This window comes from Artibeus jamaicensis, unplaced genomic scaffold (assembly GCF_021234435.1).
Source record: "Artibeus jamaicensis isolate MK-2021 breed Jamaican fruit bat unplaced genomic scaffold, CSHL_Jam_final contig_233, whole genome shotgun sequence".
In the NCBI taxonomy this organism is placed as follows: domain Eukaryota; kingdom Metazoa; phylum Chordata; class Mammalia; order Chiroptera; family Phyllostomidae; genus Artibeus; species Artibeus jamaicensis.
Genome location: NW_026521486.1, coordinates 23477643 through 23607034, shown reverse-complemented (window position 1 = coordinate 23607034; position 129392 = coordinate 23477643). Strand labels below are relative to the sequence as shown.

Below are 129392 nucleotides of genomic sequence, written 5' to 3'. Positions count from 1 at the left end.
TATAAAGTAATTAAGTTAGTGACACTATAAAAAATTATATTTCTGAAGCTTCTCTGAAAAAAACAGCACATAAAGACAAAAGTAAATTTTAAAAAAGAAATTAAACACAAAGGAACTATTATAAATACCTAAAGGAAGCATTTCAGGAGAAGTGAAGAGATGAGGGGCAGGAGTGTTCTATGTTAAGTTAATAACAAAGACTTTTCTAGTGATAATAAGACATCAGCCCACAAATTTATGAAGTTTAACACTAATCAGGATAAAAGAAAGGAAAGTACACCTTTGATAAAAGCCAAATAACACCAAGAACAATAATAAATTTCCAAAATCAGCACTAGGGAAACGGTAATGACTTCAGCATTTGATTTTTGGGTCTGTTTGATGTATCAGAGCCATGTTAAAATTTCCTCAAATAATTCAGTTTTGTTTATTGCTCCCTCTACCTATATACCACTTATCCTTACTATATTTTAAAGTAATTTTGGCATATTACTGTTGAACTGAAACTTTTATTATTATAAAGAAATTCACCTTAAATATTACATTTTACATTAAAATGTATTTCATCAGATATTAAGACATATGATTGCTTTAATTTCATATATTTGCATTACCCTACATATTTTAATATTTTATTTCAGTCATTGCATAACCTTATCTATTAGATGTTACTTTGGTAAGTACCATACAATGTTTAATTTTTTTTTAAAAACCCAGGTGATAATTTTTAACTTCTTTACTGGCGCATTTAGAGGGTTAGCACTTACTGTTGATGTATTTTATTTTTTAACAGTATCATAATTTGTGCTTTCTGTTTGTCATACCTATTCTTGGGTTCCCCGCCGACCCTTTTGTGCTTATTTTGGATTTATTTTTCTTAATTTATGTTTTGTCTCTAAAATTTTTGAAATTTTACTTCCCACCCTTTAATAGTTACACTATATTTAATGCCTATGGACTAAAATTGCCATTGTCTGAAACTGACCAATATCTTTACCCTCTTCCGAAACAATAGGATACCCAAGAACACGCTATGGTTTCTCAGTGAAATTACATACTTTTACTTTGAAGTTTATTCCTATTCTATCAGAGTTTATTTCTATCGATCAAAGGTGGGGGCAGGGGTCCTGTGGTCACTGTGGTGTGTATATCTCAGAGCACACATTAAAAGGAAGATAGAAATTTCTGTATATACACTTTATAAATTATGGCTACTAAAAATAGTTATACAGAATAGAAAACTACATGTAAAATGAAAATTTACCATTAGTCACTTAAATAATATGACACTGAAGTCTTAAAATATCAGATTCAGTGCATACCATAGCTTCAGTGCATACTGTATTACAACTACATGCATAACCACACTTTTTCTACAAATATAATATGAAATTATATTATTCAGTAACTTGTACCTTTTACCCACTTAATGCATTATGGAAAATTATCCATATCACTTGCAGAACTCCCTCCTCTATATTTAATGACTATATATATGACTTAAATATATATATATTTAGTGACTATATACATATTTTATTTTAAGAACCCATTATAATTTATTTCATCATCTAATTTGTTGATAGGTAAATTGTTTCTTTTACTTTTCCAAAGAAAACATTCATTGATCACTTGAGCAATTAATAAAAGTTACAAATAATTATGTTAACAGTAGTTATATTGAGGGCACAGGGTGTATGATTTTTTCATCTCCTATAGGATACGTTCTAATATTTTTTGCATTATTCAAAATGGCCATGGATATTTAAAACCACAAAAATACTTCTAATCATTATTGTCTGCTACAACTTTATTTAAATATATCATTTATTTACATAAAATGTTTCAGTCTTCATGCTTTATTCATTGTATTTGAAAAATACAAGACAGGAGAAATTACGATTAATATAACTTTAAAGTATAACTTAAAAAATAAACAAGTGTTCATTATATGTAGATGACTAACAAATTTAATCTCTAGGCGATAAGTTACATTGCTTTTTATTTTCTTAAGGGGAAAAGGTAGTTTACACATTATACTCAGAGCAAGCATCCTGTCTGCTGTGGCAACACTGAGGTCTGCCCTTCTGATCCTGGCTCACTCTGGCCCTCTCTGCACACCCTCTGATCCCTGCAGTCTGACCCAGAGCATGGAGCCACCGAAGACGTCGGAACTGTCGTGCCCCAGCCCTGATCTTCATCCTTCACCAGAGGAATCTCTCAAAATAAACACAGGTACGATCAGATACTGTTATTATTATTAATAAGTAATACCTACACATTTGATGAGAAAATATTACAAAGTTGATGGCCAGATACTCTTAGGAGTTGAAAAGCTTTTGTCTTTGCACATGAATTTAACATTTGCTTTCATTAAGTGAATGGGATTTAAATTTCAGAGCATTTTTTTGGTGCATAAATATTTACAAATGGGCTTCAGTTTCACATTTTTTGGAAACATGTTATTGCTTTGTTGCTATGACTTCTGCTTCCCTTTCACTGAAGAAATATATGCAATATGTTGCCAAGAGAATTTATCTACCTAATAAGAATTAGGTTCTTTTCTTCTCATGCTCCTTGAATTGAGATTAAATTCAGTTATCGAGGAAACAAAGATAAGCATTTAAAATAATTTTTATATTTCCACTCTTGCTTCTGCAATCATTGTTGCTTCTGATGCTATCGGCCACTATGTTTTTTACAATTTCTATTCCACACTGCAGTGTTACAAAAATAACATTACATAATTATTGTTTTAAGCACTATGCTATTGACTTTATAGACAATAACTTAACCTTCACAATTCATCTATGAATGAATACAGTTGTTATCCCTATTTTATAGATGGAGAAACTAAGAATGGTTTTTAAAAAGCCGCTACATTTTACAAAGTAATGACATGATTGACTCAATATTAAAATTCTATAAGCATAAAATGGAATAATTTTTATTCCTAATGTGATTTTAATTATATACATATATGTGTGTATATATTAATTATGGCTATTGAATATATTTTATTATATATTTTCTAGAGTTTTGTGAGGAAAGTGTGACATACTCAGATCTCAGAATTCATAATACTTCCAATATTCAGAAAGAAAATGTGACTAGGAATTTGAAGATAAAAGGTAAAAATACATTTAAAACTTCAAATTTCTTTTTTTCTAAAGTTTTATTTATTTTTAGAAAGAGGTGAAGGGAGGGAGAAAGAGAGGGAGAGAAACACCCACCAGTTGCCTCTGGACTGGTTGCCTCTCGCACTCACCCTGACCAGGGAAGGGGCCACAACCGGGACATGCTCCCTGACCCGGACTCAAACCAGAAACACACCAGTCAGGGGTAGATCCCTTTTTGTTTGTTTGTTTGAACATTTAATAAATTAACCATAATAAAAAATATTCCTAGACTAACCTCTGAGTCAAAAGTCATCCTTTGTAGCCATAGTATTTAATTGTCATACTAATTCGGAATTTAATTGTCTTACTGATCTGAAGTGCTGTGTGAAGGACAAATGAGGGTGAACAATGAACCACTGAGCCCCACGGTGGCTTAGACTGATGGGCCATAATAGCCACAGAACCAAAAATGGTCCACATGTAACTTCCCAGCTTGGTATTTTAGACTTAACAAAAGGTGTGTCTATTTAATGCCTCCGTATCTCTAAAACAGCATGAAACTTTGAGGTATTTCATGGTGAATGGATTTATATCAAAACTGTCACAGAATATTTGTTTGGGCCAATTACTACTATAAGTGTTTTACTTTTACATAATTCTGCAACAAGATGGATGAAATCACTTTATTAAAAATTTGGAGAGGGTGATATATTAAATTCATGATAGAATTTTTTGAAGTGCTCTTTTGTAGTATTTGAAATATTTCTTTATTGGTACCATTTGTTAGTTCACAAACAAGCTATCCAAAGATTAAAAAAAAACAGTACATCTTCCGTGGCTGTAGCCAAATCTGCAAAATAATTGTTAGAGTTCCCCTCACAAGCTGGGATATTTTTCCACAATGTGTTGCTCCCATAAGCTCAGATTTCAGTCTAGTTCAAGTGGATTAAATATTTCTGCCCACAGTTTTTCTAATCCCAGCTTCTGTGCCTTATTTCCACTGCTCACATTGGTACCCTGCTTCTCTCTCCGGACAGAGTCTTCCTGGGCCCTCGCTGCAGTGGTATTTGCCTGCCTTTATTTAATTGTTCTGGTCGTAGCTGCAATTATGATAGCTAAAGGTAAGTACGTTTCAGAGCTACTTAATTTGTTTCAAATTACTAGAATATAATTTTTAAGCACCTTTCAAATTTATCCTAAAGATTTTTTGTGGTATTTTTTCCTCATTTGGTATCTTAATTACATAAGAATCATCTAATCTATTCAATTTTTGAATTTTCAATAATAGCATTGGCCCATGTGATCTTGGTGAAGAAATCGGTGGATAGCTAAGTGTTTTGATAAAAAATGAGAAATAATACCAGCATTGTTTATTTTATCATATTGTTATTGACATTATATTCACGAATCTGAGATGTAATAAAACATGAAAATATTTATAGAATTTATCAGTGGAACAATGAAAAATTAACTGTTAGGGGATCAAGTCAAATAATTTTAGAAGGAGAGTTTAACGGAGGAAAGAAAAGGTGGAGAGATGGTGGACATGCATTCATCAAAAAGCGAAACCCAGCGATCAGAATGTTTGACCTGGATTGAACTCAATATGTCTTAATATTATTTAAAAATAGATAGCCTTTAAAAGAATCAGTCTATAAAATACTTAATAATGTTAGCAAATCAGAAATGGAAAAAATTTCTTCAAATATACAAAGTAAGATAAGTTTCATAAAGCAGAAAAAACAAATACTCAAAACACAGAGTATAAATTCATGCAAAAGGCATAATTAGATCTAAAGCAATTATAATCTTAAAATGAATTATTTCAGAATATAGAATTTTAATAATAATAATTTTAATATAAAATGTCTGATAAATTAAAAACTTTTTTAAACATATAATTTCCTGCAAAGATACATATGATGATAAAGAGAGGCTCAAAACAATGTAGAGAAATTGAATAAAATAATTATATTCTATAGAAAAATTAATCAGTAATGTGTACCCAAATAGATACATGACTGATCATTTTTTAAGGATGAACTTTAAAATGGCTTCATAACAAAAATTGACCCCTAGATAAACTGTTAGTAGTGAGCAAAAGATGGAAGATTCTCATCAAAATCAGTAAGATGAGAATAGCATTTTAACAAATTATCTCCATATAAAGGAAAACATTTAAAGACAATATGCCTAACAAACATTAAGCAAAAGTACTTCATAAAAGAGGTAACATAATGCACTTCTGTACTAAAAGAATGCTACATGATGACCAAACTGGTTAAAATCACAAAGGAGTTTGGACATTTATCAAGAGATTTGTCAATATATTATAGAAGGGAAAAATAAATAACAAGTAAAAGAAAACATTTAACTTCCAGCCAAGATGGAGGCATAGTTAGATATGCTTCACTTCTTCACACAAACAAAAGAAAGATAACAATCAATTTAAAAACAAAAAACAACCAGAAGGGCCAGAAAGTCAAACTGCATGCAAGTCTGACAACCAAGGAGTTAAAGAAGAAATATTCATCCAAAGTGGTCAAAGGAATGGAGACAGCAGTTGGAGCAGAGAGAACGTGTGGCCAGGCAATGGCTGGTGGGCCAGACAGGTGAAATGTTGGTTGGCAGACTGAGTGGTCCCACATTCTCATGTGGATAAACTGGAAGGAACAACTGGGCAGCAAGACAGATTACGTAATCCAGGGTTCCAGCACTGGGAATAAAGCCTCAAAACCTCTGGCTGTTAAAATCTGGGGGAGTTGTCTGGTGGGAGAAACTGCCAGTCTCATAGCAGAGTTTACTCTAGGGGCCCACAAGATCCTAGAACATACACAAGCCCACCCACCAAGGAATCAGTACCAGGGTAGTGCCAGGAAGGGTGCAACTCACTTGTGGGAAGTGGGGGAAGTGACTGAAAGTGGGACAAGAGCTGAACAAGGAGCACTGTTCCCTCTCTGATCCCTCCTCCACATACAGCACCATAGCACAGCAAAGAGGGTTGACCCACCCTGGCAAATACCTAAGGCTCTGCCCCTTATAATGAAACAGGTATGCCAAGACAAAAATATGTCCCAAATGAAAGAACAGAACAAAATTCCAAAAGTAGAACTAAGTGATGAAGAGATGGCCAACCTTTCAGATGCAGAGTTCAAAACACTGGTGATCAAGTTGCTCGCAAAAATGACTGAGTATGGATGCAAACTAGAGGAAGAAGTGAAGGCTATGGAAAATGAAATTAAAATATACAGGGAACCAACAGTGAAGGGAAATAAACTAGGACTCAAATCAATGATTCAGAACAGAAGGAAGAAGTAAACATCCAACCAGAACAGAATGAAGAAATAAGAATTCCAAAAAAATGAGGAGAGGCTTAGGAACCTCCAGGACAACTTTAAACATGCCAACATCTGAATCATAGCGGTTCCAGAAAGAGTAGGAAGAACAAGAAATTGGAAACTTAATTTGAACAAATAATGAAGGAAAACTTCCTTCATCTGGTGAAGGAAATAGAAATGCAAGACCAGGAAGCTCAGAGAGTCCCAAAGAAGTTGGACCCAAAGAGGAATACACCAAGACACATCATAATTGCATTACCCAAGATTAAAGATAAGGAGAGAATCTTAAAAGCAGCAAGAGAAAAAGAGACAGTTACCTACAAAAGAGTGCCCATAAGACTGTTAGCTGACTTCTCTAAACAAACCTTACAGGAAAGAAGGGACCAGAAAGAAGTATGCAAAGGCATGAAAAGCAAGGATCTACATCCAAGATTACTCTATCCAGCGAAGCTATTATTTAGAATGAAAGGGCAGATAAAGTACTTTCCAGATAAGGTCAAGTTAAAGGAGTTCATCATCACCAAGACCTTATTATATGAAATGTTAAAAGGACTTATCCAAGAAAAAGTAGATCAAAACAGTGAACAGTAAAATGACAACCAACTCACAAATAACAATGACCAAACCTAAAAAACAAAAACAAATTAAGCAAACAACTAAAATCACAGAAATGGAGATCACTTGGAAGGTTATCAGTGGGAGGGAGGATGGGGGAGAATGGGGGAAATGTTACAGGGAATAAGAAGCACAATTGGTAGGTAAAAATAGACAGGGGAAGGGTAAGAATATTACAGAAAATGGAGAAACCCAAGAACTTCTGTGTATGACCCATGGACATGAACTGGGGTGGAGGGATGCAGAATGCTGGAGGGAATGAGGAAACCAAGCAGAGGGGGAAAACAGGGAGAAAAAAATAGACAACGGTAGTATCATACTCAATACATAATCAATATGGCAAAGTATATTCCAAAATATACTTCAAATTTGTTAAGAAAACATTGAACTTGATTAAGAGTATTCATGACAGCTTTCAGCAAATATCATTTCTTACAGTGAATAATTAGAATCATTTTCAATATAATGAGGAAGACAAGGATGATTAATATTACTCAATATTTCTTTGTATGACCTAGTCAAAGAGAAGCAATAGTGGAAGAAAATCTATTTAATTATAGCATAAATATCAAAAATTAAATGCTGAAATTGTCCACAGATAGTGTGCTTTCTTATCCAGATATTTCAAGATAATATACTAAAAAAATAATCAAAATAAAAAGAACTTTAATAAGAAAGCTAGAAAGAAAGTTAACAGAGTTTTATTATAAACCAGAGAGTTATATATTAACATCTAATATCTAGGTCCATGTTTTAATCCTGTTATTGACATTTCTTCTTAGTTTAAAAAGTACTTAGCACACGACATTTGTTCCCAAACAGACTATTTTCTCAACCCTGCTTCTTAACAACATCAAGAACAAAATCAGATACTTTAATACTGTTTTCTTCCTTGGCACTTGATGTCCTGTGAAATGAATCTAGGAGTGACCTGTGGTACCTGTCCCTGATTATCTCAACTCAGTGAATTATTACACTTCTCTATCTCCGCATTACAACCCATCTAATGCAAGACAATAAACTTTGTCTTGATAAGCAGGAGAGAAAGAGAAGCAGTTTTAGACCAACAGAAGTATTTCCCTGTGTCAGATAAGCTAATCTTATGTGGAAGATCTCCCTGGATATTAAGGCCATATAATAAGTGAACTAGGGATGAAAAGAAAAAGTGACAGAAAAGGAGGGGAATTCTGTAAACAAACAAGAATATTTGGGGGTAATAATTTTAGTCGAGCATGGTTTGCTTATCCAATGATGCCTTAGGATTTAGCTTGATTATTTGGCTCCTCATTTTCAGGACAGAACACTGTGGGCAGCTCTTTCATAGGGTTGCAAGGGATCAGGGCCAACTCAATGGCATGTGATACATACATTCTCCATGAGATAGAAAAGTTGTAAGTCCATATTCAGCGAACATCAAATCAGGGACCAGCAGTGTCCATTATAGGAGAATATGTTTAAAATATGAAATAATCCAGTTTATGGAACAAATAAACTGCAAGTTTTTTTGAAGACTGCAAGTTTGAGGGGATGGAAAGTTAGTGATAGATTTATTTTGGTTTCATTGAATTACCATAAGAAAAATTCTCAACTTTACTACTGTAATTGGTCTGGTGAGGGAATGATGCAGGAATATTTTTTTCATGTACTCCCATGAGTCCAGCAATGCACTTAGAGTCATCTAGTCTGGAGAACACAGGGCACAGTGAGAGCTCTGCACTTGACCAAATTGAAATCCTTTGTCCAGTAACAAATTACATGACTTTGTAACCGGACTGGGATCAGATCTTGATTAAAGCAAATGTGCTGACAGATTCTTCTCCACAATCTGTGGAGTCTCCAAAATCCCCTGGAAGTAACCACAGATCATTCAGGTTAAAATAAATTCAAGCTAGAAACATTCCATTCACTCTTTAATTGTGCCATCTGGAGTCCCAGGTCCTTCAAAATAAAGTGATGCATCCGTGTGAACCAACATGGATTAACGGTTTCATATTTGAAGATAGTTATACTCAGAGCCATTAAGAAAAGTGTTATAATTTTGTAATCTTTTAATTTTAGTGAGTTTGAATTTCAGCCTGTAAACAATTGATAGTCTCTGCTGGTGACCAAAGGGTGGCATTATTCAAGCCGTGCATTGGAGGTATTCACTCTAGAGGCATTTTGAGGAAAATGTTAACAAGTAAGAACTAGAAACAGTCAACCTGTAGAATATTATAATAGCTCAATATAAAAATAATAAAGTCTGAAAAGGGGAACTTTTGTGGCATTGCGAAGAAGGGAACAGATGTATGAAGCATTGCAGTGATAGAACTAATACTTTGTGATTGATTAAACCTGTGCTATGTTAAAACTGTTTGCTTCAAAGATAACTTAGGTCATGATGTCCGGACTTTTCCATGTCTATAATTGCTTAGAATGGCATCAATCAAACATGAAAACTTGAAATTATTAAAGCAACAGTTATTAATTCATAAACATCCATCCATCATCAGTAAAAGTTTAATATCAGTTACATTCAAATGAAAATTTATCATGTATTCCTCAGTTAATAATAAAAGTAATGAATAAACTGTATGTAAGAAATTTTAGATTTCAATTTTATTTGTAGTGTCAAATTTCTAAAAGAGAGAACAATCATAAAATGTATTTTCATTTGCAAATTTTATGACTTTCAGTTAAGTATCTAGAAAGACTGCTAAAGGCAGAGGAAAGCAATCTGCAAAATGAGACTGCACATTAAAAAATGCTACAGTAGAACAGAGGTATGTATTGAATTACAATGGGAATCTTGTGTCACATTGAAGCTATTGAAATCTAGATGTATATATACAACTAATAGATATGAGATCAAAGTTGCATAACTACGGTGTATTTAGCAGAAAATTTTTCATGTATCAGAACTTCGCTTAAAGTTATGGAAGATAATGAAAAATAATTTAAAAACTATAATACACTGAGTAACCATGGGTGATAGGTTATCTTCATGCATGTACTTTTCAAAACATATTTTATTAGAGTTCACATACGATATTACATGAGTTTCCAGTGTACAACAGAACGATCCCACATTTATATACCTTGTGATGTGATCACCATAATGTTAGTAACCATCTGTCACCATACCAAGTTATTGCAATATTATTGACTATATCTCCAGTGCTAGACATTACATCCCCATGGCTTATCTATTTTATAGGCAGAAATGTACACCTCTTATTCCCCTTCCCTTTTTTCACCCATCCTCCCACCTTCCTCTGCCTGGCAACCGTTCAGCTCTTGTCTGCATTCTGAGTCTGTTTAGGGTTTTTTTTGTTTGTTTGTTTGTTTAGGTTTTTTTAGATTCCACATATAAGCTAAATCATATGATATTTTTTGTTTTTCAAGGTAACTTCTCCTTCTTTAAAGAAAACTGATATATTATCTCTGCTGAAACTATAATCTTGGCAGCAAGAAAATGCTTCTGAAGCACTGAGTTCCAGTCTTATCGAGCAGGACAAATAGCAAGGAAGAACTGGAAGTGCATGGCATGCTATTCATTCTTCTATTTTCTCTACAGGAGATAATTACAGATAGAGACTTTTTAACATCTTGTGTTCATTCGATCACGTAAAACTCAACTTATTATCATTGGAGATCTCTTAATGAAACAGAAAATATCAAGATAGGGACTTCAAAGGATTGTGTCATTTTTTAATTTTAAATATATTTACATACAGATGTAAATATATGATCCGTAAAAACTTCAGACCTGGGTAAATAAATAGGGGAGGAAATCGTGCAGGACATACAAACTAGAGGGAATCTAGTCACGATCGGCACCTGAGATGTGGTTACTGTTTATTGCTTGCTTCTGATATTTCTGGCACCAGCACTTCAGTGATTACATGTATTAAAGCAGGTACTGTCCCAATATCCTACAAGACAGTGCTACCATTATTGCTATAGTAATAATGAAGAAGCCAAGGCCCAGAGAGGATGAGAAATGTTTCAAAGGTTGAATAGCTAGTAAGAATTAGCACCAAGATTTAAGCCAAGACAGACTTTCTCTAGAGACCATGAACTTAACCACAACGCTATGCTGACCCCAGAACAACATGTCACATCGAACCAAGTTGTATGAATATTGCTTCTTTGGAAACAGTCAGGGCTGCTTATACCAGCAGGTCGACATTTTTCTCTCCTGGATGTATCTTTCAGAGAAGAAACAAATGATTAAAAAACTTTTCAGAATCCAATTTCACTGTAGCTACTGAAGCGATGCTATTAGACTCTAGCAAGTGTAAAGAACACAGGTCTTCTTTTTTGTTTAGTTCTCCTTTACTATGGGGTTGTTGCCGCTCGACTGTTTTCCTTTTTCGCTGCATCCACATTCTGTTATTCCCTTCAATAAAGGCTTCAAAGTGTATGAGTGGTGGCAGATTCGTGGCGTGTATGCAGACACTTCCCTTATGGGGCTTTTGGAAGGCACTCCTCACAAACACAGCATCCCTCCCCACGGAGGCTGGACTCCAGTTGGAATAATTCTCAACAAAGCCCATCTGAATGTCTTTCCCCAGCTGAACTGCTGTCTTCGTATTATGTTTCAAATTGAACCTGTACATACAGATCACCAGTGAATGCTTTCAGAAAGAATAAGTAAAAGTATATTTAAAAATAAAGTTAAAAACAGGATAGAGTCACATTATTTAAAGAAATAGAACTAGAAATGGGTGCTAACTACCTGTTAAATATTCTTTTAAAATAAAATGCGTGGGGGTAACAGTGGATAATAACTTACTTTTCTAGGGACCCCATAGTCTATAAAAAGGTAGTTGGCTACCTTCCCTTCATATATGTTCAGAAAAGATCTTATACGCTAAATGTATATTCTCTGAAATAAAGGGAATATTGGCATCTCAGAAACAAAGCAGTGAGCTATGAAATAACAGAGTTTTTATTTCTCTTCAGAGTCTGTTGACAACAAGGCTCCTGAATCTTACAGCACGTGGGCTACTTGGAACAGTTTCCTCTCTACCCACAGGGGTACCTCCCACCTGTTACTGGCAAATTTGCATGTGTGTGCTGACATTTTATGTAACCTCATTTTCAAAAATTTCAGGGAGATACACACCAAACCCCGCCCCCTGGCTGGTGTAGTTCAGTGGATTGAGCAGGGGCCTGCAAATCAAAGGGTTGCCCAATTGATTCCTGGTCAGGGCACATGCCTGGATTGCAGGCCAGGCCCTACTGATGTTTCTCTCCCTCTCTGTCTCCCTCCCTTCCCCCCTCTAAAAATAAATAAATCAAACATTCTTTTAAAAAAACCTAACCCCTGCAAATTGCTACTTTTTTATTTAGAGTGACCATCTGCAAAATAAAATATTTAGAGAAGAAAAGTATACAGTAAACTAGACACTGCGGAGTGGAAAGAGTCTGGTAGAGTATATAAACCTTCTGTTACTAGTAGGTTGTTTCTGCAATAGTAAAATAGGGACAACTGTAAAGCACACATTCTTACTCATCGTATGTACCTTTGGACCAAGTCCCGTGGAATAAACAAAGAAAGGTGCTGCTGTGTCAGACTGTGGACAAGCCGTGGAAGCACACGAGACTGGGAGAAACAGCCTCCAGCTCGTCGCCATCAGAATTTTAACGCTGAAGCCTTTGATAAGCGAAACCGAAATAACTGCTAATTGTTTATGCTTTGTTTCGATGAAGATCCTATCTAAGAGACAATGGAAAGAAGTTAAACTTCACTTCTGAGATTTTAAAGCCAAGTTCTTTGCAGCACATTCACGCAGGTGGGTCTAAGTAGTTGTCTCAGAGTCACCGTGTTTTACGATAAGTTGGAGTTCTGAATAGTGCTCAAGTGTAAAACCCGTTGTGAAAATGTACGGAGCAAGTTGATTTCTCGGGTGGTCTTGAACAGCCTCCTCACATTGCCCAACCTTCTCCTAGTGTTCCAAGCACTTTTTCATTGGCTCACCCCAGCTCTTCTTAAAAACTCTCCCACCTGGCTTTTCCGGAGTTGAATCCAATATCTCTCCCTTGTGGCAGTCTTTGAATAGTCTTCCTGGCCTGTTTAATTCTGTTCAGTTCACATTTGAGGGATCTGGGTTAAAACTCTCCACTAATTCTTTACACCATTCTTGCAACTTTTTCTGTAAGGCTAAAATTACTTTTTATTTCGTTTTATGAAACTAGAATCTCCTCCCCTATTGAGGTTACTCACTAGTTTAAAAACTAGTAAAGAAAAGAATCAAGTATTTCTCCAGCAAACAGTTTTCTGTATAAACTGTAGCATAGATTAACCTAATCGTCGATGGGGTAAAGTTAGCAAATATTATTTTGATCAGTAAATGAAAAGAGAATGTTTAAATTAAAATATCACCATTTTGCCATGTGTAATGAGTTAATTGATATAGTTAATGATCAATTGCTGCTTAAATTATAAAAGTCAGGCACTAGATGTTAAATATATCTGCATCCCAGTACACAATCCTTCCTATAAAATCGTAGCGCTTTATTCCCCAAAATAAACACAATCTGTTATCAAGTATCTCTCTCACTATCAATCAATATACAAGAAATAGGAAAAAACAGGAGAACAATATATCCAACAACAATACGAAAGTGCCATCAGCAACACGGGACCTTAGAAAAACTCTAAGGACAAACGACTGAGTTTACTCAGCAATGTAAAATAAACAGCAGTCACAACAACAAGGTCAGGGCGCATCAACCAGTCACGTTAGTGAGCTCTTATTTAATCTGCTATAAAAATGTAAATCATCAGAGAAATGTGAACACTGATAAAATAGTCGATGATACCAAGAAAAGATTGTTGACATAGAGACTGGGTTATAAAAATGCATTTGCCATGAGAGATTTACACTGAAGGTCCATAGAAGAAATCGTACGATATCTAGGATTTCAAACTCATCTGGATGAGAGAATTGGTGTTTGTTAAAGCTGGGTGATGGGCACGGAGCCATTCAATAAACTATTGTCTCTATACCATGTGCTGTTAAAATTTTTTCCATAACATAAAGTTAAAGAATATAAAAATACTTTTCTCTCCATACGTTCCTGGGTATGGAGAACATGGTTGAAGAGTTGTTCTCATTAGCTAAGTATGATAAGAAACAGATCATGACATGAAACTAAACAGTAAATGTAGGAGAATAAAGACATTTAGAAAGTAGAAATGATCATCCCGGAACATGTCGATGCCCCAATGGGGGTAATTTTCTCCTAAAGCGGATTTACTATGGTGAAGACAAAGAATTTAGCATTAAACAGAACATTGTCGGGAGCCGGCCAGCAACTGTCCCTTGACAAGGTCAGGACAGTTGAGATGCATCTGCAAGACAGAGGCAACTGTGGCTGGATTTCCTGTGTATCTCTCCTTACATGTTTGTTTGGGTGATTGAAAGGTGGTGGGATTGTTTGACACCTGTATTTCAGGTTCATTGATTAGCATAATTCCAATGAAGTTGTACAGAATAATTTCTTGACCAGAGAACAAAGTCCCTGTATGTCTAAAAGTTGTTGGAGTAATGGCCCCTCCTTTACCTTGAATAGGAATATATATCAATTAGACAGCCAAAGAAATAAGAGAAGCTGGTTAGCTATTAAGCACGTAAAAACAGTTAGTAGGGGATCAGAGTTTATAGTACACAGAGAAACATTTTAGAAAAGGATAGATAGCTAAGTTAGACATCACAAAGGCCTTATCATAAATTTCCTATTACCTCTACTCAATCTAGCATATCCTTTTGCCCCATGATAAATTCCGAGAAACTTTAATAAACATTAAGACATTCAAGCTCTGTACATACAGCTACTTCTAATTGTCTGATTTATGGCTCTTCTGGTCAAAACAATCTTTTTTTAATATAACTGAATCTATGGGAACTTTCGTACTTTTCCTGGTTACCTTTGTATTGATTTTTTCTGCTTAACTGATCATGCCAGGCACCTGCAAATGTTAATCAGTACCAAAAATGAAAATATAAAAACCTGCTTGTACTTGCAATAAATGGAACTGAACTTCACTGTCCTTTGAGGCGTGTTGTCGTCTGTTACCCATCCCTGACGCCTTACTCACCTTTCAGGAACCCCTGAACCCTGCTGCGGCTGGTCTGCGGCAGAACATTGTGCAAGAAACAAGTAAAGGTAGCAACGAGATCCAATTGAAAGTGAAATATATAAAATAAAAAGTGACATTTATGGTGTATTTCCAAGTGACAAGCACTGTTCCTGTGTTAAGTATTTAATCCCCACAACCACCCTATGAAGTTATCCCTGTTTCTCAGGCATGCCACCTAAATAATGGGGAACATATATATTTTGCCCAAAGTTTTAACACCTAGTAGCTGGATGAGCTGGGACCTGAACGTTGGCAGCCTGGCTTCGGGACCTGCACAAACTCAGCGGTGCCGGTCAGTGGCCATCACAGCAGAGGCTGGGCCCAGCTGGCGTGCCCATCAGTATGTAAGCGTTCTTCTCTGACCCTGGCAATTACTGGGTCAGAGGCTACCTGATTGCACATACATGCCTGATGTTAAGTACATGCACAGAACCCTCAGTGGTCACTGCCTAGGATGGACAGATGATGAGTAAGAAGCCTGACTATGTGGTTTCACGATTTTAGTAGGAGCATATTAATTCATTTGAAATAGGCAACATTAAAAGTTTTATTACTGAAGTTGCATACTGTAGGGGAAGGGGAAAGAGATGGTAGCTTAACCATCAACATCAGAACCAGTGATCACACCAGACGAGAAGTGAACTGAATTGGTAACAGCCTCAGAAAGCAGATCATAACTTCCCAGCCTTTTGCCTGGACAAAGACATTTTTCTGTCATCTTCATAGTTCCTGGCTTCTTCGAACTCTTTTTTCTCTAGAGATAAGTTACATAGGTGCCTATTTTTGGTACCCAGCTTGCCTGTTATATAATAGATGTTTTCACTAAATATATTTGTACACTTCCTTGCACTTGTGCGTGTCCTGGTCCCGTGTTACTCTAGTCCTATGATACGGAATCAATATCTGTATCGTGTTAAATTAAGAATCCAGCAAAAACAGTTAAGTGCTTAGCTACAGCAAAAATAAGAATCAGATAACGGGAACAATTTGGGTGATGGCTCATCCCCATAATCAGGTCTCCCAGAATTTCTGAGCTGCTTGAACTATATAGTGATAATGAGGTGAGTGCCCAAGACTGACTTTCAAAGTTTTGAAGGCCAGAGTAGGTGGATGTACTGAAAATATTTCAGGCCCGGGGACCGCAAACACAATCTTTAACTGCCATTGTTATCCTCCGTCAGATCAGACTCACTCAACCCAATTGTAAGGAAAGGTCACTATGATCAAATGTTAAGGTCAAACCCTTCCTGTAATTTAGACCCTGAGTGAGGGCTGGGTTATTTATCATTCATGAACTTTCAACTCGCCATTCTTTAAACTAATGCTGTATGCTGGATTGTTTTGGTTTTATGCTAAACTCTTTCTGGTTCTGTGATATGTGGTCCACATATATAAATCATTAGTTCAGCGAATGTTCTTGTTTTTCCACACATACTTTTTTCTTAAAATGTTTAGCTATAAAATTTCTTTCTCATTGAGATTCATATGAAATTATCTACTTTGGATAAATTCAAGAGTGCGAACATCTATTATTTGCTTCTCAGTTTATATGTAGAAATTTTTTTTCTCCAACAGATTTATTTGGGGGGGAATGAAATGGATTTTGAGAAGCAAAAACATGGAACAGAAAGGTATGGAATAGAAAATAAACACAAATGTAAGCTGGTTTGCTAATTGTCTTATAACCACAGCAATGAGTACAGAGAATGCCCTGTACAGATCAACATGATAAAGGTTGAAGATCAAGGTGTTCCTTTAGACGAGACTGAAGATTCAGTCGCTGGTCTTTGGGATTGAGGCTGCAGTCCTTATTTGAATGGGTCACTGGGGCTGAGATACAGTCCACCTCCAACCAGATTGGAACAGAAGAATGGCCACTTGGCCCAGGCAGAAGCAGGTGAGGTGTTTGGTTTCCTGTGTCACCTAACTACCGAAGTTCCTCCCCACGGTGCAGGGCCAGCTGGGTTGTACTTCTCGTCAAAGTCCTTCTTAATGTGGGCTGCAATACCCTTCTCTGTGTTATGTCTCTCCAACGCCTGAGTAACACAGTCCACGGACTCCTGTCACATCTCCTCAGACACACCGGCATTTTCTAGGAGCGCCGTTTGGTAGCTCATGGTTACAGTGGAGCAGGCACCAGCCAGCTGCAGCAGCCTCCTGGGGCAGGGCTGGTGCAGCTCACACGCACTGGGGGAAGCCTCGCTACGGAAGCCCTGAAGCCGTGGCGCGTCTGTCTGTACAGAAACTTTTAAAGGGGGACGTTTCTTTGAAACAGATGCTGTTATTTATTGAGCAAATATTTGTTGTGTGCCCAACTGCATAGTGCCTGACACATAGCAGGCACAAATTAAGTATTAATGGGACCCAATCATCGAGTGAATGAAAAATAGGCATGGTCTTTGGCTTCATGGAGACTACATTCTTCCTAATGAAAGAAGCTACAAAATCTAAGTACAAAAAGCAAATAAAAAAATACAAGTTATAATTAGTGTTATAAATGAAACAAAAAATCGTTGGACACTCAGAGCAACAGTGGAGGGAACATGCAGTATCTAACTGGGTGAAAAAAACCTGTAATATTTAAGCTGAGACAAAGTCTAGGAATGAGTTGGACATAAGGCCTAAGAGAGGAGCAGCTCAGCAGAACACACCAGTAACGCACAGCCCCCAAACGGGAGGTTGCTCAGCTCAGTTCCGGAAGCAGAGAGAGGACCAGTGCGGGTCAAAATGAATTAGTGAGAGAGCAACTGATGTGCTACGCAGGAGGCTGGAGAGATAAGGAGAGGACCATTGTATAAATGTAATCTTTTTAGCGGACCTGACCATTATAATCAATGTTACTGAAGTGTATATTTTGTAGCCGCAGAGATTATTTTAATTTTTTATTATTTACTTTTATCTTTTTGAAAGCAATACCAAAAGGCAGTTCTAGTCTTTATCATACTAATTTAAAAGCTTGACCTCCTAAACAAACAAGGTGTAGACAGAGTTTGACGAAAAACAGTGTTCATTTCCTTTTCCCTTTCCTGCTTCGGCCTCCTTTATCCACCTGCACAAAGGAGGTTCTTCATTCACAGTCTATGGACCGAGGCAGGGAGAACAGTCAGGGCTCAGAGACGTTTAAAGGACTGTATCAGTGATATCTACTTTTTGAACTGCAGCGATAGTCTATCAACAAAACTTCACCTTTTGTAGAAGGAGGCACTCTCAGAGATGTACAAACTGATATCAAACAGAAAGTATTTTGCGTTTTCCTTTTTATAAATTTTTATTTGCCCCCCCAGTCCCCTTTTTTTGCCTCTTAGGTAACTCAAACAAAACAAATAAAGAAACATATCTATGTTTTATTATTTTCCTTTAAATATGCTTTTATTTTTATTCTTGAATATGCATCACTTTTTTTTGAACAGAAGGATTTCCATTGCCTGAGAGAGTGTGTTAGTATTTTTATCTAGATTCTGAACCACTAAGAGTCAGAAAAACAATTAAAGCCTGTAATGCATCTGCTTCCTTTAGAAGATTTTTCAAAAGTTGACAGTCAGTGAAGATGATCTTTCATATTTATGGCTACTCGTCTAGTAGCAAGAGTTTGTGGTCTTTGTTTACAAAAAAGTAACACACTCCTTTATTAATCGCAAAAGAGAAAATGATAGTTGCAGCCACTTACGAAGCAACCTTGAGTTATTAAATGGGTCTGGACTGCCACCTTGTGGCCATCACTGTAATGAACACAAATTACTTCCGTGCTCCAGCTGTGATGGAGTGGGAGGGAAGAGTAGGGTTTAGGGGCAGCCTTGTAAGTTAGCTCATCAAAGCCTTTCGGTCAGATCAAAACAGAATCAAAGTTATTGTGGGCAGAAGACAGGTGGTTATTTTCTTAAATATGTTCAAGAAGCTGGTTTAGCAGAAATCTAATTCACTGACTGGGATTGGTTCAGATTCCACAGCCCCCCAAGTATTGATGAAGAAGGAACTGGATCTGGCAAGAATTATTCTAGGTCTGTTACTTAGTAGGAAGAATGAAGTGAATTCAGGAGAGAAGTTCCCGTTTACAGAACTGGTACCACTGAGCACCCAGTAGCGATGCTTCTCAACCCCGGCTACAGAAAACATTTGAGGGGATTGTGAAATGTAAAGATGCTCAGACCCTCCCCCATGCCCTTCCCAGAGTGATGCTGTAGTTTTTAAAAGCTGGCCACTGATACTACTGTGCAGCCAGTATTAGGAACACCACATAGCTTAACCGCAATCCATAGGATAGATGGTAACTTTAAGTGGGTACAGTTTATGAAGACTTAGGTTGTCTTGTTCAAGAATAAACAAACAAAATCCACAATATGGCAGTCACATGAAGATTATAACACACCGATTGTAGGGTGAATGGAGGCAGTCTGGCTTCCTCACCCAGGTGTCTGGGTAACAGAGGGAAGCAGTGTTCTCATAGCTGTGATTGAGAGTGGGACCGATAAACTGTTCCCATGAGATGAAGTGGGCTCCCATGTGCAGAATTATGTTGTTATATAATTTCCTGGCTTGAAGCTGGCTTTGTTTGCCTCTAGTACTGAAGGCAGTAGGGGCTCCCTGCTGGGTTGCACACTGGGGAGCAAAGGCCAGACATACAGGGGGACGCACAGCTGCAGTCAGCAGCCTGCCTGACTCACCCACGTGAGAATAAAGCCACCAGACATCCCAAAGGCTCCGTGAATAATCTTCCATCTGCACAAAAACCATGAACCTGTCAGCGCTTGAATGGCTGCAGCACACCAATATTATCAAGTTTAAAAAGAATGATTAGGTGATTACAAAATTCAAAAGATCATTTTAATTTTTTTCTTTGCATAGGTCCCAATAAATTTGCTCTCCAAAATATATCCCAAATGACATTCTCCTGGTCTTTATTTCTTTTTAGGCCTGCATACTCTGTATTGTAGACTTATGGTTATACTTATTGTGAATTTCTCTCATTTTCATCAAGTAAAACACTTTACCAGTGGCTCTCAAGATTCAATCTGCATACATAAACCATGCTGAAAATGAAGTTTTCCATATGTATCCCCAGAAGTTCACTTTAGTAAGTGTAGAGTAGTAAGTAGAAATCTCCCTTATTTTACAAGCAACCCAGACAAGTCTGATGTAGTTGGTCTCAAACATCTCAAAGAAACAATGCTTATTTGTTTCCAAATGCTTGTTTACTGAGGGTGCAGGGATGTGTTTTAGATAAGGAATGTTCCAGCACCTTTCTGTTACAGTGCTTTTTATAGCGTGGTCCTTGGATCATAGTGTGGTTCTAACATCAGCATCACCAGAGAACTTTTCAAAAACACAGTTTCTAGCCCGACTAGACCTATGAAATCAGACATTCTAGGAACGGGACCCTGAAAGCATTTAACCAGCTCTCCAGGTGATTCTGACGCACTCTGAATTTGAGAACTGCTGGTCTCCTCAAACCCACCTCTTCCTGGATGGCTTTTTGATGTAGCTTCTCCATGTTCTCAGAATTTTTAACTCACCTCCTAACTTTACAAAGGAACCGGGCAGGTTCAGTCGTTTGTGTTGAAGGATGGGTTTGGACACCCAGTAGTGACAGAGAATAGTCTTTAGTTCTCAGATGAGCCTTGCAGGTAAGAATCCTGCAGCTACTTTAAGGAGCTTTAAAAAGAGAGGGGGTGGGGTGTGTGGGGAGGAAGGCGGGGAAAAGCCAGCTCTGCCCTCCTGCCCTCTCAGCAGAATGTCCTGCCTGTGAAAACGCGTGGCACCTCTGTCAGGACTGCACTGAGGGGGCCAGGTCCCCAGGAGAAATGCCTGCTGATGTGTGCACCAGATACAGCCGAGTGTGGTCTTCGCCGGCGTTTTAGGAGGGACTGCCACGCAGCCTCTGCCTGTGCCACTGTGAATGCTGCTTTTTCTTCCACCATCAGGGTGTCCCCTGACACGCTTCTTTGCCAAACAAATCACTGCATTTCCAATTTTATGTTTCAGGTAGGAGCCAACAGAGTAAGACCTGAAGATCAAATCATGGTTAGTATTTTGATTGTTCATGTTTGAGAGACAGGTTATGAAGAAGCAGAATTGCAGTAGGTACTTCTATCTTCTACAGAAAGAAGAGGGGTGGGTGAAAGTAGGTTTACCGATGTGAGTGACATTCTTGAGTTAATAAAACTATTATAATAATCATAACCTGTATGTCTTTCCTGGATGAACAACTGTAAATCTATTTTTGCTCACCTCTGTATTTACATGTGCCTCTGTATAAGCTTATTCGTTGTGTTTCTTCGGAGAAGCTTGACTGATAAGAGAGGGACAAATATCCTAGATAAATCTTTAGAAAAGTCTTGAGTTGTTCAAAGTCTTGGTGAGTTGGAGGACCTAAGAGACCCAGGAAGCTACAGGATAGAGAGCAAAGGGCAGAGGGAACCCTCTGATGCTGCAGAAGAAGCCAGTAAACAACAACGGGGAAGTCACTTATCAAGTTACACTCTGTTCTAGTTGATCTTGAAGGTTCAGTCTGGTCTTCAAGGACGCCTCACCTGCTGGCAAGTTTGAGATTTGTGTTTAATATGCCAGGTGTGAAAAATGCCTGGTCTGCATTGGTCTTTATTGCTGTGTTGTCCTGCACACTTGTCTTAGATTCAATGAGAATGTGCTGAGACCCGGGCACTGGAACAGAAAAATGCATGACACATAATTCAGGACTTTCGGAAATCAAAGCAACGAAGGGGAGAAATTTGTAAATAAAAACTTGCAGTATTTTAGGATTAATACACACTCTAATGTTTATGTACAAAATGATGTAGTTCCGAGAGGCAGGCATTATTTCCAGGGTGTCAATAAGGAAACTGGCATTCACAGCGGTTAAGTAACCGGTATATGGTTACAGAGCTGCGGGCAGAACAGGAAAATCCAGTGTTTGTTTTGGATGGTCACGCGCCTAGTCACTAGGACCGGAGCAGAAAACACTGGTTTCTGAAACACCACGAGCCATCTTGACCCCATCTCTCCAGACTCAGCTCCGAAGATAATACATACTTGTAAAACTCTTTCAAACGCTTAAAATTCCTCCAGCCCGTCTTCATTTGTAATTACTTGTGCTGGTCTCGATGGTGGCTTTCTGAAAGGGTATAGATGCCCCTGCCTTCTGAAAAGGACTTAGGAGGCCGGCGTCTGTCTGCACACCACGCCCCTGTGCCGTCTTGACGGGGGAATAAAAACTCCCCTCCAGCCTGTCTTCTCTGTGGACCCTCTCACACGCGTCACCGAGCGCCCCAAGAGTGGCCCGCACGGGGACATTCTCTGTTTCTCCCTCTCCCCTGGCCCCCCGAGACTTGGGAACAGGGGCCCACGGGGCAGCAGGAGCTCGACCCGGGCTGACCCTCAAACCCGGTCTCCGCGAGGGCTGGAGGGAGGACTCTGACCGGGCGGCCTCCTCCTCCCCACCCTGGCAGCCAGAGAAGGGGCTGGAAACGACTGGAAGCAAGAACAGGACGAACCGCCCGCAGGGAGAAAACGTCGGAACGAACGGCAGCCTCCGTTGCAACGCCCTGACAGCCCAGGGGCTGCCAACAGCAAAACCCCCACTTTTTTAATCCGGTAAAACCTCGCAGCCCCCCCCCCCCCCGGCTCGTCTCGGCAGGTGCCTCTCTCCACACCATGCCCAGCTCCTTTCTTGGACAGTAAATAAAAACTTTACTCTCTACCAAAAAAGAGAGAGAGAACTTATACAAATATGCTCACAAATTATAAATAAACTACCATTTAAGGTTCCAAAATAGGTTGAAAATGTATAACTGGCAGCATTGTGCAAATCACCGACCCTCTATCACAAACTCTTTAGAAGCAAAACAAAGGATCAAGACGGAGATTCAAACCACCAGCTTTAATTAATGCCCACCTGTCTTAGGTCCGTTCTGACGTTTTTCGGTTGAGATAGAAAAAGAGAGCAGGGCAATCAGCCTTATATTCATTTTTTAAAATTCAGTCTCTTCTTATCCCTGGTAGTAAAATTGCCCGTGGGAATTTAAGAACGTTAATGTTTTATTACTATGTAATTAGTACATTAAACACCCTCATTAAGTTACAAATTGCATTACAAATACCACATTCTAAATTTATCTTACGGTAATATTTCCCATATAACTTTACTAAAAAAATCATGTCCTTAATGAGATGAAGGGATCCTTAATCGCCTGGTTAAGCAATTAATGCCAGAAATGTCTAGATTAAGCTAATGAGCTCAGGCGGATATGTTTTAAGAGTTAATACTGTCTACTAAAAAATACTAACTAGGCATTTCATCACCAAAAGGATTTATTCAGGAAAAAGGAAGGTTTCAACCCAATGCATGCAGACATTCCAGGCCGGGGCATACTTGGTCCTGTATGCCAAGATGGAGGGGTGTTTATACAACGGAAAGGAAGTCAAGGGAAGGGGAGGTTGGAACAATAAAGCTTTATTGTGACAACAGAGTTCTTCCTGCAGGGTCCTTGAAGGTAGGGTCCTCACAAGTGGGGATCCCATAACTATGTCAAGGAGAACTTCCATAAGCTCTAGCTCCTCCCTGGGCCCTCCCAGCTGATTATGTTTTCTTAAAGTTCCAGTTCCTCTTGACCAATACACAAATCTCATTTTGTAGTGTATGTATCCATATGCTTATTTCTTTATTCCTTCATTCAATGATCATTTGTTCCTAGTCACTTATCGGCCACCAGGGACACGGAGACACTAAAAATATGGTCCCAGGCCTTGAGGCACTGAAAATACAATTTAGCAAGCAGGATATCTTTAAAATGAAATAAACAATACAAAAAGTAGTACAGTAAAATGTATGGATGTTTTAACAGAAGTAGAGATACAGGATATAGTACTTCCACTGAGAACTATGTTGCCAAGTTTTCCCAGCGTGTTAAAGGAGTTAGTACAAGTTATTAGGAGCTGGTTGGTAGAAGAGTGCCCTTCATGCTCTGGGTCCACCTGAATAAAGTTTTGAGCCAGGCAGATGCCACCTAAGTTAAAGTGGTATGGGAAACTTTGAAAAACCTCTGTTTAACCTTTATTTGCCCAGGCCCCAGGCACCCTGGGGAGAATGATGGGGCTGTCTAGGATAAGTAAACAACAGTGCATTAGCTAGGACTGAGATTAACACCCCTGCTGTTAAAACTGACCCTCAGGTTTGGCCTTTGTCCTCTGCTTCTGCCCCTTAGCTAGAACTAACTTCCGCATTCCGCTTCTGTATCCCGCCTTGCCACGTAGACTAGAAGACCCTAATCTATAAAAACCCCAGGAATCCTTTGTTCATTGCTCAGAATTTGGAAATGATTCCTCTGGGCCCGTGCACGTTAAGCAATAAACCTCGTACTCCAAAATCCCTCGGTGTTTGGTCGCTTCATTTCCCACAACAAAAGAATAAAAATTTCCAATTTTTTTTGCAAATAGGTGTGGCCAGGTGACTAAGTTGTGGCCAGTAAAATACGGGGGGAACTGCCCTGTTCCAAAAGGAACCTTTTGTAAGAGAGCTGGACTTAAAAGTGGAAGGAAAAAAGAGAGACAGCTGACAGAGACGGCGCTGTCCCCCTGTGGCTCTCTTCCTCTGGGGATTACAGGAACAGAAGATGCCCTTGACTTAAGGTCAAGGACCACACCCCATTGCTGTGGGGCAGACGGTAGGAGTGGCCTGAGCCTCCCAGAGCCGTCATTGTACCAAACCTGAACATTTTCACATTAGAGTGAAATAAGTATCTTTTTGAAGTCTCTGTTGCTTTATAGTTCCTTGTTCTCATACCCACGGTGATCCTCACAAGGAGCCGCTCCTGGAGGGAGGTCAGTGGGCAGGGAGGATGACGGGAAGGGCACTGCAAACAAAGCCGTGTACAGAGAGGGACTGAGGTGCAGAACCACCTGGTATGTCTGTAAATAGCAAGCACCAGCAACTCAGTTATAGGACGAGGGACTATTACAAGGAGAAACGGAACTATTTTACAGCTTCAGGCTTTGATAAAAATTTCGCCTGGAATTCCTAAAGGCCCTAATTGGCGATGACCAAGGGGAAGACCCGAGCATGAAGTGTGCAGCTGGACCTGGGTTTGAATGTAACTACAAAGAGCTCAACCTTAGCCATTTCATCTTGAAAAAATTAGCCTTTCTTCTCCCTAGTTGGCAGCCAAATTGAATCAAAATATTCAATTATTTTCCAGAATTCAGCAAAACAATGTTGAGAATGAAGCAGAGTCAAAGGCAGTTCCATTTTGAATTTGTTGATGAAACTCCATACTGTTCCCACAGTGGCTGCACCAGTGGAAACCCACCAACAGTGCAATGGGTTCCCCTTTCCTCACATCCTCGCCAGCACTTGTTTCTTGATTTATTGATGATAGCCATTCTGGAAGATGTGAGGTGATATCTCATTTTGGTTTTAATTTACATATATCTCCAAAGACACCAAAAAAATATTTCAAAGGATATATGCACCCTTACGTTCATTGCAGCATTATTTACAATAGCCAAGATCTGGAAACAGCCCAAGTGTCCATCAGTAGATGAGTGGATAGAAAAGCTGTGGCATATTTACACAATGGAATACTATGCAGCCATAAAAAAGAAATTTTACCTTTTGCAATAGCATGACTGGGCCTCGAAAAGTATTATATTAAGTGAAATAGGCCTGTCCTTCTCTGTCAGAGAAAATACAAATACTGTATGTTCTCACTTACATGTGGAATCTGAGAACAAAATAAACTGACAAAGTAGAAACAGAGGCATGGATACGTGGAAGAGACTGGCAGCTCTCAGAGGGGAGGGGGACTAGATGAAAGAAGGTGAAAGGATCCGCCAAAGAACATATACATATGCAACACATGGACACAGGCAACAGCGTGGTGATAGCCAGAAGGAAGGGGGCAGGGTAGGTGGAGGTGGGCGAAGTGGGGAACATGGGAATCAGAGACTTTGCTTGGGGCAGTGGGCACAGAATGTGGTGTACAGATGAGGTTTTGTCGAGTTGTACACTTGGAACTTGTATGGGTTTACAAACAAGTATCACCCCAATACCTTCCATGTATTAAAAAGAATCTAGCACAGTGATTTATACAAATACACACAATTGGCCAAGAAACGTTTGTTCTCTTTCCTGCCCGTTCACTCTCCTTTATTTCACCTCCTTGCTCACTTGTATATGAGAAGTGTGGGTCCTTCAGGGATGTCATTTGGGGATTAGAAAGCTGACTAAAAAAAACGGCAGAGAAAAGATGTCCCCCTTGCCACCCCAGAACCATTCAGCAGCCGCACTGGGCAGCCCTCAGGAGGGCAAAGCGCTTCCGGTCGCAGAGCAGTTTGGGCTGCAGACACCTGAGCCAAGGGCATCCTCTTTGCAAGGCATCTTTATACCTCATTCCGCTCTGGGTGGTGTAAAGGGAGGGGAACTGTACTTGTTAATGTGTGTGGAGTATCATGATTATTTGAGCATTTCATAATTAACAGAAAAACTAAAATAGGTTCTTAAAAAGTGCATTTTCATGCCAGCCTGATAGTACCAAACACTGTTCTAGCTTCTTGGTCCCCCCTCCAAGTCTTACCTGCTGAGATACAAAAAACCAGCAGTGCGATCTTTGAAGATAAATGGCAGCTACAAGAAAATCGTCTTCAAAGACAGTTGAAGGGGAGGGAAAGTGCCCACTCAGCTGTGTTTCTCATCAAGTCTGCCAGCTATCTTTAGAGATACCCGGCTCAACATATTCCATTTGCTCTGACTCATGTCATTTCCTGCATTTGCCAATTAATGTCCTGTGGTGTTACCAGTGAACCAAAAATGAAAATCTAGATTATTCCTGCCAACTAGCCTGATTGCCATTTGTTTTAAATAAAATGTCTTCCTGATATGCAATGTTTGTGGTTTGCAAAGGCTTTATTTCATAGTCACATCAACCTATGATGTAATTACTATACCTGGCAGGAAGGGAATTTAGGATTACATTTATACAAAAAAATAAACTGGCCCATGTCTCAGAGCTAATTAAGTGCAGAGCTGGGATTTGAACCCTATTTCCTGTCTCTAAATCTTTCTAGTAAGTTCCACAGGCTTCCCAAACTTCTTTCAATGGTCCTTTTATAGCTTGTGCTTACATAGGAAATGTAGTTTGTTTGTTGTTGTTGTTTTTGTCAGCTGCTCCCCTGGTTATAAGTTTCACAGGGAAACTTACAGTTTAGAATAAAACATTCAGACCTGAGAAGAGGCATGGGAATGCTCTAGAGGGGGAAAAATGTGGCTTTTAACGGAATTACCAAACCCTTGAACTGAAATTTTCAGCCCTATCCGTAGCTGCTACTCACTGTATTTCGAGCATCATCTATTGAATATACGTCAGGCACTGTTCTAACTAGTGTCAACCAGTGAACAAAGTTTCTGCCTTTGTGGAGCTTGCAAACCCAGTGAGAAACAGACAATAAACTTAGCACGTTAGGTGATCAGTGCTAAGCACAAAGGACAAAGCAGAGCCAGGTCAGAATGAGCAGCGGAGCGGAATCGGGCAGGATGTTGGAATCCTAAACAGGGTCCGCAGGGCAGGCTTGAGATGACAGCTGAGCCAAGGCTGGGAGGTAGGAAGCTAGCCAAGGTCAGCACCCTTTTTAATACTGGCTTGTTACTTTTATTCTTTGGATACCAAGCAGGAAGCAATCATTGTGCTCTTGTTGAAAGATGTGCACAACGCTGAGCCTACTATTAGTGCAAAAATAGATGTGTTTCAACCATCCATGAGCTCGGGGTCACTTCATGCAACTTTCAAGCGCTGAACAGCTCTAATTCAGTCATAGGACCTTGAATAAATACACTGCTGTGTTGAAAATACAACTGTCGAGAGATGATCCGGTGCTGAATACACACCAGAATGCCTTCCGTCATTTGTTAGTCACTGTTGAAATACATGCACACCTGCAGACAGCATGTCCAAATGTCCTTTGACTACTTCCTGTTACTTCAAACTTTGAAAATAATCTGATTGTATAGATTTACAAAGTATCAACATGGCCATCCATAATGGTAGAATAAGAGCAAAATATTTTTAAATGGTCCTACAATTCAAAAAAGCAGTTAGGCTGACATTACCACCATCCTAGTTTTTGACACAGGACTCTAATGTGTGCTTTTCTTTGGGGGGTTTGTTTTTAAGTATCTATCCAAATAGCTGAGCAGAGCAAGCTCTGCAGCCATGAGTCATCCGCGGGATAATATGCCACAGGCAGAGTTGACCAAATTGCAGACCAGGCGCTGGGACAGCCAGGTAAACAAAGCAGTGGGTGGGGAGGTGGGCGGGGAGGTGGGTGGCAGGCAAGAATTCTCAGGCTGCCGGGAAGTGACAGCGTGGACGCAGTGCCACTCCAGGGCAAAACGGGCCAGTTCCTGAAAATGACTGGTGGTTTGTTGCAAAACAAAACAAAACAAGGACGAAATGAAGGTGAATGTTTGGAGCTTGTTCAAATCTCTCGGAGTAAAATTATGTGTGAAAGAAAACACAGCTAGAAATAGTTGATTACATGTCTTTATATAGAGAGTAAAAACTGGCTGAGACCGATTTGTTGACTAGTTTATTTTCCAGAAACGACGCATCTGTTTATTGTAGCAGCTGACCTGGTGCTGTATCCATGGACAAGTGTATGGCCGCAGCCCACACGCACCATCTCAAAATTATACCATTCCTAGTACACACTCGGTGATTAATGACACAAATACAACATGAACTTACTAAATGCAACATTTCCACAGCAACTGGCACAACTGACAATAATTAACCAAAAGGGCACTGCAACAGCCAGAGGCCTGTAAACACTCTGGGGGGCACCATTCCCACCGGGAAGCCCCATGGCACCCCTGGACCTGTGCCGGGCGGTGCACCTGTCTGCCGAATCACCACTCTTCATTAGTTCAACACCATCTGTTTGTTCTTTTGCAATCTTAATCTCTGATTTCACAATAATCTATAAACTTTTAAAAATGCACCATACTTTATAGGAAGAAAACAATTCTGCATTGGGGGAAAAATGGCAAACTGACATTCAAGAGTGGTGTTCTTTTTCTGGTTTTCACCCACACTGGGTTAACAGCCCTACTGGGGCAGGGGGTACCTGGAAAACACAGGCAGTGTCTGTCTCTCTCTGTGGTGAGAATGAGCTTCCACTTTATACTAAGTGTAAAGAGATTGACCACATATTTTCATCCACTGGGAGACTTGTAACAGTGAAATAAGGAAGCATAAATCAATGAATCAGTATAATAGGCATAAATTGAGACTCTCCTCGGCAAACCTAGATGCATGTTCACCCCACAAACAGATGTGAGTTCTTTCTCCCAAAATATATGGTAAAAGCTGAGACTCACTCATCTAACAGTAATGCTGTTATACTGATTCCGCAGGGAAAATGGGACTGTTGGACACATCATTCAAGCTGGAACCCAAGATGTATCAGGGTGTCCAGCCACCTTACGCAGGTCCATGGGACCCAGATCAGTGAAGACATTTCCTGAACCACTTTCACCCCCAGGCTTGACTCACAATGGACAGAGGGCTCCAAGAAGCTTTAAAATTTACCTAGCATGAAACAGAGTGGCGCTGAGATACTGATGTTCGGGGAAAGTATCACGCCCCCATCAGACCGCTGAAATATCCAGGCTCCCTTTGCCTCTGAACTTAGCCAAGTTATTTGAACTCCGATATTTGTAACATCAGAGACCTTGTCTAACATGGCATGCAATGTCCCATTCAAGGACAATTTTTTCCAACAGAAAAACCTAGAGATGCGTCAGACAGAAGTGAAGGCCTTCTCGGGAGCCAGAGGCCGCGCAGCCCAGGTCCCTCTCTGGTTTGGCAGTGACCCACAATCCCTTGCGCTACAGGGCTGCTATGCACGTGTCCGGAGGACTGGGATCTGACCTGTTCATTTTGAACACTCATTTCATCTCGTTCCTAGGCAGTGACTAAGTCTATTAGCTGCAAAATGTATTTTAACTTTCCATTTGGCTTATCAGAAGAAGCAACACCTCATTTTTGTCAGTAATGACAGATGTACATTCTCAGGGCTTTGATGTCAACATCAAAATTCCTTAGTTGTAATGCACTAATTTTAGAGACAGGAAGAAAGGGAGAAAAGAGAGAAACATTGATTTGTTTCATGCATTTATACATTTATTGGTTCATTTGTGTATGTACCCTGACCAGTGATTGGAACCCACAACCTTGGTGTATCAGAAGGACATGGTAAACCAGAGCTACCTGGCCAGGGCCCTTAGAGCTTAATTCCCTTCCCCTGGTGCTTGCTGGGCTTCTTCCTTCCCTCTCCTGGCCTTTCTCAGTCAGTGCTCTGGGCACCGCCCGGCGATGGGTGGAATCCTGCCTGGATCTTCGCTAACCACCTACTTCCTTTCCGGAGACTCTAACAGACTCCCTAATACTCCAGAGGTAGACACCACACTCGGGGATATAGATGCAAGAGACTAAAGGGTCAGAGGAGGGTTTTAAAGTTCTCCAAGAATGCAGTTTCTACTAATCTGTTTTTCATTATCTCATAACTTACACCCCAACGTCCTACCCACATAATGATTCCTGACTGACTAAGACTGAAATGGTCAGAAGATGCCCGTCTCGTGTGACCCTGGGAGCCTTACGTAGGTGTCTCTCCTGCTTTAAACTCAAACTGACCAAGATTCAACAGGGTATGTCCGTGACTGACTGAAGGACTCCAGTGGTCAGAAGACACCAAGCTCGTGTGACCCTACAAGGCTTACGTAGGTGCCTCCCCTGCTGACCGAGGTGTGGAGGGAGCGTGTTTGGCTGGGACTTAGAGCACAACCAACCATACACCTTCGGTGTGCAGCAGACTCATGAGATTGAAACCACAGGCACCTGCGCTGAGATTCGGAGTGGGCGACAGCTGGGACCAGGGCCAGACATCTGCACATGTCAGAAGCACACCCCAATTCCACCCCTAAAATTCCGATGTAGGCGGTCTACCCCCTGCCCCTCTGAAAACCACACAGAGCAGTGACCTTTGGGGGGGAATCACACACACATCACCAATGCACCAGACACACTGCCCCATGTCCACATTCCCCTGTGGACCTAACGTCTGGTCAGTAGACACGTATACGTCTGACCACATACGGGCAAACATTCTAACAGTCACTCGAAACTTTCTGCTCAGAGGCTCCATCTGTCATCCATTCTAACACACACTAAATCAAGGCAACAGTCCTGAACTCGTGGTGGGTTTTTAAGGTATGCAATTACTTTATTTCCTTGGCCTGACAGTAAAAACTTCATTACACAAGAGCCTGCAGCTGACAGAATCAACACAGATTCCCCCCCCACTGGAAGGACCCGTTTCATTAGCAGAGATGAACTGAAATGTTACGTCCGAGTGCAATTCCTGCTCCCCACCCCCACCCATAACCCCTACAGTGAACATAATCAGAATCAACAGAATCCCACACTTTACTAAAAGTCATCCCCTCAAACTTTTCTAACTAGCAGCTGCAGTAAACGAAAACCCAGAGGGGAGCAGCTGGCCATCACATAGCATCTCTGAGCGTATGAGACGGCACAGCAGGGAGGGAGGACGTCCTTTGAGTCTGTAACTGGAAATGGCTGAGGCTCATTAAACTCCACGGCAGGTATGGAATAAGGGGTACCAGAGAGACAGCAGGTGAGGCAGAGATGTTCAATACTTCATCAGTTCCAGTTAAATGCTATCAAAACTATCTTCACAATCACATATCCTTCACGCCTGGCCCCTAATTTCCTAAAGTAAGAGTTCTATCTAAATTTCTGTCGGATGTCTATCACCACCTTGGGGCGGTACTGTGATGTGTGTGTGTGAGATTATGACTGGGATGGGGGCGTGTAGAGAGGAGGAGGAGGAGTGGCGAAGAGGTGTGACGACAGGAGAGACGGGACACAATGTTTTCATTACAATGTGTCTCTTTTGGTCCCCAGGAATGGCCCACTACCAGTAGTCCTAAAACATCCCCATCCTCTTCCTCTATCTAACTTGTGCAAATGTCAAAAAGAGAATCTCTGCCCAAAGAGAAGGGAAGAGCAGGAAGCTGACGCTGGTCCACAATCATCTCTGGCCCCAACTTGCTCACTTCCTCTCTTCTATTAAAAAAAAAAAAAAACTACATAAAAATTCACAGCAATGCTGTGAGATTACATCATCTCCATTCCTCAAGCAAAGCTCGCCCAACAGCTCTGTGCTGACGTGCTTTCTCCCTGGGCTGAGGAAGCAGCAAAAAATATCAATTGAGCAGGTGAAAATATGGTGACGGTGTGTGCGGTGCAGTGTTTCCAGATGTCTTCACCTTCTGTCTCCTCCACAGTGGGAGCCCCCCTTTGTCTTCCCCAAGTCCCACGCACGCCCCCTCCCCCGACCCCCGGGGCCAGGTGCTCCCATCTGCTGGACTTCCACCACTCACTTCCCATAGACACTCTCGTCACTGTAGGCCACATACAGAAAGTAATCTTCCTCGTGGTTGTCCTAAGGGAAGAGATCAAAGGACAGGTTAGAAACAGAATCACATTCTTTATCTCCAGGACTGTGATCCTCACATAACCTTGTAAAGCAACTATGGAAGGTGTATCATAGATCCCATTAAAAGGAAGAACAATTAATGTTCAGAGTTGGTGGAATTCAACCCTGAGTCCACAAAAAACCTTCATGGAGACTATCATACACACAGACATCAGGGATATAAACAAGACTGGGGTGTAGCCCTTACCTTTAAAAGCTCACTCGAGCAAGGGGGACACAGATACAACGAAACGCACATATTGAAATATATACTAATAGGGTATACGTGCTATGGAATAAAAGTTAGATTAGCAGCATTAGGAGTTTATTGCACTCACTACTGGAGCACAGAAGGCAGCAGCATCCTGTGTGAAATCCTTGAAGGAGTAACACAGTTACACTCCGGTGACACGGCATGCTCAACTCCTTTACTGTACTTTTCTCATAACAGATTCTGACAATTTACCAATTAAGCCAAACAAAATCACATAACACATTCTTCCCGGCTGAGTTTATCTTTTACGACAATTTAAAGATTTTGCCTTAATTACAAATTTCGGTTTGTTTGGAATTTTCACAATCAGAAGCCATTTCCTGCTTTCAATAAAGATAACCTCATGTTAACCTTGGTTAAAACCAAGGCAAGATTGAAAAAATAATTCAAAGGGACTGAATCTAGCGGCTGCTCCATTCCCGAAGGACAAGCGGAACCTAACCTCCCAGAGCTCCACACTGCCGCGGGTAAGTGGGTCCTGACACACGACACCTCCTGCTCCACTTCCTGGGCCTGTTATCAAAGGGCACTGGAACAAGAGCTGAAGAACACCCGACCTGTCGGCACTGTTGTGACCAGGACCATTACCTCATACAGCTGGCCCATGGTAGCACTGGTGGGAGGGATGGTGTTGTTGACAAAGAAGAATAAGGCGTCCTCAGGTCTCAGGTGGATCCTCTTCCGGATTAAGAAGTAGAACTGGCCAACTGGATGAAGGCAGGTTTTAGAAACGCCAAGAGGGCAGAACACAAGGGATTAGGAAAAGGGTAAGACCCAGAAAAAAATGCTCCTATACCTCATCCCTTTAAAGTACCACCTTTACATACTATCTGGACAGAACCCAGTACTGTCCTACAGCTGCAGAAATAAAGTGAAACCCAGACAAGTCTTGTGTTTCCCAGCATGCCACTGAGGAGCTCATTCCTCAGAAAACAGGCACTTCCCATGCTTTACTCAATTTCAGACCTAACGTTAGCATAGCCATTCAAGGCAGAGGACCGCTCTGAGGGAATACCATGCGCACCCAGACTGAACCCATCCCTGTCTAATCTGATCCAAAACATGCTTCCATCTTAAGACAAACTAGCCACTGGAAGAGGTCTTCTGGCCTCCAGTAATCAATCTTAGTGCTATCACTCAATGTTGGGACAATGAGTAGAGTTCATGGTTTTCCCTTTTACTGAGAAGACTGAAAAGTTCTAGAAGGTTGACATTTCAATCCAGGAACTCTGGAGCAAATACATCTAGAAAACTTTCTGGTTGCTCATGGAGGCAGTGATTCCACTAAGGATCAAAGTGAAAAATGAGTATCTCCTCAGCAATTTCAAACAGTATCTATAAAATGCTAACAAAATACAAACAAACAAAAAACCCCAAAACAAAGAAAACATAGCTGGAGGAAAAAAAGTTATTCACTTGAGAATCTAATGTGATCCCCTGCAAGAAACTAGTCTGGATTTTCTCTTGGAATAAACTGACATCACAGTGACAAAGCCGATTTTAAGTGGTTTAACTAACGGACATCTGATCTTCTCTTTCAACGTTTTGCACTTCCCTGTGTCTAAGTCAAACGAGGCACTGTGATGGGAACACGTAAGGGAACTGGTGGTGGGGAAGAATTATGCCACCGTTTTTGAACCACCCAATTCTCAACTCCCTCTCTTCAACCCCACTTCCTCAGTCTCACAACTTCATGCTTGCAAGGAGGACTGCGGACGCTCTGCCGTGGGAGGAAGGGTCGAGGGAAAGAAGAGCATTACCAGTGAGGTCAGAGGGCACTAGGTACTTCCTCTTGTCCAGATCAGGCACCCTGGCCTTAGGAGCCTTCTCCACGATCACCTGGGAGGGGGCAGAGAGTAGGGAGTGAAAACTACAGAATCTAACCTAGTCTTTTCCCTTCCGCACCCTACAATCACCCAATTTGAAGTAAGTGTGACTAGTGCCAATACACTGTTCCATTTCTTATGCTCCCTTATCCCTTACAAGTGTATGGGGGAAATGGGCTTTCTTAGGAAGGTTGTAGTTTTATTACTACGATAACCAGAGGATGGAGAGGGCATATGATGAAAAGGAAAAAGAACCTTGATTTTAAGTATTTATAAGTTACCTGTGAAGTATACTATAGGGTGCATGCTTTCTGATATTTGATTAGAGCATTAAGACTGTCTGGGCATTCACAGATGGTCCAGAGCACCTGTCAGTTTCCTTTCTTGCAAATGTCATTTATTAAAGCTATAGACAACATGGTTTAAACTTGGTATTTTGTCAAATTTTTTTAGAATGACCACAAAAAATGTTAAGGTGCTTTAAATAAAAAAGTAGTAAAATAGTTCTTATAGTGTGATATTCTGCAATATAACATCAGTACAATAACCTATTTATCAAGAGTATGTTAGAATTTCAAGGGATTTTCAACATCTATAAATATTTCTATAATACTTAAAGGTTTAGAAAGATCATATATTTGTGTAATGAAGCAATGTAAAAATTAAAGATTTTTTATGCATGTAAATGTATAAAATAGAAGACATTTATCATTTAAAATATTTAAATATAGTTTAAGTTATATCACAAAAATATATTTAGTACTTACAGATTTATAAACTATATGTATTATATTACATATTTAAAATTTAAATATTTAAAAATCTACCATAAACCCATGAGCCTTAAATTTTTCATTTATAAAATATCATCATCCTAGAGAGGGAATGGGACGTATGGAAAGTTAAAGTAGCAGCTATAAATACTGGACAAGTTTCCCTAGTAACTGTGTGATCTTCAACAGGTCACTCAACCGCTCTGAGCTTCAGCATTCCAGTGAGTAAATGATAACTTTCCACCGCCTCCTTTAGAAAGTTATGGTACTGATACAGTGAATTTGAATAATCCATAGAATTTTATGTGACATGCTCTGTAAATTATATAAAAGTATCTAAACATAAGAACCGGCTTACAGGGAGGGGTCTGAAGCTTTTAAATGTAAGTGGACCAACTAAAAGAGATAAAGGTTTACTTTATGTATACAGAGAAAAAGAATACTACACTATATAGACCAGAAGAAAAAAATACTACACTATTTAGTCCAGAAGAGCAAGATAACACAATTAAAAATAAAAACTGGAGTAGTGACATGTGAATCGGAAATTAAAAAGAAAAAGTAGAAAGAGCATCAGGATAGACTGGTGGAGGTCCAACAATGAGGGTCAGGAGGCAACATGGTAATAAATTCAAAACTAAACAGGACATGTAGTACTGTGTCCGGCAGGAACATTGAAACCTGGAATTTCCAGCTCTGGTCAGTACGTGAAGGAATCACAAGAAGGAAACATAAAAAAGGCAATAAAAACAACAGCAAAGGAGAAATCCAGGGAGGGGCAAGACTGGGTGGGAATGATTTGAAGGAGGAAGGGGAGGGGTCAACCACTGTTTACCAAAAGTATCTGATTCAAAGAATCCCAACTCACAGTGGGCCCTGGGCCAGAGGCTTTGCCTGTGTGGTTCTGTTTTTCTCATCTGTGAAATGAAATGTGGCTAATACTCCTTGGGGCTATTCCCGAATTTTAAAACATAGATAACCTGTGCCTAAGAGTTTCCTGCAATGTTGCAGGTTTTCAATACACTGTAGTTTGAAGAAGATATGAATATGAAACCCTCCTCTCTCAAAGCATGAGCACACCTATCCAGGTGTGGCAGCTCTGGGGATACTGCTGGGACCAACCTTGAGCTGCGTGAGCAGTCAGAGTGCGGGACTGCTTTCACGCCGCCAAGGTCGGTAGGTCCAGCTGGAAGGGGTGCTGGCAATCATTTACTCCAACCTTTTCTGTAAACAGAACACATCAGTGAGATTAAGTGTCCTGCCCCAAACTGGAATCAAATCTCAGAATTCAGAGAGCAGAGCTCCTCTTTCTGGTCACAACTAGAAAGAAAGTCACAGGCCGAGTACCTAAGGAGCGGTTGGGAGGTTTAACACCAGTTAACACTTAACTGGAGGGGCAAATTCTGAGTGATGGTTAAGAGTTTACACATTATACAGTTTCGTAAAACATTTAACCCTGAACCTAGCAGGAAGAGAATAGGGAGAATTGCCTGAAATATTCTGGGTGAATGCAAAGGGAAATGTGATGGGCTTGATTTTAAGTAAACAGGAATTTTAACTAGATTAAGGTAGAGGTACACGTCAGAGTTTGCAACTTATACTAGAGCTGCTACAACAGAGTCTCATACTACTCTGTGAACTCTCCATAGAAGCAACAGTTTATTTCTCTATTTCCAGTACCTCACAGTGTGAGCTACACAGTATACACTTAATTCTAAAAGAATTGTACCAGAAACGGAGAAATACAGCATGAAGGACCCAACAGCAGGACTGCAATCCAAGGTCTCCAAAGACCAACCATGTGAAACCTTTGGGAAGTAACATCATTTCTCTGTGCTTCAGTTTTCATCTGTGGAGTGGGGACTATAATGGTGCGAAGTTGACTACAGACTGAGCGACTACACAGCACTCAGAACATGCTCAGGTACATGGTAACGCACCAATAAAAGGTCACTGTCACGCTTATATGTTATTATCAGGAAATAGAATACCACCAGAATTGAGAGAAACTTTTAAAGCAGTCGTCCAATGTTGAGAAACGAGCAGAGTAACTAACGAAGGATCCTTTTTGTGCACAATTTCCAGAGAATAAATGGTCCTCAAGTCTCCTCTTAGAGGAAAAGGGCTGCTCGGGGTTTCTGCTGCTGGCCTAAGGCCCAGATTGCTCTGGTAGCCATGAGACCAGGACAATTAGATAAGGATTGGGGAGGAGGCCCAAGAGTACCTCCTGGTAAAGAAAGCACACCATAATAATATCGCAATCCCTTTATCTGTAAGCAAGCGTTTATTTTAATGTCCCTGCCTGAAGATGCTCTTTCAGTTCCCAAATCCAAAGCTTGATTGCTTCCTCTAACACAAAAGTCTCCTGCCTTCCGATCCTGCCCTGCAGCCTACGTGAGAGGAAAACCAGGCAAGTGGCGGGGGAGGGGTGCCGGGAAAAACGCCCGGATGCAGAAAGGTACCCTCTCAGGTCCTCCTCAATGACTGTACGAGTTTTATTACATTAACCAGGGTCCAAAAATCCCGAGAGAAACACGACTCAGGCCTTCCTGATTGTGTCCAAATACAATCTGATCAGAATTAAGTAGCGGAGCTGGCTGCCCCACACTCGCCCTGGGAGCCTAGAATGAAGCAATCTGGCTGTTGCGCAGAGAACGTGACCTTGTTTTCTGGACCAGGCCTGCCTCGTGGCAACTCCCCACCCTCCCCTCCAATCTTCACAGAACTTAACATATAAATAAGTAAGTAAGTAAATAAATAAATAAATAAAAACTGGATTCCGAATCTTAGCCTCCCAAACCCAATGTTTTGGTCCAATGAGGACCAAAGTCAACTTGATAACGGGAGAATCAGCTAAAGCGTAAATCTATGGGGGCAAACCACAGATTATTCCCAAAATAATTTTCCTGGGTCTTAAAGGGAGCAAATGTACACAAGAGCCATATTTTAAGCACCTCCCAGCCTACACAGCTTCTGAATACTGCTGAGTCATTCAAACGCAGGCTTCGCTCTAAGGATGCCGTCAGCTCCAAAGATGGGTACGGGCCCGGAGCATGTGCGTTTTAAAAGGTCCGCAGTCAGAACCCCATTGCACCGGTCCTCCTCGCAGTGAAAGACGTCCTGGGGTAAGCAATTTGAGGGACCAGCGTTCTTCTGTGCCTTAAGGCAGCCATCACGACTCCCCCGCCTTCCCATATTCCCCTTTGCCCTCCCCCTTCCCGCTCCCCTGAAACTCACAGGGACCCTGTCCGGATATTTCTTCCGAATCTTTTCTCCTTCTTTTTTCCGATACTCAAAGGGATGGTCCTCCTTATACTGGAACTTCATGATGGACCGCAGGGTTCCTAAGATCCCCGGACGGGGCCTGCCTTCCTCGCGGATGACTGCGTCTCTCCCTCCACCGAATTTCGCCGGGTATCAGAATCGCTACGGAGACAGACGCTCCCGAGGCCACGCAGCCTGGCAGAGCTTTCGGAAGGGATCTCGGGTCCTACAGTCTGCAGGTTGGGGGTGTCCAGGTCAAGAATTTCCGGTGGCTTTTCCCGAGAGCTGGGAACACAAAAACAACAAGGCGGTGCGGCGTTGTGGTGACGTCACTACGCCCCACCCTTCGCCCCGCCCCCAGCGTTCCGGACCCTGGGGGACCCCGGGGGCAGCAGCATTGTGTGCTCTCTTCCAATCTAACCTTTCTGCCCAATAGAGTTTATTGCAAACGGAAACAGTTTTTACTTCTTATTTTATGAAAATGGAACGTTAAAGATGGTTTTAAAACAAAACATATGTTCTAAAGATGCCTTCTTCCCTCTCCCTTGCTTTTTCTTGGTTTGGCCCAAAAACAAACTTACGTGGAGAAAATCGAGGTTTTTCCAGCTGCTTGGGAATCTGGAATCTGGGGACAGAGGGATGGAAGGTCCAGGGGTTTCTTAGGCCAGTGCAGAAATGACCGGTGCTTGCATTTTGCCCTTTGCTCCTTCAATTGCAACCGCCTGGCACTTTGGAAACTAGGCTGGATTCATTTGACCCTGACACCTCCTTCACCTCGTTGGCGTCACCGTTTTGTTTGGGTCCGTGCTGCAATTTGCTCCTAGAACAGGAACAGAAACAAAACGTGACTCAGGAATTGGAAGAGACTGTTAGGTGAAGGGCATCAGATGTAATCAAGATCCAGAGAATGGGTGTCTGCATGACCACTAAGGGCTTTGAGCATGCTCAAATCTAGAAATGATGCACTTTCTCCTATTACTCAGAAGCCAGGCCTGTCTTATGGAAAAGAAAATATCAAGAGGTTTAAGTGATTAATTCAGTAGTTTTCCTCACACATTCTTTTTTCTTATGCAAAAATGAACCTGAAGAATAGCACTACTAGTTGTGTCCCCAGTGTGAATAGAAAGCACCCCTGGAAAGGGAAGTGGACGTTGCTGCCCTCTGTCAGTCCCCTTACCTCACCAACGACCAAAGGATCTAAGGCCTGTCCAACCGCTGTTAATGGCAGTGATTCCAGGGACCTACTGGGGAAGAGTAGCAGAAATTGTGAAAGACTAAAGGGGCGTGAATAAGGGCTGCTTTGCCCAGAATAAGTTTAGGGAGTTCTGAAAACTGTGAGACAAAGAGCAGCCCCTAGCACCTACCCTGTACCAAGTTACCAGGGTCTCTGATTTTAAAAATAAAGCCACAGAATAAAAGAAAGTAAGTTGCATGACTGAAACAAGAAAAATGAATTTCATAGCCATACCTCTTGATGGCACCTTTCAATTCTTTTTATATGTGGAAATCCAACAGTTACTTTATCACATTATATGTTTATATTTTTTAGTCCTTATTTGCAATTTAAAAAATTTGGCTTATTTTAGCTTTGACCCAAATATAGCAAAATCTTTCAAAGGGTTAGTTTACAATCAGTTGAGAAAAGTAATCACAAGAGAGATTGGTATTTTAAGAATGTTGTTTTCTGATCAAATCTACTGGAAATAAATCATAGCTGGTCAAAATGCTGGTTTTAACTTTTATTTTTTTAAAAAACACCTAAGCGCAGTGGCAATTTATACATGAAAAAGCATTTGGAGATTAAATTTCAGTTAATCTTTCTGCCTCAGGTCTCTTCAAAATACCCAATCTGTCAACTTCTAAAGTTTGCTATCATTATTTTCAATATAACATTTAAAATATTATACAGAAGACTTTATAAATTACCACATTCAGTCAGATAAAATATTTCAAAATTCCTTTTATAACCAAATTAAAAAAAAACAACAGTAAAAAGGTCGCATTTCAGGAACTCTCATTCATCGCTGATAGAAATGGAAAATGTTAGAGCCAGTCTGGAAGGCACTTTTGCGGTTTCTTAGAAAACTAAACAGACTCTTACAGGCAATCATCCTCTTTCATATTTACCCAAAGAGCCTGGACACTCCTGTCCACATAAAAACCTGCACACAGATGTTTCGAGCACATTCATGTATGTGCCCGAACTGAAAAGCAATCAAGACGCCCTTCCATAGGTGAATGGATCTTGGCCCCAACCCACAGATGGGAGGAATATTAGAGAACTTGTGAGCATGTTTTAAAACTACCGCTATTGCTCAAGCTCACTCTTCTCTTTTTTAAAAAATATTCATTTATTTTTTTAGAGAGAGGGGAAGGGAGACAGGGAGAAAAACATCGGTCCATGTGCGAGAGATACATCAATTGCTTGCCTCTTGCATGCCCCCAGCTGGGGACCTGGTCCACAACCCAGGCATGTGCCCTGACCAGGAATCAAACTGGTGACCTTTTTGTTTTGGGGCCAGTGTTCAATACACTGAAGCACACCAGCCAGAGCAAACCACTCTTAATTAGTCTTTGATTGTTGTGTTCATTGTTTCTAGGAGAGAGAGAGAGAGCGCGTGCTAGCCCCCTGAAGCCAGACTACATATAATGCAGTCATATTTCACGTGTCATTTCTTTTCTTTTGTGTGTCAATACCACTCAGTAGTGATAGATTCTCTGTAGTCTTTGGGAAAAAGTCAGTAGAAATATTAGAATAAAGGTGAGGGCATTTCCTAGGAAGCAAAATAGTCAGACAAACGGATGGAAAGGGGGCAAACGATGTAAATTAGAATGAACATTTAAATTCTAGGAGTCTTACAGACAGAGAATTCAGAAAATGGGGAGGGGAGGTCAGATTTTATTTGTAACAGCTAGTTATGCCTTAAAAATCCTAAGGAAAAAATTTTTCTTCTTAGAATTTTGTGACAAGCCAAAGTATCATTTAAAGTATGAGAATAGCACAAGACATTCCTTAGACATGGAAACTGTCCAAAAGTTCATTTCTTTTGCATCTGTTTTCAGAAAACACCTGAAAAATAAGAAAGTAAACTAAGAAAATAAAAGAAATGGGACGTAGAAAACAGGATTTAATACCTGATAAGGGTAATCTCCAATATAGTTTAAGTGTTTGATAGTTCTTAATGTTTTAATTTATAAACTTTATGAATGGAACCCTCATCCATTGTTGGTGGGGATGCAGGCTGGTGCAGCCATTAGGGCAAAGTATGGAGTTTACTCAAGAAATTAAAAATGAAACTGCCTTTTGACCCAGTAACCCCACTTTGGGGAATATATCCTAAGAATCCCAAAACACAAATCAGAAAGGATATATGCACCCCTATGTTCATTGCAGTGTTAATTGCAATAGCCAAGGTTTGTAAACAGCCCAAGTGCCCATCAGTAAAAGAAGGGATAAAAAAGCTGTGGTACATTTACCCAGTGGAATACTACGTGGGCATAAAAAAGAAGGAAATCTTATCTTTTGCAGCAGCATGGATGGAGCTGAAGATTATTATGCTAAGTGAAATAAGCCTGTCAGAGGAAGACAAATACCATATGTTCTCACTTATATGTGGAATCTGAGGAACAAAATAAACTGACAAACAAAATAGAAACAGAGGCATGGGTACAAGGAGCAAACTGAGAGCTGTCAGGGGAGGGGGTGGGGGAATGGATGAAAGAAGTGAAGGGATTAACCGAATAACATATGTACATAACACATAGACACAGACAACAGTGTGGCGATAGCCAGAGGGAAAGGCAGGTGTGGGCTAGACGGAGGAGGGCAAAGCGAATAGGGAGCATGGGGATGGAAAGAGACTGCTTGGGACGATGGCACATGATGCAGAGTGCAGGTGATGCTTTACTGAGTTGTACATTTGAAACCCGTATGGTTTTGCAAACCAATGTTAGTTCAGTAAATTCAATTAAAAAAAACAAAAAGCTTAGACTCAAGAGAAATTCCTCCCCTTGCCCTCTGCTTTGACTACATGGAGGAATTTGAACTAGACCTTATCCATAAAAGAATATCAGACGGAACTTTTTTGACCTATCGGTACATCAGGGCAAACTACTATTGACTGAGTATCTGCTCTTCTTACCATCCTGCAATGACCTTTGGAAGCCTGCGAGACAGCTAATCTCAACCCTGGCTCAGGAGGTCTCACGTAGCTCAAGCCTCCTTTCTTTCTCTGAACCTCTCATGTATGCAAGGTCTCCAACTCTCGCATGTATGTGGGGTTCCCATGCACAACAAGTTAAATTTAACTTTTCTCTTGGCAGTCTGGTTCCCATTGATTTGATTATTTGGGCCAGCCAGAAGAACCGGAGGAGGAAAAGAATTTTTTCCATTTTCCACAGTAGCAAAGGTAGGAATCATGGTAATTAAAAATGGCTAAATATTCATCTTTTATAATGGCAAGTTAATAGATGATGCTGCAAACTGAAAATAAAAATCAAGAACAGCCGCGTATGCAGAGTATTTGGAGAAATGTAAATTTTACAAAATCATCTAAAAAGTAGTTTTTGTAAAAGTGTGTGGTGGGAAGGTGCTCCGTATTCATTTGATTTAGAAAGAATAAAAATTAAATTTCAAAGTAAGAGCAAAATGTTTTTCTCTTTGGTGTTTGAAGTCCAAGGAAGTTGAATATAAAACCAGCTCAGACAGTCAGCTCCCTGCAAAGTACATTGCTTCCCTACAATTCAGCCTCCAATGCTGATAAAAGAGAGCACAGTTTGGAGAATTTAATGGTGCACTGTAGGCATTCGATTGCTAATGTTACTTAACACTTATTTGATTTTCAGTGAACTTTTTTCCCCTTTGAATTGGATTTCTATTTATCTACTTTGGTATTTACTGAGTTTGAATGTATAAATCATTTGGGAGAGGGAAAAGGGTAGTACTCAGCATTACCACCTATACTAATTAGTGTTAACATCATAAGGAGAAGCTAATTCTTAGTGCAACAGGGGAGTATAGGAGAAATCCTGTACAGACAACTTTGATATACAAATGAGGACTCAGAAAAGGTTTATCTTTGGCTGGTGGCGTTCAGAGGATTTAGCACTGGTCTATTAACTGAAAGGTTGCTGGTTGGATTCCCAGTCAGGGCACATGCCTGGGTTGTGGGCCAGGTCCCCAGTAGGGGGTGTTCGAGAAGTGACCTATCCGTATTTTTCTCCCTTCTTTCCCTTCTCTCTGAAAATAAATTAAAAAGAAAGGTCTAGATACGTGGAACATTGGTATCATTTGTCAAACAAGGACTGCAATAACTGAAGGGCAACATTAACAATTAAAGGATGAATATTGTGGAGCTGAAATAAAGAGGAGAAGTGTTAAATTTAGCCTGCCTTTTTTCATAACTTTGCCTGTAACAGCTTTTAGGAAAGAAGTTAAAGTACTGTCTGTGGGCCATCATGGCCTCCCCCTCCTCTGCTTCTCACTTCTCTTATTCATCCTCTCCTGGCAGCCAAGCATCTTACAAGTCACATGATCTTTCCCTCTTCAAAAACTTAACAGTGGCTCTCATATTGTAGAGGGTAATGATCAAACTGCTTAAGCTCCTGTGTAATGCTTTCTAAAAATGTCAACCTGTCTTTCCCTATTCATTCTTGTTATACCCCCCTCAGAATTTTTAACACTCTCCATGATTCATAATCTCATTATTTCTATTTTTGCTCAAAGACAGAATATGCTCTTATACTGTTTATTTGGTGTTTAAAATTCTATCATCCATCAGGTTTCAACTCAGATGATACCACTTTCACAATACCCTTACCAAACTCTGAAAATTAAGAGGAATTCTGAGGTAGGAAACAGTGTAATTCTAGCTTCACCGAGGTGAAGGTGCCAACAGAACACTGGCCAACTTTACTCAGAGACAGCATGCAAGCATATTTTCCACAGATGAACTCTCCATGTGTCTTGGACTGTCCATAAGTCACTGGAATTGTTTTCCCAGTCAGTCAGCCTGCTCAAGGGCAGACTTCCCATCACGGCCTTCCTATTACCTTCCAGCCCATCTGTTTACCCAGGGAAAAGAAAACACAGCTGGCTACTCTCAGACTCTGCAATTTTTCTTGCTTGTCTCTTGAATTGGTTACATAAATCCCATTTTTGCTTTTTCTCCATATGCCTATATATAAGTAAACTTAAATGTGTTCATTGGACCCTCTAATAAAGATGTATAGGGTATACTGCTAAGGCCAACTCAAGCCTCCAAACCACAGATTAAAAAATGTGTCAGAGCTCAATCTTCTTCCAGATTCACCTTCACCCACAGGAGAAAGGAGAGCCTGTAATTTCCTGGGGAAACCAATATGCAATGATCATTCATCCATCTCTAGCGATGTAGATATTGATGCTTCCAGATTCTGTCATCACACTAGATACAACACAGATTGTTCTTAGAAGTTTCAGTTTGGGCATGTACAAAGTGATTGAAAAGGTGAGGTTTCTGGTCAGTTTGTTTGTTTCCCCAGTGTAATACCCCTATGTTCATAGCCAAGTGCTAGAGACAGCCAAAGTTCCCATCAGTAGATGAGTGGAACAAAAAATTATGGTACATTTACACACAGGAAAAAGAAAGAAGGAACTCCTGTCTTCTGCAACAGCATGGATGGAACTGGAGAATATTATGCTAAGTGAAATAAGTCAGTAGGTGAAAGACAAATACCATATAATTTCACCTGTAAGAGAAATCTAATAAACTAATGAACAAAATAGAACCACAGGCATGGAAACGTGGAACCGACTGGCAGTGACCAGAGGGGAGAGGAGAGGGGATAATGGCCGAAAGCAGGGGAAGAAACTAGTTAAAGAGCACGTGTGAATGACCCACGGACATGGACAATGGTGTGGGAGTTGGCTGTGGGAGTGGGAGTTGGGGTTGGGATGAGCGGAAGAGGGCAAAGGAAGAAAAATTGGGACAACAGTAATAGAATAACAATTTTAAAATCTTTTTTAAAAACTTTATTATGGTAGCTGAATCTTTAGCATTTTAGAATTAAAGTTAGAAATAAAGGATTCTAACAACATTAACCTATCCATTCCAAAGACATTAGCAGTTATATATATGTATTAAAAGCACTACTTTTAAAAGATGCAACTAGCATGTCTGATTTATATTTTCATTATTCCTTTCCTTTTCAGGTGCTAAATGATGAAGTCACAGAGCTCCAAGGACTTGCTTAGTGCTGCTGTGAATATTAGGGTGCGTAGGTTCTTTTGGATTGGTATTTTGGGATTCTTAGTGTATAATCCCAGCAGTGGAACTTCTGGGTCAAAAGGCAGGTCCATTTTTAGTTTTCTGAGGAAATTCCATACTGTTTTCCACAGTGGCTGCGCCACTCTGCATTCCCACCAACAGTGCACTAGGGTTCCCTTTTCTCTACATCCAAATCTTGTTGTTTGTTGATTTGTTTATGATGGACATTTTGACCCATGTGAAGTTGTGTCTCATTGTGGTTTTAATTTGCATCTCTCTGATGGCTAGTGATGCTGAGCATCTTTTCATATGTGTCTGGGCCCTCTGTATGTCTTCCTTGGAGAAGTGTCTGTTCAAGATTTTTACCCATTTTTAATTGAGTTGTTCATCTTCCTGAGTGGAGTCATGTGAGTTGTTCATATATTTTGGAGATCAAACCCTTGTCTGAGGTACCACTGGAAAATATGTTTTCCCATATGGTTGGTTCTCTTTTCATTTTAATACTGTAATCTTAAGCTGTGCAGAAGCTTTTTATTTTGATAGGATCACACTTGTTTATTCTTTCCTTTATGTCCCTTGCTCTAGGAAACATATCAGTGAAAATACTGCTACATGGAATATCCAAGATTTTCCTGCTTATGTTCTCCTGTAGGACTTAGCCATGAGTTGAAAGCAACCTAGGTGCCCATCAGTAAATGAATGGATCAAAAAACTATGGTACATTTACACAACAGAATACTATGCAGCAGAAGGAAAGAAGCAGCTCCTACCATTTACAACAGCATGGATGGAATTGGAGTCTGCTAAGCAAAACAAGCCAGGCAGTGAAAGACAAATACATATAATCTCACCTATAAGTGAAACCTAATCAACAAAACAAATAGGCAAGCAAAATATAACCAGAGACATTGAAATTAAGAGCAAATTAACAATAACCAAAGGGGAGGTGGGAGAAGATATTAGGGGGAAAAGGGGGAAGGCATTTTAGGAACATGTATGAAAACACACATGGGAAAAACAAAGGCAGGGCAGGTACAAGGGTGGGAAGTGGGGATGGCTGGGGTGGGGAGGACTGTTGGGGAGAAAATGAAGACAACTGTACTTGAACAACAATAAAGAAATGTGGGGGGAAAAAGAATAGCTGAAGTGTTTCCAAAAAATTAACTTGCTTAATACTAATTGTGAAGAGAAAAACCACATTTGTGGGGCAATTAACATCCAACATCCTAGGGTACTACTCAGTGGAGAAAATGGTACCCACTGGAAACAAGCATAATTAATTTGATCACTGCTGTGAAAATACGCATTATTCATTCCCTGCTTATGTTTTTTCCACTTCTGACCCTTTCTATCACAAGCAGGACATTTTTGTTGTCAAAGATAGTGTAGTGTATTAAGGACACAAGGAAAAGAAACCAGAATCAGTCTTTTGTAGTTAGTTATTTCCCATTTGCATTTCACTCATTTTTTAGAATATATTCTCCTTCAGTAGAATGACTATTATATAGGTTCAATATATAAAGTAATAAAAGGATATTTAATTCAAATACATCTTTTAAATCACATATAGGTTCACACTTTGAACTGTGTGCCTACAATTAAGAGAAATAATTTTAATGTATTTTCAAAGAAGCACAGAAAAATAAATCTCATCAAGTAAGTTAAGACATATATAGACATCTACAATATATTTTTAAAATTTGAATTCTTTTGTTTCCCTTGCCTAGGGAAGCATACCAGAAAAAATATTGCTGTGAGCAATATGCCAGAGAGCTTACCACTGCCTATGTTGTCTTCTAGGGTTTTTATGGTTTTAGGTTTAACAGTTAAGTCTTTGATCCATTTTGAATTTATTCTTGTGTGTCATGTAAGAAGGTATTCTAGTTTCATTTTTATACACACATCTGTCCAATTTCCCCAACCATTTATTGAATAAACTGTCATTAGCCCAGTGTATGTGTTTGCTTCCTCTGTCTAATATTAACTGACCATAATGCTGTGGGCTTCCTTCAGGGCGCTCTATTTTGTCCCATGGACAGCTGCAGCTGTTGTGATGTTGGTTCCATGTTGTTTGTATTTCTATGGCCTTATAGTATAGTTCGATATTACATGCCATGACTTCTCCACCTTTGTTCTTCCTCAAAGTCACTGTTGCTATTCAGAGCTTTTTGTGGTTCCTTATACATTTTTGAAATACTAGTTCTAGTTCTGTGAAATACATCGTAGGTGTCTTAACAGGCATTGCATTGTACCTACAGATTGCTTTGGGTACTATGGATATTTTCATGGTGTTAATTCTTATTCATGAACATGGTAGGTACTTCCATGTATTTGTATGTCCTTCCATTTCTTTCTTCAGAGCTTCATAATTTTCTGAGTATGGTTTTTTATATCCTTACTGACATTTAGTCCTAGGTATTTTATTTATTTTGATGCAACTGCAAACGCTATTGATTTCTTAGCTTCCCCTTCTGCTGGTTCATTTCTGGTGTATGTAAATGCAACTGATTTTGGTGTGTCTGTTCTTTATCCTGCTACCTTCCTGAATTCAGTGATCAGTTATAGAGTTTTTTATACAATCTTTAGGATTCTCTATATACAGCAGCCTGTGATTTTCACATACACTTGTCTGCTTGTTGAAGTCACATGTGTGTGGCCAACCAGGTGGGATCCTGGGCGTGGACATTCACACCATGCGTCTCAGGAGAGAGGACCCCTGAGGTCCTTATCTGTTGGCACCCACTTTAACAGCTGCTCAGCCTCCCTCATGTATGTGGACCTGGGTTGGTGGGTCCTATGCCTCTCCATGGATATTAGTGTTTTTACCAGTTCCCAGCTGTTTCTTCAGTATTCTGATGGGTAGTCGGGAAAGCACCTCTGTGGAATATTGTGCAGGAACTTCTGTGGGGTAGCCCCCTAGGGTGAGCCCTGCCCGGTGGAGGTGAGCACCTGTGAGACGCGCACAGGTCCTGCACACCGTCCTCCCAGAGGAGGCGCCTTTCCCTTTTTCTCTGCAGGGGTCTGCAGGGGCCTCTGCTTCCTCCCTCTGTGCCCAGGGCTGGTTGCTGTCAGAACAGGACCCTGCCAGTCAGATGGGCACAGTGCTCTTTCCCAAGTGTTGACAGTGTGTGGATCCCCACTGGGGAGGTCAGGAGCCTCTGGCATGTACTGTTGTGAGCACTGCCACTTGTTGGAAGTGCACACACTTGTCCTTTTTTCTGTTTGGAAAACATAGACTTTCAAGAGTTTGCCGCATGACAGGGATGTTAGAACTTTCTCTGGCCTTGGGGTGTGACGAATGTTTTCCAGCCTGTGGTTTGTGTTTCCAGAATTCTGCATTTTTCTGGTTTTGTTTGGGGCATAGGAAGAGCCAGCCATTGCCTGACTGGCTTCTGGCCTCGCAGACAAAATTAGCAAAGAGGTCTCTACCTGGACGCCATGCACACATTACCAAAAGATCTTTATTTTTGTTTTTACATTTGCTCTCTAATCTCTCTGGGATTTCCTTTTCAAATAACAAACATGCTATTTCAGATATAAACAAACACACAAATGTGGGCAGACACAAAAAGGCACCTAATAGAAGATTCCATTTATAAGAAATGTCCAGAAACGGTAAAGGTGCAGAGGCAGGAGGCAGATCGGGGCTTGCCAGGGGCAGGAGGAGCAGGGAGTGAGTACTTCTGATGCAGGGTTTCCTTCTGGGGAGACGGAACACCCTGCAACTAGACAGCGGTGACACTGGCACAGCATCGTGAAGGCACATCATTCTCAGGAATGGCACAATTTATAATACAAACAGTACATTTCATTCATCACATAAAATGAATGACACCCTGGAAAAAGGAACGATAGAAAGAGAAAAAAGAAGAGATGAAGCCCCTTGCACTGGTGGAGACAGGGCCGGGGTGTCCTGCAACCAGCTGCTGTGCCTCCAGCGGCCTGGGAGGCGGGCAGACAAGAAGAAGACAGCCTGTGGCGCAAAGGTCTCTAGCCAAGTGAGCTGGGTAGGGGCAGTATTAGGATGTTCCTGCTCGGTGCAGTAAGGTCACTGGTCATTAGGAAGTGAAGTCACTGCTCTTGTCTGAGGAGATGCTCTGTGTAAGGGACCTGGGTAGTGACCTCACAACAGTGCTCCCCAGAATTTGTGACCCTGGTAACCGGGCAGCCACGTTTTAAAGCTTCCCCTACCCTGTTCATTTGGTTAGGGATGTTTCAACAGCAAGGATGTTCTGCTGCTAAATGGGGACGTCCTGAGGCCACGGCTTCACAAGAGGAGGCAGGGAGGAGAAAAATGGATGCTGCCAGACACATGTGGCCCCTTTCACAGTGCAATAGGAAGGTAACTGAGGGAGGACCAGGGTGGTTTTGTTTGGACCAGGCCACCACTCAGATCACACCTGAGGAGCCCTAAGACACCTACTTGTGTGAGTGTGTGTTTAAGGGGGTTCACGTGGGTAGGCCTGCCCCAAGCAGGAGATGATGAGAACACTGGTGGGCCTCGCATGCCCACACACCAGGTCAAGCCTAGTGGGGTGGATGTGGAGTTTGAATGGGGTCCTCTGTACGAGGTTTATACCGAGCCCTGGAGGTGAATCTAACTTTCCTGGTGGAGGTGTGTGCAAACACAGGGCTGGGCCTGAGCTGAAGCTGAAAGTGCAGTGGGAAGAATCAGCAGCGACTAAGGCAGGGTAGGACTACAGGCCTCCCAGCTGGCTACCAGTCACTGTCATTACAGATTTCAACCACAGACCTACAGAACCAGGCAATGGAAAAGGAGGCAGGGCCCAGCTCCTCCATCGAGAACAAAGAACTCCAAACCAAGGACACCCAAGGTAACCCTGAAATCCCTGTCACTACCCAGGACTCGGGGGAACCAGGGCCTTTTCATAGACAAAAAAGAACATGTTGCCTGAGACTTCCCAGGCTCCACAGAAGGAAGGTTACAGTCACAATGGAACAATTAGCCTACAGGGAAAAAAGGGGGGGCCTGATGACCTTGAATCCAAAGAGACCGAGTCAAAGAGTGTAAAAGTCGGGGAGGTACGGGTGCACAGGAGTATAGCCAGTGAGTCATGGTAAGGAGAACAGGTCAGAGAAAAAATGAACACTAACATACAGGACCAAAAACCAAAGAATGCCTAGAACAACTAACTACTAGACCTTCTTCCACTTAAAGGACAGCTGAGGTGGAGCTTCTAAATGGCATCTCTGCAAGGATCTGAATCTGTCCATATTTCTGTGGCCACTGTGATATAGGCATTCAAGTGACAACTTCTCCTCTAGCAACTGCAGCCCCTGGACACATTGAAAGGCTGAAGAGTGAAGAACCCAGCCCTCTCACCACTGGTGAGGGGCAGGGGGCACCACCCACCCTGGGCTCACTCAAGGCTGTAGTCATGGGCTACGGACAACCAAGTGGGGATCCAGGACCTTTGACCAACCACAATGAGCCCTAGAGTTGAAGTCTTAGGAGCATCAGGCAAAAAATAAGAACTCTTTGGCCAAAATGGAGCAGGTTGCTTTCCCCTCTTGATGTCATAACAGAAGAGAAAGAGAGATAGGAGTCCAGTTCAAAAGGTTAGAGTTGGGGAGAGTTCTTTGTGGAATGGTGGAGTGGGTGGCCAGCTTAACAAACAGGAAGTATAGGTGCCGGACACACAGCCAGAGTGTGAGCTGATGGGCTGGGGCACAGACAGACCTCAGCCTAAGAAATCTGCTAGAATATGTGCAGGGTGTAATATCACTAGCAGCCTCTACAAAGGCTCTGATCATGTTTTCACTTTGTGAGACCATAGGGATGTGGGTATGCAAGTGATAACTTCTCCTCTCGAAATATACCCCCGGGGCAAGATTGAAAGGCCAAAGAGTGAAGAACCCAGTCTCCTCAGTGCTGGTGAAGGTCAGGGTGTACCATCCATCCAGAGCTCACTCAAGGCTGCTGTCATGGGCTGGGGACACTCATCTCAGGAACCAGGATCCTTGATCGACCATGATATGCCCCAGACGTCAAAATCATGGAGGTGCTGTGCAAAAATGAGGACGTTTCTGCCAAGATGGAGGAGGCTGCTTCTGTTCTTGATTCCCTAAGAGAAAAGCAAAAGACACAGAAGTCTGGATCAAAAGGTGAGAGTTGGGGCAAAGTCCTTCTATGATGGTGAAGGTGTGGGTGGCCACCGTGTTGGGAAGAGTAGGTACCAGATACACAGCAAGAGCTAGAACCAGTGGACGGGGCAAAGGCAGACCTTAGCCAAGGATTCTGTTGTATACCTGCAGCCTGTTGTGCTGGGGAGGAATATCATTAACCACCAACACTAGGAAGTCTTGGGGAGTGTTCCCTTTTTTCTGGGCCATTGGGATATAGTCATGAAAATGATAACCTGTCCTCTTGCAGCTGCAGCCCCTGAACACCTTCAAAGGTCGAGGAGTAAAGAATCCAGCACCATTACCGCTGGCAAGTGGCTGAATGAACCAACTCCCCAGGGCTCACTGAAGACTGCTGTCATGAGTTGCGGACACTCATCAGAGGAATTGGGACCCTTGACCAACCACGATATTCTGCACAGGTCTAAGTCTCAAGGGTGTCATGTAAAAAAGACCTTTTTGGCCAAGGAGGTGCAAGCTGCTTCCCCTCTTTATGCCATATCAAAAGACCAAAAGACACAGGATTCTGGTTCAAAAGGTGAGAGTTGGGGTAGGTCACACCTTGTGTGATAGTGAAAAAGTGGGTGGGCAACTTACTGGGAAGAGCACCTGCCAGACACGCAGCGAGAGCTCAAGACGATGGGCATAGGCAATGACAGAACTCAGCCTAAGAAATCTGTTGGCGTGTGTTGGGGGTGGTGTCCTCAGGGTGTAATATCACTAGCAGCCTCTATGAAGTCTTGACTGAGTTTTCACTTTGTGGGGCCATGGGGATGTGGGTATGCAAGTGATAACTTCTTCTATTGAAATACAGCCCCTGGTAACATTGAAAGGCCAAAGAGTTGAAGAACCCAGTCTCCTCAGCGCTGGTGAGGGGCAGGGTGTACCATCCATCCAGAGCTCACTCAAGGCTGCTGTCATGGGCTGGGGACACTCATCTCAGGAACCAGGACCCTTGATTGACCATGATATGCCCCACACATCAGAGTCTCAGGGGTGTCATGCAAAAAAGAAGATCGTTTTGGCCAAGGTAGAGCAGGCTGCCTCCCCTCTTCATGCCATATCAGAAGACCAAGAGACACTGGATTCCCCACTGAAAGGTTAGACTTGAGGTGATGTCCTTTTGTGATGGTGAAGGAGTGGTGGACAGCTTATCAGGAAGGGTATGTACCAGACATACAGTGAGAGTTCGAGCTGGTGGGCAGGCAAAGACAGAACTCAGCCTAAGAAATAGGCTGGAATGTCTGCGGGAAGATATACTGTGGGGAAACATCATGACCAGTCACTCCAGAAGTCTTGGAGTGTGTTCTCTGTTTGTTGGACCATTGGGATGTAGGCATGCAATTGATCACTTCTCCTCTGGCAAATGCAGCCCTGAACACATTGAAAGGCTGAAGAGAGAAGAATCCAGCCCTCTCACAGCTGGTGAGGGGAAGGGTGAACCATTCACCCAGGGCTCAGTCAAGGCTGCTGTCATGAGCTGTAGACATCCACCTCAGGAAACAGTTCCTTCAACAACCACTATAGGCACCAGAAGTAGAAATCTCAAGGGCATCATGCAAGAAAGAAAACCTTTTCTGCTAAGATGGAACAGTCTGTTTCCTCTCCTGATGCCTTAAAAGAAGAGCAACAGACACAGGGGTCCGGGTATAAAGATTAGAGTTCGGGCAAGGTCCTTGTGCAATGATGAAGGAATGGGTGACCAGCTTATCAGGAAGAGGCCGTGACAGACACACAGTGAGAGCTCGAGCCAGTAAACAGGAGGGAAGACAGACCTTAGTCAAGAAATGCTGTATACCTGAGGTGTGGTGTCCTGCGGATTCATATCATTAGCAGCCACTAAGAGGCCTTCAGGTGTGTTCTCTTTTGGCAGGCCATTGGGATGTAGGCATACGAGTGATAACTTGTCCTCTCGCAACTGCAACCCCTCAGCAGATTGAAAGGCAGGAGACTGAAGAACCCAGTACCTCATCACTAGTGAGCGGCAGGAGGAACCATCCACCCAGGGCTCACTCAAGGTTGCTCTCACGTGCTGTGGACATCCAACTCAGGAACCAGGACTCTCAACCGACCACGACATGTCACACACATCGTAGTCTAGGGGACTTGGTGCAAAAAAGAAGACCTTTTCAGCCAAAGTGGAGAAGGCTACTTCCCTTTCTTATGCCATATCAGAGGACTGGGACACAGGATTCCGGGTCGAAAGTGACAGTTGGGTCCAGTTCATCGTGTAACGGTAAAGGAGTGGGTGGGCAGCTTGTCAGGAAGGGTCTGTGCCACACACACAGTGAGTGCTCGAGCCAGTGTGGTGGGGCAAAGACAGATCAGCCTAAGAAATTTGCTGGGATGTGTGCCGAGTGGTGTCCTCAGGGTGTAATATCACCAGCAACTTCTGCGAAGGCACCAAATGTGTTTTCTGTTTGTGGGGCCATAGAGTTGTAGGTCTGCAACTGATAACTTCTCCTCTCGAAATACAGTCCCTGGCAACATTGAGAGGCCAAAGAGTGAAGAACCCAGCCTGCTCACTACCGGTGAAGGGCAAGGTACACCATCCGCCCAGGGCTCATTCAAGGCTGCTGTCATAGGCTATGGAAATCTATCTAAGGAACCAGGACCCTCAACTGACCACAATGTGCCCCAGACATTAAAGTCTCAGGGGCTTCATCAAAAAAAGATATTTTTGGCCAAGGTAGTAAAGTCTGCTTTCCTTTCTTATGCCATAACACAAGAGCAGGAGACGCTGGATTCCAGGTTGAAAGGTAAGAATTGGGGCAAGGTCCTTTTGTGATGGGGAAGGAGCAGAAGCCAGCTTATTGGGACCAGTAGGTCCAGACACCTAGCAAGAATTTGAGCCAGTGGTAGGAGCAAAGGCAGAAATAGGCTGGAAAGTCTGCAGGAGAATACACTGTTGGGAAATATCATGATCAGTCACTCTAGGGGGCTCAGGTGTGTTCTCTGTTTGTTGGATCATTGGGATGTAGGTATGCAATTGATAACTTCTCCTCCCCCAACTGCAGCCCCTGCACTGATTGAAAGGCCAAAGAGTGAAGAACCCAGCCCTCTCACAGCTGGTGAAGGGCAGGGTGCACCATCTCCCCAGGGCTCACTCAAGGCTGCTGTCATGGGCTGCAGACACCCATTTCAAGAACCAGGACTTTTGACCATCTACAATATGCCACAGATGTTAGATTCTTGGGAAGCACTGTTGAAAAAAAGAAGACCTTTTTGGTCAAGGTGGTGAAGGCTGCTTTCCCTCCTTATGCCTTATCAGAAGTCCAAGAGACATGAGATTCCAGGTTGAAAGATGGAAGTTGGGGTGAGGTCCTTTTGTAATAATGAAGGTGTGTGTGCTCAGCTTATCAGAAAGAGTATGTTGCAGACACACAGTGAGAGCTCAAGCCAGTGTGGTGGGGCAAAGACATACCTCAGCCTAGAAAATCTGCTGGAATGTGTGCAGGGTGGTGTCCTCAGGGTGTAATATCACTAGCAACCTCTATGAAGACTCTAATTATGTTTTATGTTTGCAGGTCCGTGGGGATGTAGTTATGCAAATGATAACTTCTACTATTGAAATACAGCCCCTGGAAACATTGAAAGGCCAAAGAGTTTAAGAACCCAGCCCTCTCACTGCTGGTGAGGGGCAGGGTGCACCATTCACCCAGGACTCACTCAAGGCGGCTGTAGACACGCATCTCAGGAACCAGGACCCTTGATTGACCATGATATGCCCCACACATCAGAGTCTCAGGGGTGTCATGCAAAAAAGAAGATCGTTTTGGCCAAGGTAGAGCAGGCTGCCTCCCCTCTTTATGCCATATCAGAAGACCAAGAGACACTGGATTCCCCACTGAAAGGTTAGACTTGAGGTGACGTCCTTTTGTGATGGTGAAGGAGTGGTGGCCAGCTTATCAGGAAGGGTATGTACCAGACATACAGTGAGAGTTCGAGCTGGTGGGCAGGCAAAGACAGAACTCAGCCTAAGAAATAGGCTGGAATGTCTGCAGGAAGATATACTGTGGGGAAACGTCATGACCAGTCACTCCAGAAGTCTTGGAGTGTGTTCTCTGTTTGTTGGACCATTGGGATGTAGGCATGCAATTGATCACTTCTCCTCTGGCAAATGCAGCCCTGAACACATTGAAAGGCTGAAGAGAGAAGAATCCAGCCCTCTCACAGCTGGTGAGGGGAAGGGTGAACCATTCACCCAGGGCTCAGTCAAGGCTGCTGTCATGAGCTGTAGACATCCACCTCAGGAATCAGGACTATTGACTGACCATTATATGCTCCAGATGTTGAAGACTCAGGGGTATCTTGGGAAAAAAGGAGACCTTTTCGACCAAAGTGGAGCAGGCTGCTTCCTCTCCTTATGCCATTTTAGAAGACTAGGAAACACTGGATCCCAGATTGATCTGTCAGCGTTGTGTCAGGTCCTTGTGTGATGGTGAAGGAGTGAATGTGCAGCTGTTCAGGAAGAGTTGGTGCTAGACACACAGAGAGCTCAAGTTGGTCTGCAGGGGAAAGTCAGAACTCAGCCTAAGAAATTGGCTGGAACGTCTGCGGGAGGATACATTGTGGGGGAATATCATGAGCAGCCACTTTAGAAGGCTCAGTGGTGTGTTCTCTGTTTGTGGGGTTATTGGTATGTAGGCATGCAAATGAAAACTTCTCCTCTTGAAACTACAGCCCTTGGACGCGTTGTAATTCCCAAGTAAAAAAATTTTAGCCCCTTTAGTGCTGGTGAGGGTTGGGGCACACCACCCACCCAGGGCTCTGTCAAGGCTGCTGGCATGGACTTCACACACCCATCTGTGTAACCAGGTGCCTCATTAGAGCACAGTACACTGCATACTTCGAAGGTTCTGAGACATCATGGAATCCACAAGTTTCTTAAGGGCTATAGGGAGCAGGCTGCTGCCCCTCACAGAGCCTGTCCTGCTAGGATCCCCTGAAATATCTTCACTTGATCCAGCCCTTGTTCTCACCGAGGAGGGGGACATTTACCTGGAAATACTTAGGGTCAGCTGTAGAGTTTTCATTCAATCAGCTATCCCACTTCCTCCAGGAACTCTTTTACCTCACCTTCTGACCTTATTCCTATATTTTCATGTTCCTGTGTCCCTGGGCTGGCTTCAACGGAAATACTAAATAAAAGATTTTGTTCTTATTATATACTATACCACTCGTGAGGATGATGTAGACTAACATGCTGTGCAAGCATCACTCTATTGATGAGATGATGTTCCATCTCCCAAAAGAAGACCCTGCACCAAGTGTCCTGCGCCCCACTCCTCCTGTCCCTGGCAACTCCCGATCAGCTCTGGTTCTTCCTTTACCTCCTCTGGAGGATTCCTGTACACAAAATGTTATAATAGGTATCTTTTTTTTCTGCTCACATATGTTTGTAAAGGAGTATGTCAGATGGATTATAGATCAAATGTAAAAAAATAGACTACCCATCAGAACACTGATGAATCAGCTGGAAACTGGTAAAAACACTAATTTCCATGGAGAAGGCATAGGACCCACCAACCCAGGTCCACATACATGAGGGCGGCTGAGCAGCTGCTAAAGTGGGTGCCAACAAATATGGACCTCAGGGGTCCTCTCTCCTGAGACACGTGGAGCAACCATCTGCATCTAGGATCCCACCTGTCATACCACACACATGTGATTTCAACAACCAGACAGGCATATGTGAAAATCACAAGACTCTCTATATAAGGAATTCTATAGATTCTACCAAAAAACACTACTAGAACTGATCACTGAATTCACTAAGCTAGCAGGATAAAGAACAGACATACCCAAATCAGTTGCATTTATGTACACCAGAAATGAACCAGCAGAAGGGGAAGCTAAGAAATCAATACCATTTGCAGTTGCATCAAAGTAAATAAAATACCTAAGAATAAATCTCACCAAGGATGTAAAAGGCCTGTACTCAGAGAATTATGAAGCTCTGGAGAAAGAAATTGAAGGACATACAAATACATGGAAGTACCTACCATGTTCATGAATAAGAAGAATTAACACCTTTAAAATATCCATAGAACCCAAAGCAACCTGTAGGCACAATGCAATTCCTATTAAGACACCTACGATATATTTCACAGAACTAGAACAAATATTTCAAAAATTTATTGGAAACCACAAAATGCTCTGAATAACAACAGGACTTTGAGGAAGAATGAAGCTGGAAGAATCACAGTATAAAATATCAAACTATACTATAAAGACATAGTAATGCAAGCAACAAGGAATAGGCATCAAAACAGCTGCAGATATCCATGGGACAAAATAAAGGGCGCTGAAGGAAAGCCACACTTTTATAAACCCACAATTAATATTTGACAAAGAAAGTAAGTGCATACAATAGCTTAATGAAACTTTATTCAATGAATGGTTTTGGAAAAATTGGAAAGATACTTGTATAAAAATGAAACTAGAATACCTTCATATACCACACACAAGAATAAATTCAAAATGGATCAAAGACTTAAATGTTAGACCTAAAACCTTAAAAACCCCAGGAGACAACTTAGGCAGTTACATCTCAGACTTTGATCGTAGCAGTATTCTTTCTGGTGTGCTTCCCTAGGCAAGTGAAACAAAAGAAAGAATTCAAATTTTAAAAATTGATTGCAAAGATCTATATATGTCAAATTACTTGATAAGATTTATTTATTTTCCTGTCTCTGAAAATACATTAAAAGTATTGCTTTGAATTTTAGGCACATGATTCAAATAAAGTGTGAACACATGTTTGATTTAAAAGATGTATTTAAATTAAATGTCCTCTTATTACCTTACGTATTGAATTCTGTACAATAAGCATTCTATTTAAGGAGAACAAATCCTAAAGAATGAGTGATAAATAAGTGAGAATAAATAACTACAAAAGACTGATTCTAGTTTCTTTTTCTTGTGTCCTTATTACACTACACTATCTTTGACAACAAAAATGTCCTGCTTGTGATAGAAAGGGTCAGAAGTAGAAAAAACATAAGCAGGGAATCAATAATGCATATTTTCACACCAGTGGTCAAATTATACTGTTTCCTAGTGGATACAATTTTTCCTCATTGAGTGGGACACTATGAAGTTGGATGTTAATTGCTCCCCCAAAAGTGGTTTTGCTCTTCACAATTAGCATGAAGCAAGTGCTTAGAGTTCTGTGACTTCATCATATACTATCTGAAAGGAAAGGAATCCTGACAATGTAAGTTAGACAGGCAGAAGCAGCAGCAACTAGGACCAAGTTGGCCTTAAGGCCTCCAAACTGACTATAGGTCACTGTCATTGCTGAGTTCAACCCAGGCCATGGAGGAGCAACAGGTGGTCAATGAAGACCCAGAGTCTGTCTCCACCAGGGAGGGAGAGGAGCTCCTTACCACCAAGCCCCAGAACACTGGGTCTTGAGATCACTATCAACACCCAGGAATCTGGGGAACCAGGGCCCTTTCATGGACAGAAAAGAACATCTTGCCTGAAGCTTCCCAGGCAACACAGAAAGCTGATTTCCAACCCCAGCATGGATCAACTTGCTCACATTAAACAAACAGGGCCAGATGATGTGGCAGCCAAAGAGAAGGAGTCCAGAGGTGAGAAGGTAAGGGAGGTAGGCATGGGAATGGAAATAAAGGTATAAAAAGGCTTGTGGGGAGGGGATATGCCAGACACACAGGGAGCACCCACAGTGCCTGGGCAGGTGCAAAATTGACCTCAGACCACCATGCTGGACTGTCCGTGGGGAGGGCATGCTGGGGTGGGTCCTGGGCTGTGGCTTCCCTGGAAGGCTCGGGCTTTGTCTTTCAGTGGGAGGCATGTGAAAATGCAAGCACATAGGTGATCTTTACTGCTCTCACAACTTGATAACAAAACCAGGAGCACTCAGCTGGTCTACAAGCAACTTTGCTCCATATCTTACACAGACTTCAGATTGCACCTTAATTTGAAATCCTTCAATGGCTTCTTAATGCATGTGAAATATAGTGTAGACTCCTTGTCCCCAGGCCCCTTCTCTCTTTCAGACTCCACTTCTGCAGCTTTCTCCTGAGTTCACTAAATTAGCTACTCTAGTCTCTCTCTCTTTTTTTCATTTCCTCAAATTTACCAAACTCTACTGTATCTTTGAACCTGCTCTTCCATCACTCTGCCTTTCCCAAGAGTTCTTTACAGTGTTCATGTTTGCAATCATTTTATTCTTGCTTTTTCTTAAGCTCCATGAAGACCAGGAATCAGACACCTGTATTTCTTATGCACATTTATACCCCCAGCTGCCTCTGCACTATTAGCACGATTTCCCAAATGATACCTGTTGAACACATAAACCATTGGATCAAGGTAATACAAAGCACAGTTAGAAGTGTATTGGGAAGCAAGCAGGAAATCTATTTCACTGAGACCAGAAGGAAGAAGAAAGGAGAGGTACAGATTCACAAAGGGTGTAGCCTAGAGCTAGGAAGATACCTGATTTTCTCTCTAAAGTAGGAGGACAAGTTCCCTTTCTAGAATTAGTGAGTAGGTTATGGGGCATGAAGCTTGAAGAGAGACGTTGAAATCTGAATTACTACCGAAAAGAATGGGAAAATGATTAAAGAAAAATCTAGAAGAAATGGTAAATGGTTCAGACATGTTGGAAACCATGACCTTGTAAATGACCTCAGTCAACACAGTTGAGAGATTTTTCTGCAGCTCTGCACAGCAGTGTAGATTTTGGGGAGAAATCAGCTTCATTGCACCAACATCTAAAGTTTGAATAATAGGCATGAGGAAAGTTTAAAGGGGTTACAATATTTTGAGAACAATGGTGAAAGTGATTGAGCTGATTAACTGTTGTCTTAGATTGAGCAGATAAAGAAATGAAGCCAAGAAGTGCTACTAGCTTGGGGAAAAAATGGAATGGTGACACAGGGGAACCCCACATCTCTGAAGAGAAGGGCAAAGAGGCAGGGAGGGGTGACACAGAAAGATCTCTTTAGAGCAGACAAGATTTCTTCCCAGATCTTTTTATTTTTGTTTATTTATAAAAATATGGACCACTTCAGCAGCTTGTGAGTCATCCTTGCACAGGGGCCATGCTAATCTCCGTTCCAGTTTTAGCCTATGTGCTGCTGAAGTGAGTACCTAAGATCTTTTTATACTTGACAACATTTTAACTTCTTTATGACTACAGTCTTGCAGGATGATTAAGCCAAGAATGTTTTATGGAATGTGTGGTAATGAAGTGATTCATGTGGCAATGGCAAAACAAGGCCACCTCAGGTGCTATTAACGAGTCATGCATTTCAACAATTTCCAGAGGCAATCCGTAAATGACTCAGGATAAATGCAGATCGCCAGCAAGTTATATTTAGAAAAATTTCCCTCTGGATGGGGTGAGTGAGCATTCCTCCCCAAAATATATTTAATGAGGCACTGCATTAATCAGCTCGCCCCGGGCTCTATAATGCCTCTCTGAGCATTGGAGCTAATTCCTTTCAAAAAGTTTTCCAATAAATCTGTTTATTACCTCTACACAGAGCATATTAAGAGGAATCACATAGCTGTAATTGTTTACCTCAATTAACAAATATTATTGATGAAACAAAGCTACTTCAGGTATGACTTAGCAATAACATAGCAAAAGGACAAACTGGAACATAATTTTCAGTAAAATTGTAGCAAGAAGAGTAAAAATTACATATCTGTATCAAGAATAACAAAAATACACACACATACTACTTTACAAATCTTGTCACCTATACTTAGCTTGATCCTTGCAATAAACCTGTGAGGTGTTACTATCGCCTGCCTATCTTACGGATGAGAAAACTGTGCTTTAAAAATTTCATTGAGTTATCGAAAGTCCCTGTGAGCAGTTTTTCACCAAATATAGTAGTACATTTTGGATGTAGTATGTTAGGTGGAAAGGTTAACATTACTCAAAAGGGTGGTGCCTTGGGAAGGATCTTATCCAGGCTTAGTTCAGTCGGAGCTGGAGAAGAGTGCAGATTGGCTCCAATAGGGGCATGCATTTCTATTATGGCTACACTAGGTGGCAGTAAATGCCACCACTACAGACTGGTGGCATTGAGACACTTGGCTACAGACCCTTGGCTTTAAGTGGTCAAAGTGGGAAGTCGGAGAGAAGCAAAGCAATGTCATTCTTTCACAGTTGGGAAAGGGTATGTGTGTGTGCAAGCACAAGCGTATGCGTGCATGCATGTGTTCACAACAGGGGAACTGAAAGAGGAATAGAACTGTTACTGCACTCTGCACAGCATCCAAGACCACCGGTAGGCACGGCGTGAGAAAAAGACCTCCATACTTGGCATTTCAGTACGTACGGCGTTCTCCTAGCCCATACCTGTAAGCCAGTTAAGTATTGTGTGATGCCCAAGATTACCATTGTCACTGAGTATAAAAGTGGGTGTTCTCTTAAGAGAAAGCATGAATTTGGTGCACTAACACAACTATCTTTCTCAAGTGTATTCTATGAACTGGCAGAGAAGAGCAACTCGCAGTGTCTTTTGGGTAAAAGAATTCAATAGTTGAAGGAATTCAAGCAACTTTGTTGCTTTTCTGGTTTGGTAGTAATCAGCATTGCTAGAGGTTAGCTGCAAAGTTTGGTATTGGGTAAAGAATGAAAATTCATGATTAGAGCATTCCACACCAGGAAATATATGTTGTGGCTGGAAATGAAGACTTGCAATCCAGCTTTCCCACGGAATGGTGTTTAGATGTCATCCTAAATCTTCTGAAAGTTAGCAAAAAAAAAAGAAAGTTCCATTTGTCTATCTTGACCCACTATAGGGATACCCCGCCCTATTTATAAAGCCAAAGTTCCCATCAATTTGAAGAGTGTTCTACTTGAGGACATTCCTTCTCCATGGGAGGCAGCTGCCTTTCTTCTGGCACTGGGGGTAGGTCAGGTGTTTTCTGCCCACACCTTGCAACGGTGAAGCGACTCATGTGCAGAGCTTCCTCATACCCAGGGAGGGTGTCCCCGGAGGAGGCCAGCTGGCCCAGGGAGCTGTGGGAGTGGGCCACTGCCAGGATCCTCCGAGCTGCAGAGCCAAACACTGACTGCAGGGCTGGTGAGGGAAGAAGGAATAGAGCTAAAGTAAACTTGACATCCTCAGAACTTGGATTTACAACACAATTTCCCTTTACTCTTAACGAGTGTCCAAATTCACTGCCAGCCTTTGCCACAAATGTTGTGAAAAATCCTGTGCAGCTTGCTAAGAAACCGATTTCATGTTCTGCTGGAAGATTCTGTCTCCTCTGGCATTTTCGAATAACTGAACTTGTGCTTCTGTCTCTCGCCCTTGTTAGATTTACAACCTTTTAGACCAAGCCACTGATGCTGCACACTCCTCTGAAGTATTTATTTCTGCCTTATTTATCTTTTCTCAAAATGACTGTGAGAACTGGGAGGCAGGAAAAGTTATTGTCTTTGCAAAATAAATATCACAAGTGTTTTGCCACTTGCTGTCCTGCCTGGTATTTACTCTTCAGTTTTAATAAAGGATATAATATGAAGAAGAGACCTGGAGAAAATAAAATGTCTTATGATCATCGAAGGGCTATTGGGGCTCATACTCAGTGAATCAAGATTTGGAGAATAAACAGCTGAGAGTACACAGGACAAATTTCTCTAAATATATAAAACTACAGATAGAAAGTATAGGTTTTTTACCAAATTCAAGATAGTTTTTGAAAAGGGATATGATCAGAGCTTAAAATAAGTATGGGCTGGGTAATTCTTCTTACAAAACACTTCCGACATTGTCTCCAGCATTTCATTTCCCCTTCCCTCTGTCGTCCATCAGTCAGGACCAACACTTGTGAACACAGCATTCACGAGAGCATTGTCAGGTTTCAGGGTTCATTGTCAATCACTCTGAGCTCTAGAATCTTCGGTACCCAATCAGTGTTTTTATACCACTGTCCCATCCTAATCATCTGTGTGAACCTGCGTTCACTTTCCACTTATGATGTGAGTGTACTCACAAGTGATCGTGCTCTGGAGAGTGCTGTCATGATCAAAAGCGATGACTGTCACTTCGTAGGGTGGCCGGCCCTCATCTTCCCCACTTCGCTGGCGACTCAGGCAGCAGCGGACGCACACAGAAGTCAGGCCACACAGGAGAAGCAGCGCACCAATGACCACCAGCAACCTGCAAGGAGCCCCGCGGGCAGTGAGGGCCCTGGGACCTGCTTTGCTCCCAACTTCTGCACAATCGGCCTTCCATGTCTGCATTTTGATTCTTGTGTGAATATTTTATAGAGTAATTATCAGGTTTTTAATTCCAAGGCTTTCACTTCACATATATATACTTCCTTATTTTGTCAGCAAGACTAAGTCAATTTGCTGAACAATTAGCAAGAGATTTCATGTGGTTTTGGAGGACTGCTTTTTACTTTACTGAAGTAATCTCCGTAGGCTACCGCTAAAATTGATCCGAGAATGTACACAATAATCTGTTGATTTTGGCCGGGGAGGTGGTATTGAAATAGGAAATCCTGGCATATTGTCACATAGGGTAGAGATGAGAAAAAGTCTTTATTCCATGTGATGCCATTTAAGTAAGCTGGGTGTTGCACACATATTTTTTTCTGCTGTCAAATATTTTAAAACTAAAAAAACTAAAAGCACATATAGCTCTGAGAAAAATAAACTCCATTATTAAAGTCTTCGTGGGTATGATAGCTAAAACTTACCATATATACCAGAGATGTACCCAATCTGTGGTCAGGCAACTATGAAGAAAGAACAAAGTTTTTTGCAATAAAAATATAGTTAAGGCCTGTTATGATACCTTCTTGTAACAAAAGCATTACAGGTTATATTGACTTTAATGTAACCAGCTGAATCTACTGTGTAATGGGTTGCTTTAAACAGTTTTACGCTATAGATGGTATTGGTAAATCATTTTGTAAGTCACTTTTAGACTGAAGTAGTGATCATAAAATAGTATCAACAGAAAATGTAACTATGACCATTGTAAAAAGTATGACAGTTACCAAGAAAGAACTTCCAATGCAAGTAAGTGTACAAAGAGTGAGTTTGAAAGTGGATGTGAAAGTTAATGTTTGTATATGTGTGAGGTCAGCATGTTTAAACATAAAGATAATTTCAGTTACAACTTTGAAATCAATACAACAACTTTAGTAATTTATGTTGTGCAAGTTATTGGAACAAAAGGGCCACCAAAACACCATAAAAACTCCTACCATAAAAAAGGTCTTAAATTTTTACATTAAGAATCCAACTTGATATGTGTAATGGCTGAGGCCAAACAAAACAGGGGGGAAATGTAAAAACCACCTTCACCGTGATGAAAACGAATGAAATATTCTGAATTAACTAGCACAATCATAAATTTTCTTCATAAACAAATATGGATTGTATGAGAGGAGTATAGCATAAGCTCAAGAATGGGAAGGGGAGGGAAGGAAAATGTTTACTTTTAAAGATGAGTAAATTTAACAATGCTTTCCGGTAGACTGATCTATTGACATCTATGGACATGCATTCTCTACCCTCTCTCCCGCTGCACAGCTGTGGAAGCGGGCTCTTCACTGAACAATGTCTCCCCTGGGTTGTCTCACATCCCCCATTTGTTCGAAGCCCTTTCTAAGTGCTACAACATGACAATTCTGGTTCCGCTAAAAACAGCTTCCTACGGTGATGTCTAAAACCTCAGAGATGCTATGAAAGGAACCAAGGCCATCCCCATTTCCCTTGGGCGTAACGTACTTGGCTATTGGGAAACGCTCTCCATGGCTCACTATGTGTTTTCCTTCAGTCTGAGTAAGCCTTTTATCCAAACTGCCTTTGATTTCTTTTTACCGGTTTACCTCCAAGTGGATGATTTTTTTTTCCTTTTTATCTATGTCCTCCAGGTCTACATAAGACTTAATGGTGACCGGTTTACATTAAGGACTATTTCAAAGTAATAACTAAAGTCTGTAATAAATATTAACATGCCCTAAAAATAGAAAATGCTCTTTAGATTTGAAGTGGTGATGCATCTTTGGAAATCACCCAAATGTAGCTGTCTGCCTGTGACTGAGATATGGAATCCAGTCTGTCTTGATGAGTCACTGAGACACAGGAGTAAGAAAGTCTACTGCACAGCTCTGTGGCTGCATAAACTGAGATTTAAGTCTGCTGCTGTGATGTGATGGGTAACTCTGGAAGAAAAGGCTATCGGCAGTATCATTTTGAGTACTCAGGATGACTCATATGCATGCCTTTTGGGGGGGTAATCAGTCTGTGAGATAAACTAACTGATGCCCATTTAAGTAGAAATAAGGGAAGTCGCAGATATCTGATGACATCTTGACCCTGTTCTGTGTACTGATGTTTATGTCTGTCTCTCCTTCCTCCCAGTTTGGACTCTCAGATACTTACTGTTCAGGACTGACACAGTTCTCTTCACATCTTGCCCAAGGAAGAAGCTGTAGGAAGGGAAACGGTCTCAGACAGGGAAATGGTCTCAGACAGGGAAATGGTCTGAACATCTCTGCCCAGCAGCCTATCAGTCCCTCATGACTATGCTGTTGGATCAGTTGGTGAGGGCAGGATACATACAAGGACAAGGTCATAAGGTCAGCCGTATTTAGGACTATTTGTTTTCATCTCTTCCATGCCAATGAACTGCTACATTTGAGTGGGGAGAACCTAGAAGAGCACATTTCTAATCTGTTTCCTTTCTTTCTTTTTCTTCTTTTTTTGAGGGGGTGTTGTGGGGGGCTAAGCATCACTGCCTTTGTGAACGAGAGGCAACATTTACGTCAATTTGTTTGTCGCAGAAATTTCCTGATCTGCCCCTTCAGCCTAGAGTGTTGTTATTGCCTTCCTAACTCTTTCCCAGGGCAAATCAAATTCTAAGCCACTTCTCCTTTTCATCCCTCAGTATATCGATAACTCACTGTACAAGAGGAGAAGGAGGGGGAAGATGTATTTATTGAACAGCTACTCTCTTCCAATAACGTGAAAGACTCAATATTTCAGGGAATCACAACAAAGACCACAAAAGTCCTCTAACAGCGACAGATTTATGCTTCTTGGGATTTTGTGGGTAGGTGGACACACACATACTCATGACATCAGAAAGGATTTTGCAAAAAGACTAACAGCTGTCCTCCACTGGTAATATTTGAAAACCTCGGGGGGTTTGTTTCCATGTAAAATAGTTGGCCACTAGCATGACAAATTGTGTTTCTTCAGCCCAGCCTTGGTACTTTGTTTAATTTTCTTGACTAAAAGCTGAAAATGCCTAAATTTCTCAGAAGATAAAATGCCTATTTCAAGCCTGTTGCAAAAAGACAAGAAAAAAGAAAAGAGGGGAAGGGAAGGTCAAGGGAGAAAAAAGGAAGCGACAAGTGAAAAAAAAAGAAGAAATGGATTTTCAGAAATTAGTTTAACTGGTGTATAGGAAGTGAAACTGACAGCCCCCTCCCCTCCTGGGAGCTGCACAGGAACCTGCTGGTAGGCAGTTTCTTCATTTGCTCTCCTTCTTAATAGATTTCATAGCTCTGTAAACTTTCTGTTGATAATCGTCCAGAATCCCTCAGGCCAGTGGCCCCTTTCCCAGTTAAAGAGTTAGTTACTCAGGAGCTTCTGAATTTTAGTGGGGAGAAATAAAAAATCCCAAGTATTTTTGAAGCATGTTCCCTCTTAACTTATTTCTGATCTGGAGGTCCCTATAAACTTCAAGAATAGTGTTAGGGCTGATATGGGAAACTCTGTTTAGAAGAATTACATAGCTAGTTGTGATAATTTACTTGGAAGTTTGAGAGATGGGTGATAAGATGCTAAAAGAGAAATATGTACATTCAGAAGCAGCACTTCCAAGTTGCTGGTACCATCTTACTTGTGTCTATGGATGCCCTGATATCCGTCCTCTGTTTCACTGATGTCATTCATCGAACCCACACTATGTCACCCTACAACACTAAGGAAACATTCCAGATAGTCATTTCCCACTACCCCCTTGGTTTTATGTATGTCTTTCCCCCTCAATTCTTTCCCCCAAGATTTTTCTAAGAGTTGGCTTACCTGAGAAAAAAAACAAAACATTTTTCCTGTATTTTCACAACTTACCTGGATGAAATACACCAGGGCAGAGACCAAGACGGCGTGGACTTTCACTCCCATCGGGCTGGACTCCTGCTTCTTAAGGATTGCTCACCAGGCGTCTCCTACTTCTTTCCCATGCTCTGTGCCTTGTCTGACTTCTTGACCTACAGAACTTAGGAGAGAAACTTTTCTTTGCAATAAGTCTCTCTCTCTCTCTCTCTTCTTATTCCCCTGGGCTTTTATTTTCTGTAGTCTTTCCCTTCCCTTTCATCCTGTCTTCTTTCTCTATTTCTATTTCTGGTTTTAGGGTCTCCACATTTGCCTCCTTGGTCTTACTTTCCTTTTACTATTCCTTTACTATTCCTTTCCTTTTACTATTAATTCTTTCTACATGTCACTAAGTTTCTACCACTGCCTGCAAAAGGAAGACATTTGAGGTGGACAGATCAGCCCTCTGAATTAAGTATTTTTCTAGGCAGTGATGAAAAACTTGACTTGGAGGAGGATCCAAGGCAGATGGTTCTTCTCCATCAGAAAAGAAGTGACACTGTTGGCTCTTCACCACAGCACACCAGGGTGAGTGTTGATGGTTGACACTCACCCTCCTAAACTCCATTCACTCATCCTTCACGTGATTAGCCCTCCTCTCTTACTCTTTGAAACCCTCCCCTTTGCTGTGTTGATAATCAACTCTCCTGGTTCTGGGTCATTTATTTCCAATCATTGGAGTAAGATCGTGACTTTGCCAAATGAACTGGAAATCCATCCCATCTTTGGAGAAAGCAGATTTAGAGATTAAACTTTCTGGGTCCTGTCCATGGAATGCCCCTCCACCAGGACTTAAATTCCCACGGAAACACATAAGTCAGACAAACACATTTAGAAAAACAAACATACAGTTTCAAAATACTTCTCTCTCTCTCACAAATAAAATTTAAGTTAAGAGTAAAATTAAGCACATATGGAAAAGGCATAGAATCATAGAATGTTTGTAAAGAAACATATCTACAGGAACAAATAAATCTCATTTAAATGATTTGTAACTAAGTTGGTAATCTTTTACTTAATACTAAGTATTGAGAAGTTTTAACACAAAGTATTTCATAAGAAACTTAGACATTAGTTTATAAAGATACATTTATTTTCACACAAATGGAATAAAACTGCCTTTCAGATGCTTTTTAAAGGGAAACTGTTGAGTGAGACTGATTCTAAGAGCCCTCACACAGCATGATGAAGTGTGAGGATGGAGAATATAAACTTAATTTTTTTCTTAACTAAGGAAATCAAACAGTGAGAGAAAAGCCTAATGTGACATTAATGATTTGAAACCAGTTAGTTCCAAAACTACTGAGCAGCACCATTTTTTTATTAAAAAAAAAAAAGGTAAGAAAGTTGGTGCTAGGGGAACAATATTTTCCGAATTTCAGCAGAAAGCTTGGCAAAGGTCGGAGGTATTTCATAGGAAAAGGAGAGCAGAATTCTAATCTAGGCCCTTCACTGAGTTATTAGGTCATTTTTCCAGTCTTCAGTTTTCTCATTCATAAAACAGGAGTGGAATGTTCACTTGACCTGCCCTAGATCTTGTTTCATGGAGAAAATACAATCCGAGACACGAAGGCATTTTGATTATAATATTTCTTGCCACGTGCATGGGTAGCATCATTCACGCTTCCTTTCTCTGTCTTTTGTCAGAAAGATGGTAGTGCATCATGGCTGAGAATCCAGCTTGGTTTTCTGGGATTAAATACATGTTTTCTCACTTACTAGCTGTGCTACATTGGGCAAGTTATTACATCTCTCTGTCAGTTAAGTTTCATTATATATAAAATGGGGTGATAATAATAATGATTATCGATCTTCATAGATTTATGGAGATTAAACAAGTTAATGTGTGTAAAATGTATATGATCATCCTGATAAGCATTTTATAAGTATTACTTATGATGACCTTGATTCCCACCAAGTTTTACCAATGACCTTCACCTTCATGAATAACTGATGTCCTCCATGCTTATCGTTGTTACCATGACCATGTTTTACCTTTTCTGACATTTCAGTTCCTGGATAGTTTCCCTTGCTGTCCTCACCAACTGCTCTCCCAGTCATGCCTGCCTTCACCTGCACAAACAGGTTTGCCAATTAACATGACTTTCCTTCCCTCCCAGAGCACTTTCCTGACATGTGATTACCATCAACTTTTTGCCCTACAGCTTCTTTAGAGGTTTGAACAAAATAAGATTTTGTTAATGACCTCCTAGCTACTTTTCTTAGAATTACTAGTGCCACTTTTTTTTTTACCTCACTGGATTATTTCCTGGAGAAATAAGCTTTTTGTTTATCCTAATGGAAGTGACAGTTTTAACTCTGAGCTCAACTGTAACTCTTCCCGTACGAGAGGGAAGACTGAAGAAGGCACACCGTGGAAGGGCAGGTGGCTGCGGGAAAGGGGACTGATCTTGTTACGGCCCTACACAGTCTTGTATCCATTAAGCTTGTGAATCATTAGCTTATACACAGGTCATTAAGGACTTGGAGTGGAACCGATGGAGGGCACATGCACACAGGCCTTTTCATCTGTGCTTCGGGGAATTGTTATACAATAGCTATAACAAGTGGGGCTAAAGAATTACTCAGTCCTGGCTCCTTTGAATATTCTCCTTTTGACCTTGCGTAGGTCAGGTGACCAGATTCCCTTTCTCTCTGTGCCTCAGTCAAATAGAGGCCAGGACTACTATTACTCTGAAGCATCCAGCGTAATATAAAGAGCTGAGCAGTGAGCAACAAGCCTGGCTTCAAAAATGAATATTACGGCAGAAGAATGATAATATTAGTTCCAGTGGAGGGGTTCCATTTTGCAACCCCTCCACTGCAAAGTCTCTCTAGCAGATGAGCCAGTTCTTTAGCCTGAGAATTAAGTGGCAACTTCAGAGTCTTGAAAGTCAGCAACAAGATTAGGTGTTAGGAAGTCTAACAAAATAGGAGGATGAAGTTTGTCATAGGAGTATTAGTTTTATGTGCCTTGTAATACATTACCACAAATTATATGAACAGTAATTGCATAACAACATGTATTGTCTCACACTGTCTGTGAGTCAGAAGCGTGGGCACAGCTTAGGTGAGTTCTCTCCTTAGGGTCTCATGAGGCTGCCATCAAGGTGTTTGCTGGACTGTGTTCTCACAGGAAGGTGCAACTGGAGAGGAATACACTTCCAAGCTCTTTCTAGCAAATTCATTTCTTTGTGGTAGTGGTATTCATGTAAGTTTGCTTCTTTAAATCCAGGCAAAGAAAGAGAAGAGGGAGAGAAACCCTGCCATGTGTAATCATGTATATGACCACATACATTCCACCTTTGTCACACTCCCAGACACAAATTGCACCCACATTCAAAGTGAGGAGATCACACAAAGGTGTGACGACCAGGTGGCAGGGATAATGAGAGCCACTTAAAGTCTGTCCAGTTTGCCCAGCTATCTGCCACACAAAGATTATGGAATTATCCCCCTGGATCTTTAAAAACAGGGGGAATCCAGTATCTCCATCAATGAATGAATGGATAAACCAAGTGTGGTCTCTATATGCAATGGAATATTATTTAGTCTTCAAAAAGAAGAAAATTCTGACACATGCTATAATTTGGATGAAACTTGAAGACATCATGTTCAGTGAAATAAGCCAGATAGAACAGGATAAACGACACATACTTTCACTTACGTAAGGTACATAGAGTAGCAAATTCATGGAAACAGAGAACAGAATGGTGCTGCCCAGGAGCTGGGAGAAAGAAGGAGAGAGGCGCTTTGTTAGTCAAGGTCCTCCAGAGAGACAGAACCAGTAGGATGTGTATACTGAGAGAGAGATTAATTATAATAAATTGACTTGTGCAATCATAGAGATCGGCAAATCTGACACCCTGGAAAACCAATGACACAGTTCCAACCCAAAGGCTGTCTGCTGAAGAAATTTACTTATTTGGAGAAAAGTCGGCCGTTTTGTTCTATTTAGGCTTTGAAATGATGGCATGAGGCCCAGTCACACTAAGGATGGAGGTGTGCTTTACTCCCATCATTAAAATATCAATCTTACCCCAAAATATACTCAAAGAAACACTCAGAACAATGTTTGACGGACTGAGCACCCTGTGGCCCAGAGAAGTCCACACACAAAAACAGCCATTACAGGAGTTGCCGTTTCATGAGTACAGGGCTTCCACTGGAGAAGATGGAAAAGTTCTGGGGATGAAGTGTGGTGATGGTTGCCCAACAGTGTGAATGCACTCAATGCCACTGAACTGTATACCTCAAAATGGCAAACATCTCGTTAGGTAAGTTGCCCCAAATGAATAGAGCAACCCACTTCTTTCTATCAGGCTGGAATAGGGAAAGGCATAAAAGGCTGTCCTGAGAAGCCAGATCACCCAGAGGATGGTGACTGTCAAACTCTCCATGTTGTGGCCCCTCCATATAAGCTTCTGGTTTGAAGGAAGTCAGAAGAACGTGGAGGGTGACCCTGGGTGGGTGTTCTCTACCTCACACTGGACCATTAAAGTCTTCTACAGACCACATTGTCTCTGCCTCGGGGATCTAATAAGTCTCTCACGGAGTTATTTCAAGAGATGTTCATACTGAATGTATACTATCTCAGCCATCACCTATGTTTTTGTTTTCAATGAACTGATATAATGGGAAAAACTATGAGCCGGCTCTTGTCTGGCATCTTATAAAAAAGAGTTATTCAGCAAACCACCTAAACTTTCTGAGCTTCTGTTCCACTTCCTCAAAATAAAGGAACTAAAACAGCTTTCTGTTAAATTTCTTTGTATTTAAAAAAATCCAGCTTGTTCCTGGCTGGTGTAGCTCAGTGGATTGAGCACAGGCCTGCAAACCAGAGGATCACGGTTTGATTCCCAGTCAGGGCACGTGCCTAGGTTGCAGGCCAGTTCCCTGCAGGCCAGTTACCAGCAGGGGCCAGTTCTCAGTAGGGAACGCACAAGAAGCAACCATGCATTGATGTTTCTCTCCCTCTCTCCTTCCCCTCTAAAGATAAATAAATAAAATCTTTAAAAAAAATCCAGCTTGTGCTATGTGTTTACAGTTAAGAATCTCATATATTAACTGTCTATTCTTTACAGAATATTACACAATTTTTATGGCATGCCAGAGTGATAGAAAAGAATGAATTTTCTTAATATAAAGGGGTCTGTCTTTACTATTAAAGGACTTGTGATTTAGCTGGTGAGGTGAAATAACATTCATGGAATTGAAAATCAATATAAGCACTGACAGATATATTAAATAAGGGGAGAAAAGAAACTGATGATGATAATTCTACTTGTAGATGCTAAGTAGAGAAGATTTTTTTGAAGAAAAAAATGTATTTGAAATAAGTACAGGATTTATAGAGCTCATTACCGGGTCCTGAATTACTTAGTGTGACTTCCATGAGTGTTGATCCTTCCAAAAATGGACAATTGTGCTCTCTCCAGTCTCATTGTTAAAGTGTGGAGGTAAATATCAGGAGTCTGAGAGATCTACTCACTTATATGTGGAATCTGATGAACACAACAAACTAAGAAATGAGAAAAATCACAGAAGTGTAGATACATAGAACAGATTGACAGCTGAGGGAAAGGAGAGGGTCAGGGGAGAGGAAAGAAAGGTGGTGAAAAGATTAACCAAAGAACCTTTATGCACAACTCGCTGAGATGGACAACAGTGTGGGGGCTGGCTGGGGGTGGGGCGAGGGTGAGGCTGGGTGATGGAGGGGAAGGTGAGAAATGTGGGAACAACTATAACAGTTTAAATAGTATTTTAAAAAAGGAAACATGAACACCGTTAGAAAAACATACTAAGGACATAACCACAAAATCACACACAAAAAAACCATCAGTGGTTAAGAGACATAACATCACATCTTTCTGGTAGAAATAGACATAAAAATCTTCTCAAATTCTCAAATATTAAAAGTACTAACAACGAAATAAACATTTCATATGTACTTCTAAAAAATTAAAAATTAAAAAAATATATTTACTTACAACCTAAAAAAAAAAAACCCAAAACAAGTGAGAGATCTCGCTCAATCTTAGGCCTCCCCTCAAGAATACAGTTCTTGCTGGTGCTCTGTGTATCTTTGGGTGCATTAACTATAGTCACATATATCCTTTAGAGACACTTCTTACCATGATAATCCATAAACTATTATATACTAGTCAGATGGGTGAGTAAACCAGGACAGGTGAAATAGAGAAACTGAGGCATAGTTAAATGGCCAAGCGGTTTACAGCCACCTAGTAAATCACAAAATCCTGTGTTCCTTAGCCAAGGACACTTAGGAGTAAGTGGTTTCCACCTCATCTCACCCAGAGGGGAAATAGCTTAAATCACCCTACTCAAAAAGATAACAGAAGTCTAGCTAGTACGAGGACAGATGGAGTCTGGGACTAAGTCTCTTCCTGGCACATCAGCATAAAGCTGATGAATATGAGGTTGAGATCCTCTCCTAAGACCTCCTGGAGAATGCCTTCCCTTGACCTTTGGAAAACAGATAAAAACCTTAAAACAAATGACCCGGCAGGAGCTCCTCCCCTCTGGAGCACACCACACCGTTCCCTTCATCTTCCTCCCAGGCACATCACTCACGCCTTTCTCTTTCCTAAGCTCCAAGAACCCTCCTTTTGCGTCTAACTTGTTTGTTCAGCGGACACAGCCCAGCTGGCTCACATCCACTACCTCTCTAATTTTCTAAATAAACTTTCACTTATAATTTGAGTTCCTTAGCTCTGATTCTTTCTTTGCCAAACTCAGGAACTGAGGTTCCCATCGCCGATAACATCTGGTGCTGTTTTGCCACTAATACTAAGATACGATGTGCTCCCCAGAAATCCGTGTCAGTCCACTTCATCAACAAGTGTACTTGCATGTCTCACTTTACTCCCCTAGAATATTGATGGGGTATGAAATAGCTGAGTCACTGTGGGGACTGACAACGTGTCCTCGTCATTGTGGTATCACTTCAGTGTTTATTAATTCATTATTAAAAACAATCTCTTGAGATTCTAATTATGTAAAAGTTGCCATGGTGTATGCGGAGATGGATCCAATCCTGCCTCCTGGCGCTCCCAGTCAAGAAGGGTGGGATAGGTGGGGCTTGAGTGATAGAGGTAAGTAATACTGATACGTACAAGCTAATTTGACTAGAATATATTTGTTACATTCTGAGATTTTGTATGTGTGGGTATATAGAATTCTGTCATAGAGTAACACTTTAAATGGCAGATAAGCTGTTTTCAGTTTGGTCTTGGATACCCTGTAGAGAAAAAGGGAATACAGTATAGATATCACCTACTACAGTGAAAAACAAGCAAATATGGACACTGGAATTAAACTGGCCCAAGTACACACTTCTTTACAAATTCAGTGTATCCCACCCATTTGAATTTCAGTTTCCTTATCCGAAGAGTGAGTACAAATTCCTCTCCTCTAATGCTCATGGAAAGTACAGTTTTTCCTTTCATAAATCACTTAGTGAAATATCCTGAAATACTCTCAGAATCACCACTTTCCCTGACTGCAATAGGAATAACCCAAGAATTTGCGTCAGCAAACGTGAAGCAAAGCTGCTCCTTCCTCCTACCAGTGATTGAGTCACTCTGTTAGATAGCAGTCACTATTTAAACACTCCAGCAAAAGCTCTCACATTTTCACTTTGTGGAGGTCCTTGACTGCTTCACTTTCTCATTCTTGGAATGAATTTGGATATGACTTTTGATGACCTCAAGAGCAAGATTATGAAGGACCAACCTGATCAGAAGGCAAATGGAGAGAAAGCTAAAGGTACTGTATGTGTACAGGGACAGAATCCCAGGATTAACTTAAACATGTAAATTAACTGAATATAAGATTAGAGAACTAAAATGCTTGAGAGTAAAGAATGAATAACTTTTAAAAGAAAGTTAATAAAGTTATTTATTAAATAACTTTTTAATAAATTAAAAGAAAAGCAAATTAAATACAGTGGAGTTGATGATCATAAAGATGATGATGGAGAATGAACTAATTCAGTTTGCATGATGTGGTAGTAAACAATAATGATAACTTTTATTGAACATGTACTGTGTTCTATGCTATTCACTTTACTTGCACTAGTTCTCTGAATCTTTACTCCTTGAGATTAAGGCTGTGGGGGGACTCTGCCCAAAGAGCCCACCCCCAACCCCTGTCATGTGCCACAGATGAGAATAAGTCTACTAAGACAAGATCTGCTTGGGGAAGAAAGTGGTTGATCTCTCAAAAAAGAAGGGCCAGGAGCCTGTTATGGGTTTTTATTGGGTTCAATTTGCACAGGAATCCAGGGTGTATAGGTAGAGCTCTTCAATTATTGTCTGGCAGTAAGGATCAAACAATAGATAACATACAAAGAACTCTGAGGGCTTATTCTGAGTCAGAGTCAGATAGCTAAAGGGCCATAAAACTTTACGAAACAAACTCCTTTTGTGTTTGGACCCTTATCAGAAAACTAAGGACATTCTTAGCAAAGAAGGTTTCACTGGATTTTAAGCCTTCTTTCTTAGGCCCTATTGCCCTGGGGAACCTGCCCTTTCCAGCAAAGGGCTGCACCGCCCCCTGACATTGTTTCAGGCTTAAGTCAGGCCCGGGAAGTGACGCAGCCAAGAGATTAGGAGACTTCTTGCAGACAGAATGAGGACTCAGGCTTTGTCAAAGCCAAGGGGTGAGGGTCCATCGCCTCCTTTTTCTATAGCCCCCCAAGTCCTTCCCTGAGGGCCCCTTCATGACCATGCCCATCTTAGGTCATCCATCCCTTGAGGAATCTCACCTGTCATTGCCTAACCAGTCAATCACCCGGGGCCAAGCAGAGTGAAGTAAAAAGAGGCAGAGGCAGCACCCCTACCAGGAAAATAAGTTTTGTCTCCTTAGTAGCTTATGGCCCCAAGGTCTCTTTACTAAGCCTTAGCCACAGGGGGTTACAGTTTCTGAAACCAGGTAGAGCGGTTCCCAACATAAGGCTATAATTATCCTTTTACTGAGGACTAGCTGGGGAGCAGGTTTCACTAAATTACCCACTTTTATGCAGCTAGTAAAGGGTAGAGCTAAAATTGTATCACGATCTCCCATTTTTCTAGAATCCAATCCATCAGATGTTTCAAAAAATGTTTAATTTACCCAGTTTATACAAGACAGTTTTTATAATAGTCCTGGAGGCATTGCAAAAAATTAATATATTTTATGAATCACACAAAGCAGATAAAATAATATTCAGTGTAGTTGAGCATCATTTTGTTTTACGACACACCATTTTTGAAAAATTATAATTTGATATGCATAGTAGTTAAACTGCTTAAGTAAAAATTAATTTATAATCCCAAATCCATTGATAATCTAGATAGAATGCCCTTCATTTTATATCCATTTTGAGAGAAAGGAATAAAATATTAAAAAGGGAAGTTATACAAACAAAGTCATACAAATTTAGACAAGACATTCCAGAGTATGTTTCCATCATCAAAATGAAAATTTCTCTCAGTAGCAAAAATAAGTGTGAGCATGTAATAATTTAACATTTTAGCTGATGAACTTAACCTGATATGAAAACAGTATTGGCATTTATAGGTAAATCTTTGAATTAACAATAGACGTTTTCTCACTCATTCATTCATTCATTCATTATTCATGTAGTAAACACTGGTGCCTGGCTATTATTAGTACAATTATGATGTAAATTCTTTTCTTAGAACCTGTGTAGATCATCACATGCCATACATTTGATTGCTTTCTGATTAGATAACTGATAGGAGGGGCAAGGAGTTGGGTAAGTGCTCTCTACCGGTCAAGGAGACAGGACAAAGGGGGACCATAGAAGATGGGAAACTGTGCCTTCCCTGCACTGTTGTGGATCCTGTGACTTCTAAAGACTCAGGAGTTTCATTATTTAAGAATGTTGGACATACTTGATCACCTACAGAATGTACCTTTAAGATACTGACCAAGGGCAATGTTCTTTGAAAGACTGACATTTGCCCCTGAAAGTAGGATTAGGTAATTATTTGCACAAGACATAACTATTTTCCACTTCTTCTCTACTAACTTGCCACATACACTCTAGGAGCTTACTAAGTCTGAATCAGTAAATGAGGCATATTCCTTTCTGTCAAAATTCTGTTTTGTTTGTATCATGTGTAGAGCCCAGCAGAAGCACTTCTGACACGTGACAGCTATGAATAGATTTGACCATTGATAGAGTTAGACCACTACACATCCACACTGGATATTTTGGGATATGATGTACCATGTCATGTAGCTACTTACAATTGAATTAAATACTTATGTCAGGACCTGAATGTCTGTGTGATCATAGAAAGATACTAAGTCTTTCAGTTTCCTCATTTGTATGTACAAGAAAACATTATCAATGCCTTATTTGTTCTATTTCACAAGATGAGGAGTCCAAGTATATGAGATGTTTTCCTGCTTCACCAAAATATCTGTTCTTCTGTTAGGTGGTAGGACACCTAATTAGACACACACACACACACACACACACACACACACACACACACACGTGAGTTACATAATTTCTGTGCTTCTAAATTCATGGTGAATTTTTTCTTATAACAACAGGGTCACAGCTGTTGTAAGTATAGAACATAATATTACTATGAGTCAAGCAAGTATTGAGGTTTCATTTCTAGTTTTCTTTGCTCAATAATCTCAGCTTTTATATGTAATTTTAGTAGAATAAAAGTTGAATAGCACAACATTATCTTGTAATTCTTTAAGATGGTATCGGTTAATTAACTAAGGTTTATTTGCTTGACATCAGACATTCACTTGTGGTATGTTGCTTATAATACATATTGTGTGTGCTTGTGTGTGTGTGTACATGCACAGACTTGGTCTATAAAAACATCAGATTCCCTGTCTTGCGGGTAAAGTTGATCCGGTCAAACTGGACTGAGGGTTTCTTGAAGAGTTATTGTCAGAGGAGTAGCCAAAGTAGTTGTATAACCTTTCAAATCAGATACATAGAGTGAAATATCTGGTATTGAATTCTGGATCTTCTATCAATTCAGTTGTGTGACAGTGAGTAAGTTGCTTAATATCTTTAACTGTCCAGATTTTTCATCTGTAACTATGGGTAGAGAGTTATTTGCAGAGTCCTTGGAAGGACTAGAAGTAAGTAATGCAAAGCACCAGGTACAGACAAGATCCAAAGAATTGTTTGATTACTTGCCTTCGTCCTTTTCATCTCTCTGATTTTATCCTGTTACTCTAGGTCCTCGTTTGCTTTCTTCCTGGTGGTGGTGCCCTGTGGCTGTGACTCTAGGGATCCTTTGTCTGGGTTTGCTGGTGGCCGTTATAATGCTGATAATGCAATGTAAGTGCTGACATGGGGAAGTGACAGAGTAAAAAATGAGAATTTACAAACATGGTTTACAAATTGGTTTCAGAATACCCACACACAACCTTGATTTAGATACATTTTAGGCAAATTGTTTTTAGAATGAATGGAAAGATGAATGGGTGTATTGTGCTAGTCTCTCAAATTGATTGAGGCATGGAATGAAGATTATGAATCACAGGTTTTTGTTGCAATTAGTTTTCATAGCTTCATAGACAGAGCCGACATAAACTCAAACATAATGAGGAAGAAAATAATTTGAAGCTGGTTATCCACAAGGTCATCTGAGAGACCCAGAAGTAGAAGAGACCTCATTTAGCTCATGCTGAGTTTTAACAGAGATAATTAAATGCCAACTTAAAGTTAAGGATAAGAAATAAGAGTTTTAATAAATAAAACATTTAAAATAAAATATACTTTAAATTCATAGTATGAGCGTACAGGAAAGAGGTTGTTTGGAGAAAAAGAAATGAAATAATGAGAGTGGCCAAGAGGGAAAGAAAATGATGCCAGTTACCCACCTATTCCACCTGTGTACTCAGGTTGTAGACCTACGTAATTTTGGCTATCTAGACCCGGGTTATTAAGGCCTTTAAAGGGCTGTTTGTTTTTCAATTGTTGTTTTAGGTCACAAACCATTTATGTTTTCGATAAAGAAACACCCAGGTCTTTCCAAATGATTGAGAGAAGTGCTTTTGACCAGTGATGGTGATTGGAAGGGTCTTTCTCTGAGGTTCTGATCTCTTTACAACGAGGTTAAATCTGGCCTTCAAGGCCAGGAGACTGCTTTGTACTGACCCGGCAAACTTCTAGAACTGAGATACTTGACCCTTAACATTTGTTACCTGCTTGATTTCATAACCTTTATTTCATCTCCATCTTTCCTAAGATATGCTATAGCAAAAACAAAAAGTTTGTGACTCTTGTGACACAGCCACTTAAAATAATTCTGTGGGAGGCTGTCTCAAAAACTGAGGTCAATGTCATCGTTCTTATATAAAAGTAGGAAGTCTGAAAGGGTAGAGAGAGGTCAGAGGAATGAAGACACAAACAGTAAATCATTAGCGACATTCTTACTAATAGTCAGTGAGTCTGGCTGGTGATGACTGGATATTTTTAGGCTGTCTCTATTTTATTCATGCCACTGATACTTATCTTGGAATTTCTTTTAACTTGTGTGTAACTCTCAACAACAAATAAAACACTGAAAATAATTTTTTTAAATTACAGTGTCTGTGAAATGTCCTGATCATAAAAAATATATATATTTATATTGCGGGGATATCAAATAACTTTCAAGTCTGTAGTTTTTGAGTAAATTTGAGTCATTTTCCAGCAATGTATCTGTTGTCAATATAGATTATTTGATTCAGTTCTTTGATTTCTTCAAAATTCATTGGAGATCGGAAATGAAGTTTTAATTCAGCTATAATTTAGTATCCCAGGTGTCTGATCTTCTAAAGGAACAGCAAGCAAATCTGACTCACCAGGAAAATATACTGGAGGGACAGATGTTGGCCCAGAAGCAAGAAGAAAAAGCTTGCCGTGAACAACAGAGGGAACTCAAGGAAACGGTTGAAACACTTGCCCAGAAGCTGGAAGAGAAATCCAAACAACAAATGGAACTTTATCAGCAGAACCTGAATCTCCAAGAAGTTCTGAAGAAAGCAGCAAATTTTTCAGGTATGAGTGAGAGGGGGTAAGGAGAGGTATTGGAAGCTAATCTTAACTATTTTTTTAAAGCCTCTAGCCACAAAATTAGCATATTGATATACATATCATTATTTATATAATGTTATGGCATCATTTCATAATGTCTTTTACTGGAAGCTCTCTATATCTGTCATCCTCACCCTATCCTATATCAAATTCTTAAAATATCTGATTTAATTAGGCACACTTTTGGTGAATTTAAGGTTTTTTTCCTCATAGGAGTTTAATTTCTTTTTAAAACTTTAGTTTTAAGATTTTTTCTGGAAGAATCCTCCTACCCTTACTGCTTGCCACCAATTCACATCTCTTTCCACACCAATGTGTCTTAATCATTGATTTCTTTTCTTAAACAGTCTCCTTTGTGGCTGGAACTCCATCCGCTACATCAGCTTTATTCTATGGCACTGTTTCTTAAAGTGTAGAACATCAATTTCCTTTTTTTAAAGGTTTTACTTATTTATTTTTAGAGACAGAAGAAGGGAGGGAGGGAGAGAAGGAGAGAAACATCCTTTGTGAGAGAGACATTGATCGGTTGCCTCTGGCACATCCCCAGCTGGGGACCTAGCCCGCAACTCAGGCATGTGCTTTGAGCAGAAATCAAACCTAAGAACTTTCCGTTCACAGGCTGGTGCTCGATCCATTGAGCCACACCAGCCGTGGTTGTACTATATCAACTTAAATTGAGTCAATGAAGATAGGCTGGCTTGGAAGTGTTAGGTAGCTACTTCAAATAAGACAAAAATATGAGGGGCCTGGGCAGTCAGTTTATGTGAGAAGAACTGAATTGATCTCAGCTGTGTAATGGACTCTAGGAGACAGGTAGAAATAGTAACAGCTAAATGAGATGAGATGATAATGTGAACTCTGAGGTTATTACAGAAATGATCTGACTTTAGTCTTTCTGTAATGTGTAATTGTCACGCATATGATTTTAGTCATAAGGAGAGGTGGAGGGTGTGAGGTGGAGAATGTTACTTCCTCGGAGGCATATGGAACCCCATGCTAAGCATTAATAACTACACTAATAAGCAGGCATATCTCCAGTTTCTCAGCTGTACGCTCAGGGAATCTCAACCATGTCATTTCTTTGGATAAATATTGTGTAATAACAATTCACAGATAAGCACAGATCTTTTTATTCTACAGACAACTGAAATCCAGATAAGTTAAATAATTATAATAATGATCAGTTGTTTTGTATAAAGTTTTGCAGTTTATAAATACTTCTAACATTTACAAGGTTATTTAAATTTCAAAATAAGCAGAAATTTATAGACAAACTAATCTTTAGCTAGTGTCAACCATGTATTTAATATCTTTAAGAAGGGATTTACTGAGGAAATAAAAGAATATTCTATTTCAAAGAAGGCTTAAAGGAAGAAGCTAGTCCATCAAGGACACAAATGGTTATATAAGCAGAACATAGCTACATGCCAGCCAAAGGTTTATTTCAAAAGTGGAGCTGTAAAAATATTCTTGTATTTTATCAGTTGTGTGGAATTAAATTTATGTCAGAAACACATGGAACCATCTCTGAAAGATTCCAGGCCTGGACAACTAATTAAAAATAGTAAATGGTACGTCTTTCCCAGGCAGATGAACTGGGTAACATACTCCATTTCTTGACAGGGTCTGATAAAGGCTAGTTGTAATACCAAATACGGTACTGTCTTTTTATCAAGCAGATTTGAGAAGATTCTCAAAAAACATTAACAATAAAATACCATATGGAAATAAGTGCCAGTTTTCTCAAGTTTGAGACAAATTTTGTCTTTCTTACCAACAAGTCTGTGGTCCTCTGAGTGTATATGAAGAGGGAGAAATGACCTCGTGCGGTTTGCATGAGGCCATCCAGCTGGGAAGATTCAGGGTCTTCGTAGTAACAGACTTCACATTTAGTCCCAGAATGAGTGGTGGTTCTTAACCTCTAGTATACAAAATTATTACCCAAGTAATTTCTTACAAATGGCAGGTTTACCCCAAGGTTAAATATCAATGGCCTTGAGAGACACTAAAGAATATTTCCTGCCCTGGCTGGTGTGGCGTAGTGGATTGAGCACCAGCCTGCAAACCAAAGGGTTGCCTGTTCAGTTCCCAGTCAGGGCACATGCCTGGGTTGCAGGCCAGTTCCCCCACTAGGGGGGGTGTGAGAGGCAACCACACTGATGTTGCCCTACCTCTCTTTCTCCCTCCCTTCCCCTCTGTCTAAATATAAAATAAATAAAATCTTTAAAAAATATTTCCTCCATTGACCCCAACTTAGACGTTTGACAAGTAGTGTGATGTCAGTGGATGCAAAAGTTTGACTGCCCAGCTCCCAGTTCTCATTTTCTCTGTCAAATGAAGAAAATGCATGGAACCTATGCCCCAGTGCTGTTAGGAGGATTAGATGAGTTAATATACGTAAAGTATTGCCAACAGTTTCTGTTTGGTAAATAAAAATAATAATTAAATAATGATTACATGCATAATACTTAAAAAATACAGATTGCTTGAATATCACATTTGGAGATATGTCTTTCTCACTTTGCTTGACAAACCTGCTTACTCTGCCTTTTAGTCCACAAAAACAAAATACATGGGTGGGCTAAAAGTAGGCTAATAATAATAAATAAGACAATAATAAATAAATGAATAATAATACAAGAGTAAACTTTGTGTTTCATGTACTCAAACTGTAAACCTACTTTTCCCGCCCCTTTATATTCTTTCCTTTTACATGAAATGATGGGACCAGTCTAATTGAAAAATAGAATAAAGTTTGCTTTCATTGCTTTCATCTGGCCTTTTTATGCCCTGTTTCATTCACTTTCTCCTCCATAGTTCAGCGCCTTCCTACTTTGTCCTCTCTGATAAAATCTACTCTTAAAAGATTATCTAATGCTTTTATGCCACGATGATAATACACAATAAAAGGTTGCCTTTCTCAAGGATTTTGGTATCTTTCATTTTTGGTCATAGCATAGACCGAAGGACTCTGTTTCTTATTAAAGTGATTCCAAATGCTACTAACACAAAGAAGAGATGATGATGAGGAGGAGGAGGATGGTATTTGATGGGGAAGGGGAGGAGGAGGAGAAGGAGGAGGATTTGGTACATCTTTTAAAATATCCATAAACATACAGACATTGGCATATTTTGTTTATTGCCTAGACCTTCATTGGGGTGTTTTGGACTCTGTGAGGATTTTGTAATGGAAAACTCCCTATTTTCTGAAATCTTACTGAAATGAAGATGCTCACTCTCATCAATGTACAGTTCTCTTTAGAACACCTGTATTCAAAGGAAATAGAGTATGTGCCATGTATGCCTCATTAAATACCCCAGTAACCACACTTCAAAGTTAGAAACAGATGAAATTAATTCTAGTAACATATTTTCTTTAACTCAATGTATTGAAGAGTTTTTTAGAAGTAAGCAGTATAAAGATTATTCATGGGATACTTTACACTTTTTTCATATTAAGTTTTCAAAATCATGCATGTGTTTTATACTTATAGCACGTCCTAATGCAGACTAGCCACAACTCAAGTATTCGAGAGCCACATATGAGCTACTACATGTGAGCTACTAATTTATATGTCTTAAATTAGGAGGCATGACATTTAAGCCTGAATTCATTATTTGAGGACATGAAGTTTTACAATACATAAGCATATTATTTTAAAAAGTGGAATGGGTATTGTGTACTTATTTCCCCAACTTTCACTTCCATTTTTCCAAACTTAATTAAAAAAATAGACCAGATTCTAAAATTATATCCCAGCCTAAACCTTGTTTTTAACAGCCTTGCTTTCTAGTTTAGGTTAATAAAATCAGAGTGTTTTTTCTTTTGCTCAAAAATAAATAAATAAATAAAACAAACAAGCCAGAGACATAAAGACACTATAGCTATTGAGTTATTTGCAGAATCTGAGTGTAAATCTAATTAAGAAGAGGTGGTATTCATGTGAGAATCTTGAGAGAAGACTTGACTTAAGAATTATAGAAATATTTTTATTCAGGCATAACTCATTGATTAGACATTTCACACTTCCTAGGTCCTTGTCCCCAAGACTGGCTCTGGCATGAAAAAAACTGCTACTTCTTTCCCACTGACCCACTTAACTGGGAAAAAAGCCAGGAGAACTGCTTGTCTTTGGATGCCCAGATGCTGATAATTAATAGCACATCTGATCTGGTGAGTTTTTAAGAATGTGTGTTGGATTGCTATATTGGCTTAGAAGGAAATGAATCAGGTTTGGGTCCCGTGTGAAGGCGTCTCTGAGAGCCGGAATATCTGTTTACTAGCCTGGCCACAAGTTCCATCCGTGACCTTGGACAGACAGGTTATGGAGTATCTCTGTGCTTCAGTACACATTTCTGTGAAACCATTGAGAGGATGTTGAAGATTTCTTTTGGCTCTTTACTTTTGGGAATCTGTAAAACAACCGTGCCGACTCCAACATCAACTCAGAAATGTTGCTCCCCACAGGAATTCATCAAGCAAGCAAGTGCTCATTCCAATTTCCCGTTCTGGACAGGGTTGTCTCGGAGGAAAGCAAGCTACTTCTGGCTCTGGGAGGATGGTTCTCCTTTGATGCCCCACGTGTAAGTTTCCTGTTCTTTGTCCAACCTCCTGGTGATGTTACTGCAGGATTCCACACAATGTGCTTTTCTTGCCAGAGAGAAGCTTGTGGAATTTCTGAGAGTCTCTTTCCCCATCCCTCTCACACACGGAGCTGGCTTTCCCAGAGCTTCCCTCAGTTATTACTGATCTGAAACTTTGAGACAAGGCTCAATTCCTGACACAAGGTGGCAGTAATCTACTTTTCTTTCTTTCTTTTTTTTTTTGTCCCTACCTCCAGGTTTAGGATCCAGGGAGCTGTTTCCCAGAAACATCCTTCAGACACTTGTGCCTATCTACAAAGGGGAACTGTTTTTGCTGACAACTGCATTTTAACTGCGTACAGTATATGTCAGAAGAAGGCCAATCTCATTGAGAGCACAGTGACTTTGAAGGCTCTGGAAGAAATGGAGGAGCCGGTCTTTGAACTCTTTTCTGGAATTTAAGCTATTCTTCCTCACCTGGTGCAAACCACGAGAGCCCTGAGAACAGGTGTTGGGAGACCATAGAGCTTCTTAGCAGAACGTGGGGCTCCAGCTGCCAGACACCTTTATGTCAAACGTTTTGATTCTATCTCTGTCTACATTTTTTTTTTTACCTAGCTTGTCTAAAGCTTCCCAGCCAAACTTTGGTCCCTCTTTCCTTGTTTATTTTAATGTTTTGCTCCTTTCCAAGCCTTGGGAACCCCTTCTACCTCAGTGCCATCTTCCCCTCACCCTTCAAAAACTGCAGAGAAGAAAGACAAGGGAGGAGTTGCCCAACCGCAATAGAGGGGGAAAAAAGGAAGCATGTACGGGAAACAGCACATGAACAAGTAGAAAAGAGGAAAGGCCATGCTGCAATCAAGAAGCTCATGTGCTCAATGTCAAAAGCTACCACTTGTTGGTCTTTGAAATCGGGTCTCTCTCCAGGCTTTCCATGTACACACACACACACACACACACACACACACACACATTATCTTCACATTTTGGTGCCATTGGGGTGTCCTGGGAAATACTTCCATATCTGATGGTCTTTTCTATAAACTAGTTTACAATTAATTAGGTCATTTCTTCATCTTTTCTCTACCAAAAAACTACTTACTGCATTTAATTTTTCCAATCAGTATTTGTTAGATTTGTGGGGTGGGTGCCCCAGAAGGAAAAAAAAGTTAATCCCCCCCCCAAAGTACATAACTTTTATAGATAAACTCTTCTCAATCGGTTTCACTGTGGTATAGTGCAGAAACATATAGGACCAAAAATAATGGCACTCAAGTGTAGAACAAACCGAGTTAGGCATAGAAATATAATCGAATAGGAACACATGGAATTGGAAATATGTCTTCTGTTTTCAGTGCACATATTTCAAACCCACAATCAACAAGTTTTTGCTTCTGTAAACATGTTCCCTTGAAATCATCACTACAAACAGGACAGTGAGCATTTCCATCACCCATCAAAGTTTCACCATGCTCCTCCTCAACAGCTCTTCCCCAGGCAACTACCGGTCCAATCTCAGGGGGAATTTTGTAGTGCATTATATGAATGAAATCATACAGTATGCCTTTTTTTCTCTAGCTACCTTTACTTAGCATAACTATTTTAAGAGCCATCTATCTTGTCGTTTGTATCAGTGTTTCATTCCTTTTAAATGTTGAATATTATTCTTGTGTGTGAATAGACCACAATTTGTCTATCCATTTACCTGTTGATACCATTTGGATTCTTGAAAAGAACTACTAGAAATAAAGCTGCTATGAACATTTGTGTATAAGTGTTTGTATGAACAGGATTTCTCTTCTCCTGAGTAAATATTTACGAGTGTAAAGTCTGAATCATTCAGTGGGTGTTTGTTTAGCTAAAGAGACTGCCACACTGTTTTCCAAAGTTGTATTATGTTGCATTTCTACCAGCAGTGTTCTCATGTTCCCATTCCCCTGCATCATGGTCTATACTTGGTATGATCAGTCTTGCAGTTTTAACTCTTCTAATAGGTACACAGTGGTGTATCATTTTAGCTTTACTTTGCATTTCCTAAATGGAGAATGATTTTTTAGCGTCTTCTTTTGTGTTTATTTGTTAAATGTACATTTTCTTAGATAAAATCACCTACAAATTTCTTGAAACATTTTTATAAGATTTTACTTATTTTATTTTTAGATGGAATGGGAAGGGAGGGAGAAAGAGAGGGAGAGAAACATCAATGTGTGGTTGCCTCTAGCATGTCCTTCACTGGGAACCTGGCCTGCAACCCAGGCATGTGCCCTGACTGGGAATCACACTGGTGACCCTTTGGTTTCCAGGCTGGCACTCATACCACTGAGCCACACCAGCCAGGGCAAATTTCTTGAAAATTCTTATTTCAGTTATTTTTTTCTTATATATTGAGTCTCAAAAGCTCTTTCTGTTCTAGATAAAAGTCCTTTATCAGCTATTGTTCTGATTGTCTTTTCAGTTTATGACTTGTTTTTTGTTTTTTGAACAGTTCTCAGAAAAGCAAAAGTTTTAAACTTTAATGAAGTCCATTTTCATGTTTCTACTGTTCTTTCTAAAAGTTTGTTGCCTAACTTAAGGCCACAGAATTTTTCTCTTATGTTTTCTTCTAGAAATTTTATTTTACTTTTTCTGTAAAGATTTTATTTATTTTTTAGAGAGAGGAGGAGGGAGGGAGAAAGAAAGAGAGAGAAACATCAATGTGCAAGAGAAACATTGATCAATTGCTTCTTGCATGTCCCCAATGCAGGACCTGGTCCACAACCTGGGTATGTGCTCTGGGTATGAACCAGTGACCTTTGGGTTCACAGGCCCGTGCTCAACCCACTGAACCACACCACCCAGGCCTTCTTCTAGAAATTTTATAGTTTCATATTTTACATAAAAATCTGATACTAATTTGGTTTTTTTGTGAGTTATGTATCAAAGTTTTTTTTCTTATGGATAGTCAATTATTTTAGCAACATTTGCTGAAAAGAATGTTTGTTTTTCACTACATTGCCTTTTCATTTTGCCAGCAATCAGTTATCCATATTCGCATGGGTCTATTTCTGGACTTGGTTCTGTTCTATTGACCAACTTGTACATTTTTACACTACCATCCTATTTGGAATCCTGCAGTTTTTTAATATATCTTAAAATAACAGTGCTAGTCTAACTTTTTTCAAACTTGTCTTGACTTATCTAGGTTTCTGCATTTCTTTGTAAATTTTTGAATTTCTGAATTTGTAAAAAAGCTTTAGAAATTGTTAATGTAATTGCATTTAAATCTATAGACAAATTTAGGAAATATTGAAATCTCAAAAAATCTTTATTTGCTAAACTCATGAAAAAGGTATATCTTTCCATTTATTTTAGTGTTCTTTGATTTCTCTAAACACTGTTTTATAATAGTCTCTGTACAGATGTTTCATATATTTTGCTAGATTATAGATTATAGAGTTCATATTTTTATGCTACCATAGATGGTCTTGCAATAATTTGTAGCTTTAATTTCTGTTGTTAGCATACAAAATTACAATATAATTTAAAATTCAGAACTTAATGTTCTGAAACTTCACAAGCTCACTATTCTAATGATATTTTTGTGGACTTCTTGGATTTTCTACATATAGAATGATCTTGTCTGCTAATAAAAACATTTTTATTTCTTTCCAACATGGCTGCTTTTTATTTCTTTTCTTTGCCTGTTTTAATAGACTAGAATCTCCAGTTCAATGTTGAATAAAAGTGGTGAAAGTGTATATTCTTATTGTGTTCTTGATCTTGGGAAGAAATCACTCAATGTTGAACCATTGAGTATTGTGTAAAGTGTATACTTTTCATAAATGCCTGTTAACAGTTTGAAGAAGTTCCCTTTTATTCCTAGGATGCTGAGAAATTCTATCACGAATGGGTGTTGATTTTGTCTAATACTTCCTCTACACCTATTGAGATGATCATTTAGTTTTTCTATTTTTTCAGTGTTTTAATGTGTAGAATTACATTGATTTTGTTTTAGAATGTTAAACCAACCTTGTATTCTTGTGATTTATGAGTATTGTCATTTAAACAAGTGCATTAAATCTCCTAAGTTTGGATTAGGATTTTTTCAACTATGTTAATAAAGGATGTTGACATACAAGGTAGGGCAAACGTAGTTTTACAATTGTGAATATGTAAAACACAGGGTTTATTTTGTATTATTGTTTATTAATATTTTCAATATGAACAACTACTTTTCTTGTATTGCTTTCCATCCCTTTCCAGCCTTTTACTTTTAAGCTATTTTTTTTAATCTTTATACTTAGGTATTCCTTCTAAGTGCCATATGGTCATTTTGCTATTTTATGTAATTTGATCATTTCTGGCTTTAGTTTGAATGTTTAAATAATTTGCATTTAACATAATTTTTATATAATTAGATGTCTATTATATTTATATTTGTTTTCATTTTGTCTTAGTGTTTTCTTTTATACTATTTCTTTGGTATTAATTAAATATTGTTTACTCTCCCATTTTTATTTCACCCTTGTCCTATTAGCTCTTACCCTTTGCTTTGTTATTTTAGTAGTTGTTTCAGAATTTATGCCACACCAGTACATCATAACTTGTTGTATATAATATCATATGTAGGAGTATAGCCTTATGACTGTATACTTCCATTTCTCTTCTCTCAGCCTTCATGCTAATGTTGCCATATATTTTATGTTTATATATGTTATAAACACCAAAATACATAGTTGTTACTTTTGCCTTATCAGTAAATAATCTTTTAAAAATATTTTAAGAATAATAAAAAACTACATACCCATTCAGTTACCATTTCGGGCGCTGTTTACCATTTTTCTAGATCCCAAGTATCATCATGTGACATTTTTATTTTTCTTAAAGGACTCTATCATTTCCTGCAGTGCACATCTGTTTGTGAGGAGTTTCCTCTTGCCTTTTCACCAAGTTTCCAAAGATTTAAGCTACTAAGCTACTATCTCTTTAAATATTTGTTTCTGTCCTCCCTTATTCTCCCTCCCTGCACCCCACGCCCTGTTAAGGGACTCCAATCACACGAGTGGTAGGCTGCCGGAAGTCGTCCCACGACATCCCGGTGCTTCTTGCTTTCTTCTTCCCTCCCTCCCTTCATTCCTTTCTTTTTAAAATTATTTTCTCTCATTGTTTTATCTTTGATAGTGTCTATTTTTATATCTTCTGGTCTATTAATCCATTCTGTAGATGTCTAATCTATCATTAATACCATACAGTGCGTTTTTTAACCTCACTATTTTTAGTGTTTATCTTTGTAGAAGGGTGCTTTTTCAAAATTTCTTTTCTGTCTCCATGTAGCTTTTAAAAATATATGACTATATTAAGTTAATATTAACCATTTTAATGTTCATGCCTTTTAATCCTAACTTATGAATTAGTTTTATTTTTCACCTTATGACCTTATTTCCCACAGGGCCATGTTTTTCTGACTCTTTGCATGCTTGCTAATCTTTGGTTGGAATTCAGACAAGGTGAATTTTACTTAGGTCAGTGCTAGCTTTTCTTGTGTTTCTATAAATACGCCTGAGTTTTACTGTGAGATGTTTTTAAGTTACATAGAACAGAGTGATGCTCCTGGGTATTGCTTTTATGATTGTTAGGTAATATCAAGAAATTCTCAGTCTGGGGTTAATTATTCTCCATGATGAAGGGAAGATTTCTGAGTGTTTCATCCAATGCTCCATAAACTATGATCTTTTCCAGCCTTGCTGTAGGGAGGGGGCACTGTCCTCTGATCTGTGTGAACACTGGGTATTATTTCTTTTGTATGGTTCTTTCCCCCACCCCTCTGATGGCTCCCTCACACTGATGTTCTGATCTGTACCTTATTGATACCTCAAGGAAGACTCTCTGCAGACCTCTGGGGTTCTCTCTCTGCGCAGCTCATGTCCTCTCTTTTGTATTCTCTTCTGAACGCTTGCTGCCTTTGTCTTTCTCAATGCAGGCGTTTTCCTAAATGCTTCTCAGTTCCCCTTCCCTGTGTGTGGCTTGCAAACTGTGTAAACAGGGTCAGCTGGGTGATGACAGAATTCACCTTCTTTGTTTTCATCTCTCATAGATCATTGTTCTTTTTTACTCCTCATACCCAATGTTTTTATAAAATAATCCCTGCTTTATATATTTTCTTCAGTTTGTGTTTATTTGCTAGTGCCAGGTTGGAAGGTAAATCCAGTTTTTGTTTCCCTGTCTTAGTTCTAGGCAAAGGTCCAGGAGAAGGACTTTGTAATTAGGTTCTTAAGTTTCTTTCTGTTGGAGTTACTGATATCCCTGAACAAAGACATGTTGAGGAGAGGATCCCTGGAAAAAAATATTAGTTCAAGGCCAGAAGATGAATTTTTTTGCCTCTGTGACTGGTATAGTTTCTATTTCAAAGCTGATGACAAAGCTATTTTCTTTAGTCAAGCTGATAGTGCCCATGAGTCATTGTCCTATCATGCTTCCTATTTCTGTCTCCAGTTTTTGTAGATGTCTTCCCAAATCTTAGGTGCAGAAGCAATTACGCCAATCTGATCTATCTTAGGGATTTCTTTCTGTCTCTTAGTTTCTATGCGGCTTGTTTAACCCAACCACATAAATGTCATTATCCTTGTCATTGTTTAAGTCAAGGCTGCAACTACAGCTTTGGGACTGCTGCCTATTTATGTACACCCTGAAAGCTAAGGCTGGTTTTCACATCTTAAAGTGTCATTTAAAAAAACACGCAGCAGAGACTGTAAATAATCCACAGTCCAAAAATATTGACTCAGTCATCTTTTGCAAAAATCTAAAAATACTTACTCTCTTGTCTTTTGCAAAAAAAAAAGTTTGCTGACCCCTGATGTAAATAATTTACTGTTTATGCCATGTTTATTTGTCATTAAAGAAATGCACAATGATTCTGAATTTGCACTACCTGAGTTTAAATCTCAAATTTCTGTTTTCTAAGTCAAGTTACTTAACATCTTATTACCTTGATTTTCTTAATTACATGATAGAAATAACACTAGTAACTTATAGATACTAATATACTACGTATTAGTTAGTAGATATTTGAGGATTTAATGGATAATGTCCATCTAATACTTCAAATAGTGCCTAGAATTTGGTAAGAATTTAAAAATATCAGCTATTTATGGTATTAATTTTTCCCTGTCTTTATGAGGTCCTTCAAGTGTTTTTGTTTTTGATAGTAAGTTCTTAACCTATTACAGAAAATTCACCAAATAACATACTTTCTTAATTTAGGTTTAATTGTGTTTATCAACATTACTTGGAATTTGTTGGTGTCATTGCTAAAATAGTGTGTTGTGGAACTACCCTGACTTGGCATTTATTTTCTTGACCAGAGAAAGCACTGGTCTGCATTTCTTCAGTTTCTTCTTTGTAGAGATATTCTGAGTTTATTAGGAATCTGCAAAGCATTTGGGTCAGTATGAGAACAGATGGCATTTAAATGAATATTGTTTTAGATACTGATTTACCTTAGAGTATTTGACAGACTTAGGCTGTTGTGGTTTGGAAACTTGAGCAGGATATGTATGCTTAACAGCTCAATTTTTTAAATCTTAACAAGTTAAAGGAGCAAATTTAAAATATCTGATATTGTCATATCTCCAAGTATATCTTTTTCACACCTACATTTACTTACAAAATGCTCCCAACCTCCACCTCTCCATGCCCATTCATCCTTACGCGTGGTGCATGAAGTATTAACCTGTGAGAGGTGCCATGAACCAGGACCTGAAGGGCCACTAGGTTTCTGGAAACAACTTTTTTTAATGAGAGAAGAGTAAGTGGTTATAAGCATTTGCACAATTGGGAAATTCAGAACTCTAAGTAGGAGTACTAAGCATTGGACTTGTATCTGGACCATAATGAAGTCAGAGTGGCTTTGAAATTATTAACTTGGGCCTTGTTTAGGATACATTTACACTTATTGGTCCATGTTATACTAAAGTGAACAGTCATACACCTCAGCTCTTTCCTAGTTCTTTAATCCCTTAAGAGCACAGCCAACAGATGATTTATAATTCTACTCTTAGAGAATGAAAAATTCAGTAATAACATAAGTAATTTACGTTCAATAAAGCATCCTGTGAAACTGACAGCAGGAATCTACCTCAATAGATTCAGAAACATCAGATCATCACCTTTTGCTAAACCTCTTTTTTGCAACATGCTGAGATGGCGCTAATGTTTTATTTTAATTGTATTTTACTGATTATGCTGTTACAGTTGTCCTAATTCCCCCCCTTTGGTCCCCTCCATCCAGTACCCCCCACTGCCTCAGGCAATCTCCGCACCATTGTTCATGTGCCTGGGCCCATGCGTATGATTTCTTTGGCTTCTCTATTTCCTATACTGTACTTTACAAAAAAGAGTAGAGATAAAGGGACTTATCTAAGAAAAAGAAGATAAAAAAACATGAACAGTGAAAGGACAGCAAACTCACAATTATTAACAACCACACCTAAAACAAAAGCAAACTAAGAGGACAGCTAGATCAGGAGCAGAACCATAGAAATGAAGATCTCATGGAGGGTTAGCCACAGGGGAGTAGGAGGAGGAGAAGGGGGGAGAAGGTACAGAAAGTAAGTAGCATAGATGGTAGATAGAAAATAGGTAGGGGGGCAAGAATAGTATGGGAAATATAGACTCTAAAGAACTTGAGACATATGGTCATAAACTAAAGGGGTGGGAATGGTGGGGGAGGGGTATGCAGGGTGGAGGGGAATGAAGGGGGGAATAGAACAACTGTAATGGCATAATCAATAAAATGAAAAAAAGAAAAAAGAGTAGAGATAGTACTACACTTTTAATTTATTTACAACAAATGCAAACATTCAAAAAAATTAAATAAGCAACTTTTCCTCTAAATATTGTACCCATTGTATTTAGCATGTGTGTTATATTTTGAAAGTGATGTGGGGTGACTAACAGATAATTTTAAAATACCACATAATCAACAAAAGAAAAAGCAAACAAAATACAACCAGAGTCATTGAAATTAAGAACAATCTGACAGTGGCCATAGGGGAGGAGGGTGGGGACAGTGGGGAGAAGTGTTTTCAGGAACAACTATAAAGGACGACACATGGACAAAACCAAGGGGGAGGGTAGAAGCAAGGGGGGGATGGGTTTGGAAAGGGTTGGGGGAGGGGTGGGGAGAAAATACAGACAACTGTAATTGAACAACAGCAAAATAACTTAAATTAAAAATATAAATGAATAAAATAAAATACCTGATTATAGTCATGAGTGGCATCATGGTGTTTCAGTCAACCGTAAACCACGCATTCCATGGTGGTCCCATAAGATTATAATGAACTGAAAAATTTCTACCCAGTTACATCACAACCACCACGACCTTGTAGTGCAATGTATTACTCATATGTCTGTGGTGATACTGGTGTAAATAAACCCACTGTGCTTCCAGTTGTATAAAAGTGCATACAACTACATATATAATACACAGTACTTTATAATGATAACAAACTATGTTACTGGTTCATGTATTTACTATACAATACTTTTTACCATTATTTTAGAGTGAACTGTTCTACTTACAAAGAAAGTTCACTGCCAAACAGTAGGGCCTGTTACACTGGCAGCAGCCTCATGCATCCTGTTTACTGTGTCTCTTGATTGCATCACTTTCTCTTGTATTTTAGGTTTTATTGTGGGCCCTAAGCATACAAAATCTTCAGCTGATCTTGCCAGTAAGAGGTTACATCAAGTGTTGATCCGAAAACACAATTAAACGTGATTAGGGCTGTAAAAATGGAAAATCTGTCATAGTTACTGCTCACACATTTCACCATATCCATGATCTTGAAGAGAAGATCAAAGTGAGAGACACTGCTAAAGCATCAGCTTCATTGAAGGCAATGAGACCCCCCCCCCAAAAAAAAAAAAACCTTGAGAAGGGCCTAAGTTCATAGGGAAACCTCTAATGACCTGGATTGCAGATCAGACACAGAAATGTATATCTGTTAGCACCGTGAAGATCACAGACAAATCAAAAAGTTTGTTTGTGATGTTGAAAGAAAAGGCTGGACACCTACAGTGTTTAATTGCTTGCTAGCTCTGTGATTCAAACAATTCAAAACTCATTGTTAGTTACATAATGGATGAAATGTCCCTGCTCTGGAAACAGAAGCCTAAAAGGAGTTTCATTGATTAAGAGACCAAGTCAAGGTCAGGGCTTCAAGTTTTCAAGGCTTTTAAGGACAGGATGACAGTGTTGCTTGGAGATAAGGTTGCAGGTTACAAATTGAAACTTTGTGATCTGTCACAGTGAGAACCTCAGGGCCTTCAGACGTATTAGTAAGCACACATTGCCAGTGTGCTTGCTACAGGAGCAGTAAGTCCTACATGGCCTGTCACGATGGTAGGTTCATTATCTAGTCTTTCCTATAAGTCAGCCAGACAACTGCTCTGCTAGCTGCCCGCTGAGCAGCCTGGTACCAAGGAACAGACAAGAGTCACATGCAGTAACTATGTTATGCACTCAGTTTCATTGAATGCAGGTTCACTCAAAGTAGAACATCAACATACATTAATATTCTACTCACACTCTAACAAACTAAGAGAAATGTAACACACACACACACACACACACACACACACACACAGCAATCAATGGGGGATAATGACCCTGAGTCCAAGAGTCTCAGTCTGCAGGTCTGGGAGACAGTACTGTGGGAATGGGAGTTGTCAGCATCTTGCAAGGAAGGATCTCCAGAGATCTCCAGAGCCCAGTGGGCCGCAGGGCAGACGAGGTCTCCCATCCAGCAGTGCTGAGCCTCCAGCAGCCGATGTCAAGGGAGATCAGCGTGGCATGGAACAGCACTCTGGTGTGTGGAGCCTGGCTAACTCAGCAGTGGCCTGGAACCTGCCTCAGTTATAACTTGAAAGTTGTGTACTCCGCCCTCCTGGGTCTTTTTGAATAATGCCTTGGCACCCCTGATACCAAATGTGAAATTTTCCCATGAGCCCGTCAGTGGTACATGTCTATTCTGCTTATACCCTTGATGACAAGTGTGGAATTTCCCCAAGAGCCTATTCACGGGTGGTCCTGCTCTGCAGACATGTCTCCTCTAACCACATGTGCACATATCTTAGGTGTGCCTCCTTGCCAGATGTGTCTGCTCTGACTTTGATAGTTTCCCTCTTGAACCAAAGTGTCATGGCTGACACAAGTGACTCCATTTTGTTTTATACACTTTATGCTATTTTGACTAGACTGATGCCATTTAACTGGTCCTGTTCTCCACATGGCCCAGCTCATCTTCTAAGATGCCCATTTGACTTGCTGTGCCAGTGAAATGAGGTACTGTTTGAAAAAAACATATACCTTTTAAGATTAAGGTTATTGTTAATAATGTCCCTGAAGTCCTCCTTTTATTGGTGATCTTCATCCCAATTTCAAAGTGGTGTCTCTCCTTTCTAATACCATCTCTTTGATCCAGCCAATGAACCAAGGAGTTGTAGCAACTTTTAAGGCCTATATTCTGAAGATGCCCTTTGTCCAGTATATTGCTCCTACTGAGAGAGACACTGAGAAGATACTGATGCAATTCTGGAAGGATTACATCTATGACTGCATCAAGAACCTTGTGTGGACTTGAGATGTCAACAAGAAGTGTGTGACTGATACCTGGAAAAAAACACTCAAGAGGTTCTGCCATGAATTTAAAGAATTTGTCAAAGATGAGGAAGTTGCAAAAATCAGAAAAGTCTGTGACTGAAATGGCAGAAAACTTTAAACCTGAGTGGGGGCAAGAATGACACTGAGAAACTCAGACCGGTAGTTCCTGAGCAACTAACTGTCTAATGAGCTGTTGTTGGAACCAGAACAAGAATGCATAGCTGAAGAGGCAAGAGAAAAGAAAACTGCAAGAGAAGACTACCCTAAAACAACTGACAATGAAGGGTTTAGTGGAAGCCTTTGCAGACCTCAGTAAGTTCCTTAAAAAGCTTTAACACATGGACTCTAACACCAAAAGGTGTCCATTATCAGAGAGAATTTTTCAGGGTGCATTATCAGCTTACAAGCAAAATGATGATTAAAAAGAAAAGAAAACAAGCAACCACCAGGGACATATTTCTGAAAAGAGTGACCCCTCCTCAAGGAGGGCCTCAGGCAAGTCCTTCAGGAGGTGTTCCAGAAGAAAGCATTGCCATCCTAGGAGACAGCAGCTGAGGACCTTCCAGTGGGACAAGGTTGGGCAACAGGGATACTGATGATCCTAACCCTTGTAAATCTAAGCTAATTTGTATGTTTGTGTCTTGCTTTTAACAAAAATGTTAAAAAGTAAAAAAAAAAATTAACAATAGAAAAAAGCTTATAAACATACAAAGAAAGAAAATAATTTTGTAGAGCTGTACATTGTATTTATGTTTTAAGTTAAGTGTTACCACTTAGCTTAAAGTCAAGAACTTAAAAAAAATAAGTTAGGGGACAGTGTTATAAGGGGACTAAATGGTAATGGAAAAAACACAATAAAGATCGTATATTAAACAGGCAAAAAAACTGTACTTGAAAAATAACTAAATAAAATTATTGAGAAAAAAGATTATATATTAAAAAAAGAGAATAAGTTTTTATGGTAAAATTTTACAGTAAGTTGAGGTTATTACTGAAGAAATGAAAATAATTTTGATCAATGTAGAGTAGCCTACGTGTACAGTGTTTTTACAAGGTCTACAGACCTTCACATTCACTCACGGACTCACCCAGAGCAACTTCCAGTCCTGTGAGCTTCATTCACAGTAAGTGCCCTATGCAAGTGTAGCTTTTTTCCAGTCTTTTATACCACATTTTTATGCACCTTTTCTAAGTCTGGGTATGTTCAGATATGTGAATACCTAGCCTTGTGTTGTAATTGCCTACAGTGTTCAGCACAGTGACATGCCCTAGAGACTTGCAGCCTAGCAGCAGTACACTGCAGCGTGCAGCCTAGGTGAGACGGTCCACGTCTGTGTACCTGCACTCTGTGATGATGAAGTCCCCTAATGGAGCATTTCTCAACAATCCCCATTGTTAAGCGACATATTACTGTGTATACGCCCGTAACTTAAATACCAAAATAAGAGTATCAGGATGTTTTGATTTCTCCAACTTATTTTAGTTTACTTTGACCAAGAGATGTGTAATAGAAGTTTTTCGTATTTATTTGGTTCATTCATTCATTTAAGAAAGGGGGAAGGGTTTTCAAGAACATCTGTAAAGGACACATGGACAAAGCCAAAAGGGGGTAGGATCAAGGGTGGGAGGTGAGGATCGGCGGGTGAGGGGTGTGGTGGGAGGAAAATGGGGACAACTGTACTTGAACAACAATAAAAAAGTTAAAAAATAAAACAAAATAAAACTTTTCTCATGGAAAAAAAGAACTCTACCAAATGCCTTCTTTCTTTAGTGCTAACTGAGTAGGCAGTAATAAATACACGTAGAAACTAGTCTCATGGTGCTCACAGTCCTGTGTGGAGGAGGAAAATAAACAATTAAACTAAAATCTCTACATTCGTGGTATTGTATTTATTTATTTAATTTATTCAAGTGCTACTGTAGATGCTGGGAGTTAGTAGTAAAAAGATAAGTTTCCTATCCTCTGAAACTTATGGTGGCAGAAATTAAAAATAAAATGAACAGATGAAGTAATTGTTGAAGGAATCCAGTGGCCGCTCATAATAGAAGATACCTCCTAACACCCACAATTCCTTAGAGATGAAGAAATAGAGATGCCTTTAAGCAGAGTGAAAGTCACATTTTTACTATGAGTCAGGCAGGTACAGCCTACAGAGATTCTTCGATTTTACTCACAAGTGAGTAAAACAGATCAACTCCAACTTGCCTTGAGATTTCTAATACGAAGCAGCAGATGGCGCCATCACCTAGTTCACTCTTACCTGATCACTGCATCCCGACTTAGATCCCACACCACAGAGAACCCCGTTTCCATCTTTGTTATCCTGTACCTCTCTTATTTACCATCCAAATATCACAACAGAGATGTAAGACCCATCCTCATGTCACTGGTGAGGAAACAAGCTGGGAAGCTCAAACGACACATCTGAACTCGCCCAGGCAATCAGAGACAGAATCAGGAACAAGGCACCGCGGTGCATTCATTAGATAGAACATGGACTTTGGATTTAGAAATCCTTCCAATAACATGGCTATTTTTTCATTAAGCAATTAAGTTGCCTTATCTTGGGTTGATTATTCTGTACATATATTACTACTTTTAAAGTATCTTCATTTACTCTTATATATTCTTTTATACATCAACCCAACATATATTTATTGATAAACTACCATGAATCAGAAGTTAGTCTACATTTTTGAAAAGGATCAGTAACCAAGACAAGAAAGATTTTAAGTTTATGGGCCTTACAAACAAGTGGACAGGTGAGTCTATTCCTAAACAGATGAGATATATCAGAGTACTGCAAAGTGCTTTGGAAAAAAAAGAGAAAAACTGTATTATATGATTGAAACCGGTCGGCAGGTACCCTGATGGTATTCTGATTCAGACTGAGTAGTAAGGTAAGACTTTTTGGAGAGGGTGATAGTTAAACTGAAAACTGATTATCAAGAAAAATTCTACCACACAAACTCCTGAAGGCAAAGCGTTTCAGCCCGAGTGTAAGTCCAAAGTCCCTGAGGCAAGAACAACTTGCGGTGTTCTTGTGATAAAAAGTCAGGCCAGTGTATCAAGATAGTGAAGGGAAGATGGTTAGAAAATGAAGTTAGAAAGATAGTGGGCATTAAATTATCTGGATCCTTATAGGGAAGAGAAGATATTCTGGGGAGTGTTCAGCAGACAATAAATTGATGGTGGTGAATTGTCTGTAGAGAATTTAAAAAATGATAAAATGTATGAAAAGTTAGTCTGCCTTTTATTATCAGCAAGTGCCAGTGATACTAAATAATATCAGTGATAAAATACTCCCTGAAAATATCTTTTGCTGGCCAAGGCTTTAAACAATTCTTGTGTTTACTGTTAAGTTTTAAAACTATGTCTAGTTATCTACACTGTCAATTTTTGTAACTTGTGGTAGTTAAGTTGTATAAAGTCACAGAAAACACTGAAAGATTATTGCTTCTGGGGAAAATATAGGCTTAGGTTCTTATGAGCATCTGCTCACATTTCTGTTGACAGATTAGTGTAGAAACTTGTTTGACATATTTGTTGTTTAAAGACACCTTAATTAATACATATCATTGACTCATCAACCCTGAACTCAGAGCCAATAGCACTATAATGACTAAATTAAAGTTAATGAAGCTCTTTGGCAGGCTGGATTAGGGAAAGAAACTCTCATATATACTCTTCACTGCACTGTCTTTCATTTTGATATGTGTTAGTGAGAACTGCAGAACTCTTGGCATTTAACAGCTTTGTCCAAACCTTGGCACTAAGAGACTTGTTGACAAACTCTAGCTGGCATCTAGCAGTTCAAGCTCATGTCCCTGCTGAGACAGCAGAGGCACTTGGGCCCAGGTTGGAAAATAGAAGGTGACCAGGAGGCCAAGTCCAGACCAGGTGGTCAGAAAGAACACGGGATACACTGATGGTAAAAAAACGTCGCCAGTCTTCCACTCCCTACTCAAAAATGCAGAGGTAGCTGATTTTATCTTTCTTCTAACTGCATGCTTAACCTACTGACCTGCATGTGCAGGTGACCGAGGTCCGACGGCTACACAGCCTTTCTGCTGTGGCAGTAATGAGCAACACCACCATCTTGCCCCCATAGGGCAGGCACAAAGATAGTTGCCAAGTTACCCCATAAAGGGATAAGGAATCTTACCCTGACATGAAAAATTCCACTCCCAAACCCTTCACAAGCCTGACTTTTCCAGAAGCCTGCCATTTTGCACAAGCCTGCTTTGCCCCAAGCTTATAAAAGTGGCCAGCCCTCAAGCCCGTTCAGAGGACATTCCTTTTCTCCATGCTGCCGCCCTTGAGTTTTAGCATAAGTTTAATAAAATCTGTCTAAAAATTTCTCTGGGGTTTTCCCTTGGGAATTTCCCAATTTCCAAGATGGAAATTTCCCAATCTATCTTGGGGAACCCAAGAACACCATTGAAGGTAACCCCAGGTAACACTAAAAATGACTGCCTAGGAAAGCTGAATGCTTGCCTTGGCTGAGTAGCTCAGTTGACTCAGATCTCCCAGGAGAATTTGTTGTTGATTTTGGTCAAAACTTAATGATAGACAGGCTCCTCTTAGAGCAGTTATTTAGAAAGCTTACAATTACAAATCCTTTCTCTGCCCTTTGAGATGAGAATCTACCACCTAAAACTTTCTTTAGGGACCCTGGAGACATTGCTTTGAATGCAAACATTCAGGAAATTGGGGAGACGACTCTTGCTTTTCCACTCCCCCTGGAAGACAGAATAAGGGTGTGTAACCAGTGGAAGCACCACCCAGCTTCAACAGACACTGCTGGACAACTGTAATTAACAAACCCATGAGGGTAACTTCCTCTTGCAGCTTTTAGGGTTCTCCCTGTGTGTCCTTAACCTTTGCCATTTTAATTGTGACTTGTCATGGTGTGGGCTTTTTGGGGTCCATCTTGTTTGAGACTCTGCATCTTCTAGACTTATATGTCTTTTTCCTTCACCAGATTAGGGAAGTTTTCTGTCATTATTTCTTCAAATAGGTTCTTGATTCTTTGCTCTTTCTCTCCTCCTTCTGGTACGCCTAAAAACAGATGTGTCATTAAATACATGTGACACTGTATGTTGTCCCCAAATTACTTAAACTATTCTCATTTAAATTTTTTTCTTTTTGCTACCCTGATTGGGTGTTTTTTTTCTACTTTGTCTTCCAAATAGCTGACTTGATCTTCTATTTTATCTAAGCTACTTTTATCGCCTCCAGTGTACAAGTTCTATCTAGAGGTATTTAGCCATATAATATGAAGAAGAGACATTTATTGAAGAAGATACAAAAAAACATTGTACATAGGACAATGATGCTTCAGTCCCCTTCAAAGTAGGCACCTTGGGACCTCACACAGTTCTCCCAATCACCATCAGTTGCCTCTTCATATTTTCCTGAATCTCATTAATTGTCTACAATCTCTTCCCTTTGAAAGGTGATTTCAGTTTGGGAAAAAGCCAGAAGTCACAGGGTGCCAAATCTGGGCTTTGGGGGAGCTAACTCATCTGGGTGATTTGATGTTTTGCCAAAAATGTTTACATGAGACATGATGCATGAGATGACACATTGTCATGAGGAAGCTGCAAATTACCAGTTGGCCATAGCTGTGGCCTTCTAAGTCATCCAAATAATTTCTGTGGAGGCATGTTCAAGCTTAATGCAAAAAATTTTTAAGTTCTGTGTTTGTTTTTAGAAAGAGGGAAAAGAAAGGAGAAAGACATCAATGTAGGAGAGAAACAATCAGATGCCTTTCACATGCCCCCAATTGGGGACCTGGCCTGCAACCCAGGCGTGTGCTCTGACTGGGAATTGAACCAGCAACCTTTCAGATTGCAGGTCAGCACTCAATCCATTGAGCCACACCAGCCAGGGCTTAATGCAAAATATGATGCAGATTTGTTGCTCTACTTGCTCAGTCATTTTAAATGCAATGGCCACACAGTACACATGTTCACTTAATAGTGTCTATTGTCCCCACTGAGCAGTAGAGTAAAGTCATCATTGTTCACACATGTGCATTCCAGTTCACTCTCCTTGGCTGCCGGGTTATATCAATGTCACTCAAACCATCCTTAAGAATAGCTGAACTTTTTCTGGACAGGCCTCATATTCTTTATCTCAGAGAACATTATGCTAAGGAGGATAAGCCAGTCAAAGAAAGACAAGGACAATATGATTTCACTCATACGTGGAATCTGATAAACAAACTGAGCTAACAAGCAGAATAGAGACAGACTCAGAGAGCAGGCTTGGGGCAGGGTGTGGGTGTGGAAGGCTTGAGTAAAAAGGAAAAAAATAAAGAGAAAGAATTCATGGACACGTAGAACAGCATGGTGATTGCAGGGCTGTGGTGGAGGTGGGTGGAGGTAGAAGAGGGAATGGGGGATAAATGGTGATGAAAACAAAAGAACAAAAGCCAAACAAACAAATCCAGATGGTCTAGTCACATGGATTAACTTCCCTTAATGCTTGCTACTCAGTGCTTTTTCCTTGGCATACTCCAGACTTTAAAAAGTCTCTTTTGGGGAAGTTGAATTCAGTTAAATTGGGTCTTCTTCTCTATTGTAAATGTCTTACTGAAGGAAATCTGTCCTCATTGCTTCAATGTTATTTATATTCCTCCTTCATTTGTTTTGCTTCAAAGTTTTGTAAATCAGTTGGATACCTCTCTAGTTCCCAGCAATGATAAATGTTTTAAGGGGTATTACTATGACAATTGGAATAGAGAAAAAAGGAAACATTTAGCATAATCCTTCAGTCTCAGAATTCTTCCTAATGGTGCTTACAATATAAGTGTACATATAAATGATGAAGGAATCACTGTAGCAAAACAGAAACAATCATAAGTTTTGCAGCAAAAGTAGACTTTGGTTTGATTCCTTACTTCAATATTTTTATTGGGTTGCAGGCCAGTTCCCAGCAGGGGACTCACGAGAGGCAGCCATACATTGATATTTCTCTCCTTCTCTCACTCCCTTCCTCTCTAAAGATAAATAAATAAATTAAAAAATAAAAATAAAAATAGGAAAAATAATACCTATCACATGGACTTGTTGGGAAATCAAGATTGAATATGAATACATGCTTACCGGGTAGTACCTAGGTCATAGTAATTGTTCAACACATAATTTATACTTTGTATTATTAATCCCTACATTTGAAATAAATCCAAAGAGAGTTATTTCATCTCTGTGTTGTTACAACAACGTACCTCTTTATGACATCCTTCGTCTACCCATCTATAGGTTTCTTCTGTGAGACAATTTTCTTCTTTATCCTTACATCCCCAGCTTCTGCCATTTGAGAAGATAGGTATTCAATATGTTTGGTGAATAAATGAGTACACGAATAAATGAATCAATATATAGTAAAACAAATGTATGGTAAACTTACGGTACCAAAATTGTGTAATAGTTTACATAGGTCAAGTCAATTTCTGATGTCTTTGCTTGTGAAATAATGAACATAAGACATAAATGTTTTCATGTTTCTTATTTTTGTTCTGAAGTAAATACCTGTTTATTGTGCTGCCTCATAATTTTCTTAAGAGTCATCAATTTCAGAAACAGGATCTAAGTGCAAACGAGCACTGCCAGCATACTATACATTTCCTGTTTTTGGATAACTGGTTGGACTACTTAAACTCAACTTGCTAAAGCTCAACCTATGCATGGCTCACATGAGCTGACTCATAGATCCTCTTTTGTCCACAGGCAGTTGTCTTAGAAGAGAGGAAAGAGCTCTCGAATACTCTGCCAGTTGAGAGATTCAATAGAACAGTAGAATAGAACCATGGAAAATTTGGATGAAGATGGATATACTCAGTTGGAGTTCAGCTCTCGAGGTTTTGCCAGAAGACCTGTGTCCCCAAAGAAAGGTATTTTTTTCTTTCTACTTTCAATGTTTTCATTCTCATCAACTCAAACACTTAAGTAGAAAAAATTTAAGAGGCTTGTGATTTGTAGGGGTTTTATTAATATATTTTAAAATGTTTTCTGAAGTCGCTAAAGATAATTTGAATGTTCACTAAGCCTTTTCTCGTGACAATCATTCAGTGACCAATTATTAATATTGAAAATAATGATGATGATGACAGAAAATACACTATCTGTTCCGCATTAGTAGATAGATCAACAGTGAGGAGCTAGAAATAAGTATGATGAAGAAATAAGAATTTTTTAATTTATTTAAAAGTGAAAGAATTTCAATAGGAATGACTTGTTTGATAGCAGTAAATTATAGAATGGAGGTCAAAGAAACTTAAAATGTATCAGCGTATCCTGATAATATCAGGATATTGGAAATAAGAAAGAGAACAATGAGCCCTGAGCAGTGTGGCTTAGTTGGTTGAGCACTGTCCCTCAAACCAAAGGTCACCAGTCTGAGTACTGGTCAGGACACACGCTCAGGTTGCAGGCCAGGTCCCTGGTTGGGGCATGTGCAAGTGGCAACCAAATCAATGTTTCTCTTACACATCGATGTTTCTCTCTCTTTCTCTCTCCCTTCCCCTACCTCTAAAAATAAATAAACAAAATCTTTTTTAAAAAGAGAAGGATGAAAAGATCGAAGGGAGGTAAGAGATAACAACAAACCTGTGATTTTATGGTAAAGGACAAAGGGAAAATGAAAACGATAGGATTTAGAATCCTGAATAAGTCTACAGCCATACCACGCTGAATGTGCCCGATCTCATCTAGAATCCTGAATAAGAAATTTTTTTTGTGTGGTAAAAGCTTGATTTGGATTTTTTTAACAAAAGCAGTTCTTTGTACACCAATGAAGAAAATATTTGTGTTAGATGAAAAAGTCCTATTAGTAAAACATGAGTCTTAGACAAAAACGACAAAGAAGTGAAATATGGAGAAGAGCATTAAGAAATCTCTGTCTTCCTAGAACAAACAATTTAGTCCCCTCTATAGTTCTCCTATTTGACAACTCTCTGAAATGTTCTTATTGCTTATTCTCAAAGGTAAAATATGTCCTTGGTGTGGTGAAGTTAAAATAGAATAAGTTCTTTGTTATCAAGAAAGAGATTATTCACAGGTTTTGACATCATAATTTTGTCTCTTCTGCTTTGTGGTCATTCACATTGCACAATCATTTTGCTCTCTCCACTTACGCAATACTTTTCTTGAGTAACCTTTTGGGAAAGAGTGGAAAAACTAGATGATGTAACAGGTAGAGAGGTGTGTGTTTACAGATATGTGTAGACAAACAGTGAGCTACCTATAATTTTCTAGTAGTCTCTAAACAAGATGACTTCCATGTGTTAGCTTATTTAATTCCCACAATAATCCTTTGAAGCTTTATTACCTCATTTTTCATGAAAAGAAGTGCAAGAATAAGGGAAGTAATTTGCAGCAAATCAAGTAATGTCTGTATGAAAAGGGAAGTTCATCCTTCGTAACCAATGCTATTTCCCCTACATTAAGCTGTCTCTTCTAAGAATGAGCAGGATTTCAAGGATCCTGGTGACAGTGAGACCAAGAGACATCAGTGTGGAACTGAAACTAGGGGTGCATAGCTATCAAGGCACTGTGCTTAAATTATAGGTTCAGAACCTAGATAACTAGATAATCTGGGTATCAATGATTAATGTCTAACTTCAGAATTTGCCAGGTTTGGATGGATTATAGAACTGAAGTGCTCCATGACCCACCATCCTATTTCTTCATTCAATCCCTGCTCCCTCTGGCCCCTTCAGGATCTTGGGCTGCATCTCCTCCTTGGCGTTTCATTGCTGTGACTCTGGGAATCCTGTGCTTGGTAATATTGGTGCTAGCTGTGGTCCTGGGTACAATGGGTAAGTATTGCTGGAGAAGATTAACAACAACAGATATTTTTTCAAATTTTATTTTATTGATTATGCTATTACAGCTGTCCTGATTTTTCCCCTTTTGCACCCCTGCAACCAGCATTTCCTGCTCCCTCAGGCAATCCTCCACCCTTGTTCATGTCCATGGGTCATGCATGTAAGTTCTTTGGCTACTCCCTTTCCTATACTGTACTTTAGAGCCTCATGGCTATTTTGTAACTACCTATTTTTACTTTTTAATTGTCTCACATCTTCACCCATTCTCCCACACCCTCCTATCTCTTTATCTTTAAACTTTGGCATTTTAATTATGATGTGTTTTGGAGTGGGTCTCTTTGCATCCACCTTGCTTGGGGATTCTCTGTGCTCCTGAAATCCAGCATGTCTATTTCCTTCATCAAATCACGGGATTTTTCTTTCATTATTTTTTCAAATAGATTTCCAATTACTCATTTTTTTCTCTTCTTCTGGCATCCCTATGAAGCAAATGTTGGATTGCTAAAAGTTGTCTGGCAGGCTGTTTACACTATCCTCCAATTTTTTTGGATTCTTTTTCTTCTTCTTGTTTTGATTGTTTTTTGCTTTCTTATGTTCCAAACCATCGGTTTGATTCTCAGCTTCATCCACTCTACTGTTGTTTCCTTGTAAATTATTCTTTATTTCAATTAGTGTATCATTTATTTCTCACTGGGTCTTTTTTATGCTGTTGAGGTCCTCACTAAGTTCTTTGAGCAGCCATGTAAACCTTTTTGAACTTCGCATCTAACAACTTGTTATCTCTATTTTGTTTAGCTCTTTTTCTGGAGTTTTGATCTGTTCTCTCAGTTGGACCATGTTTCTTTGTCTCCTCATTTTAGCAACCTCCTTGTGTTTGTTTCTATGTATTAGGTAGAGCTGCTTTGACTTTGTGTCTTGGTAGTATGTCCTAATGAAGTAGGTATCTTATCGGGTTCAAAGGCACAACCTCTCCTAACACCCAAGCTGGGTACTTGAAGTGCACCCTTCATGTGGACTAAGTATACCTTCTCTTGTAGTTGAGCCTGGGTTGCTGTTGGCAGGTCAATGGTAGGGATTTCCCCGGGCTAATCAGGACTGGCTGTGACCACTGATGACCACCCTCTGCCCTCTGTGGAGAATCAGCTGTGCAGGGGCAGGTGGTAGTTCTCCATTGTGTCTGTAGCTGTCCACTGGGTGCACTGGCCCTGAGGTTTCCCAGGTGGTGCAAGCCAAGATCAGCCCCAACCTGTGTTTTGCCCAGGACTACTCTGCCTGAGTTATAAAGCAATCTGAGATGGCTGCTACTTGTGCTGGGCTTAGAGATTTCCAGGTGAAGCTAAACTGTGAATCTAGACTGCTAGTTCTGGACCTGTGGCTCACTGAGGCCAACTGTTGTTTGAGAGAATTTAGGAAGTTGTGAAGCCTGAGACCAGCCATTCATATGGAAAAGCAGCTTGCAGGGAGGAAGTGTAAGTACAACATATATTTAACAAGCATTTATAATGTGCCAGACACTCTTTTAAAAGCTTGACTGCATAATTTAATTAACTCTGTATTTAACTCTATCGAACTGATGATGCTAATTCTGATTTTATTTACAAGGAAAGTGAGAGATTAGGAGGATAGTTTACTTTTCTAAAATTATAATCTAGTTAGTGGTAGGATCATGATTAGGAATTTAGGCAAACCTGTCTTAAAAAAAACTCAAGACCTGACCTACATTACTCTTCTACACCCCTCGAACAGCTGGTTTCAAAACTGGAATTACCAGGATAAGTTAATGGAAGGAAACCAGTGGAGGTGAAAAAGGAAGTACAAAGTGGTGCTATCTTCCTAATAAAATATGTTCCCCAATGAGACTATAAGCTATTTTTATGTCTCGTGAGTTAAGAAAAATGTTTTATACCTAATCTAAACTCCACTGAATACTAGAAATTACCTGAGACACTTACTAAGTACTAAGTAGTATATCTCCTGTATCTCCTGTATCCTATTGTCAATAAAATATTATTTTGTTTTCAAACAGTCTTTATGAAATTTTTTAATTATTCAGATGTTTATTGAGTCCAGTCTATGTTGCAGGTACAGGGCAGGTTGTCAAAGAGCTCTCATTTTTAAAATACACAAGAAAGTTAGAAGATTTATTACTATTTCAAATCTACTATGGTTGCAATCAACTTTATTTCCTCTGCTCTTGCTTTATCATTAATATTTTTCTTCTTCTTTAATTGCTTCATTTTTCTTTCTTTTTTTTTACTATACCACTTTCAAGGAAGTTACTTCTTATTCCATCTATTTAATCTACTATCTATTTAATCTACTTATATATAATCCAAAAATAGATGTATAAATACATCTATCTTTACTTCATCAACGTGTTATCTCCTTATCATTAATCAAAAATGTATTGCTTTGCATTTCTTAATTCTTTCACCTTTTTACCCCCTCTCTATGGCAATCATCAATCTGTGTTCCCTGTGTCTAGAAATCTATTTCCATTTTATTTGTTGCTTATTCTGTTCTTTAGATTCTATATATAAGTAAAATCACATGTCTTTCTCTGTCTGACTTATTTCAGTTAGCATAACACCCTCTAACATTTTATTCTTTGTTATGGTCAAGTAATATTTCATTGTATGTATGTACCACAGCTTTTTATCCACTTGTCCATTGATGGTTACTTGGGTTTCTTCCATATCTTGGTGACTGTAAATAACACAGGAGTGAACATAAGGGTTCATATATTCTTTTGAATTAATCTTTCTATTACAACAAAAATATGGGTTTTGGAATTTCATTTTTCAAACATACTAGAATGACCCTTTGTCACTATTGTTGTTGGTAAATGAAGGTATTTGGAGATCCAATTCAGGAAGCAATCCACTGAAGAATAACAATTTTCCATCAAGAAATAAAGAGAACCACAGTCAACCCACACAATCATCTTTAGAAGAGAGTGTGGCTTCTACCAAGGCTCTCACAACCACAGGCAAGGGCGGGGTTAAATGATTAATAGAATAATTAATTTGGGAGGGGTAATTGTTGGTGTTTTGGCCTGGAGGGGGAGGTGAAGAGAACATTTTTACAGGTAGCAGTTATGCCTTCAAGGAGAGCTCACATCATTGTTATCTCAGTCTATTATGCTCCTGTCACATATATGATAAAATAATGTCATAAATGCCCCTTGCACTTGGCTGGACAGTTCTACCTTGAATTTTTTTTAAATGAGTAACTAATTTATCATTGTCTGTGTGTTTAGGCCTGCAAGATTGTATAATTTGAAATATGTTTTGCACCTGGTGGAACTGACATTTTAAAGTGATTCAGTAAGAATAAGAAATAGCACATCGTAAAGGAAGAAAGGGAGAGAGAAAGGGAGAGAGAAAGGAAGACTAATGTTGGTGAGAATTAAGGGCAAAATTATATACATGTAGAAAAGAGAAACCTAATAGCTATGTTCCTGAAAACACTGGTTAAATTTGTTTTTCTTTTTTATGTATTTATGTATTTATTTATTTATACAGACAGGAAAGGAAGGAGAAAGCGGGACAGAAACACCAATGTTTGGTTGCCTCTCACGAGACCTCACTGGGGACTTGGTCTGCAACCCAGGCAGGTACTCTGACTGGGAACCAAACCAGTGACCCTTTAGTTTGCAGGCCAGCACTCAACCACTGAGCCACATCAAGCAGGGCTGTTTTTCTTTCATCAGACAATTCTACTGATTTTATTACAATTTATACACACTTGATCTTTTAATTTCATTATAATTGACAATAAAAAAATATTTTTATTTTAATTTTCCGTCTCTGGACACATTCTTCCTCATGCTTTGCATCAAGTAGCTAACAATACAAAACCAAAGTACACTGTAATGTGAATATTTGTTCTTATACTCTTCTCATTTGGAAAATTAGCATCTGAAATGGATCTCGCACTTGTAAAATAAATTAATGTGAAATTACTGTATACCTCAATGATTGATTTTGGGTTGATTTGTTTTAAGAGCTTTGAAGAAAAGGAGTTCCAGGCTGAATTTGAAGGATTGGTAGACAAGAAGAAAAGGAAGCCTGACTATCTGAAACATGTTAATAGTTCATTTATTTTTAATGTTAAATGCATGGGAGCATTTCAATGTGGCCTCTTTTATAAAGTCACATTCTTATCATTTGAATTGAAAATGAAATATTTTAATGATTACTCACTAATTATTTATTGTACACTCAGGATGGATGGTGCCTACACTGAAAGAGTGAAATGTTATGATGTAAATCACATGATATTTCTCTATTTCCAGGAGGTGTTTCCAGCCCTTGTCCTGCTACATGGGTTGCGCATGAGAACAGTTGTTATCTGTTTAGCACAACACTGTATTCCTGGAATGGAAGTCAAAGACAATGTTCTCAGCTGGGCTCTCATCTCCTGAAGGCAGACAGTTCCGAAGAATTGGTAAGTGTAAATTTCTGTTTTAATTATTTGTGGTCTATACTGAGCAGAAAAATAGAGGTAGATTCCAGATAACGATAATTTTCCCTGAGAAAAAGTGATTTTTAATATTCCCCATAATTGCCTTGGCTGGCATATCTCAGTGGATTGAGCACTGACCTGGGAACTGAAAGGTCGCTGGTTCAATTCCCAGTCAGGGCATATGCTAGGGTTGAGGGCCAGGTCCCTGTGGAGGGCATGTGAGAGGTAACCACACATTGATGTTTCTGTCCTGCTCTCTCTCCTTCTTTCTCCTCTCTCTAGAAGTAAATAAATAAAATCTTTAAAAACTGTTCTCTATAATTGTTATAATAGTATGCATTAAGTGGGTAATGTTTTTAATATATGCATTTCTTTTTAATTAATTGATTAAAAATAAGCATGTTGTATTTTAAAACAATTCCTTCCAAACACACTACAAGTTTTTATGACTATAATAATCAGGTCACTACTTATTTTTGTGGGTTTGGATTTCAATTTTTAAATTTGGTGATAGACATTCTCCCCTTTGTCATCATAATTATCAAGAAAAACAGCATCAATGGTATTATGTATTTATAAATTATTTACTCTTTACAAGATACTGGGAAAGGTGGAGAGGTTTAAAAAGCAAACTTGATATTGCAGTACTTATATAATTTGTAAGAACAAAGAAACAACAACTATTAAAAGTTAAATATTTGGTATTGGTAGCAAATACAATAGGAATTCAGAGCGACATCTCTGTAGACAGGAAAAGTTTTACAGGAAAGATGAGATTTATAGTGCACCATTAATGAAGGCTAGAACTTAGATGTGCTATAAGAAAGGTTAATTGCCAGGAAACATCTTATGCTATAAATCTAGACAATCTATAATTTCTACATTAATTTTCACTACTTTCAATTATTTTTTGTTTCTGTCTTGTCTTACCCAACATAAGAATTATGAACGTTTGTGTATGGGCAAGAAAAAGAAAGGGACTGGAAGTCCGTGGGGATTTTAGGGCTTCCTACAATTGCCACTACATAGGTTACATTTGTCAATAATTCAAATGTCAGCATTAAACCCCAGGTTACTTACTCATAAAACATCCAATCACCTTACATCATTTTTATTTGTCACCCAACTCTGAGAAGCATTTCTTGACAAAGGTCCTATAAATTTATATTTCTGACTTTAGAAAAACATAGTAACTAATCATCCACGAAAGTTGCCTAGGGGACCTTGGATTTTGTCAGGTAAATTGAATAGAAGTACAGTTTTGACATTTCGGATATATTCTTTGGGCAAAATTCAACACTAATGACTCTGAGTAAGTGAAATACGCCTTTTGAGACACTCGGTGGCATTCAAGAATTGATGCCAATGTATGCACATATCATTCACCAAGGCGATTCATTTTGTTGTCTCTTTCTCAACATCTAGAAGTTCCTCTTTGTCTCTTCTCTGTATTTGCCTTTATCTCTATCAGCTCTGATTGTCTCTCTCTCTTCTTGACATATATTTGTATTTATGTTCCCCTACAGGACTTCATAGTGAAGGAAATGTCTCCCTATCCTCATGACTCATTTTGGATAGGGCTCTCTCGCACTCAGACTGAAGGACCATGGCTCTGGGAGGACGGCTCAATATTCTCTTCTGAACTGTAAGTATCTAAAGAGACAGAGTCTCATACCCTTTCTCAGAAAAGGGAGAGCATGTCAAGCAGTTAAGAATCTGACTTTGTCTTGACCATATATAAGAGAGACATGGCCCTGGCTGGTGTAGCTCAGTGGATTGAGCACGGGCTTGCAAACCAGACAATCGAGGTTCAATTCCCAGTCAGGGCACATTCCTGGGTTGCTGGCTGGTTCCCTGCAGGCCAGTTCCCAGCAGGGGACGCACAAAAGGCAACCATACATTGATGTTTCTCTCCCTCTCTCCTTCCCTTCCCCTCTAAAGATAAATAAATAAAATCTTTTTTTTTAAAGAGAGAGACAAAGAGAACCATGGATACCAATGGGGAGAAAAAGTGAGCCAAGAAAAAAAAGAAAAGAATAAGGTAGCAGAGGACTTTGCAGTCAAAAGAACTGAGTGGCCATTTAGTGTTTTCAACATGAGTTCCCTCATCTTTCTCTTCAGAGAAAGATGTATTTGAAATTGTTCAGTATGGAGCAGTCACTGTTGGTTAGTGTAAAACTGTGGTGAGGACCATGGACTTTGAGTCTCAGCTTGAATCAATGATTGGCCCACTCCTGTCTGAAATGGGATAAGTTGCTTAACCTATCAGGGATCCTCTTTCTTCACTTTTAAATAAGAATAAAAGTAGCAGCTACCTCTCTGGATTTTGAGATAAAAGGAATAAAAGTAAAATCACTTAGCACAGTGTTTTGCACATAGTAAATGTGTAATATACACTATTATCATTAATTTTAAAAGCAACTGCATTTAATATTTTATGAAGTTCTTTAAATAGTTTTCACACTTGCATAATTTATAAATTCTTTCTCATTGTGTGTTTGTAAATCCAGGTTCTTCAGAGAAACATAACCAATAGGAGATCTATATAGATCTACATAAATCTTCTCTGGAGACCCCCAATAAACACACAATGAGGAAGAATTCATATGCAGAGATTGGTTATGAGGAATTGACTCACATGAGTGTGGGGGCTGAGAAGTCCCATGATCTCCCCTCCGAGAGCTGAGACCCAGGAAAGCCTGTGGTGTAATTCAATTTAAGCATAAAGGGCTGAGAACCAGGGGAGTCAGTGATGTGAAACCCAACAGTAGGGCAGAGCAAGATGAGATTAACTGAGCTATCTTAGCTCACACAACGGTGGAAGCATCAAAACAGGGACAGATCCTTCCTTCCTTCACTTTTTTTCTATTTAGGCGCTCAGTGAATTGGATGATGCTCCTTTACATTTGAGAGGGCAATCTCCTTTACTGAGCTCACTGGTCAAACACTGATTTCATCCAGGAACACCCTCATAGACACTCAGAAATACTGTTTAATATGCGTGTGGCTAGTGAAGCGGACACATAAAATTAACCATCACAGTGCTGAAATTTCCCTCACCTCAATGGTCATACATTTTCTTCCTAATATCTGCAGAAGATGAAATTACTGTATTTTGCTCTATATAATGCACATCCATGTTTTTGGCCCAAACTTTCAGGAAAAATCTTTCATTTTAATTTTTAACTTCAATTTTAATTTATATATAAAACTGATGATCATATTCCAGGATGTTATTTTGCATACATATATTGTTATTGCTTTCTAGAGTTGTACTTTTAATACATAAGCATATATAAAAGAATTAAAAACATTTATATAAATACAGAATTAATATTACCCATGAATAATGCACATCCTTATTTTTCCCTCAAAACCTTGGCAAAAGAGTGCACATTATACATGGTAAAATATGGTATGCTCCCCTTTTAAGTTTCTATTATTAGGGTGCATGTTTGTGTCTGAGTGTGTATACACAACTGGGTTTTATTGCCCACTAATATCAGTGGGTGTGTCATCCAATTTAATTAGTCTTTCAAAGCAAGAAGTTTTGGCTTTGTTGATTCCCTCCTTCTCCCCTTGCATCTTTTACATTTTTCTTTTATTAATTTTAATTATTTTTTATTATTTTCCTCATCCAATTTCTTTTTGTTGAATTTGCTATTCTTTAACATTTTTAGAGTGTATTCTATTGATTATGCTATTATAGTTTTCCCAATTTTTTCCTCCCCTTTCTCCCCCCTCTGCCCTGCACCCTCCCTCCAGCATCCCCCCACCCTGAGTTCATGTCCATAGGTTATACATATAAGTTCTTTGACTTCTCTGTGTCCAATACTATTCTTAACCTACCTCCATCTGTTTTATGCCTACTAATTATGCTTCTTATTCCCTGTACCTTCCCCCCATTTTTATAGATGCCTGACTCCTTTAATTCAGCCTTTCCCCCCCAAATATGTACATGTAAGCCTATAATTTTAATGTAGCCTATAATTTTAATTTTACTGGCATTAAGTGTGAAATACTTTCTATTTTCATTATGAGTTGTTCTTTAAATTATGTTACTTTAAAATGCATTTCTTTATTTATATCTGTGTAGTTATAATTATCCTATTGTTTTAAGTTTCAGCTTAATTCCATTGTGGTAAAAACAATAACAACAACAACAAAACCCTACTAAGTGTGATTGAAGTTCTCTAATTTTCTATCTGCTTCTTCTTCCTGTACTGGGAGAATTATAATAAAATCTTCCACTGTGATTCTCCTTAAAATTCGGCAAACATTTCAATTGCTGTGTTGAAGCCATATTATTAGATATATGTAGACTTAGATGTACAGATTTATGCAGTCAGTTCATCTAGATATTTCCACATATTTATAATTTTCTTTTCTTCTTATTCCTTTATGCCTTTCCTACCTTCCATTTTAAATCATTTTCCTTAAAATTGAAGATTCTCTTGAATATTTCCTTTAGAGTCAAAGTTTTAGAGTTGAATTCTCTATTTGTCTAAAACTGTGTTATTTCAACTTTTTCTAAAAAATATTTATCTTAAAATTAGACAGTTGTAGCTTTCTTTCTCTCTGCCATTCAAAGGTATTACTATAGTGTGTTCTATTTTTTGTTATTGCTTTTAAGAGTTCAGCTGTTTGAAGGTCATAAATGTGTTAAATCTGATGTTTTTTTCAGGTTTGGAATAACTCAGTCATACTTTCTTCAAATAGTGTGTCTACCCTCTCTTCATTTCTTTGAGATCCCAGTTATATGCATTATAAAACCATTCACAACATTTTGTGTCTTTTTTGCTTTTTCTATATTTTTATCCTTTTTAAAAATCTATTTATTTACTGGTCATATATCTTCCAGTTAATTTTTTCTCATCTGTTTCTATTTTGCTATTAAAGGTATCCATGAAGTTATATTTTGATTAGTGAACTTTTCATATCTATATGTACAACTTGGTTCTTTCTAAAATCTACTCCATCACTATTTACAATTCTTAACTTTGGTTCATCATTTGCAATATTTTCTTTTTACTCCAAAAATATATAGCTGTTTAACACTTATCTTTGATAATTCCAACATCTTATACTCATGTGTTTTCCTTTCCACTATATATTTTCCTATTTTTCATTCAGGTTCTTTGGCTTCCTTATATGCCTGATTATTTTTGACAATGTGCTTAACATTACTTTTTATTGTTGATGTTATCACAGATGTCCCCCATTTCCCCCTATTTCCCACCCCACCTAGCCCTTGCCCCCCCTCTCCTGGCCTTAAATATTTATAGAATCAATTTGAAGTTTGCAGAGTGGTTTTTCATTTGTTTCTGGCAGACACTATTGGGTATGACTAGGTCAAAGTGCTGAGTATGATCGCATTTTGATTTTAATACCACTTAACTGTTTCACCTTTCACTAGCACAAGCACAGTGAATTTATTGACAAATATTCTTGACAAAATACATATCCTACATTTCTATAGCACTTACTTGTCTTGAATTTTCTTTTTTAAATTTTATTTAGTTATTTCTCAAGTAGAGTTTGAATTTTCTTTAACTAGTTTGACATATAACTAGTAGACTCTTCCTATTTTGTTACATGAAGTAAAATACTGTTTGTTTTTTATTTTGACGTTTTACGTTATTCTATATTAGTTTCAAGTACAATATAGTGGTTAGGCATTTGTATGCTTTATGAAGTGATCTCCCTGATGATGCTAGTACCCACCTAGCACCAGGCATAGTTATTATTGTATTATTGACTATCAATCTGTGATTTTTACTTTCTTCAGATTTTTTACCCAGCCCTCCAACTTTCTCTTTTATCTGGTAACCATCAGCCTGTTCTCTGTGTCTATGAGCCTGTTTCTGTTTCTGTTTTTTTGTTGTTGTTATTTATTTTATTCTTTAGATTACACATATAAATGAAATCATATGGTATTTGTCTTTCTTTGTCTGACTTGTTTTACTTAGAATAATACGTTCAAGGTCCAGCCATGTTGTCATAAATTTTAAGAGGTCATTCTTTTTTAAGGCCTAGTAACATTCCATTGTTTGTACTACTTGTTCACTTAATCAGATATTGATTAGCACTTGGGTTGCTTCTATATCTCAGTTATTTAAGTAACACTGCAGTGTACATAGGGGTGCATATATCTTTTGAAGTAGTGTGTTGGAATTCTTTGGATATATTCCCATAGGTGGAATTGTTGGGTCATAAGGCAGGTTCATGTTTAATATTTTGAAGTAAATCCATACTGCTTTCCATAGTGACTGCATCAATCTTCATTCCCACCAACAATGCACAAGGGCTCCCCTTCCTCCACATCCATACCAAAACTTGTTTGTTGACTTATTGATGATAGCCATTCTGACAGGTATGAGGTAATATCTCATGGTGGTTTTAATTTTCATTTCTCTGATGATTAGTGATTTTGAGCACCTTTTCATATGTCTATTGGCATCTCTATGTAGTCTTTGGAGAAATATGCATTCATTTCCACTGTCCATTTTTCAATTGCATTACTTGTTTTTTATTGTTAAGTTTGTGATTTCTTTATAAATTTTGAATAATAATCCCGTATCAAATATATCATTGTGAAATATCTTCTAATAAGTAGGTTGTCTTTTCATTTTCTTGATGGTTTCCTTTGCTGTGAAAAAAACTTTTTAGTTTAATGTAGTGCCATTTATTTATTCTTTCATTTGCTTCCCTTGCCTGCCAAGAAATATCAGAAATACTGTGCTTTTCTAAAATCACAAGAGTGGGCCTAACTTAATATTTTGCTACTTTACTATACTTAGGTTTTCTGGGTGGCTGTAACTTAATCTAGCTCTTTGATATTCAAAAACTCTGAATGTTAAGAAAAGTTTTTAGAGAACGCTGGTCAGAATTCTCCCTGAGGTCCTGTTCAAAATTGTTTCGTGCTCTTAGCTCATTCATTTTTACAGAAAAAATTCTCCCCATCCTCCAAGCCCAGGCCTAAGACAAGACAGATGTGCAGGATGAAGAGTATGACTGCAGTTTTTGCACCAAGACTCTGCGATACCCTGCCTGACTAATTAGCGCTGCTCCTTCAGGAGACTGAAGAGCAAATAGAACAGACCCATGCTTCTTCCACTTACCCCTGGTTGTTATTGTAATTATCTGACGTGGTCCTCTGACATCATCCTGCCCTCAGGATGCATTAAAGTATATAGGGTTTTTTGCCTTTTCTTTAAATGGCTTTTGATATCTCTGATTCTTGATTTAGTTCCAGATCCCTTTCAGCAATAATTTTTCTACTTGGTCTACTCTTTAATCTACCCAATAGTAATTTCACTAAGTGTTGTTTTATTTGATAAATATACTTCTAGATAAGAGTTTGAAAAATAAACAAAGAGCCAGCTATAGAATATTAATTTTTTGTCAGAAGCTTTATTTAATTTTATGCAACTGGTGGTAGTTCTTAAAAGTATAAGCAGCCCAAGTATCCATCTGTACATGAGGGGATAAAAAAAGCTATGGTACATTTACACACTAGAATACTACTTCACCATAAAAAAAAAAGAAAATCTTACCTCTTGTGATGGCATGGGTGGACCTAGAGAGTTTTTTATTTAGTAAAATAAGCTAGTCAGAGAAAGACAAGTACCATATAATTTTCCTTATATGTGAACTCTAATGAACAAGATGAACAAACAAACTAGAAACAGACTCATAGATACAGAGAACAGACACAGCTGTAAGAGGGTGAGGTGCTGAGTTAAAAAGGTGAAACTATTAAGAAAAAACTACACAATATGTTGTTTGCCAAAGGGAAAGGAGAGTGGAGGGAAGTGGAACAGGTCAAAAGGGGGATCAATGGTGGCAAAAAGAAACTTGATTTTGGGTAGCGGGTACACAATGCAGTGTGCAAATGATGTTTTATTGAGTTGTACACTTGAAACTAATATAGTTTCATTAATCAATGTCACCTCAATAAATTCAATAAACTACATGTCAGTCATTTTTATGCCTTAGTAATGAATGATATGGTACCATTTGAGAACAAATACAATTTAAATTCAAGTCCCCTCTTCTGATGATATAAACACTTCAGAAACTCTTTTTATTAATATCTTCACCAGTTTATTTCAGCACTGTGTAGACAGTAGACAGCATTTTTAATGTTTGTTCTAACTACCTCATTGTCTTTTACTTTAACAGGTTTCAAATCAGAAGCACAGCTACCCAGGAAAACTCACTTCATCACTGTGTGTGGATGCACATGTCAGTCATTTATGACCAGCAGTGTAGTACACCTTCACGCAGTATTTGTGAGAAGAAGCAATCAGTAAAATGATGGGGATGTGGACACGAAGGAACAAGGAGAAGTGCGCAAGATAGTGAGCAGGCCAGAACACAAAACATGAAAGAAAGGTATTGGAAGTCAAAGTAAATGCGTCAGCTATCGAAAGAGCTCAGTCATCTTTAATGTTAGCCAAAAAACGGGATGGAAAGACAGTGATGTTCTGCACATTAACACTGTTGGTAGTTTAATATCATGTTCTAATGAAAAGAACCCCAAAATAGAGTCAGAGCAGCAGAACTTGAATATTTATCCTATGATTGACATGGCATTTACCTAGGTCTCACCACAATTGCTTGGTGTTTCAAGATCTTAGTTTCTGGCTCTCCCAGAGTCATTCTTGACCTTAAAAAGTGTCACTGGAGTAGACAGGACGTGTTGCTGGGATTTGTTCCTCCGCTTACAGCAGGTGCATCTGACACAGGTGGAAGGCACAATGTGATTCTGAATGAAGAAATAAAAAAATACTAGAATCAGAGCTATTTTATTATTTTGTTAATATGATCATGATTGTGATCAAGACCTCATAACAAGCTGGAATTCCACTTTTTTTCTAAATTTAACAGCCGAGGAAATATGTCTCCCACATCTCTGAATGCTAAACTTTCCTATAATGTGAAATTGTGGGAAAACTGCTCTCAAAAGAAAGCTTTCTCCTTTTTTGTTGTTGCTGTTTAGTTACATTTTTAGAATTTTTTATTTTTCAATTCCAGTTGACATTCAATATTATTTTACATTAGCTTCAGGTGTACAGAATAGTGGTTAGACATTTGTACACTTTACAGATTGATCCCACTGGTAATTCTAGTGTGTACCTAGAACCACACATAGTCACAATACTTTTGACTATATTCTCTATGCTGTACTTCACATCCCTGGGACTATTTTATAATTATCAATTTGTACTTATTAATCCTCCACCTTTTCCATCTAACTTCTAAGGCCCCTCCCCTTTAGCACCCATCAGTTTGCTCTCTGTATCTCTGAGCCTGTTTGTTTCATTTGCTCACTTGTTTTGTACTTTAGATCATACATGTAAATAAAATAATGCAGTGTTTATCTTTCTGTGACTTATTTCACAAAGTGTAATACTTTCAGGCTGCATCCATGTTTTCACAAATGGTAAGACTTCATTTTTTATGGCCAAGTAGTATTCCATCGTATATATGTATCATCCCTCATCATCCAATTATCTATTGATGAGCATGTAGTTTGCTTCCATGTCTTTGCTGTTGTAAATAATGCTGCAATGCACACAGCAGTGCAAATATCTTTTTGAATTCTGTTTCGGATTTCTTCAGATAAATACCCAGAAGTATAATTGCTGGGAAATGAGTAGTTGTATTTTTAATTTTCTGAGGGCCATTCTTGCTGTTTTCCATAGGGGCCGACCCAGTTTGCATTCCCACTAACAATGGAAAAGGGTTCCTTTTTCTCCACATCCTTGCTGCACTTGCTGTTAGCAATTTGACAGGTTTGAGGTGCTGTCTCATGGTGGTTTTAATTTTTATTTCTCTGATAGTGATTTTGAGCATCTTTTCATATGTCTTTTAGCCATCTCTAAGTTCTCTTTGGAGAAATGCACATTCAGATCTTCTGCCCATTTTTTTGTACTTTTTATAACTTTTATTTTAGAGAGAGGGGAAAGGAGGGAGAAAGAGAGGAAGAGAAACATTGGTGTGAGGGAAAAATGTCGATTGATTGCCTTTTGCCTTCCTCAAGTGCCCCAATGAGGGCAGAGCACAGACTCTGCAACCTGAGCATGTGCCCTGACGAGGAATTAAACCTATGACATTTTGGTTTACAGGACAACAACCAACCATCTGAGGCACACTGGCCAGGGTAACTTTTTGCTAGGTTGTGTAAGTTCTTTATAAAGTTTGCATATTAACCTCTTGTCAATGTGTCATTGGAAAATATATTCTCCCAATTAGTAAGTTACCTTTTCATTTTCTTGATTTTTTTTTACTATGCAAAAGTTGGGGTTTTTTTTTAGTTTGATGCAGTGCCATTTGTTTATTCTTTCTTTATTTTTCCATCACCTGTCGAAATATGTCAGAAAATACATTACTGAGAGCAGTGATAGTTTATTGCTTATGTTTTTTTCTAGGAGCTTTATAGTTTGGGGATTTACATTCAAGTCTTTAATTCATTTTGACTTTGTTCTTCTATATGTTGAAAGAATGTAATTTAGTTTAATTTTTTGCATGTATCTGTCTAACTTTCTTAACACTATTTATTGAATAAACTACTTTTAGTCCACTGTATGTTTTGATTCTTTATCATAGTCTAATTAACCACATTGGTCTGAGTTTACTTCTGAACTCTCTGTTCTTTTCCATTATCATGCTGGGTTTTTTTTTAATATTAAATTTTATTTACTTTTTTTTTCTTTTTTTCTTTTCTTTGTTTGATTACTACAGCTTTATAATGTAGGTAGAATGAAATTTACAACTTTTTTCCCTCAAGATTGCTTGGCTATTCACATCTCTTGTGGTTTCATCTAAGTCTTAGAATTACTTCTTCTAGTTCTGTGAAAAGTGCCATTGATATTTTGATAGAGATTGCATTGAATCTATCAATTGTTTTGGCTAGTATGGACATTTGAATGTTGCTAATTCCTCCTATCCACGAGCATAGTATAGATTTCCATTTATTTGTATCTTCTTCAATTTCTTTCTTCAATGCTTTACAATTTTCCTAGTACATGTCTTTTACCTCTTTGGTTAAGTTTATTGCTAGATATTATTTTTTGGATGTAATTGTAAATGCAATTATTTTCTTAATTTCTCTTTCTGATAGTTTATTATTGGTGCATCAAATATAATTAATTTCTGAATATTAATTTTGCACCCTGCTACTTTATTGGATTCATTTATTAGTTCTAATAGTTTTTGATGGGATCTTTAGGGTTCTCTCTATATTGTGCTATATCATCTGCAAATAATAACAATTTTACTTCTTTCTTTCCAATTTGGATGCCTTTTGTTTTTCTTTGTCTGATTGATATGGGTAGGTATTTCGGTATTATTTCAGTATTATGTTGAATAAAAGTGATAAAAGTGGACAACCTGTCTTATTCCTGATCTTAAGGAAATCACTTGGCTGTGACTTTGTCATCTATAGCCTTTATATATGATCTTATATTGAGGTATCTTCCCTGCATTCCCATTGTGCTGAGAATTTTTGTCATAAATGGATGCTGTATTTTCTCAAATGTTTTTCTACATCTATGGATATGATCATGTGAATTTTATTCTTCATTTTGTTTATGTGGTATATCACATTAATTAATTTGCAGGTATTGAACCAACTTTGCATCTCAGGAATAAATACCACTTAGACATGATGAGTGATCTTTTAAATGTATCGCTAAATTCAGTTTGCTAATACTTGGTTGAGAAGTTTTGCATCTATGCTCATCAGGGATGTTAGCTGACAATTATTTTTGTAATGTCTTTGTCTAGTTTTGAAATCAAGGTAGTTGGGGCTTCATAACATGAGACTGGGAGCCTTCTCTTCTTTTGAATTATTTTGGAGTAATTTGGAATGGTAGATGTTAATTATTCTTTGAATGCTTGGTAAAATTCACCTGTAAAGCCATCCAGTTCAGGACTTTTGTTTGTTGGGAGTTTTTTTTTATTATTGATTTGATTATGCAGCTAGTAATTCATGTGTTCAGATTTTGTGTTTCTTTTTGATTCAATCTTGGAAAATTGTGTGTTTCTAGAAATGTATCCATTTATTCCAATTTGTTGTCTAATTTGTTGGCATATAATTATTTGCAGTAATTTCTTATAATGCTTCATATTTCTGTGGTGTCAGTTGTCATTTCTCCTCTTTTATTTCTAATTTTATTTATTTGGGTTTTACCTCTTTTTAAGGGGTCTGGTTATAGAATTTTGTTTATCTTTTTGAAGAACTATCCTTGATTTTTTTCTATTTTTTTAAGAATCTGTTTCATTTATTTCCTTTCTTCTACTCACTTTGTGCTTTACTGTTCTTTTTATAGTTCCCTTAGGTGTAATGTTAGATGGTTAACTTGAGATTTTTCTTGGTTTGTGAGGTTGGCCTGTGTGACTCTGAATTTCCCCTTTTAGGACTGCTTTCACTGTGTTTCAGAGATTTGGGGTCACTGTGGTTTCATTTTCATTTGTCTCAAGTATTATTTGATTTCTTCCTTGATCTTCTAACCCATTAATTGTTTAGTAGCATGTTATTTAACCTCCATGTGTTTGTGTGTTTCTCAGGTTTTTTCCTTGTATTTAATTTCTAGTTTCATACCATTGTGGCTAGAGAAGATGCATTATGTATATTTAATCTTAAATATTTATCGAGTCTGGTATTCTGACTTGACATGAGGTCTGTCATAGAAAATGTTGCACATGCACTTGAAATGAATGTATATTCTGCAGCTTTGTGTGAAATGCTATAAAATTATTGATTAAATCCATTTGGTCTAGTGTGTCAATTAAGGCTAGTTTCCTTGTTGAGTTTCTTCCTGGAAGATCTATCCATTGAAGTCAATGGGGTATTAAAGTCCCCTACTGTGACTGTGTTCCTAGAGATCTCTTCCTTTATGTACACTAGTATTTGCTGTATATGTTTAGGTGCTCCTATGCTGGGTGCCTAAAGGGACCCAGGGTTATATCCTCTTGTTGGGTTGATCCCTTTATCAATATGAAATGTTCTTTGTCTCTTACTATATACCATTTGTTTTGAAGTCTATTTTGTCAGATTGTTAACCCAGTGGTTTTTTTGTTTTGTTTTTATTTGTATGAAGTACATTTTTCCATTCCTTTACCTTCAGTCTGTGTGTGTCTTTTGATCTGAAGTGGGTCTTTTGTAGGCAGCGTATATGTGAGTCTTGTTTTCATATCCATTCAGCTACCCTATTTCTTGATTGGAACATTTATTCCATTTACATTTACAGCAATTATTGATAGGTTCACAGTTGTTGCCATTTTAATATTCATACTTGTATTCTTTTTCTTCTTCTTCTTGAAGTGTCTTTGACATTTCTTGTAACACCAGTTAGGTGGTAATGAACTCCCTAGGTTTTCTTATCTAAAAAGCTCTTTATTTCTCCGTCTATTTTAAATATTTGCCTTGCTGAGTAAGGTACTATTGGCTGTAAGTCCTTTCTAGTTTTATACCATTGTGACCAGAGAAAATACATGATTTCAATCTTAAATTTATCGCAACATGTTTTGTGGCATCACATGTAGTCTATCCCACTAAATACTGCATGTACACTTGAAAAGAATGTATTTTTTTGCTGCTTCAGGTAAAATGTTCTAAAAATATCAACTAAATCCATCTATCTGGTCTATTGTGCCATTTAAGGGCACTTTGAAATTTTTAAATATTTTGTGCCAATGTCTTTTGGTCTACAAAGTTTCTATTGAGAAATCAGCTGACAGTCTTATGGGACCTCCATTGTAGATAAGTAAATGATTTTCTCATGCTGCTCTTAAGATTTTCTGTCTTTAACCTTTGGCATTTTAATTATGATGTGTCTTAATGTGGACTTTTTTGGATTCATGTTGGGACTCTCTGTGCTTCTTGGACTCATGTGTTCTTCTTCTTTACAGGATAGGGAAGTTTCCGGACATTATTTATTCAAATAGATTCTCAATCTCTTGCTCTCTCTCTTCTCCTTCTGTTATTTCCTGTGATGCAACTGTTGTTATGCTTGATGTTGTTTCAGAAGTCCCTTAAGCTATCCTCATTTTTAAAATTCTTTTTTCTTTTAGCTTCCCTGATTGAATGTTTTCTGCTACCTTATGTTTCAAATCACTGAACTGATCTGCTTCATCTAATCTATTGATTTTTTCAAGTGCATTCTTTATTTCAATTATTGTAATCTTCATTTTGACAGTTTTTATTGTCTCTATGTCCTTTTTTAATGAATACTATCTCTTTGTTAAAATTCTCACTAGGTTCCTTGAATATCCTGTGTTTTGAAATCTGTGTCTTGTAGATTGCTTCCCTCTATTTTATTTTATTTTATTTTCCTGCAGATTTCTTTTGTTGTTTAATTTGGGATGTTTCTTTATCTCCTCATTTTGACTTCCTCTCTATCTGTTTCTATATCAGGAACATCTACTAAATTGCCCCTTCTGGCAGAGTAACTTTATGTATTAGGTGCCCTGTTTTGCCCAGTGGCACAAACTCTGTGATCACCTGAGCTGGGTTCTATAGGACAGTCCCTTGTGTGGGTTGTGTGTGCCATCCTGTTGTAGCTGAGCCTCGATTGCTATTGGCATATCAGTGGGTAGGACTGACCCTTAGGCTGAGTGGCTGTATTTGCCATGACCACAGCATATGAGCTGCTGTGTGGGGACTTACCCCACAGAGTAGGATTTACCCCTGCAGGGTCTGGTTCCTGCTTACCACCCTTTGGAAGTGCCATTTATGGAGCTAATCAGATGGAACTCTGTTGTGTTCTGAAGCTGACCATTGGGTATGTTGGTTCTGAGGCCTCTTGGGAGTCTCCAGTTCAGGCCAATGTTAAATGCTGCTTGTTGGTGGCCTGGAGCCACCTGTTAAGAGCTACAAAGTGATCTATACCAGATAACTGCCTGTGTTGGACCTGGGTGCAAATGGAAAAGTCCACACTGCAAACTGAGGTCAGCTGCTACCAGTACTGGGCCTGAGAAGGTCAGAAAAAGTCACAAGGCACTCTGAGACCTGCCGTTGCCTGCTTGTTGCTTGTCTCTGTAAGAGCCTGGAGGAATGCAAATAGGGTGAGGCAGGGTCTTTGAGAGTTTCCAGGGTGAGAGGAGCCCTGCTTATCAGTTTAATCTGTATTCAGATTTGGTGACAGTGCTGAGCCCATGGCCACTCATCAAAAATCACAGTGTACACTGAGGCTGGCCACCACCTGCCTGGACATCTCTGGACTTTTGTGGTTGGTTGAAGTCTCCAAGAGTCATGAGGGTGGAGTGAGCAGAGTTCATCAGGGTAATGCAAATTCAGATTTGGTTTGTGGTTGGAGGGCTCAACACAGGGACAATAGTGGCCCTTTTCCTGAAGCCACACAACAGTTTCTCACTCTATGTCTCTGGTGCCCTCCAAGCTTGACTGTAACCCCTCAAGAGTTTTTAACAAAAGATGATTGTGAGCTAAGGCTGGCCGCCTGCCTGTGAAAGAGCCAGGGGTGGTTTGAGAGTCAGGTAGGGCGGAGTCTCAGGAAGTCATCAGGGTAGGGCAAGTAGAATTCACCAGGCTAATGTAGACTCAGATTTGGCCACGTTGGGGGAAAGCTCAACACAGGAAAGATGGTGTCTGCCTGCCAGCTGCATTAAAGAAGGACTCAACACAAGGACAATGGTGGTCATCCCTCCAGCCCCTCCGCTGGAGCCCTTCAATTCAGTTTCTCTCCATATGCCTCTGGAGACTCGGAGGTGCTGTCCCTCTGCCAGAGCCCAGGGTGAGTGACTGGGAGCATGTTTGTCTGCATTCCCCTTAAGAAAATTCCTGGGTTTCTAGCAGCCTTCCATCTCACCTGGAGAGTTGGAATCACCGCTGATTTTCACAATCAGATGATTTCTGGGGTCTTCTTCCTGGTACTAGTATTATGGGCTGGGGGGCCCAGTATAGGCTTGAGACCCTTTACTCCTTAAGGGGGAACCTCTGCAGCTGAGATATTCCTTTCTGTTCTCAGCTGACACATGTGGGTGTGGGGCCAGCCCATTTTGCATTTTTGCCTCTCCTATCAGTCTTGAAGTATCTTCTATTTTACGTCTTTAGTGGTAGAGTTTTTATTCAGCTTGTCTTCAGATGGTTCTCCAGGTTCAGTGTTCTACAGTTTAGTTCTAACTTTGATGTGGTCATGGGAGGAGGTGAGTACAGCTCTAACTACTCCACCTTTTGTACCAAAACCTTTTGGTGGCACATCTTCACTTTCTCCTTTTTAAATACCATCAATCTAAAAGAATACCTAATAAGAAATATAAAAATCTATCAATTTTATAAATGAAAGTATTAACATTTTGGAATGTAAAACACATTTTATTATTTTTGTGGTTACTGTTTTGCAGTTTTCAGCAATTCCTTAGTAATTGCTATAAAAAGCATAAGTGTATTTTCTCATTTGATGATTTTTCTTTGTCTCATTTTTTTTAAAACTTTACCACTGGTGCTATTTTAATTTCCAGTGGGGATTTCCATATTATCGGAGAGGCATTTACTACTTTCCCATGTTTACCAATATGTAAACAGAAATTGTTTCAAGTTCCCTGGATTTTTATTTTAAAATGGTAAATTTTATGTAATGCAAATTTCACTTTATTTTTATTCATTTATTTATTTATTTTTAGAGAGAGAAGAAGGGAGGGAGAAAAAGAGGGAAAGAAACATTGATGTGATGTCTGAGAGATACATTACTCGGTTTCCTCTTACATGCCACCAAGCAGGGACCTGGCCCACAACCCAGTATGTGTCCTGACTGGGAATCAAACCAGCTACCTTTCAGCTAGCAGACTGGCACTCAATCCACTGAGCCATTCCAGCCAGGGCCAAGTTTCACTTTAATAAAAATGCCAAACAAACTTTGACCTCCAAATTATGTGATGTGTATAATAAACACTATCATAATTAGCCTTTTCCACCAAAATGATGATGAGTTTTAGTGGGAAGAGCTAATGGAGTAGTTTTGTGTTGAAGAGTTTAATTGAAATCTTAAACATTTAAAAATCAGAGAAAAGAAGATACACGTTTTTGGTGAATTTATAGTAGTTTTTAAATATACAAATCTGTATTGTCACTCTCTGAAAAGAAATGAAGAAACAGGAAAGCGAAGTCAGGTTGAGAGTTAAATTAAGACACAAGGTGGAATTTCAAAAAGATGCCATGTATTTGGTAACTGTTTTTTATTTGATTTGTTTCTCCTGAGTCCCCAAGATGGAGTGGATGATTTCAAAGAATCATAAATATCCAGGAAAATAATTATGGATGCCGAATGTCCAGCTGTACTTACCTAGGACAGACTCAGCCATGATAACCTATGACTGAAACATGAAAGTATGAAAATGACAACAGTC

At 39.4% G+C, this 129392-nt stretch overlaps 4 protein-coding genes, 1 long non-coding RNA gene and 2 pseudogenes across 9 annotated transcripts; 3 read left to right on the top strand and 4 right to left on the bottom strand.

Moving 5' to 3' along the window:
• Positions 1–2059: 2059 nt before the first annotated feature.
• LOC128626815 (uncharacterized) lies at positions 2060–13468 on the top strand. The gene is made up of 5 exons (XR_008390872.1): positions 2060–2235; positions 3036–3131; positions 4157–4240; positions 9748–9834; positions 10457–13468. It is a non-coding gene; the product is annotated as an uncharacterized LOC128626815 (long non-coding RNA).
• Positions 13469–17024: 3556 nt separating this feature from the next.
• On the bottom strand, positions 17025–17320 carry LOC119065698 (dynein light chain 1, cytoplasmic-like; annotated as a pseudogene).
• A 14129-nt stretch (positions 17321–31449) lies between these two features.
• GABARAPL1 (GABA type A receptor associated protein like 1) lies at positions 31450–39578 on the bottom strand. Its single transcript, XM_037167815.2, has 5 exons — positions 39469–39578; positions 38861–39172; positions 34785–34863; positions 33613–33731; positions 31450–32717 (listed from the first exon to the last, which is right to left on the bottom strand). Exons 2-5 carry the CDS (start codon positions 38948–38950, stop codon positions 32652–32654), a joined length of 354 nt encoding a protein of 117 aa, XP_037023710.1. The 5' UTR covers positions 38951–39172; positions 39469–39578; the 3' UTR covers positions 31450–32651.
• An 18845-nt stretch (positions 39579–58423) lies between these two features.
• On the bottom strand, positions 58424–68998 carry TMEM52B (transmembrane protein 52B). The gene is made up of 5 exons (XM_037167904.2): positions 68375–68998; positions 66680–66726; positions 64984–65022; positions 64273–64439; positions 58424–63353 (listed from the first exon to the last, which is right to left on the bottom strand). Exons 1-5 carry the CDS (start codon positions 68426–68428, stop codon positions 63109–63111), a joined length of 552 nt encoding a protein of 183 aa, XP_037023799.2. The 5' UTR covers positions 68429–68998; the 3' UTR covers positions 58424–63108.
• On the bottom strand, positions 61306–61404 carry LOC119065760 (uncharacterized; annotated as a pseudogene).
• Positions 68999–76018: 7020 nt separating the features above from the next.
• OLR1 (oxidized low density lipoprotein receptor 1) lies at positions 76019–89254 on the top strand. 2 transcript variants are annotated; one of them, XM_037167901.2, is made up of 6 exons: positions 76019–76186; positions 79644–79745; positions 81207–81452; positions 85523–85662; positions 85957–86072; positions 86330–89254. In XM_037167901.2, exons 1-6 carry the CDS (start codon positions 76099–76101, stop codon positions 86532–86534), a joined length of 897 nt encoding a protein of 298 aa, XP_037023796.2. In that variant the 5' UTR covers positions 76019–76098; the 3' UTR covers positions 86535–89254. The 2 variants fall into 2 exon arrangements, with proteins under 2 accessions (XP_037023796.2, XP_037023798.2); XM_037167903.2 differs by having other exon boundaries at positions 86006–86072; positions 86330–86418.
• A 16166-nt stretch (positions 89255–105420) lies between these two features.
• Positions 105421–121403, top strand: CLEC7A (C-type lectin domain containing 7A). Of its 4 annotated transcripts, XM_037167880.2 has the most exons (6): positions 105421–105617; positions 107445–107543; positions 110404–110541; positions 111850–112001; positions 113546–113664; positions 120204–121403. In XM_037167880.2, exons 1-6 carry the CDS (start codon positions 105533–105535, stop codon positions 120337–120339), a joined length of 729 nt encoding a protein of 242 aa, XP_037023775.2. In that variant the 5' UTR covers positions 105421–105532; the 3' UTR covers positions 120340–121403. The 4 variants fall into 4 exon arrangements, with proteins under 4 accessions (XP_037023775.2, XP_037023776.2, XP_037023777.2 ...); XM_037167881.2 differs by lacking the exon at positions 110404–110541; XM_037167882.2 differs by lacking the exon at positions 113546–113664 and having other exon boundaries at positions 120204–120281.
• Positions 121404–129392: the final 7989 nt, after the last annotated feature.

Excerpts from the sequence above, each read along its gene's own strand:
- GABARAPL1 (XM_037167815.2), bottom strand. The coding sequence starts at position 38,950 with ATGAAGTTCCAGTATAAGGAGGACCATCCCTTTGAGTATCGGAAAAAA. Across the intron at positions 33,732-34,784 it reads AGTGCCCTCTGACCTCACTG|TTGGCCAGTTCTACTTCTTA; the intron begins GTAATGCTCTTC and ends GCCTTCATCCAG. Across the intron at positions 32,718-33,612 it reads CCATGGGCCAGCTGTATGAG|GACAACCACGAGGAAGATTA; the intron begins GTAATGGTCCTG and ends CTCTTCCCTTAG.
- TMEM52B (XM_037167904.2), bottom strand. The coding sequence starts at position 68,428 with ATGGGAGTGAAAGTCCACGCCGTCTTGGTCTCTGCCCTGGTGTATTTC. Across the intron at positions 65,023-66,679 it reads AACTGTGTCAGTCCTGAACA|TTGCCTGACCACAGATTGGG; the intron begins GTAAGTATCTGA and ends CTTTCTTCATAG. Across the intron at positions 63,354-64,272 it reads TCTCCAGAGCACGATCACTT|CCCTGCAGTCAGTGTTTGGC; the intron begins GTGAGTACACTC and ends TTCCCTCACCAG.
- OLR1 (XM_037167901.2), top strand. The coding sequence starts at position 76,099 with ATGAATTTGGATATGACTTTTGATGACCTCAAGAGCAAGATTATGAAG. Across the intron at positions 76,187-79,643 it reads AAATGGAGAGAAAGCTAAAG|GTCCTCGTTTGCTTTCTTCC; the intron begins GTACTGTATGTG and ends CTGTTACTCTAG. Across the intron at positions 79,746-81,206 it reads TATAATGCTGATAATGCAAT|TATCCCAGGTGTCTGATCTT; the intron begins GTAAGTGCTGAC and ends GCTATAATTTAG.
- CLEC7A (XM_037167880.2), top strand. The coding sequence starts at position 105,533 with ATGGAAAATTTGGATGAAGATGGATATACTCAGTTGGAGTTCAGCTCT. Across the intron at positions 110,542-111,849 it reads CAAGGCTCTCACAACCACAG|GAGGTGTTTCCAGCCCTTGT; the intron begins GCAAGGGCGGGG and ends CTCTATTTCCAG. Across the intron at positions 112,002-113,545 it reads CAGACAGTTCCGAAGAATTG|GACTTCATAGTGAAGGAAAT; the intron begins GTAAGTGTAAAT and ends GTTCCCCTACAG.